Source organism: Hetaerina americana, unplaced genomic scaffold, assembly GCF_022747635.1.
Source record: "Hetaerina americana unplaced genomic scaffold, ioHetAmer1.1.p SCAF_7, whole genome shotgun sequence".
In the NCBI taxonomy this organism is placed as follows: domain Eukaryota; kingdom Metazoa; phylum Arthropoda; class Insecta; order Odonata; family Calopterygidae; genus Hetaerina; species Hetaerina americana.
The window spans coordinates 46,487,866-46,608,267 of NW_027287316.1; the positions used below are offsets into that span (position 1 = coordinate 46,487,866).

Below are 120,402 nucleotides of genomic sequence, written 5' to 3' on the forward strand. Positions count from 1 at the left end.
TTCACCTTGACCGGGATTTGAACCCGGATCCCACAAGGTCCGGTCGAGTGCTTTAGCCAGTTAAGCTATCGAGGCTACTGTTGCAGAATCTCCTGCAGTTTCTTTGAAATTTGAATAGAACTTACCAGCTGTGGGTGGGAGGGGTACAAAAGTATACAATGTAGAGTCAGGTTTATACCTGTTCATGGCACTAAATGAATAAATGCCCCCCTCTTGTCAATTTTAAAAGGAGTGCAGGGAAGGGAAAATTATAAAAGTATGAAATATCAACGAAACTGTAGCACAGCAAGTGCAGTTGTGTTCCAACAAGCATAATTTGTTAAAAAGTGAAAGTTTCACCATTAAAACAGGAAGTGATTGTCCTAAGTTCATTATAGGTATATGGATTTACCCCTATAGTAGTCATCATTACAGCAGTAATCATCCTTAGATTCAATAAATGAAAGTGTTTCATAAAGATTGGGTAAATGCAATGAGGCTCAATTTTAGATCAAAATGAATTTAAGGATCAAGATTGAAACCATTTATTTGTGTTCAATTTGCAATTCTAGAAATGGAGCTTTCCATCCTTTCTTTATTCCTCTTGTTTGTGTTGAGTTAATTCAACAAGATCAAGTTACTTCCAGTTACTCCTTTCCTCCTTTCTAGTTAGGTCAAGAACACTTCCTATCAAATGGCAAAGGTTCAGTAAGGTGCACTGCCCCAATATAAGGCAGAGGAAAAGGTAACATTTTCCTCACCCAGTAAGATGAAAGAAAAGAGGGACGGCTGAATGACGGCAGTCCAGAAAGTATCTTCCATTTGGTTACTGAAACAAAACAATGATGAATGTGCACAATTTTCATTGCTCCCCACGTAAACACATTTTTACTATTTTTCCTCTTTGTCTGCAAGTAAGACATTTTAATGAATTGGAAGCATTTGTATCCTTTCACTTAAAATTCCTTGTTTTCCCAATTGAATTATCTATCTTGCTCTGTATTGCAGTAATTGAGTGGGAATCATCAGGCAGGAAATGATATACCTTGAACTCTGTATACCACTTTCTGGAACTCGTTATACCACAGCATTTGTTTCAAATCACCCACCTCAGCAATGTTAATGTCTTGCAATAAACTTTAAAACTGTTCAAGAGATGTGAGCTTATGCATCAAAAAGCTCAGTAATGAAGAATGTGGTTCTCTGGAACTTCCTTTTTCAATTTCCTCCTCCAGTTCATTCATCTTAGATGTTAACTACTTCTCTCTTCATTGTGGGTATTGATCCACCCATTTTTATGCAGTGACACCATTGCCTCACAAAATATTTATCATTGTGTTTTTTCCAATCAATGTACATGGATGGTAGTAAATCACAGCCGCTTCACAGTCTTGGCCAACAGAAAACGTTAAGTTTTACGTAGAAAAAATGACGCATTGGAAACCTAGAAAGGATGTAACTAAATTAGAGGTAACTAATTGACCTTTTAAGGGCTTGTTTCATCAGAAGTTAGCCCCCCACCCCAGAGAATCACCCACATCTCCCTACCCAATATCCAGCAGTGCTTGGAAAATTGGCCTCCTTTTATGACCCAGAATTTTTCCAATTAGTACCCGTTGCTTTTCAATTAATATGCCTGAATTTAATCAAGCAGAGTTTGTGCTACCATTTAAGCTGCAATGAAATTAAAAAATTTTCATTGATGTCAAAAAAAGTGTCACTTTACATAAGGTATTTCCTGATCCAAGGAAATACCAGAAGGTAACTCTAGCTTCAGCAGAAAATTATGAGTGTAAGAGGGGTGATTAATTTCATCTCTCACCACTTTAATTTGAAGGTGAGGAAATATTTGGAATAACGGCCTTGTGTGTTCATTCTCTTAGGTGCGGACATATTCCAAGGATTTGTTCGCCAAAAGCATGTATAATTATGGCACCTCCCATCCCCCTTCTAAACCTTCTTCCACACGTTCCCATTTAATTTCAGACAGGAAAAACTATGACTATTTTCTATAAAGTTGCTGAGAGTTTCGTATATTTAAATATCTCAAGTTTAGTTCTTAGTAAAATTACATCACAAGTCCTGACACCTCAGTATTCCCCTTGCCATATTCTATTTAAAAATATTTGGTGACCTCAAGAAAGAGTTAGCAACCATCCAAAGCCGTGGGCGAAATTTCCAGCATCAACAGTAATATTCCTAGCACAGCACCTTTGCACCTGCTTCATTTAGTAGTTGGCTAGTGGCGCAAAGGGTGTGTCTGGCAAAGTCTTGCGTCCTTGATTCTCAGCATTTAGCTGAAAAAAGGTGCAAAATCTGACAGGATGCCTGGACTTTGTTACGAAATGGTAGTAGATAGAAATGTTTTACATATTCCTGTGAAATGATATGTTTGATTAAAAAACTAATTGTATGTTAAAAAAACTATGGGCCCCCTAGCAGCCGCTTTGTCTCGGATCGCCCCCGAGAAGATCGGACTGGTGTGTGGAAACCGTGTTTAGAGGAGCGTGTAAAATTGTTTTTCTACAGGTAAATCTAAGTATCCATCCTGTATTGACCTGCAATTCGAGTACTCTTTGGGAAATTATCAACGGTAACTTTAATTTTGACAGTCGAAGGGGAGAAATTGCTGAATGGATATAAGAATTAAATTCCGTGTCATTGTGGAGCAAAAGTACGAGTTTGAATGTGTCCTGCAAAATGACAAACAGTTATGTGTAAAGATTAATTATATTTAATCATTCTGTTAACGCTTCCGACGATGAAGAACTAGAATCTGAAGAGTCATTTCAGGCTTTTTATCGTCACCGTATGCATAAACCAACAGAATTATTCAGTGTTTTCGATCACGCTCGACGTAAATACCGCCATAGGTGTTAACTTCCTGCTGGTGGTTTCCGTTCTCGCGGTGAGCGGAAGGAACGACTTGCGGGTGTCTGGGAATTCCTGACCATTCTTCATACCACAAGGAAGACTTGAGTTTCCTAAAAATGAAACTGCATAATTTTCTTAGGTAACTTTTACATTCAGCATTTAACTTCCGTAGACATTGTTCGGGCGCATCAAGCATAATGGACAACTTAAAACAATTTCTGCTGTTACTGATGGTTTGTGTGCATTTACAGTCATCGCCGTGTCTGGTAGAAGGTAATGACATTTTTAAATCGTATGCGTAGCATAAATAATTCGGCAATCGTTGGTTTCGTTCATTTCCTATTGGATTCCATGCATAATCCCATCGTTTGAGGACCAAATGGCGTAAAATCTTTGGACTGCAATAGCCATTCCTACGCGCCGGTATTCTCGAGTTGGTTTTATTGCAAATTATGTATTTGCGTGGTGTTTGTTGCTGCTGCTGAGTCTGCCTAGCCGTGGGAGATGATACAGCTATCCCTAAGTTCAGTAATGCCTGAACGCTTATTCATGTGAGGGTGTGCGTGGCTGTGCATTTTTTCATGTTCATGTAACTTCATGGTACAAATACGTTCTTAACCACATTCGCGCAAGAAAATAGGATGTCCTATCTCTCGCAGAGGTTGCTAACATTTTGAAAAATTTCAAAATGGTATGACAAAAAATGTGTCCAATGTTCGATTATAGTTATTATTTGTTGACTAGTTATAGTAGTCAACGCAATCTAAATCGGGCTCCGAATCTCCTACCATCCAGAGAATTTCACCTGACCTACCGGGTTGTACGGTGCGTAAGCTCTCCTCCAAATCTTCATATTTGTAATTTGATAGCATCAAGTCGAAATTGGTCCAAGGAATTACTCATGGATCCCATATACTTAAAGTGTAGTTCATTAAATAATAGTGATCCTTTTTCGTAATTGTTACAGGTTTCGAAAACTATATATTAAACAGCTATTCCCCATTCTTTGGCAATTTATGTGATTACCTTTAATCAATTTTTAGAAGGAATTTTTTTCTTTAGCTGTTTTGACTGCAAGGTGCATTTTCTTACTAATTAATTTGTAATCTTTATCAAAGGTGGCATTGAGAAGGATGGTAATCGCATTTAATTCATATGATATAACGGAAGTACCTGAGTCCTTAGTTATTTATCACAATTCACCCTTGTGACAGCTGAAGTTTTCTTTGAACTCTCGTCCACTCAATATGTTCTTTTATATCGCATGACTTGAATTAATGTTGTTTCCGTAACGCTAGGTAGGTGAAGTTTAAATTTGCATTTTGAATGTTCCTGTATATTATGAATGATGTGAGCAGCAATGAATTTTCCGTGAAAACACTTAAAAATAAATTCGCATTTGCAGTTTTCAATTTTTACGACATTTACAATCTACTGGACCCCTTCAAGAGGTTAGACTGAAAGGTTGATTTGACCGCCGTGACATGTTTCTATATTTTATTCAGCAAGACGCTATTTCATTGGCTCTTGTGTGCTACTGATGGCTAGCCGCGAGGATCAACCACTTAAGACTCAACATTGCATTGTCTGTACGAATACATGCAACCTATTCGGTCCTATAGTATTATTTTATTATTAAATTCTTAATTTTGTGAAATAAATACCGTGTTAAAGATATTTTGTTTTAACTTTGGTGGTGGTTTCTGTTGCAAAATTTCACAAGTTACCAGTCCCAACAATATTACCAGACGCAATCTTGAAGCCGAGTGTATAACCAACCCGAAGTGTGAGTATCCATCATTCTTTGTGAACAGCTGAGAGTGATCTCTACCTTCGTGTGGTAAAATAAAATAGTGTACTTGAAGATCCGTGGCTGAATTAGAAATTCTATTATTAGTAGAGAGCATGTAGTATGTACACGGAAAGATGTTTTGCAGAATTATTTAGTATCGTATTTTCATTTTTGTTGAAAATTAATTGCTATATATAAAAGTAAAATTGTTCAATGAAAATGAAAGTAAATACTGCAATTACTGTCAACTGACCTCGAGTAATGATGAATGCCATTCCTTAAAGACTTAATCGTCAGTTACTCCGTGTTACATTTTATTTGGCATTAATATTTTTTAATCTTTTTTCTTAAGTTGATGTCACTACAAGAATTCAAAATATGACATACGAAGACATATTGAAGAGCGTGGAGTCATTGAATGAGAGTGAAATTGATGTCTATGCTATGGAGCATACAGAGATGTTTTTGAATGGCCGTGTGAATTGTCTTGGCTTTCCAAAGAAACTTTACAAACTCTTTCGATGGGTTTTCTCAGCTCACTCAAAAGAAAAAATTAATGTGACATTTTACTTAAAGACGAGGTAATTTTTATTGTAATATTTTAGATTACTATCTTAAAGTATTTTTAACTGTATTTTTGAGAATTAGAGGGGCAAAAAAGAAAAAGTATAAAACATGCATATTGAGATAGATGTGTATGGTTCCTATGAAATTATAATTCTTTATATTCTGTATATCTTCATAATGTAAAATTCTTTTATTTATCTATGGCAATTGTTAATGTTTAGATTTAAGAAAAATTTCGGAATCTGATTCACTCACACTCAGGAGAAGCATTGTGTTATTTCATATATTACAAAATATTAAGTTTTTAATGTGGAGATGTAAATATGAATGGCAGCCATAGCAATTTATATGTAAATTTAATGTAGATTCAATAAGTCTTAATTAAATATTAATTTAAGTATTTTATCGTAAGTTTATATGTATTGCTGCAAAGTTCCAGAGTAAGATTTCATGCTCAATATTTTGTCTTGAGACAGTTAGCTAAATGTGACAACAATGCTCATTTTTAATTTGTCTTCAAATAGTTTTATAGTACAGTCAAACTTTGTTATAGTGAGATTTTAGGGACCAAAGACAATTTCTTGTAAGGGCTGTCACTTATTATAGATTATAGATAGAATTAAATGTAGCACTGTTCTAAATATGCTGTCTCTCACTGCCTTTTTATTCTCTCTCACGCGTACAGTGTCCTTACTCAGAGGTAATAAATACAGCAAAGGTTAATGTAAGGTATGATTTCTGTTCAAAAATCACTACAATAATAATAATACTTTATTCATTTTGCAAAATGGTACAAACATATTAAATGTTGTCAATATAAATATTATTTAACATATAAACATAAGTTATTAAATGTGATGAAGATTGTCACAAAAGAATTCATCCAATGAGTAAAGTGGGTGAGCAAGTAACCAGGTGTATACCCTATTCTTGACACACTGGATGCAGTCCAATTTCAACTGAGTAGATAGATACAGTCATATTTTCATATTATGAAATATGCTGTAAGTTGAAGACAATCTACTAGTAGTAATTAGATTTTATTGACCTCTTGTGGAGTTTTTATGGCTATTAGATATTGTTAGACGTTAGATATTTAAGCATATCATTAAAATGGTTATATCCAGGAATGTGGAAAGAGAAAGGGAAGGAATATGGCATCAGGGAGAGGAAAATGTAATACATAGGCACTACAATAGTTGATGTTAAACCCTTGGTATGACATTTCAGCCTCTGCCTATCCATTTATCGTAAAGATTTATTCATATGCATAATTTATCCATAAGGCTTAAAATTAAGGCATTAAAATAGGATGTCCTATGGTGACCATTTGAGCCATGATATACTACTTGTTACTGTCAAGCATAATAGCTCAGGGTGTGGTTTGGTGTCCATCATAATTCCTGCTGAAATATTTCACAGTTTTGCATTGTCTCTCTTGAATTTTTGATTGAGCTGAAATATTTTTACTTTCCGTATCTTTCTTACTCTTAATATGAAATAATTCACCATTCCTCACTCTCCTTTCTCTTGTAGTATCTTTTGTTAAAGGGTAACACTACCTATTTTCTAAGATTTCTGTCAATGAATAATTCTTCTACTCTAACGTAATTATGTATAGTAAGGTAATGCATGGTGTTTGCCAGCAAGAATTGATAATCAAGTGCCTCTCTTCTGAGTTAAACTGATAGTTCATCTACTTCAATGTCCACACATAGGAAAGTGCGTAGATGGATGGAAATACCACAAAAGCCAGCTATTACAATGAAAGGACTTGATTTTGATCCAGACCGTTATCGAACAATTTTTATTATCCATGGCTTTCTTAGTGGAGCTTTGACTTCAGGCTGGGTTGATGACATGGCTGAAGCTCTTTTAAATTGGGTAAGTTGTTTAAAGCATGTACATAAATTTCAGTTAAAATCATGGATGGTTGGTTTAGTTATGATGAGTAACTTGCTGGGATATAATTCAGGATATCAATGAACTGTTGAATTGCAAAGCTGTCCGCGTACCATTCAAGTATTCCTTGTGAACATGTACCTAACAAGTTTTATATTGCTAACAATAGTTTTCCAAACCTAAGGTAGTTTAATTTTAACTTTGTATTATTGTGCTCAATGTAAGTGTGTTTATTTTGTGATTTTTTTCTTTGTGGCCTTTGCCACAAAAGGGGATTTACTGCAACCAGGTACAGTTACAGATATGATTTGTTTTTTTAGGTACTTTTTATAAGGGGTATCCAGGAAGTGGATTCCAATGGGTTATTGGGAAAAAAGCAAGAATGAGCTCAAAAATCATTTTTGTTCCTATTCAATGTGTAAACTCAATCCTAATTTTCTAGTTCCAGCGATTGTTGTCATATCAGGACATTGTGTTTTATCCTTTGATTATTTAAACATTTCACCTGTAATACAAGTTGAATTTAAACACATTGGCATCTAAGACACCAAGAGTGCACATAATTCCCCATATTCCAATTTCTAATACATAATTATGTGAAAAAGTCATTGTGAAATTTGGGGAAAATACAACAAAATTTATGTCGGGATGTCTCTCTAATCTTCTAATCAACTGCACACACCAAATCATTCATCAAATGCAGTTGTCTGCTCCATTCATTATATTGCACATTTTTTTTATCTATTATTACAAAGTTAGACTCATCTTTATACCATTGAATCACTCATTGCATTTCCTCCGTAAACATTGCCAATTTGATGGTGAGTTCAAGCTGGTTTTGTGTTCCTCACATTCTAGAAATAGATCATGGGTCATCTGCATTTCCCATGCTGTACCTTGAGCGTCTAAATATGGCATGATTGTCATGCCAAGGAATGATTTATCTCCATATGATAGCATGCCACCATGACCATAACACTGCATGGCAAATATTTGAAAAAAAAAACACTTTACTTTTTGGATATTTACACTCACAGTCCCTTTTCTTGTTGAATGAATTTTGAATATATCATGCTAATTTTTCATTTGTTCAAAAAGTAGTAAGGAATGAATGTATGTTATATGCATTCCATACTAAATATTCTTGTTTTATTAATGCAACAGTAATTCTCTCATTGTTTAATTGACATTAGCTATCATTGGGACAGTTTTTCTTGTTAACATTGTTGATATAAAATTCTCAGTAAAGTCCTCAGTATTCAACATACAAAGTTTTTAGGTTATTATTTTGTATCTAAACTAATTTCAATTTTTATTGTATGGATGGAATGGCCACATGGTAGCTTAGTAAGTAGAGCATTCAGTTACTGATCAATTGGCTGGGTCCAATTCCCAGTGACTTTGGACACCCCTAATTTCACAAAAGCTCTTCTGTTTTTTGGGTATCATATTTTTATAGGACATCACAGGTACCACATGGAAAGGGTCTCATCACCCTACCCTGATGTCTGAATTTCAGACTTTAGGGTTAAATATGAGGTGAGATCCACCATCACCTACCACACCAATCTTTGGATTGATTAGATACTATGGTATGGATAGAATGGTAAATATACTGGCATTCTAGTCTGAGGGCTGTGGCTTAGTTCTAGATGTCAGCCTTGTATCCTCATTTTGAATATCATCTGGTGATAAGTTCAAAAGGAATATTCAATCCACTTGCTTGTGTACTTATTCTTTGTTGAGAGTGGGCTTATGACAACATACAGTTTTTCTCATGCCATCTTTCACTCCCTCATTACCTTCATGTGGTTCATATATATTGTAGGTGATTGACAATCCCTTGGATAATTTTGTTAATGAGAAATTGCTATAGTGAGAAGGCCATCATGTTGATAACCATCAAACCATGGATTTATTTGGATGATTATCCACAACTGTTTTTATGGGGAATACACCAGAATATCGTTTGAAGCCTTTTTCTTGTTATTATTTGAGTCTGTTCAGCGTTCAGACCATAGTGTTGAACGGATATTTTATTAGAGAGGGAAGGATTGTTTACTCCAGAATATATTACACTGCATTAAGGTCTTTGGATAATTATTTTTAAAATAAAGAATAACAATTATTTTGGCAAAAAATAGGTTTGATATAAAAATATTTCCTGCTTGTATGAGATAGTGACATTACTACCTCTCTTCTTTAGAATTTTCGCTGCGATGTAACTACCTCCACAATACAATTGTACTGGCGGGCTAACTACCTCCACTGTACAATTGTAACTCAATTTCATTTCAGTCAGTAAGCATAGATGTTTTTTTTCCAAACTTTTCATTTATAGAAGAAAATATTTTAAATACCCAATACTATTTACTTTTAATTCAAGCTGTATTCTTTTCTTGAGCATTATCTCCTTTTCAGAGTGATGTAAATGTAATAGCAGTGGATTGGACTTCAAGTTGGCAGTACTGGCGGGCTGTAGCTAACACAAGAGTTGTGGGTGCAGAATTGACCAAGTGAGTAATGTTTGCAAGGAAAAACTATTATTTAAAAAAATAAACGTTCATGTGAGATGTTTTTCATTTAGGCAGAAAATAGGAATTGAACTACCTATTACTACCATTGGTATATTTTATCTTATTCTATTAGAAATACAGATATAAAAGTTTTTCATAGAAAATTAAAACCCAGTCTGATACAGACCTAATTGGAAATTCTTAGAAATAATCTTGATTTGCTGCTGCAAAATCACATTAATGGTCTTGTTGTGTTTTAAGTTATTATCAACAAGTCTTTAAACTATTGATATTTTAAAAATTTCCCTCCACATAGAGGGAAATTTTGACGTAGAAATCTTGCCTTAGTAAAAAGGACTTGTGTGTTCAGATAACCCAGAGGTGTGCTGGTGGGAGCCTAGCTTCGAGCTGGCGGGAGCCACCCTTACCAGATAGGTCAAAGGGTAGGAGCCAGACAAAAGGTCTGCACAGCATCTGTCCCTCAGTAATGAGGTTGGCTGCAAAGGCATCTGACTCCAGTAGGGTAGCCATTGAGTGATGGTGTCACGTTAAAAACACTATAATATAGTAATAAGTAGTAACAGCACTGTCAACTATCAGAGGGATTTACTTCCTCTTTCTAAAATCTGCATCTTAAAATATGCCTGTGGACCCACCATCAGTTTATTAGCTTAAATGATTGACCAAGCCAAGTTTTTCACTCAGCCAATTATTTCTAGACAGTGGTGCGTTGACTGCAAAGTGAGTTGGAAATGTAGAACTTCCTTATTGCTTCTCTAAATATTTCAGGCTTGGCTTGCATCTGATGGGAGTGATGAAAGCTGATACTATGAAGTTTCATTTAATCGGACATAGTCTTGGTGCTCATATTGCTTCATACATGGCTACCTGCCTTGGTGGTGTCGCAAGGATCACAGGTATATTGGAACATTTCTTGCACCAGAACAAATACTTTATATTGTGAAAATGGTATACCTGTATGTATTACCTTTAACTTACTGGATAGCCCTCTTGTGGTTCAAAATACAAATCTGATAAATATGTATTAATAAATATCCCTACACTAAAAGTTACATTTGTATTATTGCATATTTGTTTATTTGATGATGAACGCTGTAATAGAATGGCTAATGTACTTTCTTTTAATTTTGGCTAGGTCTGGATCCTGCCAGTCCATGCTTTCGAGGGGATGATCCAGAAAGTAAATTGGATCCTTCTGATGCTGTATTTGTAGATGTAATTCATACCAATGGGCGTATATTGAAAAAGCTAGGACTAGGGCAGCCAGACCCAGTTGGTAATTACAAAGCTTTTCCGCTTCCCTTTAATGTGCTCTGGGCCTTTTTACTCTTGGTAAAAAAAAGTTTGATAGGATTTTTAAGCCAAATCGTATCATGTGCAACCATTGAAGAATCATTTTGCTTTTAGGTCATGTGGACTTTTATCCAAATGGTGGAATGATTCAACCTGGCTGCAAGGACAAGACTTCCATTTTGAATGCTCTGAAGCTTGACAGTATGTACCTAACTCTAAGAAATTTATGTTTTAATATTTGGGCCTCTTTTGCCGGAAAATAAGGCAGTTTCCATTTCTTGGTATTATAATGACAACTACATGTCCATGGCTGGCTTCTCTCTTATTTTTGAAAGAACTTTGAGTTGAAAAGAAGAACTGTTTATTGATTATATGAGGAGCAACGTGAAGATATAAGAAATGAAGTAGATATAGGTTGTTATATCAGCAGGACTTGTTCATTTTCTCAGGGATAAACTTGCAATCATTTGAGTGGTTAGGAAGAGATCTCTTCTTAACTATCTTGCATCCCTTTAGGGGTGTCCAAAGATTGCAAAGATTTGTTTCCCAATGACATCATCATGAAAGGACTCCGGGATGGGAATCAGACTCGAGGGGAAAGGTCATGGGGTAGTATAGTATTTTGATGCATTTTATTCATTTAGATAATGGCCACAAATATCTGCCAGTGTATTATAAACAAATAGAAGTTTGATGTTAAAATGCTCAGGACCCAGAATACACATTAAAACCCAATATATATTTTAAAACACTCATGGAAAACTATTTTTCATTATTAGGGTTGCAACGAGCAGTTTGTAGTCATGGACGCTCCCACCAGTTCTTCATTGAAGGCATACGGCACAACTGCTCATTTTGGGGTCATCTCTGGGAGAAGAATGAAAAAGGGTTAGTGAAGCTTGTTATATTTATGCTTTAACTGCATCAGCTTCAATATATGTCCTTTTTTTCCTATTGTGTATCCATGGAGTCAGTTTCCAGTCTTCCTGAGCCTCATAAATATGCATCTTATTTTCGTAATGAATACATATGTAATAATTTAAAATCATTCCTTTTACAGAGAGGCAAATGTTGACTACCGCTCATGTACCCTGGATAGCTGTACTGAGATGGGAATGCTTTCAGAAGATTTTCCTGCAAGGGGCACATTTTATGTAACAACCAGAGAAAATGTACCATTCTGCAGTAAGTATACTTGCTAGAAAGAATCATTTTTCGTCATAGCCAAAATTTTCACTCCCAAACAATATTAATAAATAATAGATTTGAGAATTTAGTTTCAGTCTCCAAACTAACGTTTTGATAATAAAATCATTATGCACTGAGTTGCATCAATGCAAATCACTTGGTGTCGGTCAAGCATTATGCAAATGGTTAATGATTTATACCCATGGATGCATAGAAGCATATGAGGGGATGATTGCAGCTAAAGGTGAGCAAGCTCAGAAGATGGCGTACACAGCTGACAAAGAGGAAAGTAAATAATGCAAAGATATCATGAAAAAAGTAAGGAAAAATATGAATGGTAGAAGCAGAAATGTAGAGTAGTTCTAAAGAAATAAGATATCATGGAAATGAGTAGAAAGTGCTAAGCAAGCTGAGGCAAATGAATGAACACAGTAAAGAATACTGGTGGCATTCTTCTCAAGGATGAACATGAGGTTAGGCGACTCTTTCAGGAGTATTTTTAAGGATTTATCAGTATTTTAGTGGCATTGATTCTGAAAGTGAGTCAGATTCTGGTGATGAAATGAAATATGATGAAAATGACTACAGGAAAGCCATTATAAATAAAGATGAAAGCTTAACCAAAGTAAGAATTTTTAAAACACTAAAACTATGGGTATAGGTGTCAGAATATATTCTTAGAAATATATTTATGAATTTATCCTCATATTAGAGAAATCCTTATAATAGCCAAATTTTTGAATGGGCATTCAAACAGTCTTATTCAGTTATATGATAAAATAATGATCTAACCCATGTTATACCCTATTTTAAAATAATTATATTGGGAATATCATCTATATACTTGATGATATGCTCTATGAACGTAATTTTTTTTGTTTGGTAACTTTAAAAAATTTTGCAAAAACAGATTTTCTTTATTGTTATTAATATAGGTGTCTAATTTGTAGTTTTGTTGGACTCCTTCTGTATGCAAATTTTTACTTATACCGTTACATGCTTCGTGAAAATTTTGGTATTATCATAAACTCATTCTTATTCAATAGAGTTAAGAGATATAGAAAAGTATATGGTGGTTAAAATAAATAAGATTTTAAAAATGAATTCATTGATAAAATTGCTATTGTGAATTCTTAAATTGTATGTATGAACAAATTTGAAAATATTTTGTCAATTACTACTTCATGGCAATTTTGAAATACAATCTTTGACAGTTTTATGTATTCACCAAATTAAATGTGTTGAAATGTCAATTTCTTTTTTTATAGGACCCAACGATAAGATAGACATGAGAATGGCAAGACTTTTGGGTGCAAGACAGAGGCAGATGCTTGAAGGCTGACTGTATTTTAGCAACAAACATTCAACTCTACTTTCAAATGGATGTGTAAACATGTTCAGCATTTTCGAATTGTTGAGGTATTCACATTTGATGTACTTAATTTGTTTTCTAATAAATTAACAACATAGTAGAGAACCATTCAATAGAAGTAGTTACTGGACATGTGGGAGGAAAATTTTTTGCATGCTAATAATTTTGATTAACCAAAGTAATTGTATAATTTAGATAGTTTCATAAATTTTTTATGTTAGCTTGTTTGTTTCTAATCAAGTTTTACATAGATTGAAGAAGTATTTAATTGGTTATAGTTTATCAGGAATTATTTTTCAGCCTTTAAAACTCAAGACCCATTTTCCCCATTTACATTTAGTTCTTAGCACAGATGCAGGAATGTTATTCAAGATAGGGACAAACTTGGAGTGGATTTAAAAGGACTGTATGACTACTAGGTGAGGGGCCAAAAATTTTATTGAAGTATTTTAAAAAATGGCATTGTCTCCCAGTGGGTAGAGGGTTCAGTAATATCCATGAGGGTTCAAGATTCAAATACCAGCTAATGCCTTTTGGCAATTCCATATTAAATCCAGAATGGTGTAAATTTATGGATACCATTAATTGAGGGGAGCCATATATTGGGTTTTGGTAAAGGATTAGCCTTCTTAAAAACGTATTAATTTCAAATGCTTAGGTTGAGGTAAGTTTTGCCCTCGCCTATCAAAACTAACCTTCAGGTTGATTGCTTTGGTAGGGTAATAAAATTTAAAATTTTGCATTTATATATGAACATTTTTATGCAGTGAAAACCATTTCACAAATTGGATAATACAAAATATTGGTGAATATGAAAACATTTTTTCTCCTTAGAAAATAAATACCCTCAAAATTCTTCAGCAAATGTGAAAAGACCTTTTTGGCTGTATTTCCAAAACAATAGTAATTCATGGGTAAATTATCTTCATCCCTACTTCAAAACCCATTGAGATTTTACATCAACAGGTCAGTGAGTATGTCATGACTTCACTTTCCCTTACCCTTCTTCTATGGGTCGGGTCGTTAAGCCTTACTGTGACAATCTCTAGCATCCCCAGCCTCCCAAGTAACGTATAAATTTGTTCTACTCCTGTGAAGAGGAAGTCACAGGGACTTTCTTCTGCTGCATTTAACGAATCCAAGGAACTTCCACCCTGTACATCATGTGCTATCAGGTTTTCTCAAATTTCTTCTAACTGATCCGTATAATATCTTAAAATGCTAAGCAGTCAGTTAATACCAAATTTTAACAGAGAGAGGTGTGTGCATTGTAAAAGAATCAGTGAGCAAACCTTCCTTTTCGGTTTACATTTTTGTAGCCAATTTGTAAAACATGAGCACTACCTCTAAAAATGGTTCATGGAATGTGTAATCAACATTCAGTCTGTTAAAATTGAAAATTCACTATCTACAAGTAGGTGATATTAGTAATAGACTTATAATTGTCATTAGTTAATAGTTTGGAATGGCGAATTCAACCCTGTCAATAAGAATAAAAATTGTGAAAAATTATAATTGCGTTTGAGAAAAGCAAGTTTGAACCAGAATTGAAACTCTTACGTAGAGCAAATGTGAGGATTTGGATGCGGAGTTGATCATTTCGTCAACGTGGGTAAAAGATCAGAATGCTCCAATTTCTCGTCCTGTGTCAATAGTGAAGTATGACTCTATACCTTATGAGTGAGTAATGATTTTCAGTCTAATTTTGGATGGGTTGAGTGGTTGAACAATATGAATGAAAAGGAATGTGAGCATGTTTCCATTGAGTTATGGAATGTTTCTCTTAATATGGTAATATCTTTTACCTTACCTAAATTGTGGTGGTAAATTTACCTTACCCCTTGGTGGAGTGGATGGTGAGCATATTTAGTGTTACCTCGCATTAATCGTGGTTTCTCCATGTGGTGTCACTACTGTAGTTATCCCAGTCTATAGAAGGAAGGTTGAAATCAATTCCAACCATAATAACGCATTTCGTGCTTTCGTGGCTGAAATGCCATACTTAACTCATCTAAGGCATGTGCTGTGTATGAATTGGAATCAGGAGGTCTGTAAAATGATCATGCACGTATGTTTACCTAGTTATTTCTCTCAGTTGCAGACATAACGTTAGAAATGTACTTTTTGAAATGTCATGTTATACCCCTGATGCAAATATGGATCCCTGCTATTCACATGAAACGTCGGGCGGTAGACACGATCGCGGACAACAGAGGTAAGTAAAATATTGGTTGAACACCGACTAAACTGAGGATTTAAAGAGACTTTCTCTGAGGTGGGATCTCGTACGACAATTTGATTCGAAAATCAAAGTTTTACAGTGTGGAGGAGCGTTGAAAAGCAACGACGAAGAGTCCCAAGTGTAAATCGTGGGCGATGACTTAGGGGCAGCCCATTTCAAAGCCGAGAAGGGTGATATTCTGGGTGCCAATAATTCCATGGGAAACCGAAAGAGTGGCGCAGGAAAATGAATGGACATTCCCTACCTGGAATGGCACGCCTTAGGGTTAAAGTCGGGGAGAATTCCAGTCTCATCCAGTTGATTATTTCACTGACAGATGAGTATGCTGTCCTGTCAATCAATAAAAACTAATACACTGCATTCGTTCGAACTGCTTTTAAAAGCCCGACGAGTGGGTAAGGATTATCCTCAGGTGATCGATCCTCCTTCGAGTTAGGGTCACCGAAGGGTTGCGGTCGAAGTAAAATTCGAACTCGGCGCGCTCGTGAGGCGTGCCGAAGAGGATAATCGAATCCAACAGCCGGGTTGTAAGTAGTATTATGCGGATATTTTAAATCGGTTTAAAGGTGATAATCCTATTGAATAGAAAAATGCACTTTAGAGTAGGTTAACCGGCGAAAAGACACGACATATAGATGAAAATACATATGTAGCTCTCGCAATGCTATTCAAGGTCAGGTGAATTTGCAAAATCTGGATTTGCAATGCGAATCTAAGATCATACTTCACAGGATCATTTCTGTAGTGTGTATCTGTGCCCTCTTGTCACAACTAGAGTGTACCATTCGCCACGAGGATGATGGAAAGTGACTTCACCTGAGCGTGAGAACGACCTAATGCACTTGGCTAACACCAGTGCGGAGGTCATCGATGATCGTTCTTCACCGCTTGCGGTGAGATGGTGGAGTCACATTCTGAGTGGTTTAATGAATATGACAAATAAATTAAATAATCACTTGTATAAACGTTGACATCCCACGTAACCACTGAATGATAAGGCATCATTCATAAACACACACACTTGTTAGCTAATTTAAATGAAATAGTAATGCACCATCAATATACGGCGGCACTTGGATTTCTGCAATATTTTCTACCCAAATGACTTGCGTTCACCATTACCTTCGCCATATTTCCGATGGGGCCCGACTTCTTAGGTTGTGATCAAATTTGGGTTAACGATACCACAGCAATAATTAGGTCAATAATGGAGAGGAACACAGAATACATCCAGGATGTATTTTTCTGTTTCGTAGATTTCGAAAAGACGTTTGATAAAGTGAATTGGGTAGAATTATAGAACGCTATCATAAGAATGGAATCAGTCAATCAAGATAACTGAGCAAATTAAGTGTATTTCTTACGAAATTAGCAATAATTAAAAACATTAATTTTCCATCAGTGATTTCATCAAAGTATGGTAGGTCATGGTTCTCTGCGCATCTTCACAGAGCCATCTTTTTGCCTTCGTTCAGTTGAAACTATCTATGCTGTCTGATCTCATTTCTATATTTAAATTTTATTTATTAATTTTTTCAATGCTACGGCAATTTATTGCAGCCTTATTTTATTCTGTATTATAATATGCATTGATTTCATAGGTAAATGTGGATATGAGAGCGCTGATGTCATTGTGCAGAAAGATGTAAGTGCCTGTAAAGCAAAATGCTATACCAAATATGCGTTCTATAATTCTACTTGCATAATACTACTTACAACCCGGCTGTTGGATTCGATTATCCTCTTCGGCACGCCTCACGAGCGCGCCGAGTTCGAATTTTACTTCGACCGCAACCCTTCGGTGACCCTTACTCGAAGGAGGATCGATCACCTGAGGATAATCCTTACCCACTCGTCGGGCTTTTAAAAGCAGTTCGAACGAATGCAGTGTATTAGTTTTTATTGATTGACAGGACAGCATACTCATCTGTCAGTGAAATAATCAACTGGATGAGACTGGAATTCTCCCCGACTTTAACCCTAAGGCGTGCCATTCCAGGTAGGGAATGTCCATTCATTTTCCTGCGCCACTCTTTCGGTTTCCCATGGAATTATTGGCACCCAGAATATCACCCTTCTCGGCTTTGAAATGGGCTGCCCCTAAGTCATCGCCCACGATTTACACTTGGGACTCTTCGTCGTTGCTTTTCAACGCTCCTCCACACTGTAAAACTTTGATTTTCGAATCAAATTGTCGTACGAGATCCCACCTCAGAGAAAGTCTCTTTAAATCCTCAGTTTAGTCGGTGTTCAACCAATATTTTACTTACCTGTTTTTTTCGTGCCCACGTCTACTGCACGATATTCTAAATACTTATACCGTGGATATCAGCGGTCCATATTTACAACTCGACATCCAATCAGTGCGATTAAGTGTGGGGATATTTTCATGTGTGGACATGGATAGTTTTCTGAATTTTCCCTAAAATCGAAGTTAAAGCTCTTTGATGACATTGGTACAAATCGAAGTAATTTAGATACTGCAACGCACCCTTAAGTTGATCAATATATGCTTGAGGGCCGGCTGGTATTCAATATTAAATTTCGGGATTGAAGAATATTGATTTTAAATTATTTTTATTTTCAAATGTATTCCTTAAGGAGGCGGGGACCATGATACCCCGATCCTCTTGGATCCGCCCTTGTTTTCAGGAGGGTATAATAGTGAGGGAGAAAATGCATAGAGGTAGGTAATGCGTCGTCAAGCGATCGCTTTCAAATAAAAAAATTCTTCTTGGACGTCCGTTGGTGGATATTAGGGTAGTTTTTTGAAATTATACAATTTATTCGCTAAGCTGAATATGGACGGGTTTTATAATGTCTCATTAACCCCCGGTTAAGGGCAAGACTCAGCTTCATGACCGCCATTTAAGTTCAAAACCGACTGTCAAAACTATTTTACTACGATTAAGTTACTTTAGTTTTACTGCGATCGTTAAGGCGATTTTATTACAATTACAATGTTCACATTCGTTAATGGTCAATCTTATTTGTTTATAGACTCTTATTTATCACTAATTTCCACATTAAGTTAACGTTCCAATTAATTAGAAAAATACGAAGAAAGAATCAAAGACTTTGCGTTTCTGCAGAAAATGATTTACTGTGTCGAATAGTTTCGCTACACTAGCATCATGCGGGCATATATACTTTCCTGTGGAAATACAGTCTGGTTCTTTCTTCGTGCTTTACAAATGGATTGCTTCAAAGTATCGGCCTCAACCGTCTCACAAATTCCCATTACTTATCGATTGTAATTAACGAGGCATTATGAAATCGGGCCTAAGTGTAGCTTCTGGTTGATCAGTCTGGAGATATTCCGCTGGGAGACGGAGCGTTTAATGTTTAGTCACTCACAAACTGCCGCAGCCGTGGACAGGGAACAGGGCCTGCTGGGGGGTATGGGGGCTGTAGGCTACGGTACGCTGAGCTAGCTAAAGGAACTGACTTCAGAGTGCCAATAAATGAAATGAATGCGAAATTAAACTGTGGTGCTACTAAACTTCACTCTCTCAATCCGATAAAACAAAGCAAAGGTTTCGATCCAAGGTTTAAAAGGGAAAATACACATTAAAATGTGTAACAAAAGGAACTGCAACGGTTTTTAATTTCTAAGTGAAAGTATTTTGAATATCAGAACTGAATACAGGTCCCGTATTATATTTTGAAGTTTTTCCTGCGCAGTTAAATCAAATTTTGTCACGTATTGAATGAAATTTTATCAGTGTAAAAGTGTTTCCAAATTATTTAATATCAGTTTTTACATGAAAAAAATAACATCTACAGTCTTTTATTTACTGTACCTCGGCAGTATAACCGATCGCTGAGGAAGTTGTGTCAATGGACGTAAAATTGCATGTTTATCGGTAGTAGAAGTAATATTTGCCAAAATTGCCGACCCAAGGTTTCAATAGCATCTATCGTAATTGAAAAATTGCAGGACACACTGACGAGATGAAGAAGATGAGACGGTATGATCCACCTCAAAGTGCATGTCCTTACTATTAATCACTAATGCAAGTGGCTAGTATCCAACCTAAATTCATGAAACCCTTCAGTTCATCGGTTGTTATTATTTTGACGTAGACACGTACGATTGCCTGAAAGTAAACTCAAAAAATGCTGAAGGTCGACCCTTGCCAATAAGCCTGGTGACCCAGTGTTCACATATCTCCTCCGCACCCTGTCAGGGAGTGTTACTGTCTATAATTATAGGCTGTAGCAGTTACTGTCTCTATATGGGTAGCATTTCTACGTTTAGGCGAGTCCGTTCTAGCATATTTGACAGCATTAATATAATTTATCTCATTTGTGGCGGGCAATAGAATGACGCTGATTTTTATATTTTAGCAATATGAATCGTAAAGAGAAAAGCGTACTTAAAATTAAAAAAAAATACGTTTCGTGCTCTGTTCTCCTAAGATAGGCCTTCGATTTCAACTCTGGAAAAAGCCGGTTGTTTATGCTCCTTAGGATGATAGAAAACTGCGCAGCTGCGATACATTAATGTAAGAATAAGGAATAGAAACATTTTTTTTAAATTTTTGATTTTTTTAAGGACAAGAAGTTTTAAAATATGTTTCTAAAATATTTACTACGGGTTGAACGATGCGATGCATGATGTGCGGTGACGTCAAACCAATGAGAAGGTGTTTCGGGTCACGTAACTTCGGCCAATTGTTAAGGCCCATTTCAATAGCAATGATTTATATGTGTGAAGTATGATCTGGCACTTTCCCGGCCTATCATCTTGTTGAGGTTTTCTTCGGTTTCCACCGGGTCAGGGGTTCCATGTTGGCCGATGCTTCGACTCGAGCGTCGAAAATTCGGTCAACTTGGAACCCCTGACTCGGTGGAAGACCCGAGAAAACTTCATCATATTTATATTTGTGGTTGACATATATACTCTTGGCTAATGCATTTGATATCTCGCTATCGCTAAGAAATTTTGCTATCGCGAAAACTACACCCGGGAACAAAATGTATTTATGATCTCAATTGAGAATTAAAGCTGAAAATTGTCGCCGAATACCGTTCTTTTTTTATTTACACCTTTTATCCGAACAAACAAGTGAGTTCTTCGTAGAGAGTTTCATGTCTGCGAATTAAATTAATGCAGTATCTACGTGATTTGGAAGACCTCTCTAAGTCTTTGCGTTTACGGCTGCATTTTGGAGCGCCGAAAAATCTCACACTCGCCGGAATTTCCCACTGCGCTTGGTTTTGCGGACGGTCTCGAAACAAAGTATCCTCCCCCGCCTCCGAAGGGCTCCCTACTCCCCAGGTTGCACGTGCGCCTTACCCCAAGTGCACTCCGTCTCCCTTCCCCCCTTCCAACGAACTGGTGATGAATGGCAACCGTTAAGTGTAGGCGGTGCATGCACATATAATGACTCTTCAGAGCGACGTCCAGAGTCCGTCTTCTTCTCCTGAGGACCTTGTGCAACTTCACCGACCCCGCTCGAATTTCGATTTCGAAGGGTTTTCGGATTCTTTGGACGACGGTTGATGGTCGTGGAGTGAGTGGGAATGAGGTCGACCAGGGTCACTGCCCGAAGCGATGGCGTAGTGGATGGAAGCTTCCCTTTTAGCAGGATGCGAAGTCTTCGTCAGGATTGTATGTCAGATTCAGGCAACTAAGCTTAAAACGGCATGATGTTCCGAAAGCCGATATTTTAAAGAGACATTTTGGCTTAAGAGAAAAATGTAGAGATCGCCCTTGTAAAGATGTAGTGGGTGTAGCTACACGGAGGGAGTTGCCTTCATAGTAGACTTGTCGCCCAGCAAAGGTGATGATCGTAAAAGAATTGTGAAATATATCTTCCAATTTATTTTAATAAACCCTTACTAAGCAATACCAAACTTTTATTTTACTTTGAAAACATCAATATTGTATTTCTTAGTAATCCATGGGTAATGTGGTTAATCATCGGAAACAAAAACGTTAAAGAAATGAATTAAAGATTCCAATGGAGTGGTGATGTATTGGGCGGAAGGTTTATAATCTTGTGACATGCCGTATGGGGATTGTCGAGTGAAACCAAAAATAAATCATTGTATTCCTTTTTTAGTATAATCGTGACTGAAAACGCGGAGATAAGTATTGTTTCTTAACTTGTAGAATATTCTAATGTATATCGTACACCTGTATATTTAAGTTGCTTGTTGATATTCTAAAAATGATAGCATGATTATTTTAAAGAGATAACGTGAATATCCGAAATGGAAGAGTTTTCTGTAAATCAGCCTCAGGTCATTATCACGTAACATACCATGAACATCTGAGTGATGTACGTCTTTAAGCGCCCTGAACCTGTCCGCACTGAACCTAAACCAAGCTGTTGCTTTATGGAAACTAGGGGCGCCATCTCATTTTTCGCCATTTATTTAGGGATTCATTGTACATAATATGGAGAACGGCGAATGAATATTTGTCATCCGCTGCGCAAATAGTAATGACGATAATGCTTGAGAGTTATGAAGATGTACAGTCAAACATCCATATTTATTTGGAAAAGGAAACAGTAAAAAGTAACTGCCCCACCGCCCCGCCAACACCGACTCTACGATTGAAACGCACCATCGCGTCTTTTTTGTTTAAATTAACTTTGGAATTTCACATAGGACTAGATCCCTGCGTGACTGCGAATTGTTGAATTAAAATAAGTGTAGCAGCTAGTTGGTGCTCTCCTGTGACCCCGAAAAATTTGGGTCCCGGTACGAGCGTGGAACTGGGTTCCACGTAGTGCCTGAAACAGGCTTTTTGTTTTGAAAATTCATGTCACTTTAGAGAATGGCTGTTGTATATTGCCAACTTCCAAATTTATTGTTTCGAACATGTGAATGAGAGAGTCAGAAAATTATAATAAATACTCCTGTATTTTTCAGGAAGTTTATTGGACGAATTGAAATTCAAATACGTAACTTTGTTTTTCCACGTAAATGTGATAAATACCATGCGGATTAGGTTTATTCGAAGATTTACATCTTCAGGTGATCGTGTTCTTCAAAATCAAGGTCGATTTGCGTTAAATAAATAATAACGCGGAAAAAACGAAGTTGCGCTTTTCTTTTCAGCATAAAGGAATTTCAAAGGTCCATTCCAAAATTCTTAAGGTACATCCAAAACCAACCTTAAACGGTAGACTACCTAGTAATAATAATAATGTAGGAATTCCACAAGGTTACACAAGATACAGTTAATCTATTGCCATTAGAATACACGGACAATACAAATCTTAAAATATTTGTTTCATTTCTCGAAGAGAGGAACTTCACGTGCACACTCAAGCCCAACAGTGTGGCACTATCTCCAGCGTGTGAAGCAAATCATTCATCTCTTGTTCTAAATTATGTCTTGTCCACCCGCCATCCCTACTGTGCTGTATGAGGGTGATTAACTTAGTGGCATCGAGAATACGTATCTTCTTTCCCAACCCCACCCCCGTCAATCCCTCAGACAGACAGTTTCATGGGACCCCCCTTGTAGCAGAAGAGAGTACCGGAGAAGGGATGTATTTTAATGAGGTCGACGGTCACGGTGCCCTCGTCCCTCTCTCAGAATGAGCTTAAAAACAACGCGAAAAGGGATGAAAAGGTCCCTGAGCTTCCGAAATCCCACACACCCGCATTAGGGGGGCGATGCGGGAGGGGTAGGGGTTAGAAGAAGCTTCGGAAATTTTCAAAGGGAACGTATTAGGGAAGAGGAGGAGTCTCGTCTCGTGATTCAAGACCGTCCCGTTTCACACCGAGTTCTGCGCGCGTCGACGTATTATTCATGTGCCACGCCCAGTTCGTGGATGAGGGAGAGAGGTGGCGGGAGACCAATGCCACTGAAACATTCAGTTCTGTCTTCAATTAGATTCGCATCGTTCTGTCGTGCATGCATCCGCTTGCGCATAACCATCGCCGAATGTTTGTTGACCAAGTCAACTCGGATACAAGAAGAGAGTATCCCCGAGTGCTTTCTTGTGCATGACCTAGTGCACCGAAGTTTCCTTAATGAAGATTTACGGATATTCATAATGTGTCAAACGCGTGCTTCAGGAAAGCTAACGTTTTTATTGAGATACATCGCTCGTTTTTTATTGGTTCTAACAAATCAGCTACAAGTAAGGATTTTGTTTGTAAGAAACTTAACGATTTTTTTCTTTCCTGGTGCATGTTTTAACTCGCACTGACCAAGATTTCATCCGGACTACCTAAAAAAATACAGTAGATCATGTGACTTGCAGGACATGGAAACGGATATGCGGTTTGATGCTAACTGGATTTAAATTACAGAGTTTAAAATCGTAATCTTGCGCCTAACATCAAATTAAACAACCCACGATGAAATATTTCTTCTTTCTAATTCTTACCTGTTAATACAATGATTTATCCTAATAGCAATGAGAAAAGGCAGCAAGGAGCACGCAGTAGAGTGCTGGAGACGTCGTTGATGGACAAGATGATGAGAAAATGCAATATCAGAATGAGGAATAGGTTTCGAAGACGGACAAAAAAATGTTTGAATCAAGGTTTCGTACCGTCGAAAGGAAGGTTATTTTTATCCTTAGTATGAATTATTTTGAAGAGACTAAATTTAAAAGAACATGTTCATGTTATGTCAACGGCCATGCCAGAAAAATTTTAAACACCAGGATCACACTGATTAGATTTCAGGTTTTATTTGAATCCAAATTTTTATCTTGCTTCTATTAACCAATCTGAAATGTCTTTTCCGCGAAATATTCGCAGGTGGATGGAAGGAGGGGAGGAGGTATGGTTCCCGCTTGGAGCCCTCGAATTGTCTAATAAATGTGCTCGGGGTACGGCCTTGTTGCGGGTCGGGAATTATTATTTGCTATAATAGCATAATAGTTTCCAGTCTACCAGCATTAAGGTAGCTTAGGATGAAATGCTGAAATGATGAAATGCTATGGATGGATATGCTAGCTGCAATGCCGAGGAATAGATGGATGATAAAGAAAAATATATTTAAACCCGGTAATTCCGATAAGCAGCCGTAAAGTGTATAATATACATTCTTTAAAAAAAGAATGAGAATAATTCTACTCGAACATTTTAGTGATTCAGACCCATTATCTGGACCCCTTAGTAACGCGGCGGAGGGGTAGGGATTGGAAATCGGCCGGATTTCAGCCATGCCTATTTTTGATAAATTAGTTAGTTATTAGTTAGTCAAATGAATGTCATCTAGCTTCAGGAGTATTGAGTATTGGGCGATCTTAAGATCGCTAAGCTCAAGTCGATCACTGGCTATGTTGGCGAAACTTAAAATACCGAGATTGCACCGATTAGATCTGAAGTGGTAAATATGGATCCCTGATAAACATGGTACAAACACACATCTGTCTACATTTATACACTACTCCGAAACCGTTGCCAGAATGTGTGGCAGGGAGTGTTAGGTATCAGCCATCTACACCTACCCTAATACTTCCACTGGCACCCCATGATCCACCGAATTGTCACGTGGGAGGGTGGCGACCGGAAACCATTCAGGCAACATCTTTTATACAAATTTGGAATATAATACTGTTAGTCACTACTCCACCGACTACGCTACAACAAATTAGGAAATAAATGAAATTATTAGAAATTAAAATGAAATTATTAGAAAAAATGAAAGGTTGAGCTCAACGCATACAACGCAGTCGCTATTTACCTGGTGGCATTCTATTCATGCACAACGGACAATTCACAACTACTTCAGTTCCACAACTTTATTTACACGATACCTCACCACTCGGCCGAAGGGCGCGTGGGGGGGGGGGGGTTAGGTCGCCAGCTATTAAGTGAATTGAGAGGGAATGTAACTTGTATGTTTTTATTAATTGTGTTCGCCTGTGCTTGCTCATTTTTGTCTTAGTGTTTCTCCATTGTGTTTTATCCTGAATATTTCGCGAGAAAAACGAATTGTTGAATATATCCGTCCGCCAACCTACCTCCCTTATTCTGGTACAATTGTCTGTCCTACTGACGTAATTGTGGCTCTGAATGATATCATCTCCTTAGATCAAATCGAAGGATATCTCTTCTTCTATTCCGGATGAAAAACCACACACTCAGTATCTTTGCAATAGGATTAATCTTGCTCTTAGCCTTCGCATATCTAAAGGTTCCCATCCCAGATCTTATAGTATGAGTATATACTATATGTGATGCTTTGCGTTCTTTCACGCAAATATTTCCTGAATATGTCGGTCCTTCTCTGTACCTGGTTCAATTCTGCAATCAGTTTTTTTTCGATGGATCCTATATGCTCGTTGAATACTATGCATGGGGTCTTACGAAAGAAAGCGCACCTCCTTCACTTCCTCATCGCTACATTTACCAACTTTACGCTTGAAGTATTTCAGCTCTTTTTGGCCCGCTCCGCAAGTAGTGCGCGAGTACTTTCCCAATCTGAAATCGAATGCAAATGCACCACCCAATGACACAACGTTTAGCTGAACACCTACGAGTGCGGAAGTTGGTTAATTCTGCTCATTTTCTTTAATAGGCGCATATACGCATGTATTTTAGTATTTAAATCGAGACCCCATCCTGTACACTGTATTTTTATGTGGTTTATGTAATTGTTTGTGGCTCCAGGTAGTCCAGGTGTTGGACTACTGACCGGAGGGCCCGGGTTTGATTCTCAGCTAATCCTCTCTGGGAACCCTCAGTTCCACCCAAGCTGTGTGATTTTTCGGGCACCAGATCTTCCTGGGAAACCATTACCGGCACAGGGAAAGGAATCGGCCCCTAACACGCCGTCGGGCTTAGTATTTGGTGAACCCACCTACCAAACCGACCTTCGGGTTGATTACTGCGTTTATGGTTTTATGTAATTGTTTACTATTAGACAGTCTGTGCCTTTACTAATTCTCTGTATATTAAATTTCCCTGTAAAGTGTTATCGGCAAACAGTCACATGTTGCTTTTTATTTTTGAGGTGATATCATTAATGTAAATGAGAAAGATCGTAAGGCCAATGACGCCATCCTGAGGGACGCCGGATGTCACTTGGTCATAAATAGAGCTTTACTCATCTATTAATGCTTTTTAATTGCGGTTAGAAAGGAAGTCCTGAAACCAGTTCATTACAGTAATGTTTATTCCGTACCATTGCATCTATTGTATCAATTTGTCGCGTGGGACTTAATCAAAAGAATTTTAAAAATCCAAGAAAATCGCATCTACTTGTTCGTTCCTTTCCCCGATTGCAGGATATCGTGTGTGAAAACCCCAACAACATTTCAATGAATCTATCCTTTCTTTATCGGTGTTGTTTACTGGATATAAGTTTTGTAAGATATATAAGTTTTGAGTGTCAAGGAAAGCGATGACGTTGCTAACAATGATATTTTTCGAGGATTTTAGAGGAGAGGGAGGTTATAGATACTAGTCGGTAATTACTAGGGTATTATTTGCCTCCAATTTTAAAGATAGGTTTGACCATAGCTATTTTCCAATCAAGATAAACTATGCCTTCCAACATCGAATTGTTTAATATGTATCCTAAAAAGGATGCAATATCGGGTTCGAGCTCTTTCAGTATTAATGCAGGAATACCTTCTGTTCATGGAGGATTTGTTTTTTTAATGTGGAGTTGTTGCGTCTTCCAGTTGCGCTTGATTACAATCCGATTCATATTTGTGATGAGTTTGACTTAGTCTTCACGGGATATCTACGAGTATCTACACCTACACAATACCCCGCAAGCCGTCGCAAGGGCGTGTGGTGGGGGTTGTCGGATCACCAGCCATGCCTGTACAATCACAATCATGTCACCTCTACCCAAATATTAGTTTGATCATGCTCCGGGTCAAAGTTAATCAAACGAAAGAAGGTATTTACCTGCCACAATATTCAATAATAGGATACGTAAATGCAAATAATGCGGTAGAACTGTTGAAAAAAACTGTCTTTTAAAGAAAGAAATAACACACAGGAAAGAACATGCAGGATATCGAAAAAATATATACTTGTACGTTCGAACTGCTTTTAAAAGCCCGACGAGTGGGTAAGGATTATCCTCAGGTGATCGATCCTTCTTCGAGTTGGGGTCATCGAAGGGTTGCGGTCGAAGTAAAATTCGAACTCGGCGCGCTCGTGAGGCGTGCCGAAGAGGATAATCGAATCCAACAGCCGGGTTGTAAGTAGTATTATGCTGATATTTTAAATCGGTTTAAAGGTGATAATCCTATTGAACCGAAAAATGCACTTTAGAGTAGGTTAACCGGCGAAAAGACACGACATATAGATGAAAATACATATGTAGCTCTCGCAATGCTATTCAAGGTCAGGTGAATTTGCAAAATCTGGATTTGCAATGCGAAACTAAGATCATACTTCACAGGATCATTTCTGTAGTGTGTATCTGTGCCCTCTTGTCACAACTAGAGTGTACCATTCGCCACGAGGATGATGGAAAGTGACTTCACCTGAGCGTGAGAACGACCTAATGCACTTGGCTAACACCAGTGCGGAGGTCATCGATGATCGTTCTTCACCGCTTGCGGTGAGATGGTGGAGTCACATTCTGAGTGGTCGAACGAAATTGAGTTAGGAGTTATTCCATCCTTCTATGGTTGCGTCCCGCTACCTAACCCGAGGAACTAGGAATGCAAACATTCAATGTGATGAGGTTAAATTACAGTTGCATTGCGTAACTTGATTTCAGGTCTTCTGAGCAATGATGCTAAAACTATTACAACCTCAAACGTACTATCGCTGGAGAAATCTTGAGAATAACATTAGAGAAATCAGGTGTAGAACTAACATTTAAAACACCATTTGTATTCTGAAAACAATAAGGGGCACAATAACAACCCCTGCCACACGCCCTTGCGGTGGATAGTGGAGTATCAGGTATGTGTAACTTTGGGCATATTTACGTTTATCATTAAGTGACCCCGTTTTCTTCTAGAAAGAACATGAAGTTTGGCATTTCTCCTGTTTCCCTAATGCAAGGCCATAATGATTTTGCATTGTGTTCGTATACCATTTTAAGGTGTTACTACGGTTTAGTCACATTGGGAGTACCCAGGAGGTAATTTTGAACGTAAGTCATTTGGGTAAAAAGACGTCCTCAGTGAAAATATAATAGAAAGCTGGGTACCCCTAATGCCATTAAACCGTAGTAACACCTTAAAATGGTATGCGAACACAATACAGAATCGTTGCGGCCTTGCATTAGGGAAATAGGAGAAACGTCAAACTCGTCTTCTTGATATCCAACGGGTACAAGTAAAAAAGGACATTTTTACTCTATTCGTTCTACTATCTATCTCCCTGATTTTACGTTGGTGATTTGATCTACCATATTAAGTCGGGGTCTGAAATATGTCTTTACTAGCCTCTAATCTACGGAATAAATTTAACCTGTATTTAAACCTACGGTCAACTGTTGGCTCCCATCCTAAGTCTTCGAATAATGTCGTGACAATGATAACTTGTTCAAGTACTTTTCACGAACGTAGCTGCTCTACGTTGCACTCGATCTAGTTCCAAAATTAAGGCTACCTCACCGGGATTCCATACTCCCGCAGCATGCTAAATGTGGGGCCTAACTGACGTGAAATGATGACGCTTATTGACCCTATCATCACAATTCCCGAATATCTTTTTATGAATCGTAACTTTTTATTTGATATTCCGCAAATTTCACGAATGTGTTTTCTCCTGGACATATCCTTAGTTATTGATGTACCGAAGTATTTTACCAATTCTACATTTGTTATGTTGGTTCCCTGTGTAATGTGTTTTCGGGTGAAAAACTCTTAATTCAAAAATTTATCGAAACATTGATTCAAATTTAATTACAACACCCATGTTCCGCACCACATTTGGATGGCATCAAGGTCCTTAGTTAATGATGCAGGGTACCACAGGGCAGTGTACTTGGCTCTCTCCTCTTTTTACTTTACTTAGACGATATTATTGACTATATCATCCCCTTTAGATGTAATATTTCGCTTTACGCAGACGATTGCAAAGTTTTCAAACAGATTGATTGCCCATCTGATGCCGTTTCACTACAATCTGCTCTTACTTCCGTCACTGCTTGGTGCTCAGATTGGCAGTCATGCATTAATCCCTCAAAATCAGCTATTTATGACCTTCTCTTCAAAGCACAAACCAATTTCGCTTTCCTGAACTCTTCCGAACAACCCTATCCCATCTGTCAGTTCTCACAGCAATTTAGGCGTAATTTTTGATGCGAAGCTCACCTTTTGCATGCACGTTCAAACGATTGTCACGAAAGTTATGGTAATAGTCGGCCTACTTCATCGTCACACTGATGTTCATGATCCTCTTGCCCTTAGAACTGTGTTTTTTGGTTATTATTATTAGGTAATCTACCGGTTAAGGTAGGTTTTTGGATGGACACAGCTACCAACTAAATATTTTGTGACTCCTAACAAAACATAAAATCTAGTATTCTACTCTAAATCAGGTCTCTCTTCATCTCTGAGTACTTTCTTCCTCCCTTCATCCCGTCCAACATCCCTATCCTGTTCCTTCCCTTTCCTCTTTTGCCCAACATTCTACCCTCTATCACAGTCTTCAACATCCCACTGCCGGTCAATACCCCCTTCATCCACTTTTCCTGCCTCCACAGGATTTCTCCCAACAAACCCCTCTCTTCTCCCACCATACCAAGTACTTCCTCATTTGTTTTCTTCTCTATCCATTTCACCTTCTCCATTCTTCTCCACACCCACATTTCAAAAGCCTCCAATCTACGTCTATCCTCCTGCTTCAATGACCACGTTTCCGCACCGTACATAGCTACGCTCCATATCAAAGTTTTTACGAGTCTTTTCTTAATATGCTTACTCAAAGTCCCCGTCATCAACTCCCTCCTCCTCGTAAAAGCCCCTTTGCCTAGCGCAATTCTTCTCCTTACGTCCCTACCACTTTGACCGTGTTGGTCCAAAACACTTCCGAAATACGTAAACTGTTCTACCTGCTCTAGTTTTTGCCCTCTTATTTTAATGTTTAGCTTAGCCTTTTTCTTTCTAGAAAATCGCATAACCTTTGTTTTATTAATATTGATTCTCGTCCCATACCTGTCGCACTGAATTTCCAATTCACTCAGCAATGCTTGCAGCCCCTTGGCTGACTGACAAACTAAAGCTTGGTCATCAGCAAACCTAACTGATTTTACAAATCCCCCGCCCACTTTCATTCCTACCTCGAGTTCTTCCCATGCCTCTTTGATCATTTCCTCTGCATACAGGTTGAACAGCAACGGTGATAATGGGCAACCCTGCCTTACACCTCTTCCTAACACTGCCCATCCGGACTCCCGGTTCCCCACCCGCACCTGATCAGTCTGAGACATGTACAGGTTGCGGATTAGCCTCCTTTCCCTCCAATCTACTCCTATTTTCTGCAATATACTCATTAGGTTTTCCCAATTCACTCTATCAAACGCTTTTTCGAAATCCACGAAACAGGCAAATACCTCCTGGTTGTGTTCTATAATCCTCTCGATTAATAATCTCATTACTGTAATGGCATCACGCGTACCTCTCCCCTTCCTTAACCCAAACTGATCATCCCCTAAGTAAACATTTGCCCTACTCTCTATCCTTTTGTTTATGATCCTGATAACGACTTTAGCTGCGTGGGATATCAAACTTATTGTCCTGTAGTCCTCACATGATGTAGCCTTTACCTTTTTCGGAATAGGAACTAAAACTGATCTCACAAAGTCTTCCGGCCAGATTCCTTCCTCATAGATACTACGAATCAGCCCATATAGCCTCTTCCTCCCAAATTTTCCTAAACATTTCAATAGTTCCGCGGGAATGTTATCCACCCCCACGGCCTTATTGAGTTTCTATACTCCCAATTTTAGAATACTGTTCACCAATCTGGTCGACCGCCTGCCCAACTACCTTAGAGTACAAAGTTTCTCTTTTCATTATACCTTAGAGTTACTCAAAGGACCTCTTAATTTCTTTATTGAAATTTCCCATTACCGCATCCCTTCCCTCAAAAATACGACCCGTAACTTTACTCTCTCATCCCTTGGTATTTCTCATCTCTACCGCCGTCGATTGCTATCTGATATTAAATTCTTACATAGGATTTTCAATGGAACTCTCCGTACTAACAACCGTCTTCGTCTCTTCTCTGTTCGTTTTCCCTCTCGGCCAACACGTAACTTTTAGTCTGATGCAGATTTCAAAATTCCGACTTTTGATCCCTCAACGTTCCCTATTCCATCGACTCCCAGCTACATTTAATTCCCTACCCATTCAGTATCCTTCCCCTGGACCTCTCTTCCTCACTCACCGCTTTCACCTCCTTCCTTTAACGCCAGATAGTCATTTAGCCCTCTCTGCTTACATATATTTCTTCTGCTACGTTACCGTTGTTCTTGCAATTTCTTTCTGTATATGTTTCGTTGTTGTTTATTGCTTTACCGTTATTTTTTATGTATATATAATATGTATTGTTTTTCAGGCAATGTAAAAGCCTTTGTGCCGTTTTTGGCTGCTTTGTTAACAAAATACGGTATCTTCATGACTGGATATCACTGCCCCCTTATATATCGCTGCATCTTAGAACCTTTACTGGAAACCTGAGACCCGAAATCATTGTCATGTGTATAAAGCGAGCATTGTATATGTCGTCCTATTGGCGCTTTTAAAGAAATCATTTAAAACTTTTGCATATTGGGAGCTGTCTGTAGTTATATTACCTTCGCGGTCTTCAAGAGATTCCATGCTTGGACATTTACCCTGTAATTCCCATACGTATGATCAGTAAGACTTAGGACCATCCTACTCTAATCTAATAATTCAAAGTAATCGCACAGAATATTTCCTTTTAAGTTTGTCAAGGATCTTTGCATTTTTTTGTTTCCCTACAACGTGTAACACATTTTTCCGTTTCGTTTCAATTGGCTTTCCTAAACAAATTTTAAATGTACTTTTGTTCTACGAATGAAATTTCTTTTGTTCCCTTTAATGTCACCTTGCGACATGGCTATGCCATCGTGACAGGTTTCTTTCGTAATATGTTTTGCTAGTAAATGTGAGCCTTATTAAATCTGAGAATCATTTCCACGTAGCTTCAGTTCAAAAGTCAGAAAAATCTTTGGGGTTACTTTTCTCGAAAACATATTTATAGCTTTCCAAGCGGTTTTACGACTTCATTTACTGGCGCATGCGACACGAGCTTTGTGTTCATACATCCCTTCGGTAGTGTCTTAATGTGTGATCATTTTAAATTAATTCATCAAAAAGATCTCTAGAATGTTATTTCCCTAGATTGTCGCCCTTATAAATTGATGGAGTGGGTGGTGAGCACATTTAGTGTTACCTCGCATTAATCGTGGTTTCACTTCATAGCATAAGGCTAGTAATGTACTCTTTGAAATGTCATATTATACCCCTGATTCAAATATGGATCCCTGCTATTCACATGAAACGTCGGGCGGTAGACACGATCGCGGACAACAGAGGTAAGTAAAATATTGGTTGAACACCGACTAAACTGAGGATTTAAAGAGACTTTCTCTGAGGTGGGATCTCGTACGACAATTTGATTCGAAAATCAAAGTTTTACAGTGTGGAGGAGCGTTGAAAAGCAACGACGAAGAGTCCCAAGTGTAAATCGTGGGCGATGACTTAGGGGCAGCCCATTTCAAAGCCGAGAAGGGTGATATTCTGGGTGCCAATAATTCCATGGGAAACCGAAAGAGTGGCGCAGGAAAATGAATGGACATTCCCTACCTGGAATGGCACGCCTTAGGGTTAAAGTCGGGGAGAATTCCAGTCTCATCCAGTTGATTATTTCACTGACAGATGAGTATGCTGTCCTGTCAATCAATAAAAACTAATACACTGCATTCGTTCGAACTGCTTTTAAAAGCCCGACGAGTGGGTAAGGATTATCCTCAGGTGATCGATCCTCCTTCGAGTTAGGGTCACCGAAGGGTTGCGGTCGAAGTAAAATTCGAACTCGGCGCGCTCGTGAGGCGTGCCGAAGAGGATAATCGAATCCAACAGCCGGGTTGTAAGTAGTATTATGCGGATATTTTAAATCGGTTTAAAGGTGATAATCCTATTGAATAGAAAAATGCACTTTAGAGTAGGTTAACCGGCGAAAAGACACGACATATAGATGAAAATACATATGTAGCTCTCGCAATGCTATTCAAGGTCAGGTGAATTTGCAAAATCTGGATTTGCAATGCGAATCTAAGATCATACTTCACAGGATCATTTCTGTAGTGTGTATCTGTGCCCTCTTGTCACAACTAGAGTGTACCATTCGCCACGAGGATGATGGAAAGTGACTTCACCTGAGCGTGAGAACGACCTAATGCACTTGGCTAACACCAGTGCGGAGGTCATCGATGATCGTTCTTCACCGCTTGCGGTGAGATGGTGGAGTCACATTCTGAGTGGTTTAATGAATATGACAAATAAATTAAATAATCACTTGTATAAACGTTGACATCCCACGTAACCACTGAATGATAAGGCATCATTCATAAACACACACACTTGTTAGCTAATTTAAATGAAATAGTAATGCACCATCAATATACGGCGGCACTTGGATTTCTGCAATATTTTCTACCCAAATGACTTGCGTTCACCATTACCTTCGCCATATTTCCGATGGGGCCCGACTTCTTAGGTTGTGATCAAATTTGGGTTAACGATACCACAGCAATAATTAGGTCAATAATGGAGAGGAACACAGAATACATCCAGGATGTATTTTTCTGTTTCGTAGATTTCGAAAAGACGTTTGATAAAGTGAATTGGGTAGAATTATAGAACGCTATCATAAGAATGGAATCAGTCAATCAAGATAACTGAGCAAATTAAGTGTATTTCTTACGAAATTAGCAATAATTAAAAACATTAATTTTCCATCAGTGATTTCATCAAAGTATGGTAGGTCATGGTTCTCTGCGCATCTTCACAGAGCCATCTTTTTGCCTTCGTTCAGTTGAAACTATCTATGCTGTCTGATCTCATTTCTATATTTAAATTTTATTTATTAATTTTTTCAATGCTACGGCAATTTATTGCAGCCTTATTTTATTCTGTATTATAATATGCATTGATTTCATAGGTAAATGTGGATATGAGAGCGCTGATGTCATTGTGCAGAAAGATGTAAGTGCCTGTAAAGCAAAATGCTATACCAAATATGCGTTCTATAATTCTACCCAATTCACTTTATCAAACGTCTTTTCGAAATCTACGAAACAGAAAAATACATCCTGGATGTATTCTGTGTTCCTCTCCATTATTGACCTAATTATTGCTGTGGTATCGTTAACCCAAATTTGATCACAACCTAAGAAGTCGGGCCCCATCGGAAATATGGCGAAGGTAATGGTGAACGCAAGTCATTTGGGTAGAAAATATTGCAGAAATCCAAGTGCCGCCGTATATTGATGGTGCATTACTATTTCATTTAAATTAGCTAACAAGTGTGTGTGTTTATGAATGATGCCTTATCATTCAGTGGTTACGTGGGATGTCAACGTTTATACAAGTGATTATTTAATTTATTTGTCATATTCATTAAACCACTCAGAATGTGACTCCACCATCTCACCGCAAGCGGTGAAGAACGATCATCGATGACCTCCGCACTGGTGTTAGCCAAGTGCATTAGGTCGTTCTCACGCTCAGGTGAAGTCACTTTCCATCATCCTCGTGGCGAATGGTACACTCTAGTTGTGACAAGAGGGCACAGATACACACTACAGAAATGATCCTGTGAAGTATGATCTTAGATTCGCATTGCAAATCCAGATTTTGCAAATTCACCTGACCTTGAATAGCATTGCGAGAGCTACATATGTATTTTCATCTATATGTCGTGTCTTTTCGCCGGTTAACCTACTCTAAAGTGCATTTTTCTATTCAATAGGATTATCACCTTTAAACCGATTTAAAATATCCGCATAATACTACTTACAACCCGGCTGTTGGATTCGATTATCCTCTTCGGCACGCCTCACGAGCGCGCCGAGTTCGAATTTTACTTCGACCGCAACCCTTCGGTGACCCTAACTCGAAGGAGGATCGATCACCTGAGGATAATCCTTACCCACTCGTCGGGCTTTTAAAAGCAGTTCGAACGAATGCAGTGTATTAGTTTTTATTGATTGACAGGACAGCATACTCATCTGTCAGTGAAATAATCAACTGGATGAGACTGGAATTCTCCCCGACTTTAACCCTAAGGCGTGCCATTCCAGGTAGGGAATGTCCATTCATTTTCCTGCGCCACTCTTTCGGTTTCCCATGGAATTATTGGCACCCAGAATATCACCCTTCTCGGCTTTGAAATGGGCTGCCCCTAAGTCATCGCCCACGATTTACACTTGGGACTCTTCGTCGTTGCTTTTCAACGCTCCTCCACACTGTAAAACTTTGATTTTCGAATCAAATTGTCGTACGAGATCCCACCTCAGAGAAAGTCTCTTTAAATCCTCAGTTTAGTCGGTGTTCAACCAATATTTTACTTACCTCTGTTGTCCGCGATCGTGTCTACCGCCCGACGTTTCATGTGAATAGCAGGGATCCATATTTGCATCAGGGGTATAACATGACATTTCAAAAAGTACATTTCTAACGTTATGTCTGCAACTGAGAGAAATAACTAGGTAAACATACGTGCATGATCATTTTACAGACCTCCTGATTCCAATTCATGTACAGTACACGCCTTAGATGAGTTAAGTATGGCATTTCAGCCACGAAAGCACGAAATGCGTTATTAAAGTTGTAGTTGATTTCAATCTTCAATATTAGGTATGAAGTTACAAATATTTGTATCGTGTATATCAGGGATACCTATTTGTACTTGATATCCAATCATATCGATATTGGTATTAACAGTTCTGCCGACATGACCAGTGATCGACTTGAGCTTAACGATCTTAACATCACCCAATACTCAATAAGAATACTACTGAAGCCAGATGACATTCAGTTGACTCACCGATAGCTTACTAATTTGTAAAAAATGCACGTGACTGAAATCTGGCTGATCTTTAATTCCTACCCCTCAGCCGCATTACTAACGGTCCCAGAAACCTTACACTCGTACATTATAAGAAACCTTACCTTGTATCTTAATGGGTCTGAATTACGAAAACGTTTTTTTCAGAATCCTCGTAATTCCTTTCTTTAAAGAATTTTATTACATACCTTTCGGCTACTTCTCGGCTGCACCGATTTCTAATATTCTTTCATATAAATCTAAATAAATACCCTGCGAGCCACCGAAAAGGTTTGCGGCAGGGTGTGCAGCCCGAGGAGGAAAGGGTAAGGGATGAGGGGGTTAGGGTTTTTCAAATGGGCGGGGGAATGTGATGGGAACCTAAATTATATATATATATATATATATATATATATATATATATATATATATATATCCATGCGCAGTCCCTACCTTGTAGGTTATTACTTATTGTGTCGCACTGACTCCTGGGGGATTTCGACTACAAGCATTCTGGTCTCTAATTGTTCTTGGAAAAAATGACATTTTAAACCTGTCAGTCTTGCAGTCTTTCTCTCTAATCTTATGTTCGTGATCCCCCCGACCGTAATACGTTTGGTTTCGTGCTATGTTCTTGATGTCATCAGAAAAGGGCCCATCTGAAAATGTTTTTAATAGGTTTAATCTATATTGTAAACGACGCTGTGTAAGGGAATCCCAGCCTGCATTTTCTAGCAAAGTAGTTACGCTACTGCGTTGGTCATAATAAAGTTTGACAAATCTAGCCCCCCTCCGCTAAACTCGATCTAATTCCGAAATCAAATTTATCTCTTGAGGATTCCATATACTGGCAGCGTACTCTAGGTGGGGCCTGACTAGGGCAAGAAAACAACGTTCCTTCACTTTTTCGTCGCATTTACCTAGCACTCTTTTTACAAATCCCAATTTTTTATTAGCACAGTCGCATATTTCTCTTATGTGCTTTCCCCAAGACAGATCGTGAGTACTTGTTACACCCAAGTATTTAAAGGAATGCATTCGTGACTATCCACCAAACTCGTAATGAGAAGCGTCTTTAAGGGATTGGATGGCGTTATTATTTGGTGAATTTGGAAGTCTCTAGTATTGTGCGAAAAAGGCTAATTGGATTGGTCTTAGTTTGGTATAATACGCCAGGCATACATTTCATCTCTAATTTCTTCTCCATTGCCCTTTAATTTCAACTGTCTAATTATGGTGAAGGAGCGCTAATTATTCAATGTATTAATTTTCTGTTGAATGGTAAATACATTTCTTATTTATGCTTGAGATCTCATTTATTTCTATCTTAGCCTCTCAGTGGACGTGTGATGGTAAGTTGGAGTCAGGATGACACACAACTTGAGATACAATGTAATAGTTTTTGGATTCAGCTTTGAGAAACCGATTCTGGATGCGAGGCATGGTAATGGAATAGCCCAGACTAAACTTGCAAGCTGCCCGCGGGGAGGGAGGCATCGCCCGTGCAGGTGCTGACTAAACAGCGCTCCAGAGTGCGTGGGAGGATGGGTTGAGAGAAGGCGGGGTAGTGACGGCCTGAGGGGCCGGGGCAAGCGGGATAAGGTCATAGAGAGAGAGAGAGAGAAGGCGGCTTGAGGGACACACTCCCTTATACGAAGGTTCCACATGGTCCTCACGTGTTCGCAACACGTGTGTGAGGTTTGGGGGAAGGGGAGTAAAGAAGTGGTAGAAATAATAATGACTTGAGACGGCAAAAGGCTCGGGGATGGACAAGGGTACGGAAAATCGGCAGAGGAACCCTAGGGGTAGTTTGGGAGGGGGAGTATGTTGGGGACTAAAGTTTAAAAGAATATTGCCTTGACTGGAAAGCATGCTTTTTCATGGGTACAAAGGTTTCATCTGCCAGTAAAGGTTTCTCGCTCAAATCTAGCTTGAGGCATCTGAGATTATGTTCGTATTTTTCGTTCAACTTCTTCTCTTCTTCCAACCAAGTAAGGGATTCATTCTGGTGATGAATTAATTCAAGTTCTCAGGATTCAGGTTTTGTTATGTTAGTATTTTTATTCGAACAATCATTTCTGTAGCATTAGCATATTCAATTACCAAAGGTATGACAGATGGTGGCATGCTACCCTATGGAGATTTACTGCTCCAAGACAGTTTGTATGTTCTTTAATAATATCTGGTAATAAATAACAAGTTTCGCAACGAGAAAATATAGTGAAACTTACCCATAGCGACATATATTTTATCCTGTCGACATCTATGAAGAACTAGCTTTTAATATTGGTTCTTCAGGATATCTTCGTCGTGTTTGATTTCAGTAGCTGAGTGAGTTGCACTTGTAGGATACAGAGAAAGACTACCTTTTGTTGATCTTCTTACAATATAATCTTCATTTAATTTTTCTATTTTTACGTTTTTTCTTGTAGTTTTTCTTATCGTCAGTTTAGAGTAAAATGTAAATAGCCATGTAATACTTTTATAATTTGTTGTGCCATGCTTATGATCGCAAATAAATAACCGCGCAAGATTAATTTATACAGTTTAAATGTTATTTTGGCTAGTCTTGTCGATTTTAATATACTTAGTTAGGAAAGACATTTGGAAAAGAGCCTTCGTATTTCAAGATACGAGTTCTCCCAATCGCTTTAATGTAAATCGTATTTTTCCTAATCTTCGGGAATTTTCATACGTTTCTGAGTTTTCTCGGTCCCCACTTTCCAGTCCATGTACTTGGGAAATTAGTGACTAACTGCAGTACAGTGATTATGAAAACAGAATCAATTAAAACTATTTTTATAGAAAGCACTATTTTTTAGGAAGGGTACTCATGGTTTTCTAATTCATCCTCAAAATGTGTATAGAAAGCGAAAATTAAAAGAAAACTAATTATTAGTTTCCCTTATCATTTCTACTATCCCATAATTTAATAACGCACGGCATTGAAAATACTGGCAATGCGACATAAAAAGTTTATACAATCAATTTAATTCACTAAGTGATCCATCTCGTTCTTTGTGTTTGCTCATTCCTCATGAATTAGAAGGAACACTTCCTTGAAAATGCTGCTGCGAAAAGAGCCATTTGGCGTATTAACCCTACATTATGATAAATAAATTTGATAATTCAGATAAGTTTACTAAGCCTTTTTTTTCTTTTTATCCCGAGACGCGTAAATCAGGTGTCAGTATTCTTAGAGAACAGTTGATTTGCTTAATATTGTAATTGAAATTGAATTGTAAATAAAAATATCGTTTTTCTCAGGACACCATAACTCTTTGGCATTGAAATCATACCTTTACTCACAACTGTTAGTTGAAAAATTGCCTGAATGTTATTATATTTTTGGCATTGTACGTGTGTATTTTTTATTTAATTTTATTTTATTTAATTTCTCACTAATGCTCTAATTTATAGGTTTCAAGGTTCGCTGGACGAAGTGTCATATTCCTTATATTTTTATTCCGCTAATCAGCAATTCGATCTAGTCAAATAGACATCAACCAAGAATTCAGGGCCACGAATTGTTTCTGTGTATATTATTATTATTAATTTTAAATTTTCTAGGTTAAAAGTCACCTTTTATGCCGTATTTATTAGAAACTTTCATTTCGGATCGTCATTCTTCCACGATTCTGATGGGCATAGGTCACCAGTCACTAGTTACGACGAGTTGCGCTGAAATTGTAATACATTTCCTTCATGACACTTATAAAAATGAGAAACAGCGATCTACGCATCTAATATATTAGTTTCAATTATGTCAATTTTGTTTTTTTTTACAATCGTGCATGTACTAGTGAAAACATTCTTAACTTACTTAGTGAATCGGGTTGTCCAATTACATTTTTGATTTGTATAGTAATAATATATTTAGTGATTTTCTAAAATTTTGGCTGTGGAACTGTGCGTTTCACCACACTGTAGCATATTCATGTGCACATTGATAGCTCATGAATTAAAAAAAAACAATTGTGATGAGATGATTTGTCGTGCATTAAAATTATGGAAAATTTCGAAGTTCATTTTCATTATGGATTTCAAACACTTCCTTCAAGTCACACGTGGCTTTGTAAATTTTTTTAAGATAATATTTTTATATCTAGTCGGCGTTTAAATGGAGATTCTTAGATTTAAGTCAAATTAATGTAGCAAGAAAACGTAACGCTCACATTCCAGTTGAGAAGATGCTAAATTATGCTGGGTTTGACTTAACCCGGTAACGGATATATATTTTTTAATACCAAGAAACGAGTTTATTAGGATCATTTTTTAATGACTGAATTCCAAATTAATTCGCGGGTTTCCACGGGGGATGGTATTGAAAAAAGATGAAACAAGAAAACAATCTAACTGCAAAAATGAAATATATTGAAGGCTCATCCACGTGGTATGTAATATATTAGCAGTGTCTTTTTTTGTAACTTTTTAAAATCTATTTAGAGTTTGATTAATCAATAAAATAATTAAACATCAAATTAAATTAAAAACCAATTCTGTGAGAAAATATTTCTGTTGCATGAAAATAAATTGGCCTATATCAAGTATTTATTTTGCGTGAACGATATTGCATATCGTTCCACTTCCACCTCCTTTTAACAAATTTCTCTGAATGTTACTAAGAGGAGTAAGCGTTCACATGAGATTTATATTTATTATTTTATTGTTATCTTTTAACAAAATAATTTGAACTGTTTTGTTCGAATTTCGTATTTTATATTTGTATATTGTCACGTTGTGCATTGAAAATGATAAGACATCAATTTGTACAAAAAAGTATTCTAATGGCATGTTTTTTCACTATCTAGTGCTTCAAATATGCGGATGCAGGGAAATATTCCATGAAAGAACGGCACGGTGCGCTGCTCCTGTGGATGGGTGTGTCTACACCCGAACAGGTATTGTAAAGATTCTTTACATCTTCGCAAGGCTATTTAAGATAGGAGGAATACCATTCTTGTCTTTTATTTATACGGTGTGATATTATGAATAAGTTAATTTTTCCTATGAGTGACACTTTTCCAAGATAATGTTTTGCATCCACAGCTTTGCTAAATTGTTTCCATGTTCGAATTGCTACTAAATACAAGACCGGCTTTATTTATCAAACACAATTAGATTGCTCTATGACGTTGTCGTTCAATACTTTGATGGTCTTTTAGAAAGTTTAGAGCCATTCTAATATCTGTTTTGACACTATAACTAGTTTACCTCCTAGCCTATCCCAAAAGTGAACGAGGAACGCTGAAAAGGTCTAGAACCTTATCAAGTTTTAATGATCTTCAAAGTTCAAGTATTATTTTTCTTAACATCCAGTATATACTTTTAATTTGCTTGCGTCTGTGGTTTATTTCGCTACGGTTTTCATGTAGTTTTATTAAATATATCGTATAGTTTTAGGCATTACTTACTCTTAGTACATTTTTATTATAAAATAAAAACACTATGCGTCATAGTCCTGCAATTTGCGTTATATACCTCATCATGATATGACTAGATTCCCTCAGCAGCGATAAATACTCTTGTCTTGTCGTCACTTTCTTGCGCATAATCTCTTAATATCAGCTTCTCAACAATCTAAAGCATTCGTAAAATAAATTTCATTTTCTCATTAATAATTAATTTAACGGCGTGGCATTTCGAGTCGGATCCATCCCTTTGGATATTCCGCAAAGATTGAGATTTGGGCTGCTGTGGAGACAAACTCCAACGAGGGAGGATAAAAAAAATGACCGCGAAGGATTCGGAGACGTAAAAAGGACCTCAAGGTTTATGGCGGGTGTGTAGAAAAGAGAAGGGAGGTAGTGGAGGTATGAGACTATTCTACGAGTGCCTGGGAAAGCACGCGGAGGGACTTGTCATGAAAAAGAGTGGAAACGTATCGGGGAATAGAACATGCCATACTCCTCGTCAGTGGTCTGAAAGCTTTGTCGATTCTTGGATTAGACATATTAACAACTTATTAGAAATACTTATTAAACTAGAGAACTTTGAAATATTGCGCAACTATGGCGATCGTCTGCTGCCTCGGCTTTCTTCGGCCCATGAACTATTCGTAACAAACAATCCCGATAGGTATAATCGGCTAAAAATTACTGACGATTGACAAAGGATTATTTTTATTAATGATCACCAAAGTATGTATTTTTAAAATAACAGTCGGAAGACCCTGTTGAATTATAACCATCTTCGATAATTATATTGGGTGATAATAATGTATCCGCGTCTACAGGTTCAACAACGCATGTTCGTGTTATTTAGTGCATCAGGGATGTCTGACTACCAGTTCCATATGCACACGCCACTAATCTTGAGAAAAACGTAAGCAAGAGAATTTAATTTTCCATCAGTGATTGAAGCACTCGAGGTTTCCTCCCATATTTTTCTTCTTTTGTGAATTCTTCGGCGATTGTTTTTCTCTCGAGTTTTTAAAAGGAAACCGCGAGGCACATTTTGTGGGAACGGAGTCTTGAGTGTGAGAGTTGTTTGCTAGGAAAGCCGTGAAGACTATAAAAATTTACGACGGTCAGGAGTTAATGTTTGGAGTGGGCAGTGGACCATTTGAGGTTTTAGCACATTAAAACTTAAGTTCGCAAATACATCATCAGGAGCCATTGCTGATTTTAAACCAAAAGCTGAACAGCACCAGACGGGCCATTAATTCTGTTTTAGCCTGAGTATTTCAAAATTCGTCGGTTTCTCGTAGGGTTTTTTCATTTTTTTTTATTTCGGGCTTTTTAATCTTGCTTACAGAAAAGGTAGTCGCTATTTAAAAAGGTAATTATTCAGTGTTTAAAAGTTTCACTTTGTCTTAGTCTTTTCCATACATTTCGCCAATTATGGTCGTTTAAGGGAAAACAATTTACTAGTATTTCATAGAGAGATATCTGATCCGTTTTATGCAAAATGAAGTTGAGATATTAGTAAATTTTGGTGGTTATATCGATCATTTTGTGTCGATATCATGCATAAAATCAAGATAGAGGCCTTCTTGCAAAAACGTGGTGTATTAATGAAGACATCACTCCAGAAAATTTATTCTCAGAAATATTTAATTCCCTAAGATAGAGCTTACGTGCCCTGTACTTCGTGGGCAATTTCATTCCTCCAAGAGAAATTACAAAGAAAAAAGAGAAATGCGTGATTATCAATGGGAATAAATATCTTCTATTATGCGTATAGTAATATTATTAGTGTATTTTTTAGTGTAATACTAAAGAGGTGGTGCATTTGGTAAGCATTCATCTTGTCGCCACTAAGACTAATTTTGAATATGCCATTGTTATTCCATCAAAATAATTTTGAAAAGTTTGTTTCGCTTTTTCTGGCATCTTTTAAATGTATCGAATGTTTAACTGGTAGAAATAGACTTCAAAGATGCATGAATCGCGCTCACAGAGATTCCGGTGTGTTCTAAACAAATACGAAATTGTGAAAACTCGCTCAGAGTATTACTTTAATACAAACGTCAGGCTCGGCTACTGCATTCACTCGTTCATAATGTCGAGGGAGAACCATATGACGTCATAGGATTTAGACGGAGGTCTCACCGATCGGTGGATGAAATGAAATAAGCGTTTTCGATATAGTTAACATTACATTTTCGGCCTCGTAACATGATGATTATTTCAGTGGCATTCGAGCCGAAAAGAGGAAAATCAGCGCCATGAATGCCCGGTGAAGTCCATATCACTCATCCTGAGACGGCTGCTCATCGGTGGACCCCTTAAAATAATGGCGAGGAAAATCCTTTTGTGGGACGCCGACGAGGGATAGAGGTGGGTTGCGTAAAAGGAAAGGATGCATTGGGAGGAGTTTAGAATGGGGAGGGGGAAAGAGGCGGCTCCCGAGAGAAAGAACCGCGCCGCCAGTCGCCCGTCTCCTCCCCGCCTCCGGCCGTCATCGCGGCCAACCCCACTTAGAGCGTATCCGTCTCCTGCCGAGAAACCTCACTACGCATGCGCAGAGCCAACCCGGAGGGTGGGGGTATCCCATTTTCTTCCGCTGCAACATTCGCTCGAGATCCCGCCCCTCGCTCAGGGAGGTCTCAGAGAGACGAGATAGGGCCTGTCGCGAGTCCATCCGGCGACTTCCTCGAGAGGCTCGTCGCGTGTTTTGTCTTCGGAGGAAGGTTGACCGGGGACTCCTTTTCCGCGTACCCTCGCGAGGAGGGATATAGCCTCGATGCTCTTGAGGGCAGTCCACCACCAGGCCCGCGAGGCCCTGCTTCTCGACTGCCCCGAACCGCTCTACCTTCATCGCCCTAATCAGTACTCCCAGCCCCCGCACCCACTCTACATCCCGCACCTCTCGGATCCCGCCGAGGAGGGTCCGGTCCCCTCTGACTGCGACCAGCAGGACGGCCGAGTCGAGGCGGTCGCCTTATCGCGACCCAGCGGGTCGGAGTCCACCTCCCCGTGCTCCCTGGGGCCGACGTCCCCCGCGTCGAATCGCGGGAAGAGGAGGGCGGGAAGTGGCGGCGGAGGGGATCGCAGCTCCGCAGACAGGCACCGCCGTCGGGCGTTGCAGTCTCCGGAGGAGGCACACGCCCAGAGGGCGATGGCCAATGTGCGGGAGAGGCAGAGGACTCAGTCGCTGAACGAGGCCTTTGCCTCCCTCCGTAAGATCATCCCCACGCTCCCCTCCGACAAGCTATCAAAGATTCAGACTCTTAAGCTGGCCGCGAGGTACATAGACTTTCTGTGCAGAGTGCTCGAGGAGGAAGGAGAGGATGGTGGGGCGGGGAACAGCGGTAGTGCTCCCCCGCCGTGCTCCTATGTGGCCCACGAGAGACTCAGCTACGCCTTCGGTGTGTGGCGGATGGAAGGGGACTGGAGCGGGAGACCATGACGGAGTTGGCCCAGGGAGATACTGAAGGGGTAAGTTTCCGACATATTTTACCTTTTCTTGTCTGATTTATTCTCCCATGAATGTTTTTCCTTTCATCGGCAATTGACTCTCAGGAAAACTAAACTAAGAACAGATTTTAATTGCTAATATATCGCGCAGAGGCGTGAAAATTATATTCTTCGGCATGATAGAAAGCATTCGTGAGAATAGGAAAATGTGTACTTGTATCTGAACCCTTAAAAGTTATTATTGGCAGTTTATCAATGAGTATCTGTAAATTAAGAATGTTTTGTTTCAAATAATTGGTAAGTGTGAGATTGGTGCAACTGAGCAAGCTTTTAGTTAGGGCACATGTAAGGCATATTTTATTGATGAAGCTTTAAGATTCCTTCAAGTGTTTGAATATGTATGTCCAAGTAATAAAATAAACCATGAACATAGTAATCAACCCGATGGTCGGTTTGGCGGGTGACGGTAAAGTTCACCCAGTACTTAGCCCGACGGCGTGTGAAATTCACACATCAGGGCAGGGGCCAGCTACTTTCCCTGTGCCCGTTATGGTTTTCCAGGAAAATCTCAATATATTTTATGGCTTTCAATTGTCTTCGTCCATTGCGGCGCTGGTTAGTAATTTTGCCCCGGTGAATATTTCAAAATGAAAACGTCTTATAATTGTCTCAGGTTTCAATAACTTCGTCAGGACAGCAGTGAAATATTTTGCAGCCCATTTGGTTTTAAAGCGAGTGTTTTATCTAAAGATGGCTAGCATACTTAAGCATTATGTACAATTACTTGTATTCCTTTTTCTTCTCAGTTGTTTCAACTCTTTCATAAAAAAATACTTTCTTATATTTATCAACATACAGGTGCCTATTTCCCTGCTAGTTATCACGGGGGTGTCTACTTAGCGTTACTAGGTCAGTAGCCATTAAAAGGAATCAGCGATTTGTTCATGAGTGGGTAATGAGATATTATTTTATTTAAGGGTAGCTTGACTTTTTTCCTATTATTCTCTACCGTTCATTGTGGCGAGTCTTGCATGGGGGAAAAATCCTCATATCAATTTGTGCTGCAATCAGTTTCTCTTTATCTATTCCTAATTGCGTTACCTCTTATGGAGTTGGAACTGTTCTCTTGGTGTCGTATGTGATCTCGAATTAGGTAGAACTAGTTTAATTCTTGCGTATTGTTTTGCCGAACAGCTTCCACTCTAGATTATCCTCTTCTTGCGTTACGCTTTCAGTTATTTTAAACTAATTTATGGTGAAGTAAGCACCTTTCCTTTGTATTTTGCGAAATTCGGAAACATACAGGATTCCTAATGCTGGACCCTGAGAATATCTTACCGTCAAACTTATGCGAAAGAGCACATCTCATATCCTTTAATATTTTATAAAATATTACTCCACTATTTGTTAGACCAAGCCTAATTTCTTTAATACAACTCTGAAAATATTTACAACGTGATTTAGCTGTGTTATACCCGATGTTTATATCACCGGCAATTATTATATCTGACCTACTCTGCCTAATCCATCTATGCTATCGATACAAAGGTGATGAACATTTGTTTCCAGAAGAACAGTACTGAGCAATTTTTCGGAGTTCGGGCCCCCACTGGTGGCACCAAATAATGATATTGTTTGGATAGCTGGAAAGTCAGTTTGTTTGACAGCTTATGTCTTAGTAGCTGATGAGGCGGAAGAGATGATATTCCTCGTACCCCATTTGGGTCCCGGACGATTTCTCGGAATTTGCGGTGATTCTTAGCCAGAGAAAATCATTTTTAGCAGAGGTCTACTAAGTTTTTGTGGGACCCTCGCTCTGCCCACTACTGTACTCAAAAGTCCTAACTATATTGACACGACTAATCTTGAAATCCCTTATTAAATATCAGAGTGGCTTATTATTTAGCTTTGTATACTTTCTACCTGCCTTAATTCCATCCAATGTGTATAGTCTTCTTCTCCCTCTAATTCGCTTGTTACTTACATTGTTCTCCCCTCCACGGGTACTTTAGAGAAATTAAAGTAATAATAATGAATGCCTCTAATAGTATGATTCAGACGCCTTGTGACTGAACTGTTGATAGCCTACATAATACCCCGTCACCCGTAAATGAGAGTAACACCACTAGCAAAACCAACAAATACATGCAGATCTACGCCTAAAGAGGCAAATGCGATATTCATGCGAAAACCGTTTTAACATAAACGCATGCAAACACATATACTATCAAATAACATACGTACATATCTACGAATAAACCTTATGTCTACGCAACCTTTAATCTTGTCCTGACTTGTAAATCGAATGTCTTTACTATTTGTATAGTGAATTTGGTTTCTTAGTGTTATGATTACTGATTGTTTGGGGAAAGAACGAGTATGTGTGCACTAAAACCCCCCTTAAAAGTCTCCCTTATCTTATCTCTTTGGTCTGATCTACCTAAATAGTGTGGATCCATAATAATTTCTCTAGTGTCATTGTCAAACTAGTTTGATCTGAATCTTTCTAAAAGCCTAGGTCTCGCATCTCTTCGCATTTTAGGTGGCTCCCAGCCTGATTTCCCTAAAACTTAATCGTCTTTTTATAGTGATAATTTTTGACGAATCTGACGGATTTTCTCCGGACTTTATCAAATTCTTTATGCCAAGCTTTCTCCCGAGGATCCCAAATACTAGCGGCACATTTCAAACGAGGCCTAACTAGATCGAAATAACAACTCTCTTTTACTTTCTCATTACATATCCCCACCACCCATTCAAAGAGGCCGAGTTCCTTTAAAGCAGATCCTCCTATATCCCCTTCGATGCATCCGAGGAGTTCCGGCAAACTTAGGGAATTCCGGTTACATTGTCGCGTTGAAGTTACACGTAGGTAGAGCATCTGCAATCGATTCCCTGTACTGATCAGCTCCCCTGTCCGCGGGCTGGGTTTGAATTTGTTAAACGATCACGAACGAATGGTGAGTTCTGCGGGAGGAAATTGATATAGATTCTACGCCCGCTTTATATTTCCCGACTCCAGGCCACTGCACTTTGTGAGCTAATCTCTTTTGAGGCTCACAATGGGCCCTTTCATCTTCATCCGCGGCGGCGATACGGATACAAGGCGCCTTGAGCGCCGGGATTATTTCCGTCTATGGCTGTCAAAATATTCGGATCTCAGATCGAAGGTCCATCCTCAGAGGTGCAACCGCTTCCCTCTTTGTTTCTTGTATATCTCGTAACGAATACGAGCGCAGCGGAATCATCTTCGAGTTTAAGTTGGGACTGCGATGGCTGTCTGGGAGAGGCAGTCGTCGCTTTTCCAAATTATTACAGACGAAGTATTTTGAAAATTTGCCCTTGAAAATTTTTTCCGCTTTTTGAACCCGTTCCGATAATACGAGGGTCATCCGGAAAGTAGTACCCGTTCGTGAAATAAAGACACAAAAGTAAATATTAACAAACATAAAAAATTTTATTTGAAAGAGGATACTTTAAACTACTTCTCAACATAATCTCCAAGCAAATTAAGGCATTTGTCATAACGTGTGACAAGTTTCTGTATTCCTGCTGCATAGTCCTTCGCCGCCAGCTCATTGAGATACGCGAGGGACCCATCTTGCACAAATTTTTGCATAATGCAGATGGTGTTTAACAATTTCATGAACAATTGTTCGAGAAACATTGGGAAAATGCTCACAGATGTCATCAATTGTGACGCGCCGATCGTTCCTCACGAATTCGTCAACTGAGCTCACCAGTTGGTCTGTAATGACAGACGGTCTCCCCGAACGCTCATCGTCGTGTGTGTTCCCCCTCCCCATGTTGAAGTTGCGACACCACCGCCGAACAGACGACTCGTCCATTACATTGTCTCCATACACCTCCTTTAATTGGCGATGAATATCACATGGGCGAACGTTTCTTGCATTGAGGAATTTAATCACTGCCCTCACTTCACAACTGGCGGCGTTCTCAATTTTTTTAAACATTGTAAGCAATCACAGAAACAACACAGGCAATGCTAGCGTCACGCAACTTGGCTCAGAGAAGGCAGACAAGCCACTGAAGCTATCTGACCTCGTCCAGCGGCTACTCGCGTCGTCAGCACTTCATGCGGCACGAACGGGTACTACTTTCCGGATGACCGTATGAGATACCTAAAAGATTCAAAAATCACAACTTCCAGAAGAAGAAGATAATTTTGAATAAACTTATCTGCTGCCGGTTTAACTGCACCTGTAAAAGTCCTAATTTGTAATTATTAATTTATGAACGTTTTCAAAAATTTTATCTTTATGCTCAGTATATAGCACGTTAACTCTAAGAGTTTGTGGAAAATTATGGACAGAAACTTGCTCATGTAAAACTCACGATCTATTGATGTTTAAAAGGGTTATCGATTTAATTATTTGGCAGATTTTTCTTTATGCTTGTATGAAACATGCGGTATTAATGAATTCTGCCACAGGAAATTGGGTAATTTACGCGATTTTCCTACTATTTAGTGACCGCGTCCCTTTTATCAGTTATATAGGTATTTTAACTGAAAATACCTTTACCTACCTACCTACCTACATGTTTACCTATGCCTACCTAACATACCTATTATCATTATTTTACATACTTAAGCATACCTATTATTTCAAGAAAGCTTATGACGTTCTTTTTTCAAAAGTTGAAAATGGATACTAGCGTTTTTGATGCATATTATGCAAATAGTTAGGTATAGTATGGCGCCCACAAACTGATAAACGTAGCAATGATGCAATGATGTGTCCCCTCTAAAGAAATTGAATTTGTTTGCAACATCATCATTCCGTGTAGGAGAAATTTATAATTAAAAAAATAATGGTGTAGAAAACTCTCTCTGAGGAAACACTGCTGTACTATAAACAAGACCTAAGTCGTGAAAACTTTTGCCACGTTGCTGTTCACGCTAAACTCATAGCCAAAGATACCTTTTAGGATTTCGCTTACTCAAATTTCAGTATCTAACATTAAGTAGCAGCTTGCTTAGAATTATATGTATACATATATTTATTATTATGCATAAAAATAAATGTATAACTTGAAGAATTTGACTGATTGACCTGCTTTAGTTGAGTTACGATTAAGTTAGATATCTTCGGATAGAGAAATTAGGGTCAATTTTAATATTGTGTAGGTAAAACTTCAATGTCCAGTTTAAGGATAACTTAGTGGTACGGGTGAGGAACGGGATGAAAGTTGGGTAATGATGATTAAAAATTGATGAGTGTTAAGAGACTACCACAGCCGTTCCAATGTCAATAACATCTTCATCGGACGCAGGGAAATTACTGGATTGCATTCATCACAAATGTGTGTTGCCGTGATCTGCTGGTTGTATGTTATCGTGATATACCCTCATTAAAATTAATTTTTAGTAGGTATTCTATTAGCTGCCTACAAATGTGTTGTATACTTTTAAATTGTAACTAGGCTCATAATTTTAAAGGACGCATCACAAATGAAATTACTGCTGGACTTGCATTTAATTTTACCCATTAATTAGTCTCTTATCCATGCCTTTTTAAAGCTTATACAAAGTATTTAATTTACAATTAGAAACATTTTAGAACTAGAAAAACATGTCATAGATTGAAATATCATTGAATTATCCAAAGCTACTTTGCCGATTCCAAAATCTATTAAATTATCTAAAATTTCCCCGGGATAGAGTTCTTGAACTTCCTTGATGAATAAGCTCTCCGAGTAGTCCTCTTCCCTTTTCCATTTCCACAATCAGATAATTCGGATTTCTGAACATATCTGCTAATTTATGGCGGTACTAAGCGTGAAAAAAATTATGAATACATCTTTCAAATATGGGTAAATTTCAACGTTGAGTTCCATCAAATACTTTTTTGCAATATAAAAATAGTTTCGCAGTCCTATTTTATTATCCGTATGCCCAATCCTATGGTTTTCATATTTTTATTTGTTGAAATAAGGACAACTTGAGGAAAAATGAGGACATGAGGCCCTGGTAATCGAAATCGCCGGTGAGCGCTGCATAAGAGGTATAAAAATCGACCGGCTGGTTATTTACGATTTTTAAGTAGAATTTTCTAAAAAAATTATCACAAAATAATATAGTATTTTACATAAAATATAAAACTGATGATAGAAATAGAATTAATAGAATTACGCATTCTAGGTATCCTACGTGATGTTTATCGCTAAAACCTATCGCATCTTCAATGGGAATCCATGTTTTCCTATGGTACACGTAACTGTGGCGGATGGCTCTGTATTTAAAAAGCTATTCTTGTGTCAAATTTTCAGGGTAGTAATGATGTGTGTCCTATCACGGTGAACAGGCTAGTGGGACCCTATGACCCTTAGAGCTACACTGTCGCTAGCTTAAGCTTCTCGTAATGCCATCCTAGCCAGGCTGGTTTAAGGTTAGGAGTCAACCAAGGGGTTGTCTCTGGCCCTCCTGGTTGGAGCTTTGACGCTGAAATAAAAACCATACTTGCTAAATATTTTTGTGAAACCAAAAGAAAAGCCTTTGATAATGGGTGTACCTAAAGGAATATCGCTTTGGAGACCGTCAGAGACGATGATGGCAGAGCACATCTACGTATAATGAGCATTAAAAGGATAAAGAAAAAGATCCATAGGTAAAGGGAGATTGTAGGCTGGTTTTGTAGGAGACCAGGGCCCACCAAGGGTTGTAGTGCCACGAAATACAAGATGATATTTATCAGAAAAATCACTTAACTTTTTCCACACAAGACAATGCCATTGTTCTTCGCGCCAAAGGCTTCCGCTAAATGGATTACCTTCGCGATCCCACATTCCCCTTGCCTTTACCCCTTTTTCCTTCCTCTTGATTCCCGCATGGTCCTCCTTAGAGCCGCCGGTTAGATTGGTGGACGAAGGAGGGCCAGGGATCTCGGTGGATGGCATTCATTATGGCCGGTCGATTTTACGCCCGCGAATCTTTAGGAGTCGACGTCCCGCTTGCTGTGCACGTCTACCTAAGATTCGACTTTCCTCAGAGACTTCGCGCTCCCCGGTGGGAGGACTCCAGGGCACTCGTCCAACTGCTTGTGCCGTGAAAATTCGGTCGTTTCTCATTTTAAATTGAATCTCTCGGCTCGGGCTGTTAAAATTAATTGTTCCGCCTTCGCCGCGTCGAAATTCGTTCGGGGTTACGGAAAGGGGATGAGCACTCCTGATAAATCAACTTTATCCCTTCTGATTAATGAACGTCTTTATCGTTTATTGCATTGTAAATCCACGAGAGTGCATTTCATTGATGACGTATTCATCCACGTGTGACGCAGCTAATGTGGCCAAGCGTGGAAAATTTCAATGGATGCTCAAAGACAAAGTAAAGATTTTTTAACAATTCAGCGTTAGTTAATAAAAGTTTATATTTAAAATGTGATCCTTTGTATGAATTATATTTATCTACCGAATAACATTGATCAAATGCTGAAGTATGCATCAAAACATAGATCTCTTCAAAATTCGCGCCTAAATATATCTTATATAAGTAAATTTTTATAAGATATTGCGGTCGGATTCATAGCTGATAAATCGCGATAATAATAGTGGTGTTTTTATCAATGATGGAATTAGAAACATGAAGTCATCTCCTAAATTTTACCGCTTATATTACAAATTCCCAATGCCCGAATCGGCACCGGATCAGCCGAGAACATTAGTGTTATAATAGTGGACGAGCAATTGCACAGCTCAAACAACTTAAACCGGCTGGGAAATTGACAAGGGTCGCTCAATCTATAATGGCTTGGGAAGTAATTCACTAATCTAAGTGGAGATTTACCGGATATTTTCAACGTTGAAATTTCTTACCAGGGGAGAAGGAGGGTGCGATATGGCAAATAATTTTTTTGACAATAGAAGGCAATAACCTTCGTGTGTAACTCAGAACTATCGCGAGAAAACGGTAGATAGCATTTTTCATCTTAGCACTCCTCTCAGCCGTTTCTCAAAGCTGCCATTCGATTTACAATTCGAAGTCCTTGTAATATATAGTCCATAAAGTGAGGCTCTTTTAACTTGACTTAATTAAACAATGTAAAGTTGGTCATTGCCTACAAGTCTGTTTTCAGAGGAGTTTTACAGGTGCATCGACTTGTGGCCTTAAGAAACGGAACGTCTGGAGTTACCCTAAAACGCACAAATAGGAATAAGAGAGGGAGGGTGAAGCAGGAAATATTGAAAATCATTATTGATATTTTGATTCACTAGGGGTACATTCGTCTATTGGATAAATTTTGATATTCCATTTTTAAAATAAAAACTTTTCGATTTTCTTCCTATTTCCCCTTAGTTGAAATGCTGATTCAGTGAGAAGAAAAAACCCATGTTCAGAACGTAGTTTCTCCAGGGGCGCCCGAAATTATAAAGTTTCTACATGCCAGAAAAATATTGAAAAACATACCGGCATATATTTTGGCCTTTATTCAAGAATGCGAACAAGAATATTTCTCTCAGTGTTTATTCTACTTGGCTGGGAAATAAACTATGTTCACAGGACTACAATATTCTGCAAACGCAAGCTTGTATTGTTAAAAAAATATTTTTTAAACTGGTAATTCCGTCTGCATGGTTAACAATAATAAGGAAATATTTCTAGAGCGAATCTTCAGAGCATTTCTTGATGAGGTTCAGAATAAGAAATTAAGATAAATTCATGGAAAAAGTTTAAGATACAATTTTTACTCAGTCCGTTATTGTTGTAGCTTCTGAATATTATGAATGATTGAAAGGGTTTTCTACTCCAGTAAAGTTCAGTCCCCTTCCACATCATCCCGTTAGGATGATGTGGAGGGGGACTGCACTTACGGTGACCTCTTAGCCTCCCGTTTCCCAGCCGTGGAATCCTGCTCAATGCAGAGAACCTCTTCGTCTCGCTTAGAAGGTACCCTTTCTGACCACATTTTACGGCTTGTCTTGAAAGTATTTTTTATCAACGTTCTTGTAATGGGCATCCGCTGACTTAGGGAAGGCATGGCACAGCCCACCGCCGTAAAATGTTCGGTTGGTGAGGTAGGATTGCACTGAAGGGTGGAAGTAGTCATGAAGAAGTACGCTGGAGCTTGCATGTCCTGGCTCCATCGTCACAGGAAGATGGTGCTACTGATGGTTGCGGGAGGCTAACTCGGCAAAGTTCTCGGAGAGGTGTGGTACACGAAAGCCGAGAGGACCCTGCATAGTCGTTGCAACTTCAATACCACCACCATTTTATCTCATAATTGCCAGTTGAATGTTCATCAATAGAAGATATTAAAAATTGAACTCCCCATTGCCATCCGGCCTACTGGGCATTGGGAATGAAAATATCGCATGCTGCTATATATATATAATATATAACATACAAAGAATTAAGACAATCAATGCAACGTACAATTTATTTGGTAGTCAACCGTTTGAGGCAGATTTTGGATAGACACAGACTAAAGACCGCACTTGACACACGCAGAGTAAATTTATTAGCCTGGTCTAACATGGCAAAACCTGACACCCCACAATAAGCTGTTTTTCCTTAACATCATCTCGGAATTCCAAGTCCCTATTTTAACTTGTTGGGTCCTCTTCTTTATTTCCTTCTCTATTGTTATTATCGATTCCACTTTGCTATTTGATTTCGTGTGAAGACGACCACGGAAGCCTAGCCTCTCCCGCTACTGGGCACAACTCACGGTCCAGTGGGCCACATGGTTCCCAGGACTCATTCTAATGATTACGTCCGTCATAAATTTGGATAAACGATTGAGGTGGTTTCCCGTTTCTCCATTTAATTACATAGTCAATTAGACATATTTTTTGTAGGTGTCTATCGCCTGAATATCAGCGGATAAGTAAGCCTCTTTTCCAGTCTCTGGCTCCTTATTCAACCGCCTCTTGTTCATCGAAATCTTAATTGAGTAGCTGTCACGAAAAGCAATTGACGCATCTGGAGATAAAGTGTAAAAGGCAGTCTTTCTCATAGCATTTCACTGTTACAAAAATGGTTGCTAAATCACCAAAACTTGGAACTCATTTCTTTAATTATACCTCCTCCCCCTTTATCTACCTTGTTCAATTTTCTTTGGTCTAAAGTCAAACAGTTTGCAGCTTCTAACGTTCAGTAGTCGCTACTTTTGCCCGAGTCGGTGAATATTGTTCGTAGTTGATGAGAAGCGTTCTTGGACCATTTTTATGATCATCAAATGCCATTAGATAATCCTCATAAAAACTCTTCCAGAATTAAATGCAGGCCTTGTGGGGATATTTGGATGCCTGCAAAATTACTTATTTCGTTGGAGGTGAATTGATCTATCCTCGGAGAGCAGTGTTGTATCGCTTTCGAATTTATATACTGATATAATTTTGGAATTATAATGTTTTTTTAGCACTATCTTGAAGAATAGATGGTTACACTAAAAAATCGTAGTCTCGAGACTTGCTGATCTATTTGAATAAAATAGGTGAAAGTGTACTGCCTGATTCATCGACTCAGCCCACGGAATATTTTGGCATTTTAAATATAATTTTTGCAATAGTTATTAAGTTACGCTCTTCTTATTTTAACTAATGGTCTTAAATAAATTTCCATTTTCACTCGAACGACCCTGAAAACTATTATTTGACTTTCTTTTTCACTTTCATAATTATATTTTGATTTAATTGAAGATTTGATTCTTTTACCACTGTAAAAGAGTGGTGATGCTTGTCTTTTTGAATGACAGAAGTTTTGTATTTTAATGTATGTCAGACGATACCCATTCAAGGCATATTGTTCACAGCACTTATCTTAATTTATAAAGTTACTAGTTAATTTTGTAAACTTTCTCTTATTGTATTTAAATTTAGTACTTATTTTATCATTGGTTTAAATCTTAATTTGCTCGATAGAATTCGTTCGCTATTTTAATTTCATATCCAATATATGTAATTTGATTTTCGTTGAAATTGAATTGCTATGCAGATGCACCACATCAAATTTTAATGTCAGATGTTCTAAATGTTAAATTTTAAAACATCGATGAGGATGGCTATTGGAAAAGAAATCGTCAAGTTTTAAAATTTCTCAGGGTTGGTAGCCGGTGCTCCACTGTGTGTGAGCATGTTTATGCACGGAAGGTCTTCGTTATTGGCTGTCACCACATCGCTGCCAGCGTCATCTCGGGAAAAAATGCACTCCGAGAACATAAATATTAACGTGTTAGACGACTTTCTGGACACTTGACTCATATCTTTACAGTGATGCTCAATAGTAATTCACGCTTTTTTCGTTTCCATGACAGGTTTACTGCCATATCCTAAAATATTGCTATGTTTACGTGTTCCGTTTTTTCCGTTTCCGATGTTCCTCCATGGGAAAATTCGATGTACGAGATAAGTCGTACATAGTAGTACTCGTAGATAAGTCTTTTTTTTTGGTGTTTGAAATCAATGACCCACTAAGAACAGTCACGCATGCCGTTCAGAATTATTTGGAATTAAATCTAATGCCTTTTCAATTATTTTTGACTTAACCTTGGTAAAAAAAATGTGTGGCAATGCTAGTGCACAAAGGCTGTCCTTGACTCGCAGCCAATCTTCCTTGACACACCTTCCTCGGGCCAGTATCTTCCTTGCCCACAAGATAACGCCTTGAGTCTTAATGTTTAACATTCTATCGGAACATATTATTACGATCTTAAAACAAGTAATGTGAAGTGATTGGAGAATCTAAGCTTTCAATCTATTTGAAATGTTTCTCCGATTACTTCACTGGGAACGGGACATGTCAATCTGAAATTTGATTCATTTTTCCTGATCATTGTAAATAATTGGCAATGGGAAAGTTTCCCTTCCATCATTTGATTGCTGTGCAATTTATTTCAACTCCAAAATGGGATAGTAGCTACCATTTTTTTTCACTGGAGGACACCTAAGATAACGTCCAGTTTTTGCTGGCGCTATTTTGGTACGTGGGTACTTTGGCTACAGCGACGTTTCCTGGGATCTTCATGTGCAACAGCGTTATTTTACGTTATATTTGAAGCTCAAAACACTGTTATCCACTCCTTCAAATTGGGGAAACTTACTTCCAGTGGGTAGAGTGCTTGGCAAATGACCGGAGTGCCCGGGTCCGATTCTGGGTGATGCCTCTGGGAACCCTCAACTTCACCCAAGCTATGTAATTTTCGAGGTGCCTGATCTTCATGGGAAACCAGAGGCGGCCCAGGGAAAGGAACTGGCCTCCCTACCCTGACGTGTGAATCTCACACGCCGTTGTTCTTACTATTACTAGGTTAGCTCTACCCCCACCTACCAATTCAACCTCCGGGTTGACTACTGTGGTATCTGCAATCGGCATCACTGATTTTTCACATTCGTCCTCCGTGAGGTGGAACTCTCTTCGTTACCCATAGAATAGAGCTATTAGTTGTTCACACTTACACTTAATTATTAGTAATTACAGGGTTTATAATTAATTTTTCGCTATGCTAGCACTTGTGTTATGCAGTGCAAAAGATTTTCACGCCATATGGTAAGGATAAATTTCGTCTTCCAACCATGAGCGATATATTTAAAAAAAGTGAGAGTTCGAAAATTCAAATTTTGTACACACTCGTAGATAAGAATCAGAAATTTAAGGTTAAAGAAGATATCATTTGTGAAAAATGTGCCAAACTTAAAACCCCTACTCCTTTCTATGTATGCCTAATGACCTAGTTACCAGATGTGAAGATATTTTCTCCAGCATACCAAATATCTCCTTTCACTCTTACTAGTCTCCACCATTCCATCATATACAGTCTCAGTGCCGCTGAATACTCTTATAGATAGTTGGAAACATACCCAAGCAGTTATGGTGCTTTTGTACATTTAAACGAATCATTTACGTTAATTACAATTATTTGCTTTATTATCATTGTAGAGTCAATCATTTTTATTTCAAAAATGAAATTTAGGTTCAATATATTTAACCGTTCCTATTCAACTAATTACTATTATACCTATTTATTCTATTCATTAAACATTGTAACCCTAACTGGCTTTGTGTTTTTTTGTGAGATAAAATTGGATGGACGCTTCATTACACTCTTAAAATTTGCCGCAGAACCGAATGAAGGCGAAGGAGCTCATTCGCGGTTTTGACAAAAGTAGTGTTCGGGAATGAATACGGACTGCGCGCGTTGCGTCGAAAGATTTGGTATCGGCTCGGGAAAGGATGATGTGGTGGGAGGTGGCCGGTTTGAATGAGAGGAACTGCGAGAGGTGGAGGAGAGGAGGGATTGGAGAGGAAGAGGGGAATGAGGAAGAAGAATTATGGAGAGGGGGAAGTAAGATTTTTTTTAGTAGAAAGAAGGGAAGGTGGGTGGGGGTGGAAATGGCGGAAGAAGGGACTGATTGAGAACGAGAAAACATAGGGGAGATGAGGGATGGAAATCGGTAGGGAAGCCACGGTAGTTAAAAGCGACGTTGCCAGAATTACGATGATTTCGGTAGTATAGTTTTGGTATCATTTGGCGTCGAAGATACTCCAACGCGAGGGTCTATTTCGCAACGGCAAATTTTTGCTATGGCATGCATGGAAGATTAACTCCCAAGATTCATGAGCATCCATGCCCTAGAGTGCTCTAAGCTCTAAGGTCGAAGATTCCAATCCGGCTTGGACGAATTGTCGAGCAGTATGATATTGGTTTACTCGTCGAATCACTATGATTCAAGTTTACTACTTAAGCGGATCCATATAAACTTTTACTTGTAATTTGTCGTGACCGGTATGCGAGCTCTTAGAAATTACTGATCAGAATAGTGAAAACGTCATAATGCTTTCTTCTACCAATCAGGATTTTGTTTTCACATGGCTGACTAAGAAAAAGATGAGTTCTAAGTGTGACTAATGGAATTGCTGTGTCTTAACTGGCTGAATGAAATGCTCTGTTTCTATATGGGACGGGTATTAATTATTACCAAGAGTCAACAGGGACAGAGCATGTTAGTGACATTGTAGTTAAGGGTTGTAATATTAGCAGAGGATGGAATAGAGAATCAATTGTTCACATTTCAGGATTTTTTTATTGTTTTTACACCACTCACCAAATATCTCTTTTATCTTTAGGCCGGATTAAGATACGTATCAGCATGATCTCAAGCTCTTGTAATAAAATGTTCATGTGTTACCCTTTGTACGACTCTCAAGCACATACCTGGCTAATTTAATGTTCTACGTGTAGCAACGAAGTTCAGGTGTAGAAGATCTAAGTCTTCTAAGGATTTACTCCGCGTTGATTTGCCGACGCGGTTAAATCCCGGAAGACTAAGATCTTCAATATCTGAACACCGCGGAAGCCTTCACAAGGAATTCCAGTGAAGAAGTTGTAAAGCTTTCCTTCGCCCGTTATGAATTCCGTAATCCTTAAAAACCCTCGCACATGAGCGGTTTAAATCCGGGTCGGTGGTTGTAAGATCTCATGAGTTTATAACATCGGCTCATTTTGCTGCTGAAAAGGGGAAACAGGCAGACACAGACTTCAACGTGTCGACGTACTTACTTGCTTGGGGAGGAGCCATGATCTCTTCGCCAAAGCCTCCTCCAAATGATATTTATGCTTTCGTAGAGCCCGGGTGCATTTAAAACCTACCCAAAATCTATAGACTAGTGCTAATAACATTGCGTTTAGTGCACTTTACTGGAGTCGAACAGAATGTTGGTCCGTACTTTTCTTTTTAATCGTATCCTGTTGTCTCTAGCCTACTAGGCAATAAGTTTCCGTTTTGAAACGCTGATATTTCGTGTCATTTAGATCTATTTCTCCCTGGGTTTGACCCAGCGTGTTTAGTCTAACGAGAGGTCCTTCGACTCGGGATATGCGTCTGCTTGCAATTGAAAAATACTGGAAAGTTTTATTAATGCCAATATGGCGTTACGAAAACATACCTAAACTCATAATTCCTCTGCTGGATTGGATCATAGCCTGTCTTCAACATGTGCGTTACGTAAAAACAACGATCCGTGTAAGTTCTAGACCTCGTAGCTCGCCCCGAAAAAATAGTTCCTGACACCTATCTCAACCCTCCATTTACGAGATCGTCACTGGGGTCACGTCCAGGCTTTTTGTTTGAGGCGTCTCCAGTTTTGAAGCCCACCTGCTTTGAATACAGGATAGATCGTTGGAAAAGATTAAACGGATTTCGTAGCTTGTAGCTTATGCAAATAGTTTGTGGGTACCCCCAGAAACTTTTAGATCCACCTCCTCTTCTCTCGCTATCTTCATAGCTAATCTCTTCGAAGAGTCCTATTTGGTTTCGATTATTGCCTCCACGTGTTCCCGAGATGCGTTTCAACATAATTTTTAATGCTGTTTTATCCCACTATCCTGTAAGTCAAAACCTACAGCTAAAGTCTCATTAACTCATACCATTACTTATGGAAATATCTGTAATAGCAAAATTAACTGCTTTTCATCTCTATTTTTATGGTGTGATATATCTTTAAGGTGGGGACGTGGTAGTTGAGCGTTGGCCTACTCTCAGCTTCTCCCGAGCTGAGTGTGATTTTTCGGGCACAAGATCTTCCTGGGAAACCATTACCGGCACAGGGAATGTAACTGGCCCCCCTACCCTGTTGTGTGGATTTCATACGCCGTCGGACTTGGTATTGGGTGAATCTACCGACATCTACAAACCGACCTTCAGGTTGATTGCTCTGTATATGGTTTATATGTCTAAGGCATGTAGTTATAGTTGTACGTACCTTCTCTCCTAAGCACATCATGGATAGATCAGTTGGCATGCGACGTAGCAGGTTCGCCTGAGGTTTTACCGTGGAGGGAAAGTCAACCAATTTTCAATGAAAATCAGTCATCCCTCTCGTCGATACCCCGAATGCGCTGGGGGTTTTCTAGCAACATCATGTTATTAATTAAACAAGCGGAGTAATGAGTGTTATTGTAGTAAACTTGAATGATGTTAAGGGTTTTATTTATATTTTTAAATGCTAATTTTTGTTCTCGGACTTGATGGACCTTTACTTGTATGCAAACGTGAAGCAGTGGCAGATTCAGAGGGAGGCCAAATCACCTTCATCGATATGGTATTTGTTTCATTCGGTTCCAATCAATTTTTTTAAACACAACCATGTAAAAACCGAGCAAATTTAATTTTAATTTTAAAAGAAGTGTCTCATTTCAATGTCTTCAAGACTTCCCTCTACCCTGTTAAACATTGTGATCAAGAAGGCCGCGTCCGACAGTCGGCTAGGGATTCGCCCTTGACGTGAAGCAGGCAAATACTCCGCGTCCATATCATAAGAAATCTTTAGGTGACAATCGGAGGTTCAGTGAAACATTTTCTAAATTTAAGCAAATAAAAAAAAAGATTGATTGCCGTTATCTGGCCGAACACGGGGAAAACATACTCGTGGTGTCTGGGCGCACACTAGGCATGTATGCCAAATGTAATGATAAAAAGAGGATTAATATTGTTTCTAGTTAATTAGAAAGATTTCTAATGCTATGCGTCTCAGAAGTAATGGTTTTTATAATTGAAGTGAATCAAGAGCAGAGAAAAGGTGTCCGGTTCCCGAAAAACTGCGACGAAGGTACACTAAGCTCCACACAACTTCAGTACATTATAGAAGAGAAGCTTCTAGGGACAATAAAACTCAAAGTAGGGGTAACATTTTTACAAAGATATTAATGGTGCGTTTTTACTTTGAATATAGAGGAAATAGGCCGTTCTCCGCATTAAATGAACACACTATGTAACAGTATAATCATTAGATATATATCTCTATTCATTGGCTAGAATTCTAACACCTCTGCTACACCCTCTTGCGACTGTTTCTTGGGTACTGCTTGGATTCATACTCGTATTTAAATAGACATTTGAATTAAGCATTAGACTTTTATGCTGTTCAACATATATGTGGAGGAAATGATCAAAGAGGCCGAAGAACTGGAGATAGGAATGAAGTCTGCGAGGAATTCATAAAATCTGGTTTGCTGATGACCAAGTTTTAGTTTGTCAGTCAGCCAAGGGGTTGCAAGCATTATTGATAGAATTGAGCTCTTACGGCTAGTAGTATTAAATAAATGAAAAACTCCAATAGGAGTTTTAAACTGTTTACGGCTATTGCAGTTTTTCATTGATTGAATAGTTGCAAGTATTGCTGATTGAATTGAAACTTCAGTGCGATAGATATGGGATGAGAATCAATATAAATAAAACAAAGGTTTTACGGTTTTCCATTAAGAGAGGGCCTAAGTGAAACGTTAAAATAGGAGGGAAAAATCTAGAGCGGGTGGAACTCTTTGCGTATTTCGAAAGTGTTTTGGACCAAAACGGTCAAAGTAGTTGGAACGTAAGGAGAAGAATTGCACTAGACCAAGAAGCTTTCACAAGGAGATGGGATTTGATGACAGGGACGTAGAGTAAGTATGTTAAGTTCAAACTTGGATGTGGAGCGTAGTTATGTACGGCGCGGAAACATGCTCATTGAAGCAGGATGAAGCGTAGATTGGAAGCTTTTGAATGTGGGTTTGGAGGAAGATGGAGATGATTTTGTAAGTGAACAGAAAAGAAAATTTATGAGGAGGTGCTAGGTATGGACAAGACAAGAGGCAAGATAGTTATTTGGTTGTGTCCATCTAAAACCTCTAGATTACATATGAGACTTTATGAAATTCGGTTTGCAGAATTTTGTTCATAAATCCATCTTATAGAAATTGACATCTTTCGTATTTGTTCATTTCCTAATGGACTATGACCCTACTGACCGTGCTTGCCTAAAGCACAGAATAAAAATTATAAATTTAATTTTGAAAATAACCCAACGATCGAAAAATTGTGTTCACATCGGCGCTTGTTCATGTGCTTCGCTGTTGAGCATGGAAATATGAGGTGTACCTCCTATTCCTGTGGGATAAGCGCCTGCCGAATAAAACGATGCTGTGAGGTTCGTTCCCCTCGGCCAAGGATGTCATGTTTTTTTGATTACTGTAACTAGAGTTATAATATGAATTGACTCAGTCATATACGAGTAACATCTTATTCACAATCACTGCCGTCGGGAACAAACTGTAACTCCGTGTTGCGCGTTCCTTTTGAAAGGAATGAAATGATAAAACGTCAGAACTCACTACATGAAAATTAAGGTACTCATTTAATTATTAATTAAAACTTTTCCGGTTGCCAACTGGGTTTTGCCATCTCTTCTTACTGTTGCACTCGATTCAGACTTCTCCGAATGTGAGTTTTGTGTCAACTTTAAGTGCTATACGAATTTCCCAAATTTTAGCTGTATTCTATCTAGAGCTTGAGTTTCGGAGATAAAAATTTAAAAATATATTTTTACACCAATGCACGTGTCGTTTTCTCAATACATACGTATTAAACATACGTGCTTACATAATCTTCACGCAGGTCCTATTCGGGATACGCAAAGTCAAAAATGCTTGATCTCATCACTGGTGACCTAATATTTTCACTAATTTCTTCCATACTACCCTGCTCTTGTACTTCTTTCACATCTGTCACATTCATAAATTCTCTTTTATTCCTGAGATCCGAATATTCCCTGTTTTGAGAATGTTTTCGAATACATTCACACTTGACTTTTTAAGTGTACCTTATAAGGTATCTTATGATAATATTCGTATAATGTCATAATAAGCCAGTAGGCAATATGACTTCGTCACCGTAGACCTGGTACATTTTCATCTTCAATCTTGCCCCTAACTTAGTCTTGCATCACTCTCTACCACACTTATCCACCAAAACATTGCACAGCCATGGTGCCATTAAACATCCTCTTTTTATACCATGCCTTATATCAAAGCAGTCACGTGACGTCCATATTGTTTTCACACATTTATCGTACACAATTCAATGATTTCTTATTCATATAATGCCCAATCTCATCCATTTTTTGTTTTTGTGAAAAAGTAATGATTACGACCTAATGGAGCTAATAATGGAGCTGTGTGTGGCACATATGAAATAAGAGGAGGTTACCTTTTTTGTAACTGCCTTTGGCGGCGTTACGTGTTAAACAATATCTAGCTGTGTTGATGAGACCAACTTATTCGTTACCTTCTACTTCCAGGCAGTATAATTTCTCTCCGAACTAGCGCTCTGTGGTGACACTAGCACGCATTAAGACCCAATGACACCTATGACGTATTTTGATTAGCAATTTGCCTATTTCCGAATCTTTCTCTGCCTGGCCTGAATTAATGGAACACATATTTTGAAGGCAATACTCCTGTTATTTTTTTTCGCCAATTCGACGAGAGAGAAGTTTTCTTTATTGATTTAAAATTCTATATATTAGGTTGAATATTCTATTACATGCAATATTCACCTCTCCATTTTCATGCCCTGCCTCTCAGCGCCAACGTAATCTTTATTTTCACCGGAGAGTCTGGCTTACTTAAGGGAGTCATTGATAAGAAATGTCACGAAACAGCTTTTTTTTGCTGAAGATGCGTCGCTTTCTCTGATACAACTTATGAATATGGTAAATAAAATAGTTGAAAATACTGAAGAATTCGAACAAAGTGATGGGATCTCTCGGTAAAATATCAGTTCTCATACAACGGCCCATGGTCACTTTTGGATGTCTTCAAAGTGGCCAATGAATAATAGCTTCACTTTGCCATCAACATGGGTATCGCTCAAACGCTTTTATCGTAATTCTGTCTATATTTCAAAATATAGGCTCAAATGTTTTGACTAATGCGTTTGAAATATTTCAAAAACGAAATCTATGAAATATAAAACCTTTAAAAATATGAATATTATCCTCATTTCTTATTCAGATAAACTTTTTACTTAAGTAGTAATGAAATTTTTTGTGCCAAATGAGTAACAGACTGGCCAGCAACACCACCTGTTCACATCGCGAGTTATCACTGGTCATAGTGTTCGTTGGGGGAGGAGGGGTTGCGATTGAATAAGGGTTGTCCAAATATTTTCGCACCGTAGGCTACTTTTAGTTTGGTAAATCTTGTCTTGGAAAATTGCCCTGCAGGCAACTTCCATTGACCCAAGACATCTTTACGTACCATGCATGTGTTAGCGATATAAGAGCTTTTTGAATCGCGTCCGGCCGACCGTGGGTGTGGTAATGGATACCTTAAGGGCTAAATTAATGCTATTTATTTATGAATGAGGAGTCTATAAATTTTGCACCGTGCCTGAACAATTACCCCACAGTTAGCTTGGAGCCGCAATGGGCGTTTAACATTGCAATCAAGGTGACGTGGTAACGTCAGTTACGTGAGCATACGTATATAAATGGGTCGAGGATAGTGAGGAATGTTTTCTGGTGGAAGGGATCGGAAAAATCCTCTCCTCCTCCCTCGGAAAGCGGGCTTTCTGTCGCTTGCCGCGTCGCAGTGCCATACATCGCGGAGATATAAGGTCCCGAAGCCTCCACTCGCTTATTACACCATAAACATAAAAATAAATCCCGAAAAAGCCGTGGGCTCGGCGGTGGGGAGATAGTGAGCGTGTATATAGAGGGAGTAAAAAAAGAGGCTCTCAGGGAATGGATGGCTGGGAGTCAGGGGTGAGTGACTGTTTGGACTCGCCACAGATGTTTTCGCGTAAAGAGAAGTATAGCCTCCCGTTTTGGCGCCCGAAAGCGCATCTCCTTAACCCCTTCTTCCTCCGCCTCCCCCCTCCGTTCTCACAGATGCGCGGGGGCGTTTTCCGATCCAGATCATCTCCCCCACGTTCCCCAGCGGGAGGAAAAGACAGAAGATCGGAGAGGAGGGATAAGATCGGAGTGTGAGAGAATATTCATCTATTCCCCATCGTTTTTTTCTCGATATTTCGATCCTCCCTCTTCAAACGCAATGTCTATTGCCTCGACTAATCGGTTTGGCGATCATTGGAGCGTGAATATTGTTTCCGAGCCCACTGGCGGGTTTGCGTGGCTCCGCCTCTCCGCCGCTTTCCCTTCCTCATTGGCGGGCGTCGGATGTGGCGGAGTCGCGAAGAGAAAGTAATGCAGGTGTTCCCTTCGTGCCACCCAATGGCGCCCACCATGGTGATGCAGAGGTGAAGGGTAAAGCCGGAAGTCTCCCGGGAGGGTGAGGAATTCACTGAATGATAGGAAGAGAATGGTGGGGGGAAGGTGGTAAGAGAAAGAGGATTGAACTGAGCGAAATCGCATTTTATCGACAGCTGCGCGCGATGTAATCCGATATTCCGCGATAATGTTGGTCCGTCTTGGAAATCGAAATAAATATGTGCTCTGCAGTATTATTTAATTTCCAATCATAATTCCAGTGGTGTCGAATTCATGCGGATATACCTGTACATTGGGAAATAGATTAATGAATATCCTAAATATCGATAAAGTGCGCGAAGTATGGAAGTTTGGCATTCGACAAGGCGTTAATACGTTGTTAAACCGCATAACCCTAAACTGGGTGCGCTTTTCTGGTGGGTATATTTCCTAGGAGACAAATGGTTTCGGGTTCGACTGCCATAATTGTGACGGATGTGATTCTTATCACGAGAGTTTTAATTTAGGATGAATGATGTGATGTAACATTTAGATGTTAAATCATTTGAAACCCTTGTCTACAGCTTCGAACTTCTTTGCAATCACTATGGTGTGTTATGCATTTAGATGGTAAGGTCAGTGTATCGACCCATGTCCAATACTCAAGTGCTGTTCCATGTTCCAAATAAAGCATCGCACAGGCATAGAGGAGAAATGAAAATGAGGGAAATCAATATAACAAGTAAAGACGAAAGCATTAGACTGGAAAAAACGAGGCGTTGTTCACGTTAGGGAGCAGGCTAGCTCGGGTCCTGAAATACTGATCTTAGGCGCCAATGGTGACCGCTCTACAAGCAAGGTTTGAAAATATTATCTGGAAAAGTTTCGGAAAATAGATTTATTTAAAATATTGGCAAAATGCCTCTAAATTCTTTGAAGTACATCCCTTGAACGTCGACACACTTTTGCCACCGGCTTTTTACACGACTCGAAGGCTCCCTTGTAGGCAGATTCCGTAAGGTCCTATAGGGTACGCGCGCAAGCCTCTGTAACGACACTAAGGGTCCCATGGTGGTGTCCTTTGAGGTAGGATTTAACTTTTGGGAACAGGAAATAGTCTGCTGGTACCCAGTTGGGACTGTAAGGGAGTATGGGAATCGTCGCGATGCCGTTTGTCGTCAGGTGTCGGTTTCCTTGGAGCCTCAAGCGCTCAAGACCTTCGGGACGAGTTTAGCGCAAATCTTTCGCATCGCCAAATTTTTAGTGATAATGGTGTGCACTGTCATCTTATCAATGCCAATGCGATCTGTGATCATGCGCACACTTAACCAACGGTCTGAAAGCAGCACTTCACTTACACGTTGCACATTGTCATCGGCCGTCCAGCGCGGGGCTCGTCCTTCACACTCTCTCGGCCATTTTTGAAGAGCTTGTGACATTTAAAAACTGCACTTTGTGACATGCTTCTATCCTTGAACACGATGAATTATACCCTACGTTTTCGCACCTGATTTCCCTTGTCCAACACAAAATTCAATGGAGCACCGCTGTTCAATCATTCGCTGCATTTTGCGCTTGCGCCGAGTCACTCGACAGAGGTCCACTAAAAACACGATCTAACCTGAACGAACGGTCGCAGGCGATTGGCGCTTGGAGCGTGTTGAAGGTGAAACCCTCTGATCACCGAGCCTGCGCGCTCGTACGTCGCGTTTTTCTTGACGTGACTGTACGTCGCTTTTGATTAAAAGGTCTAAATTTGAGAAACCGGAGGATAAACCATATGCATCAATGCGTAATAAAACTGCCGGATGACAGTTTATTTGATACAAGTTAGTCGACGGTGGTAAAACTATTAAAATTAAATCATTCCGAACCAAAATCTCAAGAATAAGCATTACATACCTCTTTAAAAATACTCATAGCATTTAAAAATAGCCCAAAAAAATTCACCTGTGCATACACTCATTTGCGCCGTTCCCTTTCGGGATAGTCAGCAAAAAATTGGCTACATGTAGGTTGGGAAAGGAAATTTATTAAAAATGTATTGTTGACAATTTCTAAAGCGATATTTCTGGTGTGTTTCCTCTGTAAAATTAACCTCATCCGATGAATTGATTTCGTTTTAATAAATAGGTATCTAATTTAAGGTTAAAAACTCATCATTGCCTAACACCTTCATTAAGTCGTTGACTCTAACGCTGCCATTTCTGATGAAATATCTTTTCAATCTTAAAGGTTCCACAATTTATTCCTTCCTGCGGGATATCGTGCCCCTCTGTTACGTAATTAACATAGCTGGATGCTCTCCACAGCTTTAATTTAATGTTTTGAGCCATAGCCTAACCAGATCCTTTACTTCTATTTTTCTTAAGAATACCGAATAACTAACTCACGTCCATTTTTTTCTTTCTAGTGAAAGTTACTCATTTTATATCACGTTGATAATATTTTTTACAAGACTTGAGCGTAGAATGTGCGTTAATCTAGTGGGATAAGTCATTGGATTTTATTTCATTTTATATATTTACAAGGAACTATCATGTACGAGGTTGAGATCATGCTTCTGGTTAATTATTTCTTGGCTAGCCCATAGACTATTGCTGCCGTTGCTATTTCTTGTTACAGCGAACTCACACGTAAGGTTTAATGATGGATCAGACACGTGAGGACCCGGTCATTATTTTAATTGTTATATTGCAGTCTAAGCTGTGCGGGACGGGCTGGAAAGTATAGTGCCGTCCAAAATATACATCCATGTGCTAGCGGGGTTGAAGAAATCGGACGAAACTGCTCGAAAGAGTTGTGGGTGGGGATAGGGGCCTTTAACAGGTTCAAAGGTTACTCGGAATATTTAAACTTGATACCACACTATTTTTTTAAACGTATGGCCGCTAGTAACTCATTTCGAATACTTTATGACTAGCCGACCCGGATCTGCCCTTAAATAATCCTTTAATTAATCAAGAAAAATAATGTGCTCTTCTTGCGTTATCATCTTGCATGACCAACCTTTGTTTTATTATCACAATTACAAAACTTTCTCGATAATCTTCCGAGATATAGCGAATAAGATGGGAGATTCCGCAAATGGAACTATGTGTACTACACATAATAATCCACATTTAAGGTTAATGTTAATTAATTAATCCTTTAATGACTTTAGAGAAAGAATGCCATAATCTTGTTGTGTCATCACATATAAAAACAGTAAGTACAGTAATCAATCCGAAGATCGGTGTGATAGGTGATGGCAGAGTTCACCCAATGCTAAGCCCGACGGGGGTTCATCAGATATGACTAATGTTATTTTTATTGTCCCGTTCACAGAACTTTCGCAAACGTTACCCTGGATGTAGTCGATAATCGAGCTGGGTTGATAATACGGAGTGGAATATTAATAGGAAGGTGTAGACACATCCAACTTTCGCCTGGATCCCGGCGAGGTCGGCTGGCGTCGCTGCTAGTACTAAGATTTGCGTTGCTCTTACCATTGCCCACTTAACAAATATTTCTTCAAAACGGCAAAATGCAAAAATGCACAGGTACAATAAAAACTATTAATTTATAAAATCTAAGTAACTCAGGGTACATTTTTCACATAAAACCTATCATTTATGGGTTTCCTCAAGGCCAGTTAATTTTAAATGTTTAAGAATTAAATTAATAGCAGTTTGTCCGAAACGGTGATTGTGATTATTGAGAGAAAGTTTGCGATTAGGATAATGTTTTTAAAAACATATGTTCGTAACTTATGCAATGTTACTCTTATGGTTCAGTAGAAATAATTAAATTTGATTAAAGGATTATCATTATGACTGCAGATATAAATCCTCCCATTCTAATTTCTTGGATATCTATTTTAAAACTAGATTTCAATCTTGCAACATCTATTGAACCACAAGTAAGGGATAAATGAATAGAAACTTTAGTTTGATCGTTTTTAAGCAATTTTTTGTTTATCAGATTGAACACCTAAAGTCGCTAGATTGAACACCCAACCTTAAGGGTTCTGATAACAAATAAAAATGGGTTTCTATCCTTTTGATTGCCTCCATCAGCAATATACAGGTATTAAAACAAAATTAAAATTTTATTAGATTGTTCGCATATTTCATATTTTTTTAACGAAGGGAACCTGTGAAAGTTTGTTGGCGATTGTTAAATGGCCAATAAATTAATTGTTTTGAGTAGTCTCATTGGAATTTGTTACTTTAATCCTCGTTCCACTTCACTCAAGTACGTCGTAGAAAATAGTTTTGCTAAGTTAGACACACATATACATTCCTGGACTTAGTTCTCGCTATTTGAAACTCGTTTCTCCTTTTTATCATTTATTTCTATAGTTGAATGAATTAGTGATAAATAGGTGCCCACTTTCTCTCCAAACTGTGACTCATCTTCTCCAATCAAATCTATCAATTTGATGCCCAATATCCACTGTTCCACTCTTATTACGCGAATAATATTTTTAATATTAGATGTTGTTATATCTTGAATGAATCATAAATTATTTGTTAAAATTAATATGCTTAGTACTTAGTGCAGCATATCGAAGTAGAAGTAACGATAAGAATAGAAATTGTTCTTGTTTTGATGATTGAATATGTGATAAATACTCCTTCTTCAAGTTTAATGACGTAGTTTGCGGTTTAAATGAACCCATTCACCATGCAGGGTCACCTGAGTAATAACGAGGAATCATTGCGTGTTTTGCAACTTGTGCCACCAGCCGCCCGAAAATTTTTGTTGATCTCATGACGCAGTCTCCTGTGATCCCGTTCTCTTAATTAACAAACTTATTTGCGTTTGCCATGATTTGTTGAGTCAGGATGAATGGTCGAGCCGGGGCATTTGCAATGAAAATATCTTTAGCGGCAAATTCGAAGCGATCCTGCCGAACAGCTGCTGAGAAAATTTATTTAATTTCTCCCAGGAAACGGTTCGGGAGAGATGATCCAGTGAACAATTCATCCCAGCATTCGTTAGATCGGAGAATTTACGGGTGATGGACACCGAAGGCGTTTGTCATGAAATTTGCCAAAGAGACGACTCGGCGGTCGTGGATAATAAAGTTCCCCTTTATTATTTTCCCGCGTGAGCGAGACGCGTTTTAAGAGGACGAACCTCGCGCTTGAAATTATGCGCTCCGGAAGCGGGGATCTCCGCTCCCCCCCCCTCGGTCTTATTCGCCGTCACCCGAAGGGAGAGCACTTAATCCCCGCGCAATTTCAAGGCGTGCCCATCGCGGGTCCCGAGGGAATGACCTTTTCTCTCCTCCCTCGCTCCTCGACTCTCCCGGGAGGCCCTTCTTTTTAATCATCCCTCATGATCGCTTTTCCGTCACACGACCATTATCCGAGAGAGAGAGAGAGAATGAGGAGCGTGCGGGCGAGAGGAAGCCGGGAACTTTAAACAGCGGTCTTCTCGCAACGGTATTATTTTTGCAACGGGCCCACTCGGGGGTGAGAGGGGGGGGGAGGGAGGACTAACGGCCGCATCCTTCGCATATTTCACCGCGTGTGCTCCCCCTTCCCCCCGCTCTCCCTCCGCGTCCTCCTCGCTTTCGACCTCCCTCCTCTCTTCTTCCCTAAATCCACCATCTCCCCCCCCCACCCTCCACCGGCGACGGGAAGGGCGGGGAGTCACTTCCCCCGACTCCCGCACTCATCCCTTTTCGAATACGTAAATTATCTTGCGTCACTTGTTTTTGCTCCGTGGCGGGAATGGGTTCGGCGGGAGACAGCAGTTCTAGCAGCGGCCCATTCCGCTCCCCTCCCGCCACTACTTCCCTCGTCGACTCGTCATCTCTTTCCCACCTCTCCCCTCTTTCCCCTTCCCGTCATTTCCCCCTTCCCGATCCTCCCTGTTTTCCTTCCCTCCCCCACCCCCCAACTCCCACTCATCTCCCTCCTCCCGCATCCAATACCCAGCCGCAAAAATGTTTTCCTCCCTCGGAGTCATTACAGCCACCGTTCAAGCGAGTATTCTTTCCTCTTAATGATTGGAAAATTGAGAGAAAAGGAGGATTTCAATATTTGTACGTCGGTGATGATCAGTTTTTCCGCAAAATTGATTATATTCTAGGGACGTCGGCTCGTAACTTATTTATTTTTTAGCTTCTTCGGATATTATAAAATACTTTAATTAGTTGATTGCTATTTAATTAGTAGAAAAAGAAGCGAAAAACAAATATAAAAGTGATCCAAATTTTAAGTCAGGAATTGCACTTTTTACCTATCACCCGAGAGTTTATTTCATTGAATGAATAGTTATCAGTTTCAAAGAAAATAATATAGCAGTAAGTCTAGCTTCAGACACTCTTTTGAGTAGATCATCCGAAACTGTATGCCAGAGTAAAAATTTCATAATTAGAACAGGATTTCTCTCAATTTTACGGAGCATCATTACGGAAAGAGAGGACTTTTTGGAGAGAAGAAAGGTCGCTCTTAGCCAGCTGGATGAGATAATATTTTGGCCTAAAAAATCGTTTTAAACCTCATAAGCAGAATAATTAATTTAATTATTCTCCAAAATGAATGTCCACAAAAAAATACAAAACGTAATAGAGTTAAATCATTGGTTTGGATGGTTTTTCAAAAACCTGAAACTGTGTAAAAATGCATTACTACGAAGGAGAAATTAATCTTTATGTTGGTTAATACTTGACATTTTATTTAAAATGTTCGTGGCAATGTTTAGTTTATTCTTTCGCTAAATATTAGTTTTTTTAATACGGAATCGTGGAGTAATAATGTTCAAGAATTTAAAATATTGTGTTTCAGTGGAAATTTCTTTTAAAAATAGCGATTGTTCAATTTACCGCTGAAAGACTAAGTAGCTGAGGTCATTCGAATACTTAGGGTCGGAGGATGATAAAAAAAAGGGCAAGGAAAATGAATTGGAAGAGGCATGGAGTGAAACGGGAGATCGTCGGTGTAATTCTACGTAAAACTAAAGGGCGAGCCATAGTGGTCCAAAGCATTAAGGCACATCCAATGGTGAGAGGCCTTGAGTTTGTACTGTACAAGGGAATCTCTACGGGAAAATGTTTACAGAAACCCCAGTTTGGTAGTTTGAGGAAGTTCTTTAGAAAGTCTAATATTTTTGAGAAGCTAATTTCGCAAATATTCCGAAACTGTTTTGCTAAAATATCGGCATGATCATGCATGATTTGATCAGTTGTTACGCTGCTTTCGTGCTTCGCAAGAGTTGTGGAAGTAGTACCCGTTCGTGAAATAAAGACACAAAAGTAAATATTAACAAACATAAAAAATTTTATTTGAAAGAGGATACTTTAAACTACTTCTCAACATAATCTCCAAGCAAATTAAGGCATTTGTCATAACGTGTGACAAGTTTCTGTATTCCTGCTGCATAGTCCTTCGCCGCCAGCTCATTGAGATACGCGAGGGACCCATCTTGCACAAATTTTTGCATAATGCAGATGGTGTTTAACAATTTCATGAACAATTGTTCGAGAAACATTGGGAAAATGCTCACAGATGTCATCAATTGTGACGCGCCGATCGTTCCTCACGAATTCGTCAACTGAGCTCACCAGTTGGTCTGTAATGACAGACGGTCTCCCCGAACGCTCATCGTCGTGTGTGTTCCCCCTCCCCATGTTGAAGTTGCGACACCACCGCCGAACAGACGACTCGTCCATTACATTGTCTCCATACACCTCCTTTAATTGGCGATGAATATCACATGGGCGAACGTTTCTTGCATTGAGGAATTTAATCACTGCCCTCACTTCACAACTGGCGGCGTTCTCAATTTTTTTAAACATTGTAAACAATCACAGAAACAACACAGGCAATGCTAGCGTCACGCAACTTGGCTCAGAGAAGGCAGACAAGCCACTGAAGCTATCTGACCTCGTCCAGCGGCTACTCGCGTCGTCAGCACTTCATGCGGCACGAACGGGTACTACTTTCCGGATGACCCTCGTACAAGGGGAACATATTCTCCGATGATCATGACTGCAGGAAAATAAAGTTCTCTGAGAGGAAAGTTATCACACTTATTCGAGGAAATCAATACATTATATATATATATATATATATATATATATATATATATATATATATATATATATATATACATATATATATATATATATTACTATTTAAATACATTTATAAAGAGTTTATTCGATATACAAGTAGGGTAGTTCGATACATGTGGGGTCATATTTAGCAGAGGTATATTTTCTGTTTTATATTGGAGTTTAGGTCATCACCACTGCAGACAGTCTGAATGAATCATTCTAAATGTAGATTTTGAATGATTCTTAAAACTATCCCTACCCCTAAGTCAGAAGTCCGAGGGTCCAAATGTCGTCTAGAACATAGTTTTATTATTCACAGTGTTATTTACTGTAAATGTTACTCTCCAAACGCCATTAATCATCAATAAAACATTACTATATCGGCTGGTGACCTAACAACCCCTACCACACGGCCTCGTGGTGACCTTTGGTCTAAGATATTGATGGATTATAATATTTATTTTCCTCAAAAACGTCGCTCTAATAATACGAACCCTTTCATACCTCCTCGCCTCTATTCCCTCCACCTTTAATGCGCAAACCAGAAACTTTCGAAGGTCAGAAAACTGTATGATAACCAATAAAACCCATAATAATATTTCTATGGACGAAATTCAAACCATTAGGATATCTCTCTCCCTCCTGCATCGATTCTTGCCATATTTCTAGGGGTGTATTCACGTATACCATTTATCCTGTTACTTTTTTGATTCTTTCTCTTCCCTCATTTCTCGGGGAGGACCGGAAGAGCATCCCATCAGGCATCTCCCTCCAGAGGGTTCTTGAACCTCCAGAATCGTGGGGAGATAACGTGAAGATGTGTGGGGGAAAAAAGAGCATGGTTGTCTGTTAGGGGAGGAGAGAAAGGGGAGGCGGGAAGAGGAGGGACGACCTAAGATATTAACTACGCCGCAGCTTAGAAAACTAGATGATGATCGAAGAAGATCCTTAACCTATTTAAAAATCTGACGTGATTAAAAATCTATCGCGATTCGACTAATTTTAATACTTTTTTTTACTTTTATCAATACAATTTTTACATTTGTGCTCAAGATCGAGATTGACGGAGAAGTACCGTGACAATACTTTATATGCGGGGGATGGCTTAAATTTCGTATGCAAAGAATAGATCTTGTAACTTACACAGGAAATGGTTTTACACGGTAAAAAGTAAGTAGCAGTTTGATTTTTTCGATGTGCGCTGCTCATGGGATATCGCATCACGATGTTTAGCCGCTGTGCAATCAGACACATTCGTTGTAAATGCAATATTCAGGCGCAAAATTTCTCTGTACGATATTAATTTTCCAGTATCTACCCCCCGATATTGATATATCTATGTTACAAGGGGATATTTAAATGTACCCTTTGGAATGAATATTTTGAATATTTATTCCATTTATATGTCATCAAATCCTGTTTCAATTTTTCCCTCAAAAAGACGAGCAGGGTGTTATTCGACACAGTAAAAATTTTCAAGTCGCGCGGCCTGAGGTAATTGTGGCTTGAGTATTGTGTTTCGAGCTCGTACAATTCCGCATGAATTACACACCTCAATTAGTTCCCTCCAACATGCTAACCCTTTTTCCTCAATCTTCTTTGTTGCCCATCTACCACTGTCCATCAAAATGGTCTTCATCCACCTTTTAATTCCTCCCAAAAACCCTCTCTCGCCATACCTATTACTTCTTCGTTTGTTTTCCTTTCCGTTATTTTGTTTTTTTCCATCCTTCTCCATACCCACATATTAAAAGCCTCCAATCTATGCCTATCATCTTGCTAAAATAACCAAGTTCACAGACCGCAAGTCAAAGCTATGCTCTCTATCAAAGTTTTCTAATTTTTTCTTAATATCCGTACTCAGTTACCTTAATAACATCAACTCCCTCCTTGTAGACGTGTCTTTGCCGAATACATTTCTTCTTCTGCTTTCCCTTCTATTTTGGCCATTTTGGCCTAAAACACATCCAAAATAATTTAACTGTCCTATCTTCTCTAGTTTTCACACTGCTGTATAAATGCTTGATTTGGCCTTCCTCCTCTTCGTAAACTTTATAGCCTTGATATTCATACTTTTACTATCATACCGATTTTCTGATTTGCGTAGCAATGGTCATATCGTCGACTGATCGATTAACCAAAGCTCTATCATCCGCAAACCTAACGAATGAATGAATACCCAACTGACTTTCATTCCATTGTAAGGTGGTGATGTTTCCATAATACCATAGCATACATGTGTGGTGTTGTTATAGTATAAATAAGTAGAGGGTGAGGAAAATGTGAGATCAAAGAGTTTATTTCATAGGGAAATGGTGTACGTTAAGGTATTTGAATGGTTATTGTTTTGATTTATGTTTTTTTCTGAACCTAAGTAGTACTTCGAAAAGATATCCACTTAAAGAGTATTAAAGGGAAAAGTGACGGGGCACAAAAATACAGAAAAATTGATTGGGGGATCAAGGTGGAAGAATGACTGCGCAGCACTGGATCTTCAAGAATGTCTACAAAATACTCGTATATGCCGATGTAATGATGGAGAAAGGGACTGCTGAAACTCTATAGATAATTGATCCAACTGGAGTAGTACGGAGGAATATTTAGTGGGTGACTTACCATCACATTACAAAATCTGGAAGCTTCATTTTGTATTAATTAGTAGACTCTCCACCATTCGGTAATCATTGTTTGAATTTTCACCCAGATGTTCATTTTATATATAGTAATGGCGCCTCTATCTTATTTGCTCTGACTTCTAGGAGCGTATAATTTACGTTAAAAAGCGTGACCAAAGCAAAGATCGACACATCTAACGGTTAATTACTATTAGATGTGATTTTTCGGGCTTAAACTACTACGAATAATCGGCAAACGAGATCTTTTCTACGTTCTTGTAATGAAAATATATTCAAGGACTGAGATTAAAGGTGCTACATCTACTCTTTTTGCCCTGCTTAAAAACATTTGAAATCATTAAAAAATTATCTAGGATTCAAAATAGTTTCCTCTCTAGTAAAACTCTTACCCGTAACAATATACGCATCAGTTCGGTACCGATTGAAAAGTTCTAAATCTACGACACTCCGACTAGCATGCTACTTGAAAGTGGAGAAAAAAAAATTGGGAACATCCACGCCCTTACTAAAAACTCAATACTTATACAAATTTACTATGAACTGTAGACGTATTCACGAAGGTAAGATCATTTTTTAGGGATTATAATTCCGAAGTATTTACCTACATCTACATAATACCGTTCCAGCAATTTGAAATGGATGTAGAACGCCACAAGCATGTGTGAGGGGGATGTTAGGGCAGCAGTATGTTACGTATAAATATACATTAATACATAAATATATATTTACATGTACATACTTGCACTTAGACACATACATGCGTATCCACAGTGTGTAATAAATGGTCTGTTTGAGTGAAGCTTTGCTCTTTGAATTAAATGAGCCGGATGGGTTACGTTTGTTTTTACCATAGTGTGAGGGAAAAACGAGGGAAGTAGATTCATCTACATCTACACATTACCCTTTAAGGGCGTGTGGCCGGGGGGGGGGGTGTTATGTCACCTCCTGTAAAAGAGAATAAAACCACATGCAAAAATAACAAATTCATGCCAAATCACACCCACAGAGACGTATATATTCATGCAAAACCCGTTTTAACTTACACATTTGCAAATGCATATATTAGCAACTAAAATACCCATGCACCTACGAATATAGGTGATGTTTACGCAGCATTTAATCTAGCCATTAAATGTAAATCGAATGTGTTTGCTATTTCTATAATGACTTCGATTTCCCACTGTTATGATTTCTGGTGGTCCGAGGAAAGATCGAATATTTGCATGTATCTGTACGATAGAGTATCTTCCTAATCTTGTCTTTGTGGTCTAACTTACCTAAATAGTATGGGGCCATAATAATTCCCTTTGTGCCATTGTTTAACTCGTGTGCTCTGAACCTTGCTAAAAACCTAAGTATCGCTTGTTCTCTTCGCATCTCAAGCGGCTCCCAGCCTAATTCCTCTGAAAGACCTCTCACACTCGTATTCTTATTCTGACAAATTTTCACGAATCTGGCGGATATTCTCTGGACCTTATCTAATTCTTTTCGTAAAATTTTCTCCCAAGGATCCCAAATACTTGCGGCGTATTCCAAATGTGGCCGAACTAGACCGAAATAACACCTCTCTTCAACTTTCTCGTTATATTTCCCCAACATCCGTTTAATGAAGCCGAGTTTCTTTAAAGTGGATCCGCATTTTGTCCTATCTCTCCCCATGAAAGGCTAGGACTACCCCCAAATATTTAACTTGATCAGCCGTAGTTAGCACTCAACCCTCTATTTCATAATATAAGTCCTGTTCGCCACTTCCTTTGCTCCGAAATTTCGAAATTGCACATTTTCGCATATTAGGTACTGATCCCCATTCCTTACACCAATCCGATACTGTATGCGTAAGTCTCTAGAGAGTAGCTCCCAATCTGATGGAGTCATTATTTCCCTGAATTCCACCGTGTCGTCTGCAAATAATCTGAGGTTGCTACTAATGTGTGAGATTAAGTCATTAATGTACATTAAGAATAGATTAGATATGGATTAGAGTCAGTCCTGGGGCCTCTCTCTTTCTTATTTTAGTCTGGTTGTCTCCAATCTTCAAATGTAACGTGGGGCCTTAATACGTAATTCCCATGTAATAAGAAAACTCGGGATATTCTCTGCCTTTCTGCTAGTCTTAGTCTTGCCTGCTCTTTTCGCGACTCATGATACTCCAAATCTAATTCCTTAAGCGTACCCGCCACGCTTACTCTTTTCTCGCAGCATTTTTGTACGAATCAACCAGATTTTTACTTGAGTATTACAGTCAGCTGAGCAACAGGCAAGAGAGTATGGGGTATAGAAAGGAGTCAGTCCTAAGAGAAAGAGTCGTTCAAGGAAATTTTATTTTTCCAAATTTAATTTATGAATTTCATTTAAGCACTCTATGTCAATCAATGCCTTAATATTACACCGTACAGGTGGGTTAAGTCAATTTCAAGAGGTCGAAAGGAGAAACAAACGTACAATATTCTTCCACATCTGTGATTCGAACCTAGACTTTCGTTTGTTGTAGGATAGCACCGATCGCTTTTCCCTTATTGCAGGCCATCATTTTACATAGTAATGGGAACTTGAGAAGGCCACCTCGTGTAGAATTCTTGGAATAATAAATGCCCGTTTCCAGAAATTAACTTTGGCAATTTTAATTGAGACACTTGAGAGACGCTGAGAATGGTAAATTTACACCCCCTTCAAGGTGTCATTTTGGCCGGCATGCATCAACCGTGAGCGAAAACAAAAGTTTTATTTAGTTTCTCCCTTGTATTTGTGTATTATATACTTCGGCAAATAATTATGTAATACAATTTGCACATGCAGCAATGGAATATTCATGAAAACATTGCTATGGTGAAAATGCTCCGGCCGACCTCCGCTTCGTTAGCTCTCTTTCCACTCCATTCTCCCGGGCCTCCTCATTAAGTGACTGCGACCGTCTTCCCTTCCTCCCTCTCTTCGGTTGACAGATGGCCTAGGCAAGAAGGGTCTGTTCCACGAGGCTGTCCCTCATCCTGGAAATTCCGAAAACGGAAGAGGACAATCTCGGATGCCTTCCGTTGCACCCCCACGTGGTGGGTCAGAGGCTCGACCCCCCAACCGCCGAGGGTTTTCGGCACTCGAGGGTGTCGGCAGACAGGAGGGAGAAAGTAATCGTTAATATTGTCACCCAAAGCATTCCGAACAGCTTCCACCCAGTTGGTTATGGCCCCCGCAGCACAAGGGGCATCCTTAAAATATTACCCTTTTGTTGATTTCGGGCTTTTTAAACGTGCAGTCCGCAAAGTTCAGGAATATCTAGGGTTTTGTCTCCGTTTTCGGGTCAATAGGATCGTGCCTTCCTCAACGGAATCACGCTAAACTTAGTGAGCTCTTAGAATTGAGCAGCCAAAGACGGCTGTACTTTTATTGGCATCTAAAATGAAATGTTGTCGTTTGAAGTTATTCAGGGACGGGTTTGTATTGTCTATTGTGCTCGCAGTCTTTAATAATTCACACTTTCTATGCTAGTTTTCAATTAAATATTTGCTGATATGGTCTCGTTTTCATTTTTGAAATTTTTCCGGCTTTGCAACTAATCACCAGTTACCTTCAATCGCTATAATTCGCTAACGGGAAACGCGAATAAATATCTACTTGCACATATTTACGAGTCGTTTTAAACATTCATCTGCATCTACAGAATAACCTGAAAGCCTCCGTAAAATTATACCGTGAATATATCTATAAACAATGGATTTGATGTTTCAGTTGAATAAATTGAACTTAAACGAAGATTATATGTACAATACTTAAGATAATCATTTAAAACATTTTCCCTTGAAGATGAACTTCATCTTAGTGCACTTGCGGGACAATTCTACTCTAAAAGAATATTAGCCAAACAATATCGTTTTTCCAAAACTCTTGATACATGGGAATATTCTCATTGGAGAGTGACGCCAGCTCAGCAATTTACGAATAATAATTAGGGCTATTGAAACACCCAATTTGGATCCTTTTTCATCATACAATTATACTATCGCTCCCATTCCGTCATGGGCAGATTATCAGCTTTTGTTTTGTAGTTTAAACGCACCAAGTTCAACCGGAATAGATGGAAAACATTTTAAAAAGTTAAACGTTAACGGTAAACCTAATTAAAACATTGTTTTTGCTAATATGTTACCTGCATTCAATATGAAACTCTTCTGATTCCTAATACAATAACATTATGGAAATGGTGCAACTTTACTTCTGGACTCCCCCATTGGCAGTTACTTTATTTGTAGATATTTTGTGGTAGATATGCCCTAGACGTAAAGTAACCAGCAAATTCAGTATACGTATTATTCGATCATGCATAATGATCTACCTCGTCATAGGTTAGCAACAAATCGATTTTCGGTGTCATTTGCAGCGATGTCGACAATAATGGTGAATGATGTCAGGAGTTGCGTCTCTATATAAACCCGAAAAAAAATGTGCCACAACGCAATTTAGGGAAATAATATCTTTACGCCCTTACACCTACAGACTAGGTGGATAAGTAATAAAATTGTCGGACCATGTAATATGCCTAGGAATTTGACCTAATAGCATGGAGAGAACACGTTAGGAACACTTGCGGAGCAGCACTAAGGAAACTTCATCTACATAATACCCCGCATGCCGCCGCAGGGGCGTGTGGCGGATGGTGTTAGGTCAATAGCCATGCATGCACAATCACAATCATTGCACTCCTACACAAATATCAATTCGATCATGCACTCGATTAAAGTTAATATGGGTTGAAATTAGGGTTTATCAAAAAAATAGTGGGATCTCCTGGAGTGGGTGACGCTGGCAAAACGAAAGTTACAGCTGCGATTAAAACTTTGATAAGAGTTAAATCTATGCCAGAAGGCATGATCTACATATTTCATTGGATGACGAGACCACAGTAAAAAGTTGAGGGAAATTGACTGCTGGACCGGTTAATATATGATATCATTTTCCCTCACGCAATTCGAGACCCCAGCCCCAGAAAACATAATACGACAAACGATACTTCCCGAATGTCTTCATTAATCAACCAACAAATACTCTAACGGTTGGTGTTCTAACACCCACTGTCACATGTCCTCGTAGCGACTTACCGGATAATAAGTAGAAATTAGGAATTGTAGCAATCGGAGATATTAGTGCTCGGGTGTTTGCAGAGAAGCGCTGGCTAAATCATGACTCTTTGAAAGTACTCTTTGAAAAAATTAAAACAACTTAATACCCTGCCACACACCTTACTGGTGGCTCGCAGCGTGTAATGTAGATGTAATTCATAAATTAAAGCTCTTCGGCATAAAAATAAACAACATAAAGCTAAAATCCAAAATGAGAAATTATTTCGGAGATGTACTTTGCCGTTTGGTTTGCATTATACATCCATCCGATTGAGTGATAAGAGAAAATTTCAACCATTCACTGTTGCCTCTTCTCCCGTCCCTTTCAAAGAGATAAAATGTTAAGTTAAGGTCGTGAGCTTATCGTTTCATCGTCCATTAGGAACTTCTATTTCCGTGGAGTTGTCCCTCCGCGTGGGGTCCTAATGACTTCGCCGGGTAATTGTATTCAAAGACTAATGCGTTTAACTAATATAAACGCAAAAAAAATATTTTCTCTCACTAATGTGTGGCTAAAGAGATACATTTGAGTTGATAGCTAATGTGTGCGAAAAACTATAAAGTGCTGATGACTAACTTATTCTACCTATATTACTATTCCGCCAATATTAATGCGGATGCAAAAATCCTGTATTAAAATAATTACGTTGTGAAAATTTCACGTCATAGAGCTGTACCTCAACTGCTACCGAAAATGAAACATTCGTTATTTTGATTTATAAATGCACAATCAATATCGTGTTCATGGTATCAGTATACATTTTTCAATTGAATTATGTATTATCTAATATGCAACTATAGAAATGTGACCCAATTTTGGGGTTACGAGATAAATTAGTCCCTCCATGTTCTTCCACTTATTTTATCCAGTCTACTTCGGCTGATTCCTGGCTACGCACTCTTGCTTACTCTGGGGAGAGTTACCTTTTTTGAGTGTACATCTACAGAGTACCGTGCAAGCCACCGCTAGGGTTCGTGGCAAAGATTGATTCCTCACTAGGTCTACAGCATCAAAATTAGATGTTGCTTAAATGTTAGTTACAATATAAATGTTACATGATTCAAATAATGAAAGTAACATTTACACAAATACTGTCTAAGTGTAAAATACTTCCCTGGACATGCGTGAGACGAAAGCTGATATTAAGGAGAACGATAAAATAAGGATTAGATAAAATAATGATCTCGTACTTGGCTGCTTGAAGGAAACACTTTTGCTTTGCACCATAGATTTCTGTTTTTTTTGTTCCTTTATCCTTAGATGGAGCAACTACATTTTAAAAATGTCTGTCTTACAGTCGATCTCTCTATTCTTATTGTCAGGATCTCTTCTACCGTGTGTACGATGAGGCTATTAATATATTCATAACATCATTCCAAAAGAGTTCTGCTTCGAATTTATATTTCAATCTGTAATTTAACTCTCGCCCCGTGAGTGATTTCCAGCCTAGTTCCTCACATAATCTACGAGAGATACATTTCTAAATTTATCACAACAGCTTTTCACAAATCAAACTCATTTCGCCGTACGCGATCTAGTCCGGCAATCGAACCGCTTCGGGAAGATCCCATATTCCATCAGCATATTATAAATGAGGCCTAACTGGTGAGAGATAGCATCGCTCTTTTATTCTTTCGACACATTTCCCCAGTACTCTCATAGTAAATACCAAACTTCTGCTAGCCCGTCCACACACTCCCCATATTTTGTTTGCCCTCCCCAAAATAGGTCGTGGGAAAGAGCAAAATCTTATCACGTCTACACTTTCCATCCAGTACTTCTGATACTGCAGGCATCAGGGAGAGACTCACTACTATTTTAAGCACTCATCACCACATGCTTACCGAAGTTCAAATCCAGGATGTAGAAATACCTATAGCGCTCCTTTGGCTATGACACTGAGCACAGGTGTAATAAACCGAACCTTCAGAAATTTGCGAACATTTGAAAAATGTCTGGGAAAGCCTGTGTAGTTTCGTGAGAGCGTAATTCTAACAAAACCCCTTGCCGCGCACCCATGAGGCGACTTGCGGGGCATTGTATTGACAAATAATACCCTTGTGGTATCCACTCTCTTACCCATAACGAATAGCTGAAAAACAAATCCTCCTGAATCATGATTTTTCCGCCATGATATTAAGTGAACGCAATTGGTCGTATTTGTGAACTTGCTGAAATTTCTCCCTCAAAACTTAATTTTTCCAACCTCTGGGCAGGGGGGTGTTCATGGTATCATTTCGAAAAGTTTCTTAAAATTACCCATTATTATATGACTAAAATTGTGCTGTAAACAGTCTTAATGACATAAGGATCATCATAGAGGAATCTCATCAAAATATTTGTATAATTTATTTGTGTGCTTCCTTTTATTACCGTAAAACGCAATTCTACAATTAAAAGGGCATATAACCTACCATATAGTTGGCTGATAAATAGTGAAAATGGTATTTTAAATGTTTAATCAGACATTTTTTTATTTATGTCATTAGCATTCCCTACTGTAATGGTTCAACTGTGCACCGTTTATGGGTCATTTTGCTCTTCGTGTTATATTCCTAATGGTGATATGAAGGACGTGTATTCGGACAATGTCACATTTAAATGATTTTAAAAGTTTTTGGATAGTAGAAACTTTCGAAATAATATAATCAATAACTTGAAGTGAAAACCATTTAGACTCTTAATCCAAGTTGTATTAAATATTTTTAAAATGCCATCGTTGAATTCTCTACGAAATCGCATCAGTTACTGTGCCTTTATGACAACTATACCGCACATGAAATAGCATGTTATATTTTATACAAATTGTTTTAAACCACATTAAAAATACAACTTCGCTTCCGAATATCCATCAGTTGAGGTGTTTTGAATGGGCCAGTTTGAATGGCGCCAGAAACACCCGCGGTTTGATTCGACTCGTGTCCGAGAGGTATTCATGTACATTCAGAATGGTCCGTTTGCTCCCCATCTCACAAATAAGTCGAGTATTTCATTCATTTCTCAGTGAGGGGGCGCCATTTTGTACGGCGGCCTCCCTGAAGCTACGCTCCATTGCCTCCGAGAGCGGGTGTCCTAACCTTCCCTCCTCCACATCCTCCCCCACCCCCTCTCCCCTGAGTGCTCACAAAAAAAAGAAACCGGGAAGGTTTCGACTTCCCACACGGAGTCGTGTATCGGGAGGGGGGGGGAGGAAATACGGAATATACTTACGTTTAAAAAAAAATCTACTCCTTTCTTCCCTCCGCTCCTTACTTCCCCCACCTCTCGGAATCTTTTTCTCGGGTATATCTTCACTCTGAATCCATTTCCCAGGGCGCAGCGTGTCCAATCCCTCGCAACTCTCCCACAATGATTCTTGATGCGATCGTGAAGACGGAGAAAAATTAATGCCTCCCCTTAGTGGCGCCAACGAGGACGTTTTCCCTTCCCCCCTCCCCTCGTGAGTCGAACGGGAAGGGATGGGAGGGTTGCGCCACCACCACCACCGCCAAAGGGGATGGAGGGGGACTTCCGTCACGCCTTCCCTTCCCGCCATGTAGTTTCACCCACTCCCCTTGCCGCTACCTCCCGTGAGAGGGAGCAGGGGGAGGGAATGGGGTTCGAACCGACTCTTGTTTGCCGCACGCCCGGCTATGCTCTGTGGGGGGGAGGCTGACTCCGGGGTGCCGTGGGAAACCAAGGAAACTCCCAATGACTTCCGAGGAGAAAAAGAAATGAGTGTATTCTCTCGGGTGTGCGACTAAACGAAAGCGAGGTTGCCAAATGAATGTCGCTTTAAAAGGTCTCTCCGATTTCATTGTTTTTTTCCATATTTTTTTCCTCCTGTTGGACCTCTTTTTTTACGATACTTTTTCCCGCGTCTTTTTTGGTCTCCTTGCCGCGTCCGCGACAGGCGCTCTCTGGCAGGCCAGCATCCGTTTCGGCTTCTAAAAGGCGCCCTTCCGGTTTAAAGCTCGTATACCTAGAATTGAGATGCGGTTTAGTCATTTTTGAAAGGATTAATGCATCATGGGGAACGGAAATATTTTGCGGTCGGCATCATCGTCCATCTTGTTCACTTGACTGAGTGCGCTACCCTTTCCTAGTTCTTCGCTAATAGCTACCTGTCTCTTAAGACTTCTACGTCAAGTTGGGAATAAGTGCACCAAGACCGACCGAGACTTAAATTTTAGAGGCCGTTTTTGTCACTACAAATGGGACCGTCGTAGTCAAAACTGCCAATGATTTTGTCGTAACCGGTCATAGAGTTTGGAAATGAACGGAGTCTCAGATTTTGTGAAATAAACATGGTGGAAGAATAAAATTCTGGATTGCGAGCTTATTTTAAAAGTTATTTGAAGCTGTTACACTGCCGTAGAATTTTTTGGCATTATTTTAGATTGAGGATTTATAGTTGAAGCGGAGTACGTTTTTTTCGCATCCCTCGTTGATCTAAAATGCTTTTTTCTAAATATCAAATACAGCGAGAGGTTGCCCAGCATACCGGACATATTTATTCTATGCTTCTTGATGCTATGCCTTCTTTTTTGCTTTAGTCACTCGACTTGCTCAATGTAAATGAGAAATATATTACTTTCTAAAACAAGCCAGTTAGTTAGGCAACCCAAGCTGAAAGTCATTTCTTCTTCATTTATTAGGGCAAGTTTGTAATTGTTCCAAGCAAACATTTTGACCCTTTGGAAGAGGTTAAAGACAAAAAATTAATTTTTAGAGGAGAATTTTTATTTTTCTTTTCCCAAATGTTGCCCAAAATAGTTCTCTGCCAATTACTTGTCTCACTTTTCCGTAATTTATTTTTTCGATTATCCCGAGTCATAAAAATGGGCCTTCAGAACCTGATGGTGCCAGAGCCGTCATTGGCGAAGCTCATAATCCAGGGACCAAATAGTTCACTTTGATGGCACTTAATTGCCTATTGTTTTCATTTTAGGCGCGCGATTCATCTACGCGGAGGTAATGAACGGGTTTTTTTCCCTTAAGTCATTTTTTTGTTTTTCTTCCATTAAATATACATTACTATTTATTCATAGCGACCTCTGGATGAGGTAATTCTGAATAGTATTTTAATTAAAAATTTCCAGGATTAATCACTCAATTATTTAGTTGATTTTTTTCTGCGCTGGGTTATTTTTTGTCTCCCGTTTATTCATTTCATCTTCCGATTGCTCGTTTATGTTTTCCATCACTCGACCGTTGTTGGCGATGATTTCAAGGATTTGAGTCGCCTTTGGTCGGCATCAACGGTGACTTCAATGCGAGATCTGATGCGCTGCCATTTCACTGAGTTAAAAACAAGTAAATTTACAATTTTCTGACTTAAACATGAATTTTTTTAACGCCTGCCGTGTATTTTACCAATGAATGAATGGAGATGAGTCCTTTCGGACGCCAAGAGGGATTTTCCGACGACCACGAAACTATCCGAACCCGAGAAGTTCCCTAGTTTTAATCCTGTCCCTGTTTGTATGGATGTTTTAAGATAGAGTTGACGGTGACGAAATTGCTTTAGCTGAGGAATTCCAAAAACAACTATGAACACTTGTGATACTTTTACTAAATTGTTTTTCTATATTTGTCTCTAACACTTTGCTCTGACCCAACGCCACCCTTCAATATTGACACTTAAACACAAAAAAAGATATTTATATTGATTTGGTGAAGCATATTTTAACCGTGATTATCCACCCACTCCCATTTTAGGATTTCCTCATCACTGGCTCTTTCATCCCAGAATACCCTCATCTTTTACATCTCCGTGATAGGTCACAATTTCACGGGTTGGCTACGTTCTTTTGAATCACGGACCAGATACTCGTAAGTTCTGAAGTTTTGGCGGCTCACGGATCACTGTCATTACCTTACCACAAATAAAAAAGCTCTTTGTTACCACGAATCAAGAGGTGACATTCAAGTACATTTACTTGACTGGATCGAACTAGCATGTAGAAATGTGGACATATCCCTTTGCTAACAGGATCAAGTTCATGAATCTTAGTATGCTGACCGCTATCATAGTTTGGGTGGATTTTGATCACTGAATTTCCAATATTTTTGCCGGAAAAAGATCTCGTTCCTTAAGTGCCCCGACAAGGCATGTGCTCACATAAGACTCTGGCAAGAGTTCATACGTGCTGATATCCAGACGACGACGAATATTTTCAATCAATAATCAAATGCCGTATTTTTTTAACTTAATAAATAAAACCCTTTGGTAAAAATAAAGTATTAAGGTTAAAGTTTCTGCCTTTCGACAGGATCTGGAAATTTTTTGTCAGGTATCTTGGGACCTAAATGACTTACTTAGGTTTAGTTGTAGAGTTAATTCACTTGCATTTACCGAATATTACCGTTGCAGTACCAATCGTCTGCTTAATTCAGACCGACCCAGCGACATTTTTAAAATACGTAAAAACGTGATTGCCAACCTTAAAAAATCGCAAACCTTTTTCCCCTAATCGAGCCTCCGTAGTAAAAAACTGGCAAAACTCAGGGTATCTCGACTGCCACTCGCAAATGAGAACACTTCCATTCCGTCTCCAACCTCTCGGTGGAGAGGGTAATTACGTATTTCTTGAGGATCCGGCCTAATGGCGGAGGGCGTCACTTAATTAAAGTTAAATTTACTGCATTTCAATGGTAAAATATAGCGTTCTCCAAAATAGTCTACGGATAAACTCGCATCGTGTTGGCATGGTGTGCGGGGTTATGAAATTGTTATTTTTACTTAAGATCGTGCGTCAATTGTCTATCGTCTGAAATTTGCTTCCGCGTTTCGACATCGATGATAGTGAATGATAGTGTCACGGCCCCTCTACCGCAAAATCACAGCAATATTTACTGCTGTTTACGAGAAGTTTTCAGCTTTAATTCAGTTTACAGCCTGGTTAACTCACACATTTAATTATTTTACTCATCTCGTGTTTATACCAATAATCGAGGCAATAAATGTTCATCACTCCAAAATTCCATATTAACAGCCTTTTTTTAGCACTTATTCCAATTAATTTAAGTGAAATTATTGATAAGACCGCCACCTAAGTATATTTCCACTAATAATATGTATAACTTTTGTTATTTTTTACTATCAATGGCGAAAGAAAAAGGGATAGGGGCACGGAAGACAAGTCAGTTGATGCATCAAAATTGCCGATCTAGTATATGATTCCTTTCTGCACTATTGCCCAAATACAAAAAAATATGATAATTGGTAGGTTACTAATATTTCGTGCTGCTTTGTTTTTCAGATACGATCTTTCAGCTTATGTACTTGAATTATGAGGTTTATAGGTTAGAAAATTATTAACGCTTGGAGAGTATAGATTGAAACTTGATGACTTTTTTTCCAAGAAAAAAAGATTGCCTTTGCTGAATGTAAACTACATCTTTTTCGAATTAAGGTTTGACTTGGTGGAAGCTGTCTGTTCTCATGCCTTCATAAGGAATGAAATTAGTAGCTTTTCAAAATTCTAGTATTATTTCCACGCATTCATGGAATGAAGATAACTCTAAGTGAATGCATGATGAGAATCGAAAGTAGGAAGGAGGAAGGCTATGAGTTGCGTAGTTGAGCTGAATGGAGTGTAACTGCTGTGGGCGGAAGAATTAACGTATTGGCCACTGTTTTTGGTTGTGAGTCTAATAGAAATGGCAATGAGAGAAGTATTTCGCCAGCATAGGTATTGACGAAAGGGAGAACAAATGACCAATCCCCGAGAAGATCCTTTAAGGAAAGTTTAGTGAAAACTGTGTTGAGGCGCGTATTGCTTTATGGTTCAGATACATACTAGACCTTTTAGGACAGAGGAAGATCATAGAGAGTGTACTTTCGAGATCTGTCTATGAAGAAGGATTGTAAAAATAAGCTCGAGCGAAAGGAAGTAAAATGAGATGCTCGATTGGGATGGGGAATAGAGGAAGTTGATTGGTAAAATTCAAATGAAACAGCAAAACTTTGTAGATTAAGGGGAAGTCAGGTGGTGGAATGTTGAAGAATGTAATAAAAGAATATTAAGTTGAGGCATATAGGGGGCACCGGGAGGAAGAGAGTGAGAATTTTGAGCGGAATAAAATGGGTGAAAACTGTGAGAAGTAGTCAATGCGAAAAAAAATATGTTTTTAGGTTAGAAATTGTTTTGTAGTCATATTAGTATTTCAGTGGTTTTTCAAAAGTTTATGTTATATATTTTAGGGAACATTCTAAACATATCTACCGTAATGGATTACGCAAAACAATAATGTAGTAACTGAAGATGCCATGTAAAACGCGAAAACACGGAATGTGTAATGGAAAGTGCGTTTATGATAGCTTAAGTATATTGAACTGATATACCTAAAGTCCTCATCAGGCTGGAATAAATAAACTGACCAATATCGGAACTGAAATCTTGCCGATTTATTCCTTCTTCTAATTGCATAATAATTATTTCAGGTATTAAGTAAATATTTAAAAATATTGAATTTCGGTAATATTTACTAACGACGTAATTTTGCTAAGATTCCAAAAAAAAATCTTTTCCGAAGTTGGTCCGCTATCAGTAACTTAACACCGACGGACCATTAAACCAACCATGGGGGCAAGGTGAAAAGAGGTCGAGTCCTTTCAACCCCGAAAACTCACCCACCCTTGAATAACGAACGCTCAACTTGTCCGGGTCGGTACGCGACCGTGACTTTTTGTTTCCCCTTCGGTTTGCTATATAGCTGGCGTGTCCTTTTCATGAACTGCCAGCTCTACTCCCCGAGCGCATAAAGAGCTCCTCCTCAAATTCTCTAAACACTCCCCACCTCCTCCCTCTCGGTCTTTCCGACTTTCGACTCCCAACCCTTTTCGCCTTTTGACTGTAACCTCACAGGAAGCGTAGCTCGTACACAGATCCGTCTACTCCTGGCGTCCTTTGACGCATTCCCACCCACGTAGCCAGTGGATGAGTAAGCCATTCTACCGTCCTCGTCAGTGTCCATCCGCTCATTTATGGAGGAAGTAAATAAAATCCCTGGGAGTTGATGTGTGCTTTTCATTCACTTTTTAGGACTCTGCGCCCGTCACTAATCCTGAAAAATGGAGCCGTTCATGAGGTGACGGTTTCAGGTGCTCGAATTCGTGAATATTTCTGCACACAGATTGGACAGCAGTCTTTCGAGTAACTGCGCGTGAGCCACTGTTAAAAATGCACTGACATCAGTAATACAGCGGGCACTCATTACGACATCTTTGATGATAAGATTTCTCCGAACTCCTATTACTTTGGCACCAGGCTAGGAGTAAAATTAGCGCTTCGGAAATAGTGCCTCCACGCACCCCCATGGTTTATTTGCTACTGGCAGTGTTTTGAAGTAAATTTTCAAGATAACCGTGTGAATTGCATGGGTTTTGACATTCAATAAAAAATTAAGATTTAAGCTTTTGCTAAAAATAATCGTGTGATGTTTCAAAAGAGTGAATTGAAGATTTCCATTTAAATTATTACATCCTTTCGTTGGTGTATGCATAGTTATTATATTGGGTAGACTTTGGTAATTTCCACTTCCGTTGAAACAATTTTATTCACACGCCCTTGTGTCAATAATAAAATATTATCCTGAGGTAACCAAATAGCTATCCGAGTTCAAATCCCTAATTAATCCAATCTATAACTAATCTTAATTTCTAATTGTACCTAATATTCGTAATTCGCACCTAATTATGGGCAAATATGTTCATTAAAAATCGGACGCTGTTGATAGATGCAATCACCGCCTCACAAGGATCACAACTGACTTCAGTCCTGCGTAGAAGACAGTTTAATTTAGGAAAATACATGCCACTAACGAGTAGAGGGTGAAAGCTTTCTTTGCGCGGAGTTAGGAAGGGTAGCCGAAAAGGAATGGCTTAAATATTGAGAAACCATGACTTCATCTAGACGTTTTTATGCGTCCACGTCACTTCCTGAAAATACATCTTCCACTCATTTTCGCTTAATACCTAAGAATAGATATGTATTCATGCATTTATTGTTTCGATTTTGATCAACTGCAATATTTTAATTGCCTCCGCAAACTCTCTCTAATTAAATCTAAGGGTTAGACCCGAGAGGTACTGATGCGCTTTTGCGAGTTCTTAAATAATGCTCATCTGTTTCTCTCACATTCGTTACTCTAGTTTAGACAGCCTTCATTTCACATGTCAAGATTTTCTGTTGTAAAAATATTGGTTGGATAACATTGTGCCTGGGGAAATCTATGTAAATGTGAAACCGACTGCTTAAGACATCATCCGTGTTTCGCAAATTCAATCCTCTCCTCCGTTCCGGTCTTGTGAATGAGTTCACAAAGCAGAGCAATAGCAACAGAAACGGAACAGGATTTCTTACATCACTGAAAGGAAATGAAACTTGAAAAAATTTGAATTTAAAGTTTAAGTGCTGAATTTTTTGCAATGGAATTGATGAATCTAGATTTTTTGTGCTAGAATTTAGATATTCGATAGAAAAATAAAATTTTTTAATGCGGTATTTAACGATGTGGCCTGCGATCAAGAAGTTTAAAGTGATTACTTGAATTTTTCAAAATGGGCCCTTTGGTGGTTCTAATTCTCACGGGAAATCAATAACAGAAACTTGAGGCTTTCATTTTCATTATTATTTGAAATTTTTTGGCCCGCAGATATTCTTTTTTATGGTATTCAGTCTTGAGTAATGGGTTGAATTGAGATGTGAATTGCATGTATTTCAGAGCATCGGAAAAGATAACACTTCGATGAATTTTGAGAGTCTTCCTTGAGAGGTTTGATTTAACTTCCGTAGCACGATCTCCGTTGGCTCTTCGACGAGTCCCGTAAAAAAATCACGTGATTTTCAAGGAGAGATCAAATGCTCCTTGCTCAATAGCCACTGTTGAAAAATACAAGCATCACTTTCACGCGTGCGACTCAATACCCAGTCAGTATACGTGAGAATGCAACTTCCCACTACTCCGGGGTGATTCATATCTGCGTTGTATACCGAGGGAACGGCATTACGTGGTTTCGTTATTGAAGGCAACAGCTGCATCATATGCGTGGAACTCTCGCTCCGGACCCCTTCGTACGTTCCCTGGAATCGCGTTTTTTTGGCTAGGCACTGTGGCTCGTAGCATTTAACTGTTTTTTTTTTTCGTTTTTCCCCACTCCTTCCACTAGGAGTATGGGAAAGGGCGAAGGATCGGCGGCCGGGCGGGGGGGGAGGGGACCGAGAGTGGGGGTTGGGGTGCTGTGCGCTCCACGCTCGGGAGAAGAAGAGTCGCCGATGGTAACGCAAGATCCCTCCACGCATGCCAAGACTGGGAAATCGTCGGGGTAGTGGAAGGGTGAGAGATAGTGACAGTCCCTTATCAACCACCATAATTGGATCCTTAAGGTGTGGCGTTGCGCTTGCATCAAAAGCACGTGGAGGAGCGATTCTATTTTTTCCACCTTAGGAATCACTTCCGGATGACGGAGAGATGGATCCTGATCCTTGATCCGTTACCTTGTCAACGCATGCGCTTCTAGCAAAAGGGTAGATTCATCATCCCCGTGTCCCCATAGTGTCTTACAGGGGTAATATGTGCGTAGATGAAGACCTAAGTTAAATTTTTCCCGTCGGTGTATTTCATTCCACGAGAACATTTGTATGTACCGCATATATTAACACATCGCGTCCGTTCACTCGAATCGTAACTTTGGAGAAGGTATGCACTGTCCGGATTTTAAGACTCCTTTGTGGTGGAACATTTTGGACTCACGTGATCGACGGCCAACTTTGGTAAGATGTCGACGTCTGCTAGCTCATACCTGACGACGTTTCCGTGAGCTAAAAATATTACAAGTATCTCGAACTTTACTTCTTATTCCCTAATTGATGACGCGTACCAACGGAAATTCATTACTTTATGTATATGAAATATGATGTTTCTAACGTGCGAATATGGAAGGAAAATTGTGAAAGTCCCAGAGGTGAAAAGATCAAATGATTGATTTACCTGAGTACTTTTTTGCTGTAATTGAAACTTTACTGTCAGAAGGGTGGAAATGTCATATATAGTATGTAGCGCCGGTGCGCAATGCTCATATCTTAAATCTATGAATTGTTTTGTTACAATCAATGAATGCAATAATGAAATTTCCCGTTAAATATCTCATAGGTTTAAAACATCCATCCGCTATTGGGTGCAGCTCTACGAAAGAATTAGTTATTTGAAATTGATCGAAAAGGATAATTTTGACCCATTTTTAGACTTAAAAACCGAGCATAAAGGGAGAATTAAAAAGGATAATTATTATAAAAATTACAAGTATGAGTATATTAATGAAACGATTTTTATCATGAACTTAATTAACAAAACTGCTTAATACACGTATGTGTTTTATGACCTTCCACATGCTTGAGTAAAAAGTTAAGCATGAATCCCGCTCACTGCATCACACACAACTCTTCCTTTCTTTGTGTATCTACGTACCTCGTATATACGAAGTTTTGTCTCATCTTTCCCTTGATCTTATTATTATTTTTATATATTATATTATATTATCTTATATTATTATTATTTTCATCATTCTAGCGCGTCAGCTTTTGACCACAGCAATCTGCTCTCTGAATATATATGCGTCATTTCTGTCTATGCTCATGTATGCATTTTCATTTTAATTTCTTTTTGTGCAGTAATGAAACAGCGTGTTTTGAGCAAATTGTGTCGTTCAAGACTAACAGCAACTGTGAATAAGCATATACAAATTCAGCTCCTTAATAGTTATAGTTCCTGTGTTTTTTATTTTTGAGTTTTTATGTAATTTCACGCGCAGTATTAACTCGAGGGTATCGTGAACGAGTATTTAATGTTTTGAAATTTTAAGATATTTCCCTAACCTAAAAGATCTAATATTCTAATATTTAGCTATGCCCAGCATTTACTTTCATTTATCCCATCGTTGATTTCTGCATTCGTCGGTAGCTCCTCCTCGTTGCCTTTGCAACTAAAGCATTCAACATAGACGCACCCCGTCGAGGAATGTTAAAATAATAACGGTGCAGATCCTCAAGATCTCTGCATAAATTTTCAACCTCGAAGCTCAGGCGATTTTCACACAAATTTTCTTCTTTGTACCCTTAGGTTTTTTTCTCAATTTTAGGTAAATTCAGGTATTTTTCATTAACTACTCAAATATTATGTGCAGATGGCTGAGAAAAATTAGATTTACTCTCTGTTTACGGAAAGAGTACAACTAGTTCTGGTGGCAGTGACCCGGCCGGCGAGAGTTGCCCGAACCAGCCGAATTCTAAAAAAATTGAGCATTCTAACAATGAACTTTTTTGTATCTTTAATTGTTGGTTTCAGCGCAAAATAATGGTTTTTCGCCATGTCGAGGACGGAATTGTTAAGGTAGGAACACGTAACGCCCAAACAAATATGCTCGCCGCAGGAGATAAGTTATCCATGAGTGATATTCACTCATAAGCCATAATTGCCGAAAATATATTATTATGTCATTATGCCGTCACTTGTCTGCGGCTTCCGGTCGAGGAAGGTTCGTGTACGATGTATTCCAGATGGAAAACACGGTGCTCGAAGGCGCCGTTGACAGGGACTGTTTAGATAAGACAAGGGTCTGTGTCATTTACTACCATCCACAAACAGTGTCCCCTTGCTTGTAGCATTATCTATTACACAGCTCGAGTAGTTTTCATTTTTTTATTTCTTCTTTCAAATATCATGTAAATAAAAAAGGGCGTGTGGTAATATTTAATAACATTGTAATAAATAGTAATGTTGGGTATTTATATTGGTCAAAATAATGAGGATATAAGAAGAAGAATTGCGTTTGACTGAGAAGCTTTCCCACGAAGGAGAGAATTGATGACAGGTACTTTGAGTAAGGCTGTTAAGAAAAGATTAGTGAAACATTTTATAGTGAGCTAGGCTTTGTACGACGCAGAGACATGGTCGTTGAAGCAAGATGAGAAGCGTAGATTGGAGGCGTTTGCAATGAGGGTGTTGAGAAGGTTGGAAAGGTGAAATTCACCGAAAGGAAAACAATCAAGAAAGTGCTAGGTATGCTGAAAGGGGAGGAAAGGGGATTGTTGGGAGAATACATGAGGAAACAGGAATAATAGATGAAGGACGTAATGATCAGCAGGGGGATGTTGGAGAATTTAATAGAGGGGAGAATGTTAGGCAAACGAGGAAAGAGCAGGAACAGGATGGGGATGTTGGACGAGATGAAGGGAGGAAGTAAGTACCCTGAGATGAAGAGGGATTTGACGTACAGGGTTCGTCCGGAAAATAAGTGTACTGAGCTCAGGAAAAAAATTTATTACACTTTTACATATCATAAGCTAATATTCCTCAAAATAGGACCCTTGTTAGTCGATACACTTGTTCCAGCGGCGTTCCCATTCCTGGAACGCTCCCGCGAAGGCATCATCGGGAACCTCTCGAAGACACGTCGTCACGGCCTCTTTGACGGCGTCCAAAGTCCCGTATCGCGTTCCTTTCAAACTCCTCTTTATCTTCGGGAACAGAAAGAAGTCCGGTGGTGCCAAGTCCGGGCTGTAGGGCATTTTTGCAGTGATCCGCAAGTTGTGTCGCGATTTCCAAACGATTGAGTCTTTGATCATCACTGAGCACTTTCGGCACCAACTTTGCACAAATTTTTCGCATCTGTAATTGCTCCTTAATAATCTCGTGCACTATTGTTTTTGGCACATTACACTGCTCTGCTATCATCCGAACACTAAGACGACGATCAGAGTTCAGTACATCGCGAACTTTTCGCACATTTTCGTCGGTGAGTGTCGTTGATGGGCGTCCAGGCCGTGGTTCGTCGTCGACCTCTTCTCTGCCCTCCACGAACATCTTGTGCCACCGAAAGATCATGTTTCTGGACATGGCTGACTCCCCGTAAGCCTGGTTAATCATACCGACAGTTTCGGTAGACGATTTCCCAAGCTTTACCGCAAATTTGATGGAATAACGCTGCTCCAAAAACTTCGGCATCGCGTTCCGTGACGTGGGTCGAAGCGTGGAGGTTCGCGTTAACAGAGCTCCTCACTACACCACAGCTCAGAGCCGACTGCCTTTTTCAGCGTCGCTTGCCAACATACCCCCCTCCAATCGCAGCCCGTCAGAGCGGTGCTGGGCGCGCCTGGAGCGGCGGGAAAAAATCAGTACACTTATTTTCCGGACGAACCCTGTAGGGTAGGTTACTGGATTGTGTTTTGTTTCGCGTAGAAGAGGCAAAGAATTTTATTGTTGAGTAGTCCGTTGTCCGTTCAAAACGTATCTTAACCGATAGATACCGGTAAAATACTACTAATAATAATTCTTGAATATTCACTCACACATTATCCTTGTCGACACATGGGAAGAAGTGGTTGATAGTAGGGTCGGAATTGGGGCTCTTTTTCTTGGGATGTCATGGTATTAGATTTTCACATTCGGATGATGGATATTATTTCAATCAAGCGTATCCACAAAAAGAGGTTCGGAATGCAAAGAATATCAGCACAGGAACAGAAACAACTAACCAATGTGCATGACCACTTTGATGTTTATCGTATTTGAGTTTCACTCTCCATGTAGTGTGAATTGGAATTGCACCGTGTAAATTTGTTATGAAGAGACTATCCGTGTAACTTTCAAATGGTACAATAGGAATTCACATTATTCCGTTCGAATTTCACATATTTCATATATTTAACAAAACTGCCACTATTGTTAGGGACCCTAAAAGGCTTCCTGTCAAAGGGCTTCTGAGAATCATTTAGACAATTTTACTTGAAATAGCATTTCTAATTATAAATCTAGCAATATTATATACTATACTTTTTTAATATTGCTTCGTCGTCGTCCTGCCGCGATTTTTAATTACCAATTATTTTATTGAAGACCTTGTAATATGTATTATATTTGTAAGAATTGATTTAATTAATATGAAACTTCAAATGAAAGTTCAATTTTCCCGAGTCTGTGTTCCATTTTTGATTGTTTTAATAAATTATTTCTCATCCGTGGCATAAGAAATTTCATGATATTAAAAGGAAACATTTAAAGTTTAGGGGTTTCAGTTGAGGTTTTCAAATTAAGTTGTGTTAGAGATACTTTTTGTTTGAATATTAAGGTTATATCATCTCAGTATTAAAATCCTGGTAATTAGAGCGTATTTGAGTGAGCCCGTGAATAAGAAGAAATCTGACATCAAAAGTTATCTTATTATCTTTTTTGAAGGAAATACTCTACAGATGTGATACTCTAGGTATTTATGATAAAACAGATTATGTTTATTAATGGGCTACAGAGTGGCAAAAGTCGCAACTACACTATTAAAAATCGAAGCCACACTTTTCACAAGTCACACCTGGCACTTTTTGTCATGGTTAATGGATTTCTGATTCATCTAAATTATCGGTAGGAACATCGGGGAAAAATTTTGTTCAATATTATACCAACGAACACCCAGTGTATTTGAGCATTTTAATGCTAGGTGTCAATTGCCGACGAATAGAAAATGACCCTTAGACGCATGATTCATTTAGAAATTATTCCTATTTCATAAATTATGTCTGACCACGTTCTTATTTTCTTTCCACAGGTCTACCCTAGAGTTACTGCCCTACTGCCGTTTCTTGTACGAGATTCAAGCAAACAGGAATCCGACCGAATCGATGGGGAAACGCTGTACAGGAGATGGGCATGAATCCTAGGGGAAAAAATAAAGCCCTACCTTATTGGATGCCCTCCGGCTTTGTGAACTCTCAAGTGTTGGATGAAAGATGAACAAAATTCGAAACGAAACTGTCGAATCGGTTACTTTCTCTTTTCATTTGGTTACGACTCAAGTGACGAAAGAATTCTTTACCTCTTCTCCCTAGGACTCGGTGTTTTGGTGAAGTGCGGTGCTGATATAGGAAAGACCAACGAAAACAATCTAATTTTTTGTCGCTTCGATTTGACATACAACTCCAATTTCCAGTGTCATTTTACATTTTCAGTGCATACATCGATAGAGAATAATCCCCCATGACGGCTGGGAGGATATATTTTTGTGCTCAAGGGCGATTTTACGCTGCATCCATTTATCCTTCACGAGGATACCTGGTATTAGCTATGCAAGGAAACGTCCAACGCTGATGATAAAATGAGCCGTGGTACTAAAAGAAGCAATTTTATTTTGTAAACGAATACCTCACATGTATTTTAAACATGATGTTGCGATACCCATGATTTATGTGAATATTTATTTAATAAAAATACTTCGGTAAATCTTCTCGATGTGTCTTATTTATTTATCCTCTTTCTGTATTAGATGAGCTCAAAGCTGATTTATTTGAATTTTTTCTCAAGTTAGAACCAACGAAGGCGTGCTGAAATCTAGCGTGTGGGGCGAAGTAGCATTAGTTCCTCCGTACTCCGTTAAGTGATATCACAGTTGTCACCCGAAGGTTTATTCCTTTACCAGGGCCACTTGAGGTTTCTCGGGTAGGTCCGGCTACCAAAAATCGCAGAGCATGGGTGAATTAGTAGGCCTGGATGCGTCACCTGAATTTAAACTGGGGCCCATGGGTTAGAGGCCAAAAGCTCTACCCACTAGGCTACCACTCTCCACTATCCTTGAACGAGGATGCCGTTTTCTTCCAGGACATATTCTGAGTAGTTTTAAATAGCTGGGGTTACAATATAAATAAATGTACCATGCATTTACCAGTCCACGACCATTCCTGTGGTGTTTACGATGAGGTTAGCTCAATTAAGATATCTGTCGAATAAGTGTGTGTCAGTCTGGCTAGCATTGTACGTTCCATGTTATTGTTCATGGTGAAAAGGGTTCCAAACAAAGATGAAAATCCGCAAGATCTTTAATTTCGGATTATTGTCCCGCCGGACATTAGTTTTCAAGGTTTGATGTCACGAGGTCTAGAGTATGTGTCCTCACCCTTGTGTTTCCGGTCCCCATTTTATTCTTAGGTTTGGTGGTAGAGGATGCATAGTTAAAATTTCCGGAGTGTGGACGTGCGTAATTGGAAAATTTCCGAGAAAAACACTTTCGAGAAAAGCGAAAAGTTATCCTGTTTGATAAAAACTCTTGAAATAGTACCAATTCCTAGAATTTCAGAGATGTGGCCTATTTGGTCATGCATCCTCCTGCAGTAAGGAGCGTGACTCAAGTTTAATTTCTTTCCTTAGATCCGTTTTCCAGGAAAACGACAAAGTTATCATCGTCATACAACTCTTAATTCCATTTTATCAACTGAGGAATTTACTTCATATTAGCTATAACAGCGGATTCAAGCTTTCCAACGCTTGAAATGAAACGTTTCGTTCCCTCAAAGTTGAAGAGAAATATCCCCCTATAGGCGAGAATTGAATTCCTGGTTGTTTTTTTTCTTCACAGTCGCTCACACCTCAGATATTTCTACTGTTACGTTGCACAATTAAGAGGAAGTTATAAGTTGCAAAGAATTGAAGTGAGGTGACGTTCCGCGAAGGATGCTGAATCATTCTAAACTTGAGGAATTTGGGTGATCAGTCGGATGCGAGCGAGAGGCGTGCATTCCAATGAGAGGTTGAAGGTGCCAAAAGCTGTGCATTTCCTCCAGAGGAAGTAACGGAATCCTTTGACCCATTCGCCGACTGTCAACTAAAGAAGTTTCCCGGCTTGCGTTCGAAATCTAAGAGTCGCTCACCTTCGGCTCTATTTCCGTTTCTTTTCCTATTTTCGACCAATACACGCACGAATGAATGAACGAGGAGATCATTCGTGTCTTGGGTACAGATTTAACTTCAGGGGATGCCAAAAATTGCGGGAGTCCCAGGTAAACTGACGTGACCGGGATTTTTTATTTGAAAAATAAAGATGTTTCTTATCGGAAACGAGTTTTTTTCGAAGTGGTGTTACTCTTGAGGCACCGTGAGAAGTTATGGCTATGTTGTGATCGCTAGTCTATCAGCGAGTTAGTTAAAACCGAGGAAGTAGAGCATTCTGTTGATCGCGGAATCTGATCTCGCGGCATGCATCGGTGCAAAAAGTGCTATGAAAAGGGGGCGGGGACTACTATCTAAGACCGTCTGGTGAGATGTATTTGTAAGTCGCTTCTCCGGAAGGGCATCACAACTTATCGGGAGGAATTAATGGCAGGAGAGTATTTAAGTAAATAATTCGGGCTGTATTTTTATCACATATGTACGAGTATTTTAGCTCAATTTCCCTACATCATACAGATATACTGGGTTTTATTATCTCTTAAGCTATTTCTTCTGTTGTATCAAAGGTATCTTCTTTAAGAATGTTTAACCAAACACTTGAGTTTGGTTAAACATTCTATATATATATATATATATATATATATATATACATATATATATATATATATATATATATATATATATTTATTTATATATACATAAGTCTGGTTAAACATTCTATATATAAAGATATATACATACATACATATGTAGGGCCGTAAACACAGTAATCAACCCGAAGGTCGGTTTGGTAGGTGACGTTAAAGTTCACCCAGTACTAAACCCAACGGCGTACGAAATTCGCGCATCAGGGTAGGGGGGCCAGTTCCTTTCCCTGTGACGGTTATGGTTTCCCAGGAAGATCTGGTGCCCAAAAAATCACATAGCTTGGGTGGAGCTAAGGGTGTATAGGTTTAATAAATGTATGTTATAAACATTTATTTATTATATATGTGTACATAAATATTTAATGCTGCATTCAAAATATATAGTAATTAAAGGCCTTGCCTAAATTTACCACGAAATCAAAAGCGTTGTGGCTCTGACTGATTTTCCATTAGTTTAACCATAATTATTATTAAGAGTGACTAAACCTTTGCGAGAAATGATTTTACATTGAGTTCTACGTCTGAAATTCCAAGGAAGAAGATTTTCTAATGGTGTGCAAATGACCAAATAAAACCCCATGCAGTGCTTTTGCCGAAAAAAGTCGAAATATTCGCATATCAAGGACAAAGTATGAAAAAGGAAAAACGGTTTGTTCTCTTAACTTCGGCTGTAGAGGATAAAAAATCTCTTTGAAGTGACATATGATATGTTTAATCATCGGTCAATTTCAGGTCATTTCATAGTTTTGACACTCTTGGTTATTCATCAATGAAACCCAATGTGCTGCTGGTCGGTCAAGTGATGAATGCTTATAAGAAAATGTTCAATTTTTAATTTCATACGAGTGGACGATGACATTAATATGACAGTATTTCAATCCTAGGATTGGTTTACTGCAGCCCTCCATTCTACTCTATTTAATGACAATTTCCTCAATCCTTGACACCTTCTCTGATTTACGTCCTTCCTAATTTGCCTTATTTACGTGTCTCTTGGTCTTCCTCGTGGAATCTTCCCTTCTATTTTTCCTTCTATTATATTCCTAATCCATCTATTGTGCCTCAATCAGTGGGTCCAATCCATTAATTTCTTCTTTGCCGTAGAGTTCTCCATATGGTCCTATCCTCTCCGGCTCTTCTATATACTTCCTCATTCCTTACTTTGCCTGTCCATTTAATCTTCAGCATTCTCCTCCAGCACCATGTTTCAAAGGCCTCTGTTCTTCGCTGGTTCACTTTTCCTATGTTCCAAGTCTCGGAACCAAAGAGAGCCATGCTCAACAAGAAAGTTTTGATGAATTGTTTCCTTAATTTCAGCCTTAGGTTCTTTGAACGTAGTAATTGCCTCTTCTTCATAAATGCTTTCCTAGCATAAAATATAATTATAGCTATATAAGTAAATAATGACTTCTTCCATTAGAGAATTCAGCGCTATTCAGAAAATCATCTGTAGGGAATTATATGATCTTTTAAGGAAACATTCTCAGCGGTCCTTGGCATAACGTCAATACTAAGCCACATTAATGTATCAAAATTAAATAGTACGCTCTTAACTGAGATTCAAGAGCTTTCGGGTTTGTAAATCAAGGAAAGAGTACTTCAAAATTGAAAAAAGATATATGTATTTTGACTTTCATGTAGCTTCTTTCTCTGTATTATTTTACAGCATATTTATGGAAAGATAAAATTTTATTTTTAACTGCAATTGGTTAAGGTAAAGAGCTAATTGTATATTAGCTTGTAATCGTTCCACAGAACATTGATATGATTAACATTCATTTGGGATAAAATCTCCCGCATTTTTTATTTTTCCTTCATTTCTTACGTTAAACGTTGACCTAGCGTTATGCTAAGGCAGACTGCCACCTCTGTGAACTTAATTTACAATTGTATTCTTATGACATCGACATCAAGTGGCATAAGATCCAAAAATGCTATAGGACAAGGCTAGTATTGGGATTACTCGAAATACAAATGAATGAATTGACATGCAAAAAGACTTTTTTCCAAGTTTTACGTATAATGCATAAAAAACATTAATGTACTTTAGCTTCATCTTTGATTATTTAAAAGTTTTTCAGGGCTTTACATTTTTTTTATGGGTCACGATTTTTACGATTAATGGATTTCAAATCAGAAATAATTAAAATAAGAAATCATGTATCGCAATGGAAGTTGTTTATTTAATTAAACATATATATAAATGTGTGTTTATTTATATAAATATTTTCGATTTATATACATATATGTATATATATATATATATATATATATATATATATATATATTTGTATATATAATTGTGTGTGTGTGTGTGGGGAGTGCTACTTACCCAAGGGCCCGGGTTCGATTCCCGGGAAAGCCTCTCTGGGCACCTGCAGCTCCACCCGACCTATGTAATTTTTCGGAAAGCAGATTTTCCTGGGAAACCATTACCTGCACAGGGAAAGGAACTTGCCCCCCTACCCTGATGTGTGAATTTCAGACGCCGTCGTGCTTAGTGCTGGGTGAACTCTGCCATCACCTACCAAACCGATCTTCGGGTTGATTAGTGTGTGTTATGTTCAAATTTTTTGTGTGACTCGATCCAATTAAAGATGGTCAACGAAATTTTAAAAAGCCTAACATAAAAATCTTCTAACATAAAATAAATGGCACGCCATAGCATGGCTAATTTATTTATCTACCTCTATTCTGTATCGCTCCTATCCCCAGAGGCGAATATGTATTCAACTAGCGGTGATTTATGTTGCTCCTATAATATAAATAATGGGAAAAAGCTATTTCAAGACCGTGACTTCAATTTTTATTGCACCATTTTTAGTCCCCCGCACAGGTGTTTAATTCTAGTTTCGTAACGGAATGAGCGAATCGGTATCTTGAAAATAAAACTTCGATTTGCGTACCCTCGAAACATCCTTGAATCAGTGTTCCGCATGGGCATAAGGTGAATGAAAGTAGGGAAATAAATGAAAATTCCAAGAAAGCTAATTGACGAATGTAAAAGAAGAGGAACGGCAACGAGCATATCGGAGTTATGGCGGGGAGCAAACGGGTTGGGCGGGGGGGGGGAAGGTCTAGGGGACCTGTCACTCGAGTGGCGGGGACGACGAAAGGAGGAACCGGAGTAGGGTTGTCACATCGAGACTCACCGCCGTCTCGCGGACATGAGAGACTAGGGCGACGGATGAAGGGGGAGTGAGGGTTGGGAGAAAAAAAACAGAAAGTGTAGATGCACACACACTTGCACGGGTGGTGACGCATAGAGACCCATCCAGGGTGCAGCAGACAGGAGAGAGGGCATTGCGAAAGGGCATCGCGTTCCAACGTTTTGAGGTGGAAGCGGAATAGAAGAAGTTGGTGGCGAGACAAATCGCCTCCTCGGGGAGTTCCCTTGTCCGCCGGTTTGACGACGAGCGTCTTATTTCGTCCCGCGAGAGATGAGAGGGAGGGAGAGGGAGAAATGCGGAGGGAATACGGGTGGTTTGGAGGAGGAAGTGAATCATAGCAATAAGTTCCCGCCATTCGCGACTGGGAGACTTCCAAAATGGTAGAGAAATAATGATCGACAATATAGTCCCGGATCGGATTCCATGTCTTAGATCCGTGAAATACTTAACCAGTCACAAAGCTGGCACGTTTAGATTCATCCCCTATCTGGATATATCTGTAGCTATATTAATGGAGTTCCACATTGATCAGACCGTAGTCGTAAAAAATTGTGCTAATATTCACCGTAGGTAAATTGAGAGCTGTGAGAGAGTCGTGAAAGTGTCTATTTCCTGAAAAAATATAGAAGGAAAAGTGACATGATTACTTTATTTCAAGAAAGTTAAAAAAATATTTAGTTTTCCAGTAACATCTTTGTTTCAACTCGTTGCATTTCGTGTATGCAATGATTTGGATTAGAAAATGCGACTTTTTCTCTTAAATGTCACGTCGTTATCAATGAATTCCGGTTACATGACTGTGTACTGCTTAATATAGCCAGTCTCCAGAAGCAGAAATATCTGTAAAAAATCTCCAACGTTTGTCTCCAGACATTATTCCTTCCTTAGAAAGCAATTTAATCTATTTAATCTTTTTTTGTGTATATTATCTTTTATTGAGTATATAATATGGGCAATATCATGCTCTTCCTTGGTTGTTTCAAAGTTTCATTAAGCTAGTATGTTAAAAATATTTTCTCTGAAATAATACATATACCGTGTATGTGGTGAAACATAAATTATTCATTATCAACATCTTCGAATGCGGCAAGTTAAAAAAAACATGCAGACGGGTCTTGAATCAAAAACGCTTCGAGTAGCACACGGTATCCTGTTGATCGCGATAAAATTTTTAATTGAGCGTATAACCACAATTTCCTTTACATGAAGTTCTTGAGTTTGAAGCAACTTGGCGTGCAAATATTGTATGCGCGACTTTAATGAGGGAAATACATATGAGTTTGATGCTAGTACTTAGATGATAAACTTCAAACCCACATAGCGTCGCGAAGGAAAGTTAAACTGGTTGCCGAACAAACCTGAGCACGGAATGTTTTTTCGACCATAAAAATTTGAAATCCTAACTGTACAAAACGAAAGGTATTGAAACATTGAATCCACTAGAAAATACAGTAATACTGTTTTGTTCGCAATTTTTCGATGCCCTTGAAATAACGACGGTTCCTTATGGCTTCATGGATACGAACTTTCGAAAATTGAGACGGTAATATTCTTAACCATTAGCTATTCGAATATCCACACTGATAACGTTTATTATTTTTTTCCGGACCAATATATCGCAATATCTTCATGGAGAAAGCAATTTTAATGCTTGAATTTAAATAAATATTTATCAATATCATTCCACTTAGGGCGAATGGTTTTCGGTTTATTATTACAGCTTAGTTTAAGGCTCAAAATGAATAATAAAATATATTCGACGGAGTTTGTTTTTATACCATAATATTTTATAAAATATTGTAACAGCCTTTCAATATTCAGCGAGCTGGTAAAACCAGTTAAGGTATTTTTTCCCGTCCAGAGTAAACATTTTAAAAATATGTTGTAAACCTCTGGAGATTGTTTCTTTAATGTGTGTGTTAGCCATACTCTTAGAAATATCAATTTTGGAATTGCTTTGCTAGGGATCTTATTCAAAAATGTTTTCATCATCCTTACTTAAATAGGAACTCAAAGGATAAATTATTTAAGCGACGAATCATACTAATGTTAATCATTTTCATTTGTTTACATTTCGTTTTAGCTTCACATTTAAGCAGACCTTCAACTCGTCCTAAGCCACTAAACTAACACAAGATTATAAAGGAAAATACTGGCGTAAAAATTTCTAAATCTCTTATGCTATTTTATAACATTTTCTTATCTTAGTCAGCGACTTTTTTCATTCCTATACTAATAGGATTCTATCAATAAAATGCCAAAATTCATAATTCAACCAAAATTGTAATTTTTATATTAATTTTTTTAAGTTTAATGGTCTAAATTCCAAAGAAACTGCGGGAGATGCCGCAACAGTAACTTTTAACGGAGTCATCCGCTAATGTGCATTTCAATGCAACAATTTAAGAGTGTAAAAATCATTCGCCTTGACTGGGATTCGAACCCAGATCCCTCAATATCCGCTCGAGTGCTTTAGCCACTTAAGCTACCGAGGCGTCCTCTTAAACTCTGAAATTTTGGGGCTTTTAAAGGAACTAGATGTGACGAAATACGGTACATACAATGTCACATGCATTCGTAGTCGTGCGCGAGGCGCCACAGTCCACGAGGTTAAAGCCAACTTTAAACACATATAGTGTTTTCACTTTGACAAATTCCAAAGAAACTGCGGGAGATGCCGCAACAGTAACTTTTAACGGAGTCATCCGCTAATGTGCATTTCAATGCAACAATTTCAGAGTGTAAAAATCATTCGCCTTGACTGGGACTCGAACCCAGATCCCTCAATATCCGGTCGAGTGCTTTAGCCACTTAAGCTACCGAGGCGTCCTCTTAAAGGGTTCGAGTCCCAGCCAAGGCGAATGATTTTTACTCTCTGAAATTGTTGCATTGAAATGCACATTAGCGGATGACTCCGTTAAAAGTTACTGTTGCGGCATCTCCCGCAGTTTCTTTGGAATTTGTCAAAGTGAAAACACCATATGTGTTTAAAGTTGGCTTTAACCTCGTGGACTGTGGCGCCTCGCGCACGACTACGAATGCATGTGACATTGTATGTACGGTATTTCGTCACATCTAGTTCCTTTAAAAGCCCCAAAATTTCACAGTTTAAGAGGACGCCTCGGTAGCTTTAGTGGCTAAAGCACTCGACCGGATATTGAGGGATCTGGGTTCGAGTCCCAGTGAAGGCGAATGATTTTTACACTCTGAAATTGTTGCATTTTAATGGTCTATTTATTCCATGCTACAGTTTATTTTACGTCGTCTTTCATGAAAATATTAATTACGAAGATTTTTACTTTTCATACGTTTACTTGATCTGTCCTCTGTAAGTTTCAATGGAAAGCAAACAATTACATTTAGAAGCGTAATTTTATTGATACGCAAAACTTTGGTAAGAAGGAATAAACAATATCGTATTCATTAGTTTGATAAAAGCAGCTATCGAGGGAAAAATTAGCGTGCATAACTGCCGAGGATAACTCCGAATTGTATGACATAGGTAATGACAAACGCTATAGAGAGGAAATTTGTAAGTAGGCATGTGGAAGTTACCTGATGAAAGAATCCAATGGAGGGCTGTGCTAAAACAGTCTTTGGATTCACGACCATGTACGTATACTGTCGATGAATGATGGATAAAATTTCTGGAAAAGCCATTGACCAATGTAATTGATAAAAAATACGAAGAATGAGCTGAAAAGTAATATATGAAAGTATTAGTTAAGAAACCCCATTAAAAGTCGTTGATGTACAAACGCTAATGGAAATACAGGAAACACTTATTGCTGACGCAATTATTGTGGTATGATTATATTACAGAGGCATTATATTGTAAAATTATAGTTTATTTTATCAATAACTATATAAACGTCCAATACTTTAATCCATCAAAAATTTCTCAAAAATGTGTGTTGTAAAGTAGGGTTTTGAGATATTATGAATCGTAAAACATCTGAATATGATTGCTGACGTTAATATATGTTACTAAATCTTGGTACAGATGTCATTGGATCTTGTAATTCTCCTCTGCAATCAGTTCACTTCAAACTGTCTTGTGTGTATTTGATTGCTGCCAAGCATCTACATCCCACAGGTAAAAAGATATCTCTAGTAAGAAAGCCTGACTCAGAGTTAAAAAGGGTGAGGAATACAACGCTTGAAGTTACAAAATGGCAGCTTTCCGTCCAGTCTTTCACACTAAAAATGACGTGAATTGTCTTTTTTTTAATCTTGGCAGAGCGCACTAAAGAGCCTTCACAACAGGACCTGCGGAATACTTGAACATATTTTCATTAGTGGCCATTAATAAAGCACTCACCTACTCTCGGAGAGAAGGAGACGGGAAAGACCGGGATATGACACGGATTTTACTCGCGACCAAAGAGTTATCGGAGTATATTTCAACTACCCAAAACGATTTCTTATCATGAACTGTTCCAGAAAACTCAGAAGGTGAAACTTTTTCAGCTAATACCTACGTTCCCGTATTGGTTCGAAAAAAATTAACCAGCTAAAATAAAGCAAGAACCAATATCGAAAAATAAATGTAGAGGAGAGATGAAATAGGTAATCAGATATGTTGGACTGGAAATTTGGAATGATAAATATGAGCACTCGCGGGTACGGAACGTTTTCTACTAAAAGGATGTTGGGTAATGTACTTTATCATTTTACAGCACTTTACGTCAGTTTTATAAAATCTTTCCACCAGAAATACACCCTAAACTAGGGTGAGAAAACTTCGCTTGCATTTGACGTATTGTGTTCACACACTTTTTTAACCTACCCCCACCCCTAATTTACGATATTCCGTTACGAGGACGCCAAACTAGTGATGGAATAAAGAGAAACAGACATTTGAAACACAAATACGTAATTGGAATAATCTACTCCCTTTGGAAGGGTTATCATCAGAATTTCATGGATCTCACATTTCGGCTTGACAGCTTTTCACTCTTTGTCCTAATACCCATTCATATCAACTAAATTTCACCCACTTGAATTTTTTAAATCTTCCCCGGTAAACCGTTAATAATCGAATAATTTGGACTGTGGTGGTGATATCGCATATTATTTGAATTAAAAACGGTTATATTTAAAGTGAGGAAAAGGAAATATTCACTTTTAAAAAATCATCCGTCCAAAGGGTTGTATACCTACAGAGATACTTTAAGCATTTTTTCGCTTTGAGAGGCATATTTTGTTCGCAGAGGTAAAAGTCGCTCTTTAGGTCAAAGTCGCCATATTTCTTAGCTGACAATGTAGAAGCGGTCGAGGACGTAACATTTTAATTATTAGAAATCATAATTTATAATAATTAATAAAATAAAATAAATAATCTGTGAAATATTCTAAAACATGCTAGATGTCTCCAACTCCGTTTATTATCTCATTGAACAGGGTATCAAAGTGGTACATTACTTGTTATCTTGAACATTCATACCTTTTTGAGGTGGTCTTGATTTAAAATGGAGGACAATTTTTGATTTATTTAAAGTTTATGTCGTTTTCCAATAATTTATCCTAGTTGATCACAAATATGAAAGTGATCCCTTGCGTGAATACCTCCAAAATCACTTTTCTTTATTTTTGAAATTATAATACTCATAGAGAGAGAAATAGGATATGAAAGACGATCCATCACTAAATTTCAATCTTCATACTTCCTTCAAAGGACATTGAAGCATGTCACACACCAATTACATACACAATGGGGCACGAGTATACGGGTAAGATGCTACGTACTCACGACTTCAAAACAAATAAATGAATTTCAAGTAGGAAATCGATTGAAAAGTGAAATCAATTACTCTCATTTTCAGCATAAAATATATCCACACTTTTAGTTCTCTATCCACCTTGGAACAACTAGGAACTGAGAACCAATTTGAATCAAAACATCGCTGTTTCCTACCAAATTGGCCCAGGTCTTATTTTAACATGTTCCCCTGAACGCAGCGCTATTCCGAAGCATAACTATTCGGACCGGGTACCCCGGGCCGGGTTCGGTGCACCGAACACTTTGAGGGGTCGCCAGGAAAGCGAGGGCGATAAATTAGCGATCCAGGTTTGAATGGAGGCAGTGGTGGGAATTAAAATATATATGTATTCCAGGCCGTGCGCGCGCGGAGATGGAAAAAAAAGAGCGAAGGCGATAGAATAAAAGCCTTGGGAGTGAGGAAAAATGAATAGCTCCCATGAGGAGGGTGAGAATGAAAATAAAATGGAAAAGTAGGGGAAGTAAGTGGTAGGAGGGCAGGGAGGGAAAGGGAGATGGAGACTAAGCCCTGGCCGTGATATTTGGTGCGGAGCAAAGGGAGAAGAGGGTCGGAGGGAGGAGGGACCGAGACTGACTGAGTGATATGTGCAGCGGGTGTTCCTGTGAAAGGGCCACGCGAAGTTGGGGGAGAAATAGAAGAAGAGCGCGTAATACGAGTGGCTCAAGGGGAATGGGAAGGGGACCAAGGGTGTGGGAAGGGTTTGGAAGGATGGGGGGATGGGAGAAAGGGAAGAAAATGGGAGGAGGGGAAGGAAGACTACGACCTCTCCCTCAGCGATGGGCCTGAGGAACGTAAAAAGAGTTTCTCCCATCCCCCATTTACTCCCCCCCTCTCTTTCCCCCCTCCTCCACCGGGAGGGGTTTACCATTACAGCGCCTGCCAGTCTAAACGTCCTCCCTTTCGAAAACGGAGAAGTGAAGAGTGGAGGAATTGGGGGGGGGGTTACCGAGATGAGGAGAGAGAGAGAGTATGGACGAAAGAAAGGAGAGGAAGAGTGTAGGCGAAAAAGCAATCCTGCCAACTTGTCATTATGTGTTTTTTTTAAATATATTTTACTCCGTTCGCCCACCCCCTCCCCCCCCTTTTTCACTTTTATTATAACCTACGATAACGGCCTCCCAACCTCTACGCCCCAGTGATAGTTTTTGTCGTGAAGAAGCTTGAAAGACGTCACCGCTCGATTGTATTTACGATGCGAGGTAGGCCATCTCTCCCCTAAAACTTTCCCTTTGATGCGCTTTTTCAAAAATATTACGACATCCGCTTATGATAAATAAAGTCCAATCGGAGAAATGTATACAGTTGCGCTCTTATAAAATAGAGCATATTTCTGCGTAATTTCAATTCTATTTGGTCGTTTGGTTGTCTTTTCTAAGGTATACGAAGTGCTGAAACTAAAAATAGTCCTTTGAAGCTGTGCGCGGCAGTAAACACTATCGATTTATTGTAAATAGGTTTATTTGAGTACGCAGCATAAATCAGATAAATTCTCTGAAAAAGTGTTTACCTATGATTAGGTCGCTTTCGAATTCAGTAGATATTGGTGGGAGGCAAGGAGGAAATGACCGAGGGAAAATTTAAATTTTGTCATTGGCACTTATTTAATGTGCTAACCTTTGATCTGAGCCGTCGCTTTAATGTTACATAAGTAATTGAGACGTACGTATTATCATTCAAAATGAAATTTAATTCCCTTAATTTTAGCTTCGGAAAGATGCCCTTTATTATGCGAAAACTAACACATGCAACCGTATTCTTCTCAGAGTTTTCGTGATGAATTGTTTTGAATTTATTTTTTCGCAAAATTGCGCAATGGGACCCCATGATACAATTAATTTTCGAGTGTAAAACACCAGTGGCACTTCATCTGACTGAAAGGGTGTAAAAATTACTCTAAATTGAGGGAAGATGAAGCATATGTACTTAACCTTGGCAAATGATTTCGACTATTGAAATTTCTCCAGGTGCGAAATTTCACTTCAGGGATCAAAGTGATCAATATGAATATTCATTTATCATAAGAGTAGTGTCTTTCTTGAACGAATCAAGAATTAATCTGTAACGCTCCTAATCTTTTTATGAAATCTCGATCGACTCTTTGTCAGCATAACGAGGGAAAACGAAGTGAAGAGTCCCTATAATCTCCTGTCAATCTGAAAAAGAGAGACTATTTTAATGTGAATAGGTTATGGAGAGAATATTTAAAATTACTACATAATACATTAAGAGGCTATGAAGAATAGGTGACCGCCGGTTTGCGGAGAAAAAGATTGGGCGAAATAGGGCTAGGAAGATCGGATAGGTTCTGTGTTTATATCCAAATTTATACGTCATTACGGAAATATGTTTAATAACTTAGCATCCATGAGGAGTTTTTGACAGCTGAAAATCCACCTATTTATTTCGCTTGTTTTGTCGCGGAATCTAATACACCACTAAGTTCTGATTTGAAAAAGAGCAAAATTCGCTCTGAATTTGGATTCCAAGGAAGGAAGCAGGATGAAATTTTCTTATTATTGAAGAAAAGTTGAATAGACTGACCTTTTTAATTTTATTTTTCCTTTTTTTAATTTTTAATCATATGAATAATCAGCCAAATATAAATGTAAACGTAAGTGGATTCAACATAAACCAGTTGGACAAGAATGCAACCTTTAGGAAACACTTCTCGACAAGAGGCAATTAAAGAAGCTTTGGTATGGGACCCATAATGCTAAGACAATAAGTATTTGATTCGTAAATGGCATCCATATCATTGTAGAGAATCTAGAAAACTTCAGACATATTTTAATACACAATGGAAGAAGTGCTTCAAAAATGTAATTTGAGAACCAATTGGAAGAAAACAAAAATTCCAGAATACGGAAGAGAGAGTAGCGGTAGAAATATGCGATACGAGGAGAAAATTTCGAGTATGCCAATCCTCCCTCCTTTGAAGCAGCATGGAGTGGGAAAGAAGTTCCTCAAACGCCAAGGAATATATAACTCGACCTGAGACGTCTATGGCAACAACTCTGACCAAAGAGTATGCGGTTGCAAACAAGGGAAGAGTACGTGAAAGAGTCCCTGTGGAAATTGAGCACTATGTACAAAATAAGAACCAGATGTATTTGGCATACATCGAGAGACAATGGGTTTGTTTGGAACAAGCAAGAGGAAATGGAAGCCCCGGGAAGGAAGTTCAAAAAACATTTCCTTATGATTTTTCTCTTTTGCCTTATATATGCATATATATTCATTTGTATGTATATATGTATGTGTGGGGGGATCGAGATGGTGCGGGGGCTAACGTACTGGCTTCCCACCATGAGGGCGCGGGTTCAAATCCCAGCGGTGTTGAATATTTTTCAGAGGTATCTCGATCCCTACTTGAGGTGCTTTGTGGAGGGCACTTTGAGTGAGTACGCCGTCCGTCGGATGGGACGTTAAACTGCGGACCCCTTGGCGCCTTTCGTAAAGAGTAGGCTAATGCCGACGCCGGGTTTCTCTCCACCCTTCATCCATTCCTATCCATCCCCTATGGCGCAAATGACCTTAGCTGTCGGTCGCCTCCCCTCAAAACTACTACTATGTATGTGTGTGTATATATATATATATATATATATATATATATATATATGTGTGTGTGTGTGTGTGTGTTTATATATATGATATGCCTTTCATAGAAATCTCTCCTCTTTTTTCCCTGAAAGTCTTCTTTATTAACGACTATCAGTTTTATTTCCGTCATCCTTCAATGTCACCACATTCTCATGTATGTTTTCTGTTTCTAATGTATTTTTATCCTTAGCTGCTATCATTCGAGTCTCGAAGGTGAGACATTCGTACGTGAAGTCCACGCAAATATTTTTATTATAGCGTTTCTTGAGTTGTTTTCGGTCGGTAGCTGTTTATTTTTTATGGAAAACGTTATTCTCTTGAGCTATTTGGCTGGGTATTTTCCTCTTGTACTTGCTAGTTTCAGACCAGTCCTTAGGTTGTGCAAAAGTACAATTTATCCCCCTCCCAACGTACAGCCAGTAATCTTTGGTTTTAGCATTGCCTAGTGTTGAATGCGGGCTGAGTATATGGTGAAATCAAAAGCAGTTTTCTTGCAAACGGCGTAAGGGACCGTACAGGCCTATCTCTGACCGATGTAGACTCACAGTCTAAGCTCCGAGTGGTATTCTGTAGTGCAACCTGCGTCGGCCGAAGTCAAGACTTGCGTTGTGGCAACAACCCGGTTCGAGTAATCGGTTCTCGTTCTCCTTTCGACGCACCCACCGGGAATGGTAGAGAAGCGAAACTTCACGTGGCCTGGCAACACAACCCTGAAAGCATAAACCCTTTTGCAGAAGGTAAGTACTCTTACCTACATATTCACCATTAACGTTCGATAGTAGAGCTCATTTGAAGAGGATTCCTCGTAAAAGGTTCGGCTAGCTGATGCTGAAAAACATCCTGACGAAGTAGAGCAAGTTTTCGTAGAAAATGAAGCAGACATTCAGGGAATTCCACGGAACGAGAGTGGAAGCAGGAGAATAATGCTTAAAACCTGCCTCATTCTTAGTATTACAATAATGGCTAGTGAAATCGATTATTGCCGGAGGCTATAAGCTCGAAATCCCGCCAATTCTTACCCTTAACCCATTCCCATAATTAATTGAACTTGGGGGTAGAGCTTTGTTAATGCTCGGAAGGCAAAGCTCCGTTTAAGAATTGTTGGTATTGGCTTAAACGATCTTATTTTCGATGGCGTAAACGACGTCACAACTTATACTGAGGATCGCTCGCCCCATTTGACAGGAAGATTTATACGCAAGAGAGAAAATCATGGAAAATAAGTTACATGTTTGGGTCGACAAAGTTTATGGCGGAGAAAATATTCGTAGGCACTTCATTAATCTAATTAATATTGTTTTTAAAGAATTTAAATTTAGGGTGAGGCGAATACGATTTCCCGAAAAATTTCTTTTTTGATTAACTATCCAGAGAAATTTCGTTTTAACTGCCAATCGTTAATAATCCACTCAGATGATTTTCTATGTCAAATTTCGATTCAAGTCTATGGCAGAATATGTCGGTTGGTGGAAACCCGAGATTCTCAATGCTACGGTTTACATTGCCGGATTACAACTGGAATAGTCTGGAAAGATTCGGTAAACTTCGTGGTGGTGTAGGATTGGGTACATATTTGTTAACTAATTCAAGGAAATGTTTCACTTATCACTGACAAACACACGACGGTATACACCAGAATCCAGCTTTGTTCAATTTTCGGGATTTAGCGCAGCAACTAAGCTTCCTACATTTTGTCATGCATATTCCCCCTTAATTGAGTTTATTTTGCTGATTTTGAAGGCAAATGATATTATCCTAACTTAAGTAAGTATTGTCATTATCAGCTGATGTATGTCGCTACGTTTACGAAATTTCTCACCTCAAGAACTTTATATACTGCATAAACCTTCAAGTAGGGCCATCTGAATCCTACCTCGATGCCAAAAGAAGCAATTCCCACATTAATAAATGTGTCGTTGAAAATCTTGTATACGTTTTAAATAAATCCCAGTACCCACTCTGTGAATTTAGTGTCGAATCAAGATCTACATTATGTTTTAATCCTTTTCATCTCTCCAAGCAACGCATCATTCCTCCAACCACTGAATATGCTCCTATTAAATTACCCACCTATCCCTTATGCCGCAAATGACCTTAGCTGTTGGTCCTCTCCCCTAATTACTAATACCTTGGCCCCGATTGAGGCGGGGTAACGTCCTCGTCTGCCAACCCGAGGGTGGCGGGTTCGATTCCCACCTGAGTTAGTTTTCCTCCACCTAGGACTTGGGTGTTCGTAATCGTGTCATTGTTATCACTATTAATAGTCATATGTAAAAGGCCAAAAAAGCTGCTTTCGGACTAAGAATAGGAATAAATAAAGAATAAACAAATAATTTCTAGTAACAATACACGTACCTTTCACTTCAAGTATAACACACAAGATATTGCATTAGATTTCTTCGCTACAAAAAAACAGATACTGTGGACATCAATCATTCCTCTAATTACTATTATTAAAGGCAAATATATCCTATTTTCGGTATTATATTCGGGATTATCTTCGCTAAACTTCCAGTCATAGTGTATATCTATCATCCATAATCATACCAATGTCAAAATTTTAAGAATCCTTGGTACATAACTGCCTCGCTACGTTTCCTCTCAGGTAGACAAAGTCAAAACAACAGCATTTTAGCTAATTCCAGAATGCTTAATCCATTTAGCTAATTTCTTCCATATTTCTGTCTTTTTATATTTCTTTTGCGTCCGTAAGCTTCATAAAATGTTTCATTAATGTCCTTGTGCTCCTGATACTTGCAATTCCTCGTCTTGAGAGGTTCTTCGATCACTAATACGTCTCTTTCTCGCTCTACCCCTTCCTCGCGAACTATTTACTCTTCTCTCAGGGATCTATTATTTAGTTCAAATCTCTTCTTTCTCTAAATGTGAGCTTAGTCTGCTTACTTCTTTTACTCTTGTCTATTACTGGTGAATCTGATCCATATTGTTTCATAACTCACTCATTCATTCTTCACTCCATCTCTCCTATTCTTATTTCAGCAAAGTATCTCATACCGAAAATAATTATTCGACATTCATGATTACGATATCTTAGCTACGAACCTTGTGGGAAGGATACACTTTTAAACACTGCCATCTTTGCTGTTTCAGACAAATATTAATTCCTTTATACATACACACCTACAACAGCTTTTGTTCCAGCATGCACATGCCTCTTAATCTCTTCAAGTATGTAACCCTGTTTCTCACATATTCTACCAATAGGCATAATTATCGGAATCAAGAAGCCCAACTATAAATTACATGCATGTGGCCAGTGTCACTCGTTCAAAAATAATACAATTGGAAACAAGTTTGACCTGTGAAGGAAATTGCAGGGCTTTCTTCCACAAAAAATTCTTCGTATTGACTGAAATTGAAGTGGTCAAGGGCAAAAAGCTATAAAATGGACATTTAATATCTACACTATGATCGGCATGTTTTGAAAGAGGATGTTGAAGTCATATAACTACTTCCAAAAACCTTCAATGACCTGGAAATGTTATTAAAAAGGATAAAAAAGAAACAAGAAGAGGAAAATGTTATTCAGACGTTCCAAATGAACTGAAAATTGAATAAATAAAAGAGAATCCATTCGAGAATGTTTTGACATTGGACCAAAATAAATCAATTTGTGATAAGAAGATATCATAAAGTCTGCAGGAACAATGGTGATGGCAACTTTGTAAACCAAGTTTGATGAAACAAAATCCGAACATTCTCGAAACAGCAGATAACCCGTTCAGTATTGCAATCTCAATAATAACGCTACGGAAGAAACCCCTCGCGGCGACAGTTATGGCCTTTAAAAAGCCATTCCAAAAAGATGCAAGAAGTCTCAGAACGGTAAAAATAAGGAAGAAGTCTCGTTAAAAGTGACACTCAATTATACCCTGAATATACGAGGGCTCAATAAATGATTATCAATATTTTATTTTAAATGGGATAGCATAAACATAATATTAAATATTCAATTGTTTCTGGCTCAACCTTGTGGAAATTCATGTTAATGAAATTAAGAATACAAAGTAACTTTCCACTGTTCTTCTGAAGAACAGTGGAAAGTTACTTTGTATTCTTAATTTCATTATAATATTAAATGTTTACGCAATAAATCCACTGGTTATCCACTGACATTGTCGACGTTGAAATTTTCCCAAAATCCTTTTCCATTTACAGTAATGACGGAACAAATAGAATCAGGGGTGGTGTCTTTATTGCAGTTAAAAACTCATGCGTCAGCAGGGCTGAGGTGATTCCGGGTAATGGTTTGGAAAGCGTTTGGTGCTCAATTAAAAGTCCTCAATCCAAAAGAGTTTATTTATTCGCATTTCACAGACCGCCATTCGACAGAGACAATTAAATACTAGAATTAGATAAGCAAATCAAAGGCTTTTTATCCCAACACAGTGATCGCGCCGTTATGGGAGGGCGATTCGAAAAGTAAGGTCTCCTATTTTTTTTCATGAAAAATCAAATGTACTATATTCTCAACTTTGCGTACATTGTTGGAAAGGTTGAGAATTTAGCTAGTTTTCTACATAGTCGCCTTGACGATAAATCACTTTTTGCATCCTTGTAACTAGCTTTTTAATACCGGCGTCGTACCTTTCTCCCGCCGCGTCGCGAAGCCTTTAAATACCCTTCCGCTTTCCTCTCCATTCTCCTAGATATTGTGACTTGTCGCGATCTTCACTTAATGGGTAGACCAAATACTTGTTCGAAATTTTGTCGCGTACCTAAGTCAACCCTTTTCTTTTTCGTTATTGATAAGCTTGCATTCTTCTGAAAGTAAATTGGAACGTATCGAAAGAGGCGAGTTATCAAGGAACTTGGTAAATAGCACTCAACACCAAAACTTAATTTGCTAAATGTTAATCGTTGTACATTTTTGAGAACTTAATTTATTATGCAAAATTTGAAATTGAAAGTATTCCATCGCAGTCAATTGAACTTGGTCTATTGTATTGGAGATTTACACCTGCTCCTAACTCATCCAGCATTCCACTTCTGAGCCATCGCATTACTCTCAGGCGTCAGGAAATGATTCACATTAGTTACTAGTATGACATACTAGTAACTAATAATTTTACTCATTACTCATTATTACTTTGGATGTTCAAGTGCCCTATTGGTTTGATATGATATATTGCATATGAGCTGCAGAATATTCTAACAAATAACATAGTACCGAGTTTCTTAATTTCCGTGTCGTGGAAAAGTCGTCTCTGCCATGAAGACTAATGTAGTTCTTAAAACGAGTGGCAACATCTGTATAAGAAATTCTGCTTTCATTTTAGAGCTTCTCTCTTCCTATTCCCAAATACATTCCTTAATGGATTTCCTGCGCGCGCCTGTCTTCATCATGGTTGCTATTCGTTATTTTGAAATGGCATGTACACAGAGAGTAATCAGAGTCACATGAGTGTATCCCTTAACTTCATGTACTGCAAGTATGAAGCACTTAAACTAGAAAACATCGTAAGGTGTCATATCAAAAAGCTTGGGAGTTAATGCATCTAGACTGAAATACGCATAAAAATACATTTATGCAGGTTAACATAATGAAACTCGTTGTTTGATTGAGCGTGTGTACATGGGAGGAGTTTTGGATAACTTCGTTTTGATAACGAAACCGGGGGGAAGAAATGTACCATTATTTCCCCATGTGAAATTGCCATAGATTTTTGGTTCGTAATTTGCACAAAGTCACCCTACTCTCGAAAAACATCTCTCTATAAACTAAGGGGAAGATGAGAAGATTTCTCCTCCTGGGAAAACGCTTGAAAAATTAGTCAGGCGCTTAGAGCTATCGAAATATTTAGAACGGAGAAATGGAAAATATTCTTGTAAAAAAAATTCATATCAATCAAAAATGAACTAGTTAATGAGTAAATACGGACAATATTTAACAATTCTCCCTTGTACACACGCTCAATCAAACAAATAGTACAATTATCTATTTGGTAATGTCATGAAGAATGAATTTCTTCACCTAAAGCATCGCGCCTTTTTGCAATCACGCTTCACCACCATATAAAAACACGTGGATAATCTCGATCTCTTCTCGTATAAAATTTGGTTGCTCTCTTACAATGCGTAACAAAATTCGGAAGTTTATGGTCATCTTCCA

The 120,402-nt window shown here is 38.7% G+C and overlaps 2 protein-coding genes and 4 non-coding genes across 6 annotated transcripts; 5 read left to right on the plus strand and 1 right to left on the minus strand.

The window, feature by feature from the left end:
• Positions 1 to 5,014: 5,014 nt before the first annotated feature.
• Positions 5,015 to 13,553, plus strand: LOC139696766 (phospholipase A1-like). Its single transcript, XM_071595604.1, has 9 exons — positions 5,015 to 5,226; positions 6,931 to 7,096; positions 9,536 to 9,630; positions 10,420 to 10,547; positions 10,787 to 10,927; positions 11,059 to 11,145; positions 11,724 to 11,832; positions 12,005 to 12,129; positions 13,401 to 13,553. Exons 1-9 carry the CDS (start codon positions 5,024 to 5,026, stop codon positions 13,472 to 13,474), a joined length of 1,128 nt encoding a protein of 375 aa, XP_071451705.1. The 5' UTR covers positions 5,015 to 5,023; the 3' UTR covers positions 13,475 to 13,553.
• Positions 13,554 to 16,460: 2,907 nt separating this feature from the next.
• LOC139696979 (small nucleolar RNA U3) lies at positions 16,461 to 16,669 on the plus strand. The gene has a single exon (XR_011702684.1). It is a non-coding gene; the product is annotated as a small nucleolar RNA U3 (small nucleolar RNA).
• Positions 16,670 to 28,078: 11,409 nt separating this feature from the next.
• On the plus strand, positions 28,079 to 28,287 carry LOC139696980 (small nucleolar RNA U3). Its single transcript, XR_011702685.1, has one exon. It is a non-coding gene; the product is annotated as a small nucleolar RNA U3 (small nucleolar RNA).
• A 5,673-nt stretch (positions 28,288 to 33,960) lies between these two features.
• LOC139696981 (small nucleolar RNA U3) lies at positions 33,961 to 34,169 on the plus strand. Its single transcript, XR_011702686.1, has one exon. It is a non-coding gene; the product is annotated as a small nucleolar RNA U3 (small nucleolar RNA).
• A 1,140-nt stretch (positions 34,170 to 35,309) lies between these two features.
• On the minus strand, positions 35,310 to 35,518 carry LOC139696983 (small nucleolar RNA U3). Its single transcript, XR_011702687.1, has one exon. It is a non-coding gene; the product is annotated as a small nucleolar RNA U3 (small nucleolar RNA).
• Positions 35,519 to 44,773: 9,255 nt separating this feature from the next.
• Positions 44,774 to 99,590, plus strand: LOC139696442 (twist-related protein-like). Its single transcript, XM_071595212.1, has 2 exons — positions 44,774 to 45,616; positions 98,959 to 99,590. The coding sequence occupies exon 1, from the start codon at positions 44,922 to 44,924 to the stop codon at positions 45,585 to 45,587; it is 666 nt and encodes a 221-aa protein (XP_071451313.1). The 5' UTR covers positions 44,774 to 44,921; the 3' UTR covers positions 45,588 to 45,616; positions 98,959 to 99,590.
• Positions 99,591 to 120,402: the final 20,812 nt, after the last annotated feature.

Bases quoted from the DNA above. Each gene is read 5' to 3' on its own strand.
- LOC139696442 (XM_071595212.1), top strand. From the start codon at position 44,922: ATGCTCTTGAGGGCAGTCCACCACCAGGCCCGCGAGGCCCTGCTTCTC.
- LOC139696766 (XM_071595604.1), top strand. From the start codon at position 5,024: ATGACATACGAAGACATATTGAAGAGCGTGGAGTCATTGAATGAGAGT. The intron at 10,548-10,786 runs GTATATTGGAAC...AATTTTGGCTAG, and splicing joins TGGTGTCGCAAGGATCACAG to GTCTGGATCCTGCCAGTCCA. The intron at 11,833-12,004 runs GTTAGTGAAGCT...TTCCTTTTACAG, and splicing joins TGGGAGAAGAATGAAAAAGG to AGAGGCAAATGTTGACTACC.